General features: G+C 37.0%; 2 protein-coding genes across 3 annotated transcripts; one reads left to right on the top strand and one right to left on the bottom strand.

The window, feature by feature from the left end:
• Window positions 1-54,291: 54,291 nt before the first annotated feature.
• On the bottom strand, window positions 54,292-143,925 carry CDC73 (cell division cycle 73). Its single transcript, XM_007191154.3, has 17 exons — window positions 143,495-143,925; window positions 140,914-141,019; window positions 137,586-137,655; window positions 135,722-135,784; window positions 135,586-135,638; window positions 132,346-132,434; window positions 129,833-130,049; window positions 125,925-126,023; window positions 124,088-124,166; window positions 122,378-122,442; window positions 79,900-79,957; window positions 73,822-73,857; window positions 73,427-73,514; window positions 68,177-68,338; window positions 65,403-65,503; window positions 59,423-59,564; window positions 54,292-58,506 (listed from the first exon to the last, which is right to left on the bottom strand). Exons 1-17 carry the CDS (start codon window positions 143,623-143,625, stop codon window positions 58,470-58,472), a joined length of 1,596 nt encoding a protein of 531 aa, XP_007191216.1. The 5' UTR covers window positions 143,626-143,925; the 3' UTR covers window positions 54,292-58,469.
• Window positions 95,143-102,932, top strand: B3GALT2 (beta-1,3-galactosyltransferase 2). Of its 2 annotated transcripts, XM_007191153.3 has the most exons (3): window positions 95,143-95,773; window positions 99,679-99,849; window positions 100,272-102,932. In XM_007191153.3, the coding sequence occupies exon 3, from the start codon at window positions 100,395-100,397 to the stop codon at window positions 101,661-101,663; it is 1,269 nt and encodes a 422-aa protein (XP_007191215.1). In that variant the 5' UTR covers window positions 95,143-95,773; window positions 99,679-99,849; window positions 100,272-100,394; the 3' UTR covers window positions 101,664-102,932. The 2 variants fall into 2 exon arrangements, with proteins under 2 accessions (XP_007191215.1, XP_007191214.1); XM_007191152.3 differs by lacking the exon at window positions 99,679-99,849.
• Window positions 143,926-144,179: the final 254 nt, after the last annotated feature.

The raw sequence follows: 144,179 nt of genomic DNA, 5'->3' as shown, positions 1-144,179 counted from the left end.
GTCTCTCCACATAAACTTTAAAATCAGTTTGTCAACATCCACAAAATAACTTGCTGGGATTTTGACTAGGATGGCAGTGAATTCATAGATCAAGTTGAAAAAAATTGACATCTTGACATTATTAAGTCTTCTTAGCTATAAACATGGACTATCTCTTCATTTACTTAGTTCTTTAATTTCCTTCAGAGTTTTGTAGTTTTCTTTATATAGATTTGTACATATTTTGTTAGATTTCTACCTACGTGCTTCATTTTGGTGGATGCTGATGTAAATGGTACTGCATTTTAATTTCAAATTCCATTTGTTCATTGCTGGTGTATAGGAAAGTAATTGACTTTTGTATACTAACCTTGCATCTTGCAACCTTGCTATAATTGCTTATTAGTTCCAGGATCTTTTTGGGTCAATTTTTTTGGTTTTCTACATAGATAATCATGTCATCTGTGAACAAAGACAGTTTTATTTCTTCCTTCCCAAACTGTTTTCCTTTCCTTGACTTATTGCATTAGTCAGGACTTCTAGTATGATGTTGAAAAGAAACAGTGAGAGGGGAAAATTCTTGCTTTGTTCTTGATCTTAGTAGGAAAGCTTCTAGGTTCTCACCATTAAGTATGATGTTAGCTGCAGTTTTTTTGTAGATGTTCTTTAACAAGTTGAGAAAGTTACCCCGTTCATAATTTGAGAGTTTTTATCATAAATGGATGTAGGATTTGTCAAATGCTCTTTCTGTACCTATTGATATGATCCTGTGATTTTTCTTCTTTAGCATGTTGATGTGATGGATTACATTGATTTATTTTCTTTTGTTTCCCCCAGCTTTACTGAGGTATGATTGGTAAATAAAAATTGTACATATTTAGGTTGTATAAATTTTTAAGGGTGTACAACGTGATGAGTTAATGTACATACACATTTTGAAACGGTTGCTACAATCAAGTTAATGAACACATCCATCACCTCACACAGTTATATTATTATTACTATTATTATTTTGTAGTGAGAACACTTAAGATCTCACTCGGCAGATTTCAAGTATATAATACAGTATTTTTATTTTATTTTTTATTGAAGTATAATTGATTTACAATGTTGTGTTAGTTTCAGGTGTACAGCAAAGTATTCAGGTTTATATATATGTGTGTGTGTGTGTGTGTGTGTGTGTATATATATATACATATAGTTATACATATATATAATATATATATTCTTTTTCAGATTCTTTTCCCTTATAGGTTATTACAAAATATTGAGTACAGTTCCCTGTACTATACAGTAGGTCCTTGTTGGTTATCTATTTTATATATAGTAGAGTGTATATATTAATCCCAAACTCCTAATTCATCCCTCCCACATTTCCTGTTCAGTAACCATAAGTTTGTTTTCTATGTCTGTGGGTCTATTTCTATGTTGTATATAAGTTCATTTGTATCATTTGTTTTAGATTCCACATAGAAGCAATATCATATGATATTTGTCTTTCTCTGTCTGGCTTACCTCACTTAGTGTGATAATTTCTAGGTCTATCCATGTAGCTGCAAATGGCATTATTTCATTCTTCTAATGGCTAAGTAATATTCCATTGTATATACATACCACATCTTCTTTATACATTCATCTGTCGATGGACATTTAGGTTGCTTCCATGTCTTGGCTATTGTAAATAGTGCTGTAGTGAACACTGAGGTGCATGTAACTTTTTGAAATATGATTTTCTCCAGATATATTCCCAAGTGTGAGACTGCAGGATCATATGGTAGCTCTATTCTTAGTTTTTTAAGAAACCTCCAGAGAGGGCAGAGAGCAGAAGCAAGATGAACTACAATCCTGCAGCCTGTGGAATGAAAACCACATTCACAGAAAGATAGGCAAGATGAAAAGGCAGAGGGCTATGTACCAGATGAAGGAACAGAATAAAACCCCAGAAAAACAACAAAATGAAGTGGAGATAGGCAACCTGCCAGAAAAAGAATTCAGCATAATGACAGTGAAGATGATCCAGGACCTCGGAAAAAGAATGGAGGCAAAGATGGAGAAGATGCAAGAAATGTTTAACAAAGATCTAGAAGAATTAAAGAACAAACACCTAGAAGAATAAAAGAACAAACAAACAAATATGAACAATACAATAACTGAAATGAAAACTACACTAGAAGGAATCAATAGTAGAATAACTGAGGCAGAAGAATGGATACGTGACCTGGAAGACAGAATGGTGGAATTCACTGCCACAGAACAGAATAAAGAAAAAAGAATGAAAAGAAATTAAGACAGCCTAAGAGACCTCTGGGACAACATTAAATGCACCAACATTCGCATTATAGGGTCCCAGAAGGAGAAGAGAGAGAGAAAGGATCTGAGAAAATATTTGAAGAGATTATAGTCGGAACTTCCCTAACATGGGAAAGGAAATATTCACCCAAGTCCAGGAAGCACAGAGAGTCCCATACAGGATAAACCCAAGGAGAAACATGCCAAGACACATAGTAATCAAACAGACAAAAATTAAAGACAAAGAAAAATTAAAAGCAACAAGGGAAAAACAACAAATAACATACAAAGGACCTCCCATAACGTTAACGGCTGATTTCTCAGCAGGAACTCTACAAGCCAGAAGGGAGTGGCATGATATATTTACGATAACAGGGAAGAACCTACAACCAAGATTACTCTACCCAGCAAGGATCTCATTCAGATTCGATGGAGAAATTAAAGCCTTTATAGACAAGGAAAAGCTAAGAGAATTCAGCACCACAAAACCAGCTCTACAGCAATGCTAAAGACTTCTCTAAGTGGGAAACACAAGAGAAGAAAAGGACCTACAAAAACAAACGCAAAACTATTAAGAAATGGTAATAACAACATACAAATTGATAATTACCTTAAATGTGAATGGATTAAATGCTTCAACCAAAAGACACAGGTTTCCTGAATGGATACAAAAACAAGACTCACATATACGCTGTCTACAAGAGACCCACTTCAGACCAAGGGACACATACAGACTGAAAGTGAGGGGATGGAAAAAGATATTCCATGCAAATGGAAATCAAAAGAAAGCTGGAGTAGCAATACTCCAATCAAATAACATAGACTTTAAAATGAAGAATGCTACAAGATACAAGGAAGGACACTACATAATGATCAAGGGATCGATCCCAGAAGAAGATATAACAATTATAAATATATATACACCCAACATAGGAGCACCCCAATACTTAAGGCAAATGCTAACAGCTATAAAACAGGAAATCGACAGTAACACAATAATAGTGGGGGACTTTAACACCTCACTTACACCAATGGACAGACCATCCAAAATGAAAATAAATAAGGAAATACAAGTTTTAAATGACACATTAAACAAGATGGACTTAATTGATATTTATAGGACATTCCACCCCAAAACAACAGAATACACTTTCTTCAAGTGCCCATAGAACATTCTCCAGGATAGATCATACCATGGGTCACAAATCAAGCTTTGGTAAATTTAAGAAAATTGAAATTGTATCAAGTATCTTTTCTGACCACAATGCTATGAGACTAGATATCAATTACAGGAAAAAATCTGTAAAAAATACAAAAACATAGAGGCTAAACAATATGCTACTAAATAACCAAGAAATCACTGAAGAAATCAGAGAGGAAATCAAAAAATATCTAGAAATAAATGACAATGAAAACACGATGACCCAAAACCTATGGGATGCAGCAAAAGCAGTTCTAAGAGGGAAGTTTAGAGCAATACAATCCTACATCAAGAAACAAGAAACACCTCAAATAAACAACCTAACCTTACACCTAAAGCAATTAGAGAAAGAAGAAGAAGAACAACAAAAAACACCCAAAATTAGCAGAAGGAAAGAAATCATAAAGACCAGATCAAAAATAAATAAAAAAGAAATGAAGGAAACAATAACAAAGATCAATAAAACTAAAAGCTGGTTCTTTGAGAAGATAAACAAAATTGATAAACCATTAGCCAGACTCATCAAGAAAAACAAGGAAAAGACTCAAATCAACAGAATTAAAAATGAAAAGGGAGAAGTAACAACTGACACTACAGAAATACAAAGGATCATGAAAGATTACTACAAGGAACTATATGCCAATAAAATGGACAACTTGGAAGAAATGGACAAATTCTTAGAAAAGCACACCCTTCTGAGACTGAACCAGGAAGAAATAGAAAATATAAACAGACCAATCACAAGCACTAAAATTGAAACTGTGATTAAAAAATCTTCCAAGAAACAAAAGCCCAGGACCAGATGGCTTCACAGGAGAATTCTATCACACATTTAAAGAAGAGCTAACACCTATCCTGCTCAAACTCTTCTAAAATATAGCAGATGGAGGAACACTCCCAAGCTCATCCTACGAGACCACCATCACCCTGATACCAAAACTAGACAAAGACATCACAAAAAAAGAAAACTACAGGTCAATATCACTGATGAGCATAGATGCAAAAATCCTCAACAAAATACTAGCAAACAGAATCCAACAGCACATTTAAAGGATCATAAGCCATGCTCAAGTGGGGTTTATCCGAGGAATTCAAGGATTCTTCAGTATATGCAAATCAATCAATGTGATACACCATATTAACAAATTAAAGGAGAAAAACCATATGATAATCTCAATAGATGCAGAAAAAGCCTTCGACACATTTCAACAGCCATTTATGATAAAAACGCTCCAGAGAGTAGGCACAGAGGGAACCTACCTCAACATAATAAAGATCATATATGACAAACCCACAGCCAACCTCATTCTCAGTGGTGAAAAACTGAAACCATTTCCTCTAAGGTCAGGAACAAGACAATGTTGCCCATTCTCACCACTATTATTCAACATAATTTTGGAAGTTTTAGCCACAGCAAGCAGAGAAGAAAAATGAATCCAAATCGGAAGAGAAGAAGTAAAACTGTCACTGTTTGCAGATGACATGATAGTACACATAGAGAATCCTAAAGATGCTACCAGAAAACTACTGGAGCTAATCAATGAATTTGGTAAAGTAGCAGGATACAAAATTAATGCACAGAAATCTCTTGCATTCCTATACACTAATGATGAAAAATCTGAAAGAGAAATTAAGGAAACACTCCCATTTACCATTGCAACAAAAAGAATAAAATACCTAAGAATAAACCTACCTAAGGAGACAAAAGACCTGTATGCAGAAAACTATAAGACACTGATGAAAGAAATTAAAGATGATACAAACAGATGGAGAGATATACCATGTTCTTGGATTGGAAGAATCAACATTGCGAAAATGACTATATTACCCAAAGCAATCTACAGATTCAATGCAATCCCTATCAAACTACCAATGGCATTTTTCACAGAGCTAGAACAAAAAGTTTCACAATTTGTATGGAAACACAAAAGACCCCGAATAGCCAAAGTGATCTTGAGAAAGAAAAATGGAGCTGGAGGAATCAGGCTCCCTGACTTCAGCCTATACTACAAAGCTACAGTAATCAAGACAGTATGTTACTGGCACAAAAACAGAAATATAGATCAGTGGAACAGGATAGAAAGCCCAGAGATAAACCCACGCACATACGGTCACCTTATCTTTGATAAAGGAGGCAAAAATATACAATGGAGAAAAGACAGCCTCTTCAATAACTGGTGCTCGGAAAACTGGACAGCTACATGTAAAAGAATGAAATTAGAACACTCTCTAACACCATACACAAAAGTAAACACAAAATGGATAAAAGGGGCTTCCCTGGTGGCACAGTGGTTGGGAACCCACCTGCCAATGCAGGGGACACGGGTTCTATCCCTGCTCCGAGAGGATCCCACATGCCACGGAGCAACTAAGCCTGGGCACCACAGCTACTGAGCCTGTGCTGTAGAGCCCGTGAGCCACAACTGCTGAGCCCACGTGCCACAACTACTGGAACCTGCACGCCTGTAGCCCATGCTCTGCAGCGGGAGAGGCTGCCACAATGAGAAGCCCGCGCACCACAACGAAGACACAACGCAGCCAAAAATAAACAAATAAATAAATAAATTTAAAGTTCAAGACCTTCTACAAGGTGCCAATAATATATTTTTTTTAAATGGATTAAAGACCTAAATGTAAGACCAGACACTATAAAACTCTTAGAGGAAAACATAGGAAGAGCACTCTTTGACATAAATCACATCACGATCTTTTTTGACCACCTCCCAGAATAACAGAAAGAAAAACAAAACTAAACAAATGGGACCTAATGAAACTTAGAAGCTTTGGCACAGCAAAGGAAACTATAAACAAGACTAAAAGCCAACCCTCAGAATGGGAGAAAATGTTTGCAAATGAATCAACTGACAAAGGATTAATCTCCAAAATATATAAAGAGCTCATGCAGTTCAATATTAAAAAACAAACAACCCAATTAAAAAATGGGCAGAAGACCTAAATAGAGATTTCTCCAAAGAAGACATACAGATGGCCAAGAGGCACATGAAAAGCTGTGCAACATCACTAATTATTAGAGAAATGCAAATCAGAGCTACAACGAGGTATCACCTCACACCAGTCAGAATGGCCATCATCAGAAAATCTACAAACAACAAATGTTGGAGAGGGTATGGAGAAAAGGGAACCCTCTTGCACTGTTGGTGGGAGTGTAAATTGATACAGCCACTATGGAGAACAGTATGGAGGTTCCTTAAAAAACTACAAATAGAACTACCATATGACCCAGCAATCCCACTACTGGGCATATACCCAGAGAAAACCATAATTCAAAAAGACACTTGCACCCCAATGTTCATTGCAGCACTATTTACAATAGTCAGGTCATGGAAGCAACCTAAATGCCCATCAACAGACAAATGGATAAAGAAGATGTGGTATATATATATACAATGGAATATTACTCAGCCATAAAAAGGAACAAAATTGGGTCATTTGTAGAGACATGGATGGACCTAGAGACTGTCATACTGAGTGAAGTAAGTCAGAAAGAGAAAAACAAATACCATATATTAACGCATATATATGTGGGATCTAGAAAAATGGTACAGATGAACCAGTTTGCAAGGCAGAAATAGACACAGATGTAGAGAACAAACGTATGGACACCAAGGGGGGAAAGCAGCTGGTGGGGGGGCGGGGGCGGCGATGGGATGAATTGGGAGATTTGGATTGACATATGTACACTAATATATATAAAATAGATAACTAATAAGAAACTGCTGTATAAAAAATTTAAATTAAATTAAATTAAAAATAAAAAAGGTATAACCCCAGACTAACCATGAGAACGACATCAGATAAATACCAGTTGAGACTCACTCTACAAAAAATTTGACCAGTACTCAGCAAACTGTCAAGGTCATCAAATATAAGAAACATCTGACAAACTGCCACAGCCACGAAAGGCCCAAGAGACATGACTCCCAAAATGTAGTGTGGGGTGCTGGATGGGATCCTGGAACAGGAAAAGGACACTGGGTAAAAACTGAAAAGATGGGAATCAGGTATGAACTTACAGTAATGTACCCATATTGATTCACTAATTGTAATAAACATACCATGGTAATGTAAAGTGTCTGGGTGTGGGTATATGAGAACTCTCTGTACTATCGTCACTTTTGTTCTGTAAGTGTAAAGTTTTTAAAAGATAAAGTTTATTTAAAAAAAAAAAAGAAACCTCCATATTGCTCTCCATAGCGGTTGCACCAATTTATATTCCCACCAACAGTGTAGGAGGGTTCTTTGGTTCTTTTTTTCTCCACACCCTCTCCAGCATTTATTATTTGTAGAGTTTTTTGATGATGCCCATTCTGACCTGTGCGAGGTGATACCTCATTGTAGTTTCAATTTGCACTTCTCTAATAATTAGCAATGTTGAGCATCTTTTCATGTGCTTTTTGACCGTCTGTGTGTATTCTTTAGAGAAATGTCTATTTAGATCTTCTGCCCAATATAATACAGTATTATTATTTTTTTAATTAACAGACTTTATTTTTTGAGTGCTTTTAGATTTACACAGAAATTAAGCAGATAATAGAGTTCCCACATCCCCTCTCCCCTCACCCCCAGTTTTCCCTATTAACATCCCACATAGAAAAGGCACACCTGTTGCAATCAATGAATGTATCTTGATACACTATCATCAACTATAATCCATATGACTCAAACTTCCCTACTTTTCACCTGATGTCTTTTTCCTTTTTTTTTTTTTTTTTTTTTTGGCCACACTACGTGGCATGTTGGATCTTAGTTCCCAGACCAGGGATTGAACCCGCATCCTCTGCATTGGAAGCGCGGAGTCTTAACCACTGGACCGCCAGGGAAGTCTCCCTAATGTCCTTTTTCTGTTCCAGGATCTTCTCCAGAAACCCCACACCACACTCAGCAGTCACATTTCTTCTTGGCTATGACAGTTTCCCAGACCCATCCTGCTTTTGTTTGTTTGTTTTTGTTTTTCTGTTTATTTTTTTCTTTAAGATTTATTGAGATAGGACTTAACCTGTTTTCAATGACCTTGACAGTTGCGAGGAGTGCCGGTCAGGCACCTTGGAGAATGTCCCTCCATTGAAATTCCTCTCATGATTAGACTAGAATTTTAAGTTTTGGGGAGGAAGATCACAGGTGTAAAGTGCCAGTCCCATCACATCACATCCAGGGGACATACTATCAGCAGTGAGTTATCACTTTTTTTTTTTTAATGCGTCTTTATTGGAGTATAATTGCTTCACAATACTGTGTTAGTTTCTGTTGCATAACAAAACGAATCAGCCATATGCATACGCATGCCCCCTTATCCCCTCCCTCTCATCACTATGTTGTACATTAGATTTCTAGGACTTATTCAACTTGCATAACTGAAGCTTTGAACCTTTTGACCAACACCTCCCCATTCCCCTCATCCTCCAACCCCTGGCAATCAGCATTCTTCTCTCTGGTTCTGTGAGTTTGACTTTTTTTCTTTTTCTATTCCACACATAAGATCATATAGTAATCGTCTTTCTGTATCTAGCTTAGTTCACTTAGTGTAAATGTCCTCTACATCCATCCATGTTGTTGCAACTGGTGAAATTTCCTTCTTTTTATGGTGGAATATTAATATTCTATTTATGTGTGTATCACATTTTAGAAATCCATTTATCCTTAGACAAACACCTAGAACACTTAGAGTATTTCCATATCTTAGCTATGAACTATGAGCTATGTTGCAGATGAACATGGGGTGCATACATCTCTTTGAGATGCTGATTTTATTTCCTTTGGATATACTCCCAGAAATGGGATTGCTGGATCATATGGCTCTATTTTTAATTTTTCGAGGAGTATCCATACTGCTTTCCGTAATGCTTATACAAATTTATGTTCCTTTTAACAGTATACAAGGGTTCCGTTTTCTTTACACCTTTGCAATCCTTGTTATCTCTTGTCTTTTTGATAATACGCATCCTATCAGGTATAAAGTGATATCTCATCATGGTTTTGATTTGCATTTCCCTGATAAGTAGTGATGCTGAGCATCTTTTCATGCACCCATTGGCTGTTTGTACGTATTCTTTGCAAAAATATCTAATGAGGTAATTTGCCCGTTTTAAAATCAGGTTATTCATTGATTGATTGCTGTTGAATTGTATGAGTTCCTTATATATTTTAGATATTAAATCCTTATCAGATATATAGTTTTCAAATATTTTCTCCCATTATGTAGGTTGCATTTTATTTAGCTGATTGTTTCCTTTGCTATGCGGAAGTTCTTTAGTTTGATGTAGTCCCACTTCTTGATTTTTGCTTTCTTGTGTGTACTTTTGGTGTCATATATATTAATTGACTTTTGAATGTTGAACTGGCTTTGCATGCATGGCATAAATCTCATTTGGTGATGGGGTATGATGACATTTTTTTCAATTATAATTATCGGTTTCTAGTTGTTGTTAGTATATAGAAATACATTTGATGCTGGTATGTTGACCTTGTATATTGATCCTGTAACCTTGCTAAACTTACCTATTAGTTCTAGTAACTTTTTATAGAATCCATTGTATTTTCTATGTCGATAAATAATGTCAGTATTGGTGAGTATGTGGCTGAAGATTTGAGGGGGACCCTCTGCAATCTTCAGAGCTCTGTTTCTGTGCAGCTCTCTACTTTATGGTACCCTACCTTACAAACCATAGCCTCTTTGGCCTCACAGGCCCCCAGATCTGTCTTCTTATTTCAGAGGAACTAATGGGCTCCATCTGGGTTCCCCCACCCTACAGCATGGCCTGGAAATGTTCTGCAGTAACGTCATAGGACTTGTTACCTGTCCCTCAGGGACCATTGTCCTGTCCTTCACTGCTTGATGTTCATTGTGTTAAAAACCATTGTGTCCTATGTTTTGTCTATTTTTTGACTTGTTTTCTTTTGGGGGTGGGGGGAAGGGCAACATGAATCTGGTGTCTGTTACTCCATCTTGTCCAGAAGCTAAAACTTTCAGGTACCTTTCCATATAAGTATATATTAATGTACCTCATTTTTTTTTATTAAAGGAAGCACTATATTTTGTATTTATCTGCCGTTAATTTATTTAACGATTCTCCTATTGAAGGGTATTTGGGTTGTTTCATTTTTTTCCTTTAGAAGTGAGTTATAATGCATGTATTACCTTTTTTTTTTTTGAAAGGTAGATTTTATTTATTTTTTAAAGTTTTTATTTATTTATTCATTTTTGGCTGCGTTGGGTCTTCATTGCTGCACACGGGATTTCTCTAGTTGCGGCGAGCGGGGGTTACACTTTGCTGCAGTGCACGGGCTTCTCACTGCGGTGGCTTCTCTTGTTGCAGAGAACAGGCTTTAGGCATGCAGGCGTCAGTAGTTGTGGCACACAGGCTCAGCAGTTGTGGCTCACAGGCTCTAGAGCACAGACTCAGTAGTTGTGGCACACAGGCTTCGTTGCTCCACAGCATGTGGGATCTTCCCAGACTAGGGCTTGAACCCGTGTCCCCTGCATTGGCAGGCAGATTCTTCTTCTTTTTTTTTTTTAACATCTTTATTGGAGTATAATTGCTTTACCATGGTGTGTTAGTTTCTGCTGTATAACAAAGTGAACCAGCTATACATATACATATATCCCCATATCTCTTCCGTCTTGCATCTCCCTCCCTCCCACACTCCCTATCCCACCCCTCTAGGTGGTCACAAAGCACCGAGCTGATCTCCCTGTGCTATGGGGCTGCTTCCCACTAGCTATCTATTTTACATTTGGTAGTGTATATATGTCCATGCCATTCTCTCACTTTGTCCCAGCTTACCCTTCCCCCTCCCTGTGTCCTCAAGTCCATTCTCTAGTAGGTCTGTGTCTTTATTCCCGTCCTGCCCCTAAGTGTTTCATAACCTTTTTTTTTTTTTTTTAGATTCCATATATATGTGTTAGCATACGGTATTTGTTTTTCTCTTTCTGACTTACTTCATTCTGTATGAAAGACTCTAGGTCTAATCATTTCTCTAATGATTAATGATGTTGAGCATTCTTTCATAGTACGTTGGACTCTTAAGGGATATACTCTCATTGTCTTCATGACAGTACATTGTATGGGAAAGAGACACAAAACACGCAGCCTAAGCTTTATTCCTTTACCTTCTGAGAAGCAAAAGGTAAAACTTCTTCACCCTTAGAGTTACTGGTGAGATTCCTTTTCCATTTTGCTCATCTTTAGTGTTCTTGATGGTCCACATACACATTACTAAACTCTCAATATGTACAGAGATAAATTTTAGACTAAGATTAGACTATTGTCTTGCTGTTATATTGGTCTGTTAGCCTTTTCAATATCGTTGTTTAAAGTTCTGTATTTACTTATAACTCAATTCATCCAAAAAGGGTTTGAAATTTCTTACTCCCCTAAATCCTTTGTCTACCTGATTTAATTAACTGAATCCAAAACTGACCAGGCACTTTGGGGGGGTCTAAAAGCATGAATGACAGGGTGTCTCTGCCCTCCAGAAAGTAAAAATCCAGTAGATTTAAGGTATATGAACCTAAATCACTCTGAAGAGACAGACTGATAACTGATAAAATAGGTCTACAAGAGTAACTCAAAGAAAAGAGTCATTCTACCAGGAAGTCAGCTAAAATGCATGGCCATTCTACTTCTATAATCTGAGGGCAGTTGCCAGTACTGATTCATCTCAATGTCCCATGTCTTCTACATCAGAATATAAATGTTCATGTTTATAAGGATGATTTTGAATCAACAATATGTGGTTAAATTATTTAATTTTATTACTTAGACTAAAGCTGGAAAGTATATAACACAATTTTCAAGATCTCAATATAATTCATTGGAGAGCAAATCATTTTTTAGCTCAACTTTTACCTTTCAAATGTCCAGAAATGTCATTTATTCAGAATACCTAATTCCCAAGAACTCTGGAATAGCTAAATGTGGTTGTGTGTTCCTATTATTTCACTCTATGCTTTAATTCTTTTAAACATTATATCTTGAGGTAAGGATTCTCAATAGGATTATATACATTGCCTAATACAGTTCTAGCCACATAATAGGCATTCAATTTTGCTGATATGTATACAGTTTTACGTATCTCAATAAGTATTCATTGTGCAAAATTCAGTCAGATAATATTAACAAGAAAATACAACTCAAAATGGATTAAAGACCGAAATGTAAGGCCAGACACTGTAAAACTCTTAGAGGAAAACATAGGCAGAAGACTCTATTACATAAATCACAGCAAGATCTTTTTTGACTCACCTCCTAGAGAAATGGAAATAAAAACAAAAATAAACAAATGGGACCTAATGAAACTTAAAAGCTTTTGCACAGCAAAGGAAACCATAAACAAGACCAAAAGACAACCCTCAGAATGGGAGAAAATATTTGCAAATGAAGCAACTGACAAAGGATTAATCTCCAAGATTCACAAGCAGCTCGTGCAGCTCAATACCAAAAAAACAAAGAGCCCAATCCAAAAATGGGCAGAAGATCTAAATTGACATTTCTCCAAAGAAGACATACAGATTGCCAACAAACACATGAAAGGATGCTCAACATCACTAATCATTAGAGAAATGAAAATCAAAACTACAATGAGGTATCATCTCCCACCAGTCAGAATGGCCATCATCAAAAAATCTACAAACCATAAATGCTGGAGAGGGTGTGGAGAAAAGGGAACCCTCTTGCGCTGTTGGTGGGAATGTAAATTGATACAGCCACTATGGAGAACAGTATGGAGGTTCCTTAAAAAACTAAAAATAGAACTACCATATGACCCAGCAATCCCACTACTGGGCATATACCCTGAGAAAACCATAATTCAAAATGAGTCATGTACCCCAATGTTCATTGCAGCTCTATTTACAATAGCCAGGACATGGAAGCAACCTAAGTGGCCATCAACAGACGAATGGATAAAGAAGATGTGGCACATATATACAATGGAATATTACTCAGCCATAAAAAGAAACGAAATTGAGTTATTTGCAGTGAGGTGGATGGACCTAGAGACTGTCATACAGAGTGAAGTAACTCAGAAAGAGAAAAACAAATACCGTATGCTAACACATATATATGGAATCTAAAAAAAAAAAAAAAATTGGTCATGAAGAACCTACGGGCAGGATGGGAATAAAGACACAGACCTACTAGAGAATGGACCTAAGGATACGGGGAGGGGGAAGGGTAAGCTGGGACAAAGTGAAAGAGTGGCATGGACATATATACTACCAAATGTAAAATAGATAGCTAGTGGGAAGCAGCCGCATAGCACAGGGAGATCAGCTCGGTGCTCTGTGACCACCTAGAGGGGTGGGATAGGGAGGGTGGGAGGGAAGGAGATGCAAGACGGTAGAGATATGGGGATATATGTATATGTATAACTGATTCACTTTGTTATAAAGCAGAAAGTAACACACCACTGTAAAGCAATTATACTCCAATAAAGATGTTAAAAAAAAACATTAAAAAAAAGAGTCCAATGTACTAATTAGTTAATTGAACAAATGTGTGTATTGAGCACTAATTATTCAAAGACAACTTTGCTAGTGAAATTCAGGATCCACTTTTCGGTTTTTACTAACTAGCCATAGTCTATTTCCTCTGAAATGGAATTTTTCTTTGGAGTCAAGAAGAAAAAACCCAAAAAAGGATGAATTGAAAATTAAAGTATAAGGCACTTCTCAAAGATTTTCCATCACACTATGAGTAATTCTTGCTTTTCCCATTCAAAAAGTGAATATGGAAAAAGGACAGTTAGCCCCTAGTTTGAGAGAGAGAGCCTTTAGGAAGATTTGGATAGACCTTGACAGAATTACCATCTGCATTTTGAAGTTTATTCATAATTTACGATTGGTATCCCTGCCCATTTTCCAAGCAAGGTTTAAACTAAGGGGGAAATATTTTTCTTCCTATTTTCTCTTATTGTATGTGGATTGAAACAGTTGCCTTATAAAATGGAAAAGTACAGAGCATAGCTGGATCTTTATTTTCTATGGGGACTGCTTATACATCCAAGGGAATGTTGTAAAGTAGGCTATAGGAAAGATGTACTGCAGAAGAAAAATCATATTGATATTTTTTCCAAATTTTTGACTGTATAGTTTGGTGAAAAAAAATGATCTAGAAAAATAATGAAGACTATTGAACTCAATACTGCTTTTCTAATCTGCTGACTTCTGAATGCAAGAGATTTTATTTTAGAACAAACCCTTCTCTGACAAATTTTCTTTCCTGATACATTTTGGTGTGTGGTTAATTTTATAAATTCCTTAAAATATAACATCCTTCTGTTTTGGTAACTCAATGAATCAATTTCATAACAATTGAATCAAGGCCTTAAGTAAAAGGATAATAAAGATAGGGTAGATTAAGAATAAGTACCTCAATCAATGGAAATGGGTTATTTCAACATGTTCTTTTCCTGCCCCTACACACTCAAATGGGCATATCCGGATGGTGACCCTCTGAAAGAGTTATAGTGAAATAAAGGAACAAGCACTGTACACAATTATACCACTGTACCTTTGACCAGCATCTCCCCATTTTCTCCTCCAGCCCCTGCTGCTACAAGCACCCTCCACTCTCTGCTTTTAGGAGTTCGACGTTTTTAGATTCCTCATGAGATTGTGCAGTATTTGTCTTTCTTTGTCTGGCTTATTTCACTTAGCATAATGTCTTCTAGAAACATCCATGTTGTTCCATATAGCAGATGCCCTTCTTTTTAAAGCCTTTTTCATTGTGTGTGTGTGTATATATATATATATCCTTCTTTTTAAAGGCTTTTTCATTGTGTGTATATATATATATATATATATATATCTATCTCACATTGTATATATATCACATTGTGTATATATATATCACATTTTCTTTATTCATTCATCTGCTGATGGGCATTAAAGTGCTTTCAATATTAAGCTACTGTGGATAATGCTGCAATAAATATGGGAGTACAGATATCTCTTTAAGAAGGTGCTATGATTTTTATTTTTATTTTTTGGCCACGCCATGCAGCACATGGTATCTTAGTTCCCCGACCAGGGATCAAATCCGTGCTCCCTACAATGGAAGTGTAGAGTGTTAACCACTGGACAGCCAGTGAAGTCCCAAGAAGGTGCTATTATTATATAATTCTTCTTGCCAATTAAAAATATTTATGGATTTTTAACGCATCACATGAAGCGTATCATGGCTAATATCACCAGATTATTATTGGTCTTCATTTGATTTGGTAATTTGGACTGTCAATCAATGTCAATGGTATCACTGTGGCTCACGTATCAGGTCAATGGTGATCACTGGCTTTCAAATGATGGTCAGTGGAATCTTGGGGTTCTGTGGATGTGCCTCAGGTGTCACCAAAGGCGGGCAGGTAGATGCTAAGTGGGCAGCCTGGTCTCCTTCCCATGTTTGAACCAGAGCAATTCCACATTTATTTGTTTTGTATATTGGGGTTCTACAAAAGTCTTCCTTTGAAAAAAGGTTTTCTTTTTCCTTTACAAAGAAGATATTTGAAAACCCATGATAGAGATGCACTGCTAAGCCCTCTTTCTCTCTCCCTTCTTAATAAAAATTCATCCATGGGTAAAACTAAGATGAAAATGGAAGCAAATACAAAATCAGCACCAAAAGCACTGTAATGATTCATAATTGCTCTAGTTATTAACGGCATATCACTAATGACGGCTCACTGAAGGATGTGGCAGAGGAGAAATAAATTGCAGGTTATGCCTAATTCTTTCTGCCTGCAACTTCAACTATTTCTTCTAATTTTAGAAAGCACATAGGAAAGCAAGTGAGTGAGAGTGGTACCATTCAGGGAATAACCTTGAATCTATTCTAATTTGTAGGAGAAAGTAAATCATTTGTATGATTGACATTCTAGTTATTACTATTAAAATTATTTCAACACACCTCATTACTAATGACATCATACTGGTTATGGATTTTCTAGGGTATGGAGCTGAGAGCTGGAAGTCACTGCACTGATTTTAAAATATGAAATTTGGGGGTTGCAAGGATACGGTCTGTTGAAAACACCTAGATTTTTGAGGTGTAATGGCTCTTATTTTGTTTTTATTTTTTTAATCATAATCCCAACAGGACAGTTTACATAGCGAGAGAGAACATATCCTTGGAGGATGCTTAGTGATTCTGCCTCACAGGCTTTTGGAGTGGGACTCCCATGAGGTCCCCTGGGTCTGCTGCCCTCAAGGAAGCTGCAGCGAATGGGAGGAGGCTTAACTCAGAGGACTAGTCTGGCCAGAAAGAGTGAGGGAGCGAGGCCTGTTAATAAATTAATTGAGGTGAAACCAAACAGCTTGTTTGTAGTAACATAATCCTCCAAGCAGAGTTCTGTGGGAGATTTAGATCTGCAGAAAATCAGGATGTATGATGGAAATAGAATCAAGAAGACAAGAGCCTGTACTATTGCTAGAACTTGGTAGGCCAAGGCTGTTCATCTTCTCCTCAGGAATAATTCCTGGAGTCATGAGTGACTTAAACTAAAACTGTCGGGAATTCCCTGGCGGTCCAATGGTTAGGACTCCACGATTCCACTGCAGGGGCACAGGTTCCATCCCTGGTCAGGGAACTATGATCCTGCTGGTGTGCGGTGAGGCCAAAAGTGAGATATTTCTGCAATAAAATTCGCCCACAGGATCTTGGAAAGCTATTTATTTTCTCTTAATTCTACATTCTCTACAAACATCTTTAACTTCTCTGGAGAATCATTTCTCTTCATTCTCTGAAATGTTCTTTTCTGTTTTTGTCCTTTATGGTGGAAGCCTCTCTTCAAAGTCATATAAGCAGTCACATCTGTTACATTGTATCTCCACAAGTATTTCAATGAGAGGAGCAGGAAAATACCAAGATTATTCCCTCACTAAAGAAGAATTTATAATTTCTGTAATCTGGAAACTACTGGAAATGTTGAATACAGTAATATATATTTTTTTATTTTTGCAAAAGAAAGCAGAGGTAGAAATTATCTTCTGTATAAACATAGATGGTGTTCAGAGTAAAATGGTTCCATTTATGAAGAAAAAACATATGCACAATACAATCAATTACAAACGGCAGGAGAAAAAGTGATGCTATGATTGGATAACAAATCTCTAGCCAGCTAATCTTTAAGGCAAGTGGTAAGATAATACCTTTTTAAGCTTCCCTATTAGAAGACTCAGTAATCTACAAGAGGCTAACTTTTGTTTTTCTTATAGTGCTGCTATTTTAAAAAATCAACACATGAACTTATCAGTATTAAAGTTTTCAACAGTGTACAACTTTTAAAAATAGAAAAATTTAAAGCACATTTTAGCATTAGTAGAGCACCTTAAATGTATTAGGCATTCAATTAACATTTAGAGCTAATGATTATAGCATTTATCTTACTTTTTTTAAAGTTTTTAAAAAATATTATAATACACATTAGTGTATATGTTATATCATATCAATATACATTTTGTACCAGAAAAAGTAAATGAAAAAACATTCATACATTCTACAAGAATGCATCTATGGGGCTTCCCTGGTGCTCAGGGGCTAAGAATCCACCTGCCAATACAGAGGACACGGGTTCGAGCCCTGGTCCAGGAAGATCCCACACGCCAAGGAGGAACTAAGCCCATGCTCCACAACTACTGAGCCTGCGCTCTAGAGCCTGAGAGCCACAACTACTGAGCCTGCGCTCTAGAGCCTGAGAGCCACAACTACTGAGCCCGCGTGCCACACCTACTGAAGCCCACACGCCTAGGGCTCGTGCTCCACAACAAGAGAAGCCACCTCAATGAGAAGCCCGCACACTGCAACGAAGAGCAGCCCCCGCTTGCCGAAACTAGAGAAAGCCCGTGCGCAGCAACGAAGACCCAACGCAGTCAAAAAAAGAAAATAAATAAATAAATTTATTTTAAAAAAAAGAATGCATCTATGTATTGATAGGAGGACAAAAACAAATAACCTCAGAGTTAAAAAAAACAATTCTGGGAATTTCCTTTAGCAGAAATAAAATAACCAACACTCCAGGCATGCTGTTTTTTTCTCTTCAAAGAAGCAAATTCACAATATGTATAAACCAGTCTAGTTGAGTACAAGGTAGGCAGAGTCACTTTATACTTAACTATAATTCTTTTTGACATCTTTTATCACTTAGTGGGTCTCAGTGCTGATTGAAGAGGAATGATAGAAATTATAGGCTTTGAGAAAGTTGAGTAATTTTAATCTAATTGCACTAAAAATACACTATAAATACATCAATAATGTTAATCAATTAATGCAGTTTCTTGAGTTTACATGTGGATATCCATACATTAGTATGTATGTAAATACATGTGTTAAGTAGTTAAGTGATTTAGAACAGTGTTTGGCTCATAGTAAGGACTCAATATTAATTGGTCATTATTATATGGACATATTGGTGTTTTATCTGTATATTATTTAACTGTACATTTATTAAATAAGTAGAGGAAAATCCAGCTCTATTAGTTATACATGGAAGTAGCTGGTTGTCAGTCTGAACTTTTGACTCTGGTACTGCACATTTCAACAGTGAGCATGTGAATGACAACCATCAAACGCCGAAAGGTCACCCATTCTTTCAGCACTGAAGGTTAATTTTGACATCATCTTGCCAGGGAAAGGAAGAAAAGTGACATAAATGATCGAGGTAAAAGAAACCAAAAGAATGACCTTTGAGAGTGATACCTGTTTTATGTTACCAGCTGCTAACTTTACTTTCTCCTTTAACATGAGTTCAGACTCTTTGCTGATTACATCAGTTGCACTTAATTGTAAAACAAATCATTTTCCTTTTAAATGTGACTGTCTAGCGAGGGGTCATGATTTAATATGTGTCAATGACAGGGACAGAAAATACTAGTTGGCCTATTCATTTTTATAACCAAGGTGTGAGTGAATGTGTTGGGCAGCTTCTGACATGACCCCAGTGAACCTGACCTCCTGGGAGTCACACAATTGTGTAAGGCCCGCCCCTAGAGAATGAGTCCCTTCTATGTTTATGTTTCTGGCTTTCTCTTTCTTGCGCTCTCTTCTGCTTACTGCCGCGTGGTGAGAGGCTCTGAAGCCCGGGTCCAACAGCCTGCTGAGGTCTGAGTCCTGCCAGCAAGCGCATGAGTGAGCCTGGAAGTGAATCCTTTCCAAGCGGGCCTTGAGCTGACCAAAGCCTCAAGGACGCTCAGAGCCAGGGTACTCAGCTAAGCAGTGCCTGGATTCCTGATCCAGAGAAACTATGAGATACTAAATGTTCTAAGCCAACATTTTGGAGTAATTCGTTACTCAGAAATAGGTAACTGAAACAATGGATAAATTGAAGAGCTAAATATTAGCTTGATAAATTTGGGTTGTGGGTACACACAATTAGGTTAATTGACTCCAATTATCTTAGATATTATATAAAATGTCTCTGAAGAGTTAAAAAAACTATACACTATTTTTCTAATAATTCTCCTTCTCCCAACTCCACGCCCAGCCTGAGCTTCATGATCTACTTATTTTTCACACAGTGCTAGAAATATGATATTAGAATATTTCTTTCTACATAACTACTCACTAGCAAAAAGACAAAAGTAAAATAATTTGACAAAAATGATTTTCATGTCATAGCTCTAGGCTATACCATGTCAAGGAACATGAAATATAGCACATATTTATAATACTTGCATTACCCATGAAAAAAGTTACTTCCCATGGGGTGTTCTCCTTTGAGATGACTGGCCTGGATTACACCGGTCATAGTGCATTACATCACACAAGAGAATGCTGATGGCCACTGTCAAATGCAACGTGCCAGATGGAAATTGTCACAGAAAATTGTCTTTGAACTTACATGATATAAAATTTTTCACTGCTTCCCCTCACCCTAAGCAATTTGTAATTCAAAAGGCATATTGTGGGCGGGTAGAATTCTGGAGAAGTGATTAAAGTTGTATTGGTTATATGCGTATGATTAGGAGTTTGCCATATTTTCTTTCTACAACTTTGGGCTCATGTATTCAAGTGAGAAACTGTGTAAGGAAAGTAAGGCTGAAGTTTATTGAGTTAACTCACTTTGCCAGAGAAAGGAAATGAAATTTAGTGGTGTTTCTGGCCTCAGTTTATTCCAGGTCTAATAATGGTTTTGTGCCAGTTGGATAGTTTTGGTTTGAAGTTATCCTGTTAACGTGTTGTGGTTTTCATCTTCTGATGAATATAGCAGATTCTAAATAATTTCGCTGTTAGCTTAAGGGCAGGTTTTGTATGGTACGGCTTCTCTTCCGCGTCTGTATGTAGGGCACACTAATTAAACACTTCAACCAGCTGCAGGAGGCAAGTGCAGGTTATTCTGGGTTTGGCTTATTGCCTGTCGTGATAAAGAGGGTCAGTGGAGGAGGGAGCTGGATTTAAGAGAAAACAGCTAATTTCAATGATCCATGTTAGTTTGGGTCCTATTAACAAAGAAATCAAGTGGCAACTGGTTTTAAATTTCAGTTCATGCTGGATCAATACAACTGGTCAAGATACAACAGTGAAAAGAAATTAAGTTATGGGGGCCAGAATTGGACCTAATAACAACTGGTTTGTATTTCTACAGCTATAAATTTCTACAGTTATAAATACTCTTGACATTATTGCTATGAACAATGGGCTAAACACAGCCTATTAAACCATGAGTCAAATTTACTTACTTTCTTGTCTGTTTAGAGAAACGTTGGTCCTGATCATCTGTTGCTTGCTCAGATTACTTATAATCCGTCAGTTGTAGCAAGTTTTTCTGCATCCAGACACATGTAATCCTGACAAAGTCTGCTTTTCTCACAGAGGCTTCTGCTAGTTGCTGCTTTCAGGTACCTTCAAGAAACCATTTGGGCCCCGGTGAGAAGATGGCGGAAGAGTAAGACACGGAGATCACCTTCCTTCCCACAGATACAGTAGAAATACATCTACACATGGAACTGCTCCTACAGAACACCCACTGAACGCTAGCAGAAGACGTCAGACCTCCCAAAAGGCAAGAAACTCCCCACGTACTTGGGTAGCGCAAAAGAAAAAAGAAATAACAGAGACAAAAGAATAGGGACGAGACCTGCACCAGTGGGAGGGAGCCGTGAAGAAGGAAAGGTTTCTACGCACTAGGAGCCCCTTCGCGGGCGGAGACTGCGTGTGGCGGAGGGGGAAGCTTCGGAGCCACGGAGGAGAGCGCAGCCACAGGGGTGCGGAGGGCAAAGCGGAGAGATTCCCGCACAGAGGCTCGGCGCCGAGCAGCACTCACCAGCCCGAGAGGCTTGTCTGCTCCCCCGCCGGGGCGGGCAGGGGCTGGGAGCTGAGGCTCGGGCTTCTTTGGAGGTCGGATCCCAGGGAGAGGACTGGGGTTGGCTGCGTGAACACAGCCTGAAGGGGCTAGTGCGCCACAGCTAGCCGGGAGGGAGTCCGGGAAAAAGTCTGCAGCTGCCGAAGAGGCAAGAGACTTTTTCTTGCCTCTTTGTTTCCTGGTGCGCGAGGAGAGGGGATTCAGAGCGCCGCCTAAACGAGCTCCAGAGACGGGCGCGAGCCGCAGCGGTCAGCGCGGACCCCAGAGACAGGCATGAGACGCTAAGGCTGCTGCTGCCACCACCAAGAAGCCTGTGTGCGAGCCCAGGTCACTCTCCACACCGCCCCTCCCGGCAGCCTGTGCAGCCCGCCACTGCCAGGGTCCCGGGATCCGGGGACAACTTCCCCGGGAGAATGCACTGCGCACCTCAGGCTGCTGCAACGTCACGCCGGCCTCGGCCGCCGCAGGCTCGCCCCGCCTCCTCCGTACCGCTCCCTCCCCGCGGCCTGGGTGAGCCAGAGCCCCCCAAGCAGCTGCTCCTTTAACCCCGTCCTGTCTGGGCGGGGAACAGACGCCCTCAGGCGACCTACACGCAGAGGCGGGTCCAAATCCAAAGCTGAACCCCAGGAGCTGTGCGAACAGGGAAGAGAAGGGGAAATCTCTCCCAGCAGCCTCGGGAGCAGCGGATTAAAGCTCCACAAACAACTTGATGTACCTGCATCTGCTGAATACCTGAATAGACAACGAATCAGCCCAAATTCAGGAGGGGGACTCTGGGAGCAGGAGATATTAATTTTTCCCCTTTTCCTTTTTTTGTGAGTGTATATGTATATGCTGCTGGGTGAGATTTTGTCTGTATAGCTTTGCTTTATAATAGCTTTATTTTACTTCACTATATTATACCCTCCTTCTTTCTTTCTTTCTATTTTTCTCCCTTTTATTCTGAGCCGTGTGGACGAAAGGCTCTTGGTGCTCCAGCCAGGAATCAGGGTCGTGCCTCTGAGGTGGGAGAGCCAAGTTCAGGACACTGGTCCACGAGAGACCTCCCAGCTCCACGTAATACCAAACGGCAAAGATCTCTCAGAGATCTCCATCTCAACATCAAGACCCAGCTTCACTCAACGACCAGCAAGCTACAGTGCTGGACACCCTATGCCAAACAACTAGCAAGACAGGAACACAGCCCCATCCATTAGCAGAGAGGCTGCCTAAAATCATAATAAGGCCACAGACACAGCAAAATACACCACCAGACGTGGACGTGCCCACCAGAAAGACAAGATCCAGCCTCATCCACCAGAACTCAGGCACTAGTTCCCTCCACCAGGAAGCCTACACAATGCACTGAACCAACCTTAGCCACTGGGGACAGATACCAAAAACAACGGGAACTACGAACCTGCAGCCTGTGAAAAGGAGACCCCAAACACAGTAAGATAGGCAAAATGAGATGACAGAAAAACACACAGCAGATGAAGGAGCAGGGTGAAAACACACCAGACCTAACAAATGAAGAGGAAATAGGTAGTCTACCTGAAAAAGAATTCAGAATAATGATAGTAAGGATGATCCAAAATCTTGGAAATAGAATAGACAAAATGCAAGAAACATTTAACAAGGACGTAGAAGAACTAAAGAGGAACCAAGCAACGATGAAAAACACAGTAAATGAAATTAAAAATACTCTATATGGGATCAATAGCAAAATAACTGAGGCAGAAGAACGGATAAGTGACCTGGAAGATAAAATGGTGGAAATAACTACTGCAGAGCAGGATAAAGAAAAAAGAATGAAAAGAACTGAGGACAGTCTCAGAGACCTCTGGGACAACATTAAACGCACCAACATTCGAATTATAGGGGTCCCAGAAGAAGAAGAGAAAAAGAAAGGGACTGAGAAAATATTTGAAGAGATTATAGTTGAAAACATTCCCTAATATGGGAAAGGAAATAGTTAATGAAGTCCTGGAAGCACAGAGAGTCCCATACAGGATAAATCCAAGGAGAAACACGCCAAGACACATATTAATCAAACTGTCAAAAATTAAATATAAAGAAAACATATTAAAAGCAGCAAGGGAAAAACAACAAATAACACACAAGGGAACCCCCATAAGGTTAACATCTGATCTTCCAGCAGAAACTCTGCAAGCCAGAAGGGAGTGGCAGGATATACTTAAAGTGATGAAGGAGAAAAACCTACAACCAAGATTACTCTACCCAGCAAGGATCTCATTCAGATGTGATGGAGAAATTAAAACCTTTACAGACAAGCAAAAGCTGAGAGAGTTCAGCACCACCAAACCAGCTTTACAACAAATGCTAAAGGAACTTCTCTAGGCAAGAAACACAAGAGAAGGAAAACACCTACAATAACAAACCCAATACATTTAAGAAAATGGGAAAAGGAACATACATATCAATAATTACCTTGAATGTAAATGGATTAAATGCTCCCACCAAAAGACACAGACTGGCTGAATGGATACAAAAACAAGACCCATATATATGCTGTCTACAAGAGACCCACTTCAGACCTAGAGACACATACAGACTGAAAGTGAGGGGATGGAAAAAGATATTCCATGCAAATGGAAATCAAAAGAAAGCTGGAATAGCAATTCTCATATCAGACAAAATAGACTTTAAAATAAAGACTATTACAAGAGACAAAGAAGGACACTATATAATGATCAAGGGATCGATCCAAGAGGAAGGTATAACAATTGTAAATATTTATGCACCCAACATAGGAGCACCTCAATACATAAGGCAAATACTAACAGCCATGAAAGGGGAAATCGACAGTAACACAATCATAGTAGGGGACGTTAACACCCCACTTTCACCAACGGACAGATCATCCAAAATGAAAATAAATAAGGAAACACAAGCTTTAAATGATACATTAAACAAGATGGACTTAATTGATATTTATAGGACATTCCACCCAAAAACAACAGAATACACATTTTTCTCAAGTGCTCATGGAACATTCTCCAGGATAGATCATATCTTGGGTCACAAATCAAGCCTTGGTAAATTTAAGAAAATTGAAATCGTATCAAGTATCTTTTCCGAACACAACGCTATGAGACTAGATATCAATTACAGGAAAAGATCTGTAAAAAATACAAACTCATGGAGGCTACACAATACACTACTTAATAACGAAGTAATCACTGAAGAAATCAAAGGGGAAATCAAAAAGTACCTAGAAACAAATGACAATGGAGACACGACGACCGAAAACCTATGGGACGCAGCAAAAGCAGTGCTAAGAGGGAAGTTTATAGCAATACAAGCCTACCTCAAGAAACAGGAAACATCTCGAATAAACAACCTAACCTTGCACCTAAAGCAATTAGAGAAAGAAGAACAAAAAAACCCCAAAGCTAGCAGAAGGAAAGAAATCATAAAGATCAGGTCAGAAATAAATGAAAAAGAAATGAAGGAAACGATAGCAAAAATCAATGAAACTAAAAGCTGGTTCTTTGAGAAGATAAACAAAATTGATAAACCATTAGCCAGACTCATCAAGAGAAAAAGGGAGAAGACTCAAATCAATAGAATTAGAAATGAAAAAGGAGAAGTAACCACTGACACTGCAGAAATACAAACGATCATGAGAGATTACTACAAGCAACTCTATGCCAATAAAATGGACAACCTGGAAGAAATGGACAGATTCTTAGAAATGCACAAACTGCCGAGACTGAACCAGGAAGAAATAGAAAATATGAACAGACCAATCACAAGCACTGAAATTGAAACTGTGATTAAAAACCTTCCAACAAACAAAAGCCCAGGACCAGATGGCTTCACAGGTGAATTCTATCAAACATTTAGAGAAGAGCTAACACCTATCTTTCTCAAACTCTTCCAAAATATTGCAGAGGGAGGAACACTCCCAAACTCATTCTACGAGGCCACCATCACCCTGATACCAAAACCAGACAAAGATGTCACAAAGAAAGAAAACTACAGGCCAATATCACTGAATAACATAGATGCAAAAATCCTCAACAAAATACTAGCAAACAGAATCCAACAGCACATTAAAAGGATCATACACCATGATCAAGTGGGGCTTATCCCAGGAATGGAAGGATTCTTCAATATATGCAAATCAATCAACGTGATACACCATATTAACAAATTGAAGGAGAAAAACCATATGATCATCTCAATAGATGCAGAGAAAGCTTTTGACAAAATTCAACACCCATTTATGATAAAAGCCCTGCAGAAAGTAGGCATAGAGGGAACTTTCCTCAACATAATAAAGGCCATATATGACAAACCCACAGCCAACATTGTCCTCAGTGGTGAAAAACTGAAACCATTTCCACTAAGATCAGCAACAAGACAAGGTTGCCCACTCTCACCACTATTATTCAACATAGTTTTGGAAGTGTTAGCCACAGCAATCAGAGAAGAAAAAGAAATAAAGGGAATCCAAATCAGAAAAGAAGAAGTAAAGCTGTCACTCTTTGCAGATGACATGATACTATACACAGAGAATCCTAAAACTGCCACCAGAAAACTACTAGAGCTAATCAATGAATTTGGTAAAGTTGCAGGATACAAAATTAATGCACAGTAATCTCTTGCTTTCCTATACACTAACAACAAAAGATCAGAAAGAGAAATTAAGGAAACACTCCCAGTTACCATTGCAACAAAAAGAATAAAATAACTAGGAATAAACCTACCTAGGGAGACAAAACACCTGTATGCAGAAAATTATAAGACACTGATGAAAGAAATTAAAGATGATACAAATAGATGGAGAGATATACCATGTTCTTGGATTGGAAGAATCAACATTGTGAAAATGACTCTACTACCCAAAGCAATCTACAGATTCAATGCAATCCCTATCAAACTACCAATGGCATTTTTCACAGAACTAGAACAAAAAATTTCACAATTTGTATGGAAACACAAAAGACCCCGAATAGCCAAAGCAATCTTGAGAACGAAAAATGGAGCTGGGGGAATCAGGCTCCCTGACTTCAGACTATATTACAAAGCTACAGTAATGAAGACAGTATGGTACTGGCACAAAAACAGAAATATAGATCAATGGATCAGGATAGAAAGCCCAGAGATAAACCCACGCACATATGGTCACCTTATCTTTGATAAAGGAGTCAAGCATATACAGTGGAGAAAAGACAGCCTCTTCAATAAGTGGCGCTGGGAAAATTGGACAGATACATGTAAAAGTATGAAATTAGAACACTCCCTGACACCATGCACAAAAATAAACTCAAAATGGATTAAAGACCTAAGTGTAAGGCCAGACACTATCAAACTCTTAGAGGAAAACTTAGGCAGAACACTCTATGACATACATCACAGCAAGATTCTTTTTGACCCAGCTCCTAGAGAAATGGAAATAAAAACACAAATAAACAAATGGGACCTAATGAAACTTAAAAGCTTTTGCACAGCAAAGGAAACCATAAACAAGACCAAAAGACAACCCTCAGAATGGGAGAAAATATTTGCAAATGAAGCAACTGACAAAGGATTAATCTCCAAGATTTACAAGCAGCTCATGCAGCTCAATAACAAAAAAACGAACAACCCAATCCAAAAATGGGCAGAAGACCTAAATAGACATTTCTCCAAAGAAGATATACAGATGGCCAACAAACACGTGAAAGAATGCTCAACATCATTAATCATTAGAGAAATGCAAATCAAAACTACAATGAGATATCATCTCACACCAGTCAGAATGGCCATCATCAAAAAATCTACAAACAATAAATGCTGGAGAGGGTGTGGAGGAAAGGGAACACTCTTGCACTGTTGGTGGGAATGTAAATTGATACAGCCACTATGCAGAACAGTATGGAGGTTCCTTAAAAAACTACAAATAGAACTACCATACGACCCAGCAATCCCACTACTGGGCATATACCCTGAGAAAACCATAATTCAAAAAGAGTCATGTACCAAACTGTTCATTGCAGCTCTATTTACAATAGCCAGGACATGGAAGCAACCTAAATGTCCATCGACAGATGAATAGATAAAGAAGATGTGGCACATATATACAATGGAATATTACTCAGCCATAAAAAGAAATGAAATGGAGGTATTTGTAATGAGGTGGATGGATCTAGAGTCTGTCATACAGAGTGAAGTAAGTCAGAAAGAGAAAAACAAATACAGTATACTAACACATATATATGGAATCTAAGGAAAAAAAAAAAAAAAAGGCCATGAAGAACCTAGTGGCAAGACGGGAATAAAGACACAGACCTACTAGAGAATGGACTTGAGGATATGGGGAGGGGGAGGGGAGATGTGACAGGGTGAGAGAGTGTCATGGACATATATACACTACCAAATGTAAAATAGATAGCTAGTGGGAAGCAGCCGCATAGCACAGGGAGATCAGCTTGGTGCTTTGTGACCACGTAGAGGGGTGGGATGGGGAGGGTGGGAGGGAGGGAGATGCAAGAGGGAAGAGATATGGGAACATATGTATACGTATAACTGATTCACTTTGTTATAAAGCAGAAACTAACACACCATTGTAAAGCAACTATACTTCAATAAAGATGTTTAAAAAAAAAAAAAAGAAACCATTCTTTCCAACATTACATAAAAGATAAAACACGTGTTCTAAGTAATTTGACAGTGGTGCAAAAAAAGGGTCAATTATTCTGGTGTATTTAAATTTAGACTTATTACTCTACCATAAAATCACCTAGGTAAGAACTTTTATTCTTTCAAGAATAAAAAAATAAATCTCTGACATGCTTTCTTGTTTTGGTAAATTAAGGTGCACTTGAAAAATAAAGCTCTATGAAAAAAAGTGTGTACAGGATACTGCTTTGTCTTTCAACTTACCAGAAAGAAAAAATATGTCAGTGAGTCAGAAAGATTGTCCTGAGATATTTGCATAGTCTGTTATAGACAAAATTGGTTGGATAAAGAAAAAAAAATTTTTAATAACTTCTGTGTGAAGTTGGCTATAATCTCATGGATCAATATCCCTTTATGTAAAATTTTATTAAAATGTATTCATTATTACAAATGTATTCATATGTATTATTATTACAAATGTATTCATTTATAAGTAAAGCATACTTATTTATTATAGAATAAAGTAGAAAATTAATTCGTTTAAGAAATCTATAATTTCACCACCCAAAGGTTAATCTCTAATCCTCTGGTTATTTATTACATACCTTCCACATAATTTTTTAGCCAAGATAGTATCAAGATTTATACTATTTTACCCTGATTTTAACTTGCTTTTTAATTCAACGGTATTTTGCTAACACATTTCTTTTCGATAAATGTGTCATCATTATTATTCTTGATGGCTGCATTAGTATTTCACTCCATGGATGTACCGTACTTTGTTTAACCATTAAGCATTGTTGGCCATTATACTCTGTTGTTAAGCAATCCTGAAATAAACGTCCCTATTTGTAACATTTTTGAGTCCTTGCCAAATTCTTTCTTTAGGATACATTCCTAAAATTAGAATTTCAGGATTAATGGTATACATTTTAAGTGTTTTGATACACTCTAAATTTATCAAGTGAGAATTTCTTTCACCTTAAAGGACATTTTCAGGATCCTTCTTGTTATTTGATCATTTTGTACTTTGTAATATAGACAGCTCTTACTTCCCATGCCAATGCGTGTCTTGGATGACCACTAGAGGTCATCTAGGAAATTAAATATCCTACCTGCGACTCAAATTTTTCAGTCAGAGGTTGACCTTTGTGTAAATCAAAGAGAAAAATAGTCTTAATGCTTGCTAACTAGAGTAATATTATTAACGTCAAATCTCTTTCCTTCCGCCATACCACCACCTGCTTTAAAAAAAAAATGACTATGTTTGTGGAAGACTCAGCAGCGTCAGATTGTATTTTCTTTGTGATTGAGAGCTAGTTTACAGCCTTATGCTTAGCACGTGTTTCTTTTTCACAATCTTCCCCGTTCCTTTCACGTATTTTGCTCTTTTATACTTATTTGAATTAGTTTATGTCAAATAGTGAATCTAAGAAATCTTGGAATCAAAATGCCTGGTATAAGGTATTTTGATCCTGTTTTATTAAGGTGGCAGATACTTTTGCTACTGTATTCTTCCTACCCCTCTGCCATGATGTAGAGTATGCACGGATATGCCAGAGTTTGCTTAGCAACTGGTATTGTTCTGTTCATATACTTTCATCTTGATGGCTATGTCATCATCATTTTCATTCTTGAAGGCTGTGTTAATTATACTTTTTAAACCACTTAGCATACAAATAAAAAAATTGAAAACAAATTTTGTTCTAATAATCTTCTATGATTACTTTGAAGATAGACTAGAGATGGCAAACTCCACTTAAATATATATGTTATATACAGGGATATTAATTTGTATTCTGAACATTTAGGTAGCTACTTATGTATCAAGAACGTTGCCACACTGATCAAGTGAACCTCTTAATTTTTCTTCTCTGTCAGACTTAACTTTATTAGATTTATCTATATACTATCTATATCTATATCTATCTCATAGTATGTAACATATCCTGATATAATAGAAATTACATAAAGATTTCATCATGGTTACATTTTTATTATACACATACACGTACTATTTTTTTTTAAGTTAAAGGCTATCACAGTTCGTGGTAAGCTAATGCTTCACCCTCTTTCAGTGTACTCTGTGGAAGGGATTCTTTGACAATCTTTTACAATATGGACTCATTAAAACACATGCAATAGGGCTTCCCTGGTGGCGCAGTGGTTGAGAATCTGCCTGCCAATGCAGGGGACCCGGGTTCGAGCCCTGGTCTGGGAAGATCCCACATGCAGCGGAGCAACTAGGCCCGTGAGCCACAATTACTGAGCCTGCGCATCTGGAGCCTGTGCTCCGCAACAAGAGAGGCCGCGACAGTGAGAGGCCCGCGCACCGCAATGAGTAGTGGTCCCCGCTCGCCGCAACTGGAGAAAGCCCTCGCACAGAAACGAAGACCCAACACAGCCAAAAATAAATAAATAAATAAATGAATTTAAAAAAAAAAAAAAAAAAAAGATGAAGGCTTAAAAAAAAAAAAACCAGAGGTAGAGTCACGGATATAAAGAACAGACTTATGGTGGCCAGGGTCTGGTGGTGGGAGGATAAACTGGGAGATTGGGATTGACATATGCACACTACTTTACATAAAATAGATAACTAATAAGAACCTGCTGTATAGCACGGGGAACTCTAATGAATGGTCTGCGGTGGCCTATATGGGAAAAGAATCTGAAAAAAAAAGTGGATATGTCTATGTGTGTAGGTGATTCACTTTGCAGTGCACCTGAGGTTAACACAGCATTGTAAATCAACTATACTCCATAAAAATTAAAAACAAAACACACGCTTCTTGTATGATCTTGTTTTCTCCCCTATGCTCTTTTACTGACAGTGGCATAATATTATGAATGTTCTTCAAAGTTCTCAAAATTTTTTTCTTAGGATCTCTCTAGACTCTTAAAAATTATTGAGGCCCCCCAAAAGCTTTTGTATATGTGTATATTATATCTAGAGATTTTTAGTGTATTCAAACTTATATCTGACAAAATTTTTTAAATATATGGATAATTTATTTTAAAATAACAAACCCATTACATGTTAACATAAATAACATTTTAACGAAAGATACTTTTGGGAATATTCTGGCGGTCCAGCGGTTAGGACTCTGAGCTCTCATTGCTGAGGTCCCAGGTTCAATCCCTGGTTGGTCGGGAACTAAAATCCCACAAGCTGCGCAGTGCAGCAAAAAAAAAAAAAAAACTTATTTCCTAAAACTAAAGAGATAAATTTAGTGAGAAGAGTAGCATTGTTTTTTGGTTTTTTTTTTTTGCAAGTTTCTTTAATGTCTGACTTAATAATAGAAGACAGCTGGATTCTTATATCTGCTTCTGCATTCAGTCTGTTGTGACATCACAGGTCATGCAGCCTCTGGAAAACTTCACTGTGGGCTCATGCGGGAATGAGAATAAGAAGACAAGGAATGTCTTTTCGTTATTATGAAAATAGTTTTGACCTCGTGGTCTCCCCAAAAAGATCTTGAGCACCCCCAGGAGTTCCCAGATCACACTTTGTGAACCACTGTGCCAAATTATAAAACTACGGGTATCCTTATATGTACATCTTTCTTGTGGAATAAGAACATTTATGGGAACCGTTATTGCAGGGCGGTATTGGAAAGTTACAGACTAGGGTCTGAAGAGCAGCTCTGCCATTCGGTTGCTTTGTTGTCATAGGAGAGTCACACTTCTAAACCTTAGTTTCCTCATGTGAAAAATGAATATCGTAATGTTTACTTCGTGGAGTTGCTTTCAAGGACAGGCATCTAAGCTACCTACTATCGCCTATGATTTTTGCTATTACTGAGAACCTGGTGGGCTCTGGGTTCATTGATAAAGACCACTTTCTGGTTCTGCAAAGTGGAAAACCTGGCTCTGTATTGTGATAAATTCAGAGAACAATTGACTGGCTGCACCTGTGACATTGGGACATCTGCATATAAAGCGAGTGCTGCTGCTACATGCATTGTCGCCGTGTTGGCGGGAAGACGCACAGGGGTCACGTCACTGGGGCAGGGCCAGCGGCAGCAGACGTGGGATGAGAATCTGCGGCTCACCACCAGATTGTGCGTCCCTACCCTTTACCCTGCACAGCTCCTCTAGCTAGCATTTTGATGTCATACTTCAAATTATGGAATTTGAATCTAGAGTTTGATTCTTGTCATTTTCTGAGTACATTTTACATCATGGAAAAATTATTAAAATTTACATCAGTCACTACTTTGTGTACTCATGGATATTGCTGTATTAACTTTCACTGTAGTTGCTTTGTTTTTGCATCTGGTTTGATTTTGTCCGAATTTTATGTTACTGACTGTGTAGCTATCTTCTCAAGATGTTCTTTCTATAGAGTGTCTCACCCTCGACTGTGTAAGGAATAATTTTCAGCATGATTATTGTCCTACCAAGATGCGGTCTTTTTAATTTTTAAAAACTTATTTTATTTTTCTTCCATTTTTATTAAGGTATAATTGACATACAGCACTCTATAAGTTTAAGGTGTACAGCATAATGATTTGATTTATATACATCAGGGAACAATTACCATTTTTAAAATTTTTTAAATTAATTTTTATTGGAGTATATCTGCTTTACAATGTTGTGTTAGTTTCTACTGTACAGCAAAATGAATCAGCTATACGTATACATATATCCCCTCTCTTTTGGATTTCCTTCCCATTTAGGTCACCATGAGCATTACGTAGAGTTCCCTGTGCTATACAGTATGTTCTCATCAGTTATCTATTTTATACATAGCATTAGTAGTGTTTATGTGTCAATCCCAAATGACTTTATTACTTTGAATAAAGAGAATTTTTTTCATTTGTTGGATTTCACGAATGAAATATCTCAAACATGTTTTCTCTTCATTCATTTCAATTAATTTTTAACTGTACTGGACCACCCTATGGTATCAGTGACATCATTCTCCAAAGCAATTGACATGAGGGCAATAGGTTTAGTTTGGTTACCTCCAACATATATTCGATACAAAATTATATTTTTACATTTATGTAGCAATTACATGGCTAATTCAGATCTCAGTGTTAAGAGAGAATCAGATTAATCTTTTCTGATGAGTTTTCTTTTATCAGAGAAGAAACTTCTGTGTACAGCTGGGCTGCTAATATAGTCATTGTTTTTCTTGGATAAAACTACGTAGCACCATTTAGGTGATAGGTGCGATTTAATTTGCGTTAATAAGGGTCAGCATCGCCATCTGGACCGTAAGAGAAGGCCACCTCTTGAGCAAAGAAATGATCTAGTTTCTAAGCTCATTTTAAGAGTTTCCTTCTAACCACATTTCTTTAATTATGATATTGAAGGGAAATTTCATTCTTTGAGAGGCAGTTTTAAAAATACTTCATAGTTAAAGTTGGCACAGACGCTGTGAAATCACATCGCTTCAGCAGTTTTAAGAAAGCACTGAACAAAGTGTGAGAAGTTAGAGATTGATCATGCTTCCTGGGCTCGCCGGCTCCCATGACTTAGAGCATTTCTGGCTCTCTTTGCCACCCCATCTCCTCTAAGCATTTTGCTTTTAATTTCTTTTTAACCCTGAACTTTCTAAGTCTCACCTCTCCAAGGTTTCTCATTGATCAAAGGCATCAACTTCTTTCTTCCTCTTTTACTAATCCTCTCTAAAACAGACAGACGCCTACCAGGCTGAGTCCATAAGGTTTCCGGATCATTTGTTGCATGTTTCCATTTCTCAACGGCGCACCCTTTCCTTCCCTACTCCCAATCCACCTCCATCCATATTTGCTATAAGGAAGCATCCCCTTTTTGTGCTAAAATTAAAACCCCCTTTTATAATGTAGTTTTTTAAAAAATTGCAGTTTGAAGTATAATTCTGTGTTGTAAACAGTAATCCTTCTGATGGCCCCCCAGTGAGGTGACATAAAATCTTATCTATCAGCCTCCATATCTGGTAGAATAATTATATATCATTTGTATATTTCTGGGGATTAATAAATCAAACGTGATTTTAAACAATTTCAAATATAAGTGATATTGAATAGGACAGATCTAAACATTCAGCTTAAAGAAATATTGAAAAATCTCCCTCTGGTGATTTGGTTTACATATGGGTGATTGGTTTTAATTTTAATGAATTATTTCAGCCCCAGACTAGACAGTAAGAAAGACAACACAGACTGCAGGAGACAGGAGACTGTGCAGATGAACAATATTTTTGATGTCCTGAAAGGATTACTCATTTTACACCTGGGAAAATGACTAAGGATTTTAAAGATCTCTTTTCCCAGGAATAGCAAGAAGAATTGCCTTTAAAAGAGCCATGCAGAAGGCAGGGATTTTAGGATTTCTCCATTGAAATCCCAAGGGGAAAAAGGACACTAGGCACAGTCTTCTAAAAGTTATAATGCAGGTACAAAAATCACGTCTTAGATTAACACTGCCTCCCATGAGTGGGAGTCAATGTCTTTAGTGATTACAACTGCAAACAGTTTATTCTGTCAGATAAATGCATTTTGACAGGGTGAGGTGCTACAACGCATTTTTCCTTTGGGTGGCTCCTACCTTGTCCTGATAGGTCTGAAATAGGAAGGAAATGAGAATTGTCACATAAAGACTGAATGGCTCAAATGTAGTCAGTATATTTCCTCCTAAAATACTTCCAGATTCATAAACTCTTTTGAAGTACGAGAATATTCCAAAGGGTCCTTTCTTCATCTCCAATCCAGACTGAATTGAGAACATCCTAGAAGGAAACACTGATTCTTTTTTGGGAGGAAAAAGACATCTATTGTTGATTCATCAGTTAATCTAGTCTTTCAATCAACAGCTATCTAGTGAAAACTTACTATCTACCAGCCATTTTTCTAGTGCTGGAAGATACAGTAGTGGGTAGTAGACAATACCTCTGCCTTCTTTTGGCTTAGTTGAGGTGACTGGATGCTTGATGGGAGAAAGACAATTGGGTTGTTGCCAGTTTCTGACTTTAATAAATTTTGTTGCTATAAATATTCTTCTATGCAGCTTTTGGTTAACATATATATACATCTCTTTGGGGATTATAATTAGGAGGAAATGTTCAGGATTGTGGAGAAGATGTATGTTTAGCTCTAGTCAAAGGTAAGATGTTCAGAAATTTCCTCTTCAGTGATGTCACATTGGTAGCTTGAAATTGGCTATCAGGGGAGTATTTACATCACAGGCAATACTACAAACCAGCAGACCCCCAGCCCCGCCCAACACTCCCCTGAGAATCAGGTGTTGAATATTTACTGGCATTCCACTAGCTTTAGTAGCTATTTTCTTACAGTTTTCCAAATTTGTATTTACCAGTTTACCAATTTATACTCCCATAAACAATACAGAATTCATGTTGTTCTATATTCTCACCAACATATATGATCTTGATTTTAGTTTTAGCCATCCTGGTGGGTATGTGGTAGAATGTCAGTTTGAGTTCAATGACACTTGAAAAAGCTTTGAGTTATTTAAATTAGCCTGCTACCTGGATTTGTGAACCTAGACGTAAGTTTTGTGGGCAGATGTTTCTCAATGAAAAAAGGAAAAGTTGAACAAATCATTGAACAAACAAAATTACCTGAAACTCATGCTATTGAAGAAATGCTTTTCTTCTACAGAAGGTTAGAAATGCTCCTTAAGCTTAGATAATTGTCATTCATTTAGTGAGATTTAAAACTTCATTTTAAACTTTCTCACTACTTCTTTTACTTAGAAACTTCTGGATTTGGATATCAAATGAAAGTTACAAATGCCCATTTTAAAAAAAGACATTGTGTGATGTCAATATAAAAGATGAATTTCTTCTTTACTCCTACTTGTGTGGTCCAGTGAGATGACAGATGACCTGAACAACAGTGAGCTATTAGCAACCGCATTACATTGCGGTTGCCAAACCATGGGACATCAACTTTTTCATGGGTTTTCTGGGGGAGAGGGGACTTTTCAGCCTGTGTTACTGCTGCAAGCAGCCTTCTAACTGGTGATTTGTGGTGATTGCTCCAGCTGCTTTAGCTTTATCTAAGTTATATGTTCTTCCACACGAAGCAACTGACTGATGGTAGCAGAATTTAAAATAACTCAGTGCATTTGGATTTGAAAAGTTAAAAACTCTTTTAAACTAAAACAGCATTTGCTACTATATTTGAAAATGATCTATCTATCCAGTTGGACAAACACAGCATATGCTTTGTGTTACATCTCCTATTATTTCTTTCTTAATTTAGTAATGGAAAGTAAATGAGGGGATATAGGAATATATAAATATACACATTTTCAAAGGAGGGACACATTCTACAAAGCACTGGGGATATTATATCCAAGAAAGAATTTGAATGCCACACTGATATGAAAAGTGGAAGTGGCATGGATGGAAAAATAAGTCCCCAGACGCTGGTAATATAATAAAAAGATACTGAGGAAGAACGTATGGAATATTATATGTAGCGATTCTGGATCTTGCCATTTTGGGTGGGGGGCACATTTAATTTATCTTTTGTCCTAAAACGTTTTGCTTATCACATTATGTTGTATAAATAAAATTGCAGGACAACTCTGTTAAAAAAAACACAAAACCTCTATTGACTTGGCTGTGCCATGTTTGCAAACACTTGTGTATTTAGGAAAGTAAGTTATTTACATGGAATTCTTAGGGATTTTAAAGCAGATGGGATGTGTCAATGGTTTGAATCTAGAAACAGATTCAGGAGGTAAAGTGCAAATGAGCATGAAGGCATAGCTCAGAGATTCTGAGGTTAACAGGAGATGAGGTTGGTAGAGGACAGTTTTTTCGAAGCTTCTACCAGTAATTGCACACCTTGACCTGTGTCCACACAATCTTTTTTCCTATCTTGTCTCTCATATCCAATCTTTCACTTGTGCTCTGGGCCCCATCCATGCTTCTCATCGATAACTCCTCTCCCCTGGACCATTCCCAATCCCTATCAGAATACAAACATGCTCTGATCTTTCCTGTCTTTGGGAAAGAAAACCCAAACCTTCTAGGTTTCCTCCACCAATCTCCCCCTCTTAGCTGAATTTGAGTGAGACAGAGATGTGTCTTTTTCCCTGCTAGCTTTCTCTCCTACTCATCCTAGCGGGAGTCTTGATATTGACTCTTCTGTACTATTTCCCTGAAATTAGCTATAGCGAGCGACACCCATTACATTGCGGTTGCCAAACCACAGGACATCTTCTGCCCTCATTTTCCTCTGCTTTCTCCACAGGATAGCACATAAGGCCCTCACGGTCTGACCCCTCTGTCTTTCTCCAGCTCATCCTTTGTTCTCTTCTCTTTGCTCACCAGGCTCCAGCCACACTTGTTTTGTCTTAGATCTTTGAACAAGTCTGGCTCTTTCCCTCCTCAGAGCCTATACGCTGCTTTCATCTTGGCAGGAGAGAGCTTCTCTCCACTCTGTGCATGATAATTTCTCACTCTTAGGTCTGAGCTTTAATGCCATCTTCTTAGAGAAGCCTCCCTAACCATTTTATTTAAACTCATCCCCCAACTCTTCTCTCTCTTAGCTACTTGTTTCTATGTGGCACTTACAATTTACTTTATATACTTGTGTATTTATAGTCATGTGCTTACTTCTCATTTTCTCTATCTTCCTTACTAGAATATAAACTCCATAAAGACAGGAACCATATCTATGCATTGTTCACAGTGGTATCTTTGTTACCTAGAACTGTGCTAGGTATTATCTATGAATGAGTAAAAATGGAGCCAAATTAATTACAGTTTATATTATTACCATGCTTTCATTCCAACAAATAGGTCTTGTTTTGAATTCAAATAGTTAAATGAAAGATGGTATTCTCAACCATTTTTTAAAAGTTTCGTTTTTCATATATGTGATACTGCTATAAATAAATGGTCTTTTCACTGAATTTTCATCCAAAAAATTTGGGTAACATTTAAAAAGCTTTGGATTTCATTGTAACACCCCACTTAACTGAATCTGAGTGCATTCAATTTAAATTAAGTAAAAGTGTGCACTTTTATGCACTATGAAAGATGCTAAAATCCCCTCACTCTCAAATCCACTCCTCTCCACTTGGTGACTTTGAGTTCTGCCTTCCTTCTGAGCTTTAACGTCACATGATTTGGGTCACTCCCCTAAGTCTTCTTACCTTCCAATTCCTGGTGTAATTGCAGCCAGAAGTGCAGGGTAATTTGAATGCTTTTGACAGGAATAGCTTTGGATAATCTTTTATTAATGTAATTAGCTTGGCTTAATTAAGGGTCAAATCTGAAGGGCTTTTCCAACCATTGCTATTATATATCCTGCTTTAAATGCTTTGAGTCTTTCCCAGAGTATTTCCATTCCAGGACGGATAAATCCTGGCAAGACGTTCTGATCTGGTTCTGTCCCCAGAACACACAAACAGATAAATTCAACTTCAGCTCCACAGTCCTGGTGTTTTTGACTTAATCTTTTCCAAGGCTGCATTGTAGAGACATTGCTTCTGTACTGTTTTCATTTTACTCTCTCAACCCCTTATTTTCTCTCTCTCTCTCTTTTAGCGCTAAAATCAAAGCATCATCTTCAAAAGCTATTGATAACTACATAATATGTCCAGGAAGAGAGGAAGACTCTGACAGGGACACAGGGATGGATTTTCCATTACTCCTCTCCTTCCGCACAGAAATTCTTAGAAAAGAGCTTCTTACCAATTAGAACTTTTAGTAGGCGTAGACAGTTACAGGATAGGAAACACTTGAAAGAGTCTTCATTGATAGGGGAAGAACTTGGGCTGCTGAGAAAAGGAGGGCAGGTTGAAAGACCATTGAGAACAAGAGTTTGAGAGCAGTAAATTAATAGGAACACTTGGAATAGAAGAGAAGGTGAATTGCTGTGTTGACGTAAATAATGAACATGTAATATACTCATTCTTAGAGCTTCTTTGTCTTCATTTTAGTCCTACCATATACCTATGACAGTGCGGACCATGTCCAGATTTGGTGGAGGACTTTCTTATTTACGGGGAGAAAAAAAAATGTATGATCCTGATGAAATACTCCTTGCCTTCATGTCTTTCCCCCTCCAATTCATATTGTACCACGGTTACTAAAACATGCCTTTCTTCATGTCACTTTACTATTTGAGAATCTATAATGGTTCCTGTTGCTTCTTGTATAAAGTTTAGCCATATCATCCCATACTTTAATCACGTCTAGCATTATTTCCCACTGCTTTCCAAATATACTCTTTGCTATCTCCCTTATTCCGGACTATTTCTTGGCTTTGTATTTTTAAATTCATTTCTTTGTCACACATATATGTTTAACACCAACAATAAGATCACTGCTAACCTACAGTGGATGACACAAATATAAATAAGCTACGTTTAATAATTTAGTGGGGGTAAAAATCCTAAAACTACACAAATAACTATTTTCATGCAGTTCTTTGCCTGGAAGATCTTTCTTTTCTATTTATTATCATTATAATGTGAATTCATAGTGTTCACAGTTTTTAATCCTTTATGTTGTATGGTCTGTGATAATGCTTCTCAAGCTTCCATATGGGTAAGAATCACCTGGAGAGCCTAAAAATGAAGAAATTCCTGGACTTTACTTCTGAGGATTCTGGGTCAACATGTGTGGGTTGGGAACCTAGAATCTGGATTTCTAACAGGTTCCCAGGTGACGCTGATGCTAAGGGTGCAGGGGCCATACTTCGAATCACTCTAGTTTATCCAATGACACTAAGAGGTAGATGGTGTTATCTCCAATATACAAGTGGGAGAAAGATGCTCAAAGAAGCACAGTTGACTAATCAATGATCCTATGACTGGTAAATGACAACACTGGGACACAGGTACCCTGAGCTGTGATCAAGTGTTACATTCCAACAATTTCTAACTATTTCTACTGCATCCTACTGCCTAGGCACAGTTTACACAGCTTGGAAAACTTAATTCTTATTCAGCTAGGCAAAAAAGTATAGACTTCTGTTTGTGATCATTTTATCATTTATGATACTTACTGCCTACATCAGTAGTTCTCAAAGGGCAATTCACAGAACCTGTGGGCCGCAGAAATCCTTTCTGAGTGTCTTAGAAGGCAAAGCTCTAATAATAATACTAAATAATACATAATAGTACTAAAATATTATTTGACTTTTTCATAGGGCTGATACTTGCAAGCATGGTGGAAAAAAATGGTGAGTAAAACTAATGGCACCTAAGCATGAATGCAGGTAGGGGTACCAAACTGTACTAGTAGTCATTGTCTTTTTAATTGCCTACACTGTGGTTAAAAAGTGCCAGGTATGCCTAAGAATATCTTTATAAAGCAGTAAAGATTATTAATTTTATTAAATCTTGACCCTTGAGTGCATGTCATTTTAACATTCTGTGTGACAAAATGGGAAATAGGCATAAAATAATTTGTGTTCCACTCATAGAAACAGACAGTAGATTGGTAGATGCCAAGGATGGGGGGAATGGATGAGGGAAATGGATGAAGGTGGTCAAAAGGTACATGCTTCCAGTTATAAGATGAATACGTTGTGGGGAGGTAATGTACAGTATGATAATGATAGTAGTTAACAACACCGTATTCTATATGAATAATTTGTGTGTGTGGGGTAACGTACAGCCTGGTGACTGTAGTTAACGACACTGTATTCTATATGAATAAGTTGCTAAGAGAGTAGATCTTAAAAGTTCTCATCACACACACACACACACACACACACACACAAACACACATTTTGTAAGTATGTGAGGTGATGGATGTGTTAACTAACCTTATTTTGGTAATCATTTTACAATATATACATGTATTAAATTATTACACTGTACACCTTAAACTTATACAATGTTATATGTCAATTTATTTCAGTGAAGCTGGAAAACCATAAAATACTTTGGTTGCATACTGAAGTATGATGGTTGTCTCGAAGAAAAGCACTTATGTGTGTTTGAGTTACCAGCTGAACTAGCTGTTTTTTTCATGGATCATCCTTTTCACTTGCAGGAACAACTGTCAGGCAAACTAGAGCTATTCTGATTTATTAGATAGGCATATTCTTGAAAATATATGAAATGAGTATCATTTTAAGAAGCAACTGACATTGTTGACAATGAAAAAATTTGAGGTTTCACGCAAAAATTAGAAATTTAGAAAACTTGTATTCATCACCATTAGCTATAGTTCGCCAATACCTAAAGATTTTTCTAATGAGACTGGTGGTGATATTAATGAATGTCATCTTTTGAAACTGAGTAATGAAATGAGTCAGCATTTGGAAGATCTGCATAGCTCAGTGAACCAGTACTTTTCAAGTGACTAATGCATTATGTTACCAAATCATGCACAGTTCTTGAAAAGGTCATTCAAAGTACAAGATAGACCAATGACTTCTAGTGTAACAGAATAGAAAAAGTTCATGGATATGATTTCCAAGTTCACATTTTGGTGTTGTGTCAAAGAAGAATAACCACAATTATGTGAAAAGGCTATTAAAATACCTCTTCCTTTTCTAACAATGTATCTGTGTGAGGGTACGTTTTTACCCCTATATTTCCAAACAACATATCACAACAAACTGCATACAGAAGAAGATATAAGGAATGAACTGAATTCTATTAAAGCCAGAAGTTAAAGAGAATTGAAAAAGTGTTCAACAATGACACTCTTCTCACTGATGTATTTTGTTTTGGAAAATGTAGTTGTTTTAAAATAAAAATATGTTATTTATCACATACAGTGGGTTTATTATTGTTATTTTAAGTCAATCAGTAAACAAATATTTTAAGCTCTTAATTTTTTTAATTTGATAAATATCATTAACTGAAACCTATAGACTTTTTAACAGTATAATGAAGTTTTTAGACCAAAACATTTGAGAATTGCTAGCCAATTCTATGAATTTTGGTCATTAATTACATTCAATATGTCAGTAACAGGAAAGTAGAAATATCCTAACTTTAAAAAAATCACTTAGATTTAGTCTTTGTGAAAATTAAAAGGAATTTTTGGTTGTAATGATAATTGTCTAGAATAAAGAATCTATTATGTAAAATACTTTTAATCATTTTTAAGTTTGTCTTTTTAAATTAATAATACAAACACATAAATTTAAAAAATAAAATTATAATTTGAGTCCTGTCCTAATCTTTACTACTCCCAATTGCATTTTTTAAAGGAATTTATTTAATTTTATTATGATATATACTTGTAATAAAATCCTATGCAGACATTAATGTTTTTCCTGTAGGAAAAAAAAAGGCAATTAGGCAACGAGTGTTCTGCCTATGTTTTCCTCTAAGAGTTTTATAGTGTCCGGTCTTACATTTAGGTCTTTAATCCATTTGGAGTTTATTTTTGTGCATGGTGTTAGGGAGTGTTCTAATTTCATTCTTTTACATGTAGCTGTCCAGTTTTCCCAGCACCACTTATTGAAGAGGCTGTCTTTCCTCAATTGTACATTCTTGCCTCCTTTGTCATAGATTAGCTGACCATAGGTGCATGGGTTTATCTCTGGACTTTCTACCCTGTTCTATTGATCTTTCTGTTTTTGTGCCAGTACCATACTGTTTTGATCACTGTAGCTTTGCAGTATAGTCTGAAGTCAGGGAGCCTGATTCCTCCAGCTCTGTTTATCTTTCTCAAAAATCTTCAACAGAATACTGGCAAACTGAACCCAAAAACATATTAAAAGGATCATACACCAAGATCAAGTGGGATTTACCCCAGGGATGCAAGTGTTCTTCAACATATGTAAATCAGTGTGATACACCACATTAACAAACTGAAGAATAAAAACCATATGATCATCTCAATAGATGCAGAAAAAGCTTTTCACAAAGTTCAACACCCATTTATGATAAAAACTCTACAGAAGTGGGCATAGAGGGAACATATCTCAGCATAATAAAGGCCATATATGACAAACCCACAGGAAACATCCATCTCAACTGTGAAAAACTGAAAACATTTGCAATAAGATCAGGAAGAAGACAAGGATGTCCACTCTCTCCCCTTTTATTCAACATAGTTTTGGAAGTCCTAGCCACAACAATCAGAGAAGAAAAAGAAATAAAAGGAATCCAAATTGGAAAAGAAGAAGTAAAACTGTCACTGTTTGCAGATGACATGATACTACACATAGAAAATCATAAAGATGCTACAAGAAAACTGCTAGAGCTCATCAATGAATTTGGTAAAGTTGCAGGTAAAGTTGTAATTTTATACAAAATTAATACACATATATCTCTTGCATTCCTATACACTAACAACAAAAGATCAGAAAGAAAAATTAAGGAAATAATCCCATTTATCGTCACATCAAAAAGAATAAAATACCTAGGAATAAACCTACCTAAGAAGGCAAAAGACCTGTACTCAGAAAACTATAAGATACTGATGTAAGAAATCAAAGATGACACAAACAGATGGAGAGATATAACACGTTCTTGGATTGGAAGACTTAATATTGTCAAAATGACTATACTACTCTAAGTAACCTACAGATTTAATGCAATCCCTATCAAATTACCAATGGCATTTTTCACAGAATTAGACCAAATAACCAACCCTTCAGGGAAAAACACATGAAAGGGTCTGCTTTCTGAGGAACCCAGGTTAAGACTCTCTGTATTTCTAAATAACTTGTTCAAACTTATATCTCCTGATTTTTCAATTTAAGACATTATGAATTGACTTTTTCATAAAAGATGAGGACCTAGTGGTTTTACATTTTCATTCACCACCCAATATATTTTCCCCCCACTATCCCCTCTATATGTTCCATATGAATATCAGTGTTTATATTATTATAATTACCAAAATATAATTCATAGATGAGTCATATAGTATATTAGAATATATTTCTTTTCTTTTTAGTTACTTAATTTTTATGTACCTATAACTAATTAAATCCCACATTCTCTGATAGAACATTAAAACTAATTTCAATAGAGTCAAACACATCAAGGAATCTATTAGCTCAATTTGTGTGTGTGTGTGTGTGTGTGTGTGTGTGTGTGTGTGTGTGTGTGTGTGTGTAGGCTCATCCTTTCTGGAAACCTTCATATCCTTCATATCCTCTTGCTCAAGTCAGAACTTTCTCTCTAGGTTTGCTGCTCAGCTGTCAGACTGGAGTATCTTTTCACCATCGTTATTAGAATTCATTTCACCCTTGTTTCTTAGATACTCTGTTTTCTGAATTTTATGTTGTCCTCTTTCTTGGATTCTTCTCTTGCTTTTGTAGAGCACATTTCCAGTAACTTCCTGAGAAAGTATCTGGGTGGTATATCTTTTGAGATTGCACAAGTCGGCATAAGTCTATCTACATTTACATGTTGATGGTCTGGCTAGGTACAGACTCCTAGGTTGACCATCCAGAATTATGTAGGCTTTCCTCCATCATCTTTCTGTATTCCTCTTGAGAAATTTGATGGCATTCTGATTACTGGTTCTTTGTAAGTGACTATTTTTCTCTCTCTGCAAGCTTTTAGAATCTGCTCTTTACCTCAGGTGATTTGAAATATGGGGGTATGCCTTAGTGTGTGACTAGCTGTCTACCAAAGTCCGTTCTTCCCTTCCATGTATAGGGTTGAAGCTGCAAAGAGGCTGATAGACGAGAAACCTCACTTTCCAATTCTTTGTGAAACTATGTGTGGCCATATGACTAATTCTCACTAATGTATATGTTAGCAGAAGTGATGTGTGCTGTTTGGGGGCCAAGGCTTTTATGAAATAGGTGTGCTTTCCCTTTGATATTTCTTTCCTTTCCCATAGGCTGTATGCAGATGGCAGTGGTGAACTAGGGGAGGGCAGAGCCACCAAATGGAATGACCATGGATGCCTGAATCATCCCGTGGAGGAGACCTCCTCTCCCTCCTTGGCCTCCTATGTGACTGAGATATAAACTTCTATGTGTTTGAGCCATTATATACAAGGCTCAGAAACATATACAGATGGTCCTTGACTTATGGTTCAACTTATGATTTTTTGACTTTACAATGATGTGAAAGCGATACGAATTCATTAGAAACTGTACTTCGAATTTTGAATTTTGATCTTTCTCCGGGTTAGTGATATGTGGTACAATCCTCTCTCGTGATGCTGGGCAGTGGCAGCCATGGGTCCCAGTCAGACATGCAGTCACGAGGGTGATTAACCAATACACTTACAGCCATTCTGTTCTTCACTTTCAGTACAGTATTCAATCAACTACATGAGGTACTCAACACTTTATTATAAAATAGGCTTTGTGTTAGGCGATTTTGCCCAACTGTAAGCTAATGTAAGTGTTCTGAGCACTTTAAGGTAGGCAAGGCTAAGTTGTGATGTTTGGTAGGTTAGGTGTATTAAATGCATTTTAGACTTATGATATTTTCACCTTAGGATGGGTTTATCAGGACCTAAACTCATCGTTAAGTCAAGGAAGATCTGTATGTATATTCAGTCCAAAGCTCTTTCTGGGCTACTCATTCTTCATAAAAAAAACTTTCTGTTAATTTCCCTGGAAAGTACCATTAAACCTTAAGATACTAAATTCTTCACTTAATCTATAGAACGTATTGCTCATATAAGTTGGAAACAAACTATGTGAATCAGATCCATCACTAAATTAATTGCTTAAGCTCTCCTGCCAGTTGGAAAAACCTCACACTCCTGGACCTTGTTTTCCTCCTACCTGACCTAGTTTTCCTCCTAATTCAAATTAAAGAAGAAAAATGTTGGCTGTAGTGGATTAGAACCCAAAACACAACTTGTCTTTGTATTGTTCCACACAAATGTCTTTTCTATTAATTCACATTAAGTTACTTGAGGCAGAAGCTATGTTACATACTTCTTTTGTGTACCCTATCACCCCTCCAGGAGTAGTTGTTGACGTTTTTTTCTATCCCATCAGTAACAGAATCTCCTGTCAAATATGCACATTTATTGAACCAGAATATCTGTGGAAGGGCCTTGGAATCAGACTTTTAAGAGTCATCCAAGGTGATTCTCATTACTCTAAAATTTGAAACCCACTGCCTTACGGGGTGCTAGGTAGTTTAGATACTTTTGAATCTTTGCTTAATTAAGTTAATGTTAATTCAAAATATATATCATTGAAATTTATGTAAAAAGAATTATGACAATAAATAATCATTAGGCTTTGATAAGCAGAGTCTCCCATGATGCCTAAGTAATGATTTATATAGCTTCAGAGAAAATTCTTCAAAAATTGGGGCAGGACCATTTTATAAATGTGAATAATTGAATCTCGATATTTCATGTTATCTGTTCTCACATTTAAAATATTCAATATGAATGAGCCCAGTTCCTTCTTTCCTTTTGGACTATTTCCATTATTTCGTGGGTGTTGCTACTCCAGTTATGTGTTGCTCTGTCATAAATCACCCCAAACTCAGTACACAGACAGGAGCCATCTCTCTATGCTCACAGATTCTAAGAGCAGGGATTTGGATACAGCACAGTGGGGTGACTTTTCTTTGTGCCGCAATGGAGGCCTCAGCTGGAAAGACTCAGAAACAGCAGGGGCTGAATCCGGTGGGCACTCCTTCACTCATCTGGGAGAGCTGGGAAGGCCAGGAGCCTGGGCTCAGCTGAGAGTACTGACCAGGGCTCTGGTCTCTGCGTGTGGCTCAGGCTTCTGCTGCATGGGGCTGGGTTCTGAGGGGGAGCTTCCCCAAGGGGAGGGCTTCAAAGGAACCAGGCAGAAAAGGCGGGACCTTTTATGACTGACCCTCAGAGGTCAGAGTGTCATTTCCGCCCTTACTGTAGAGTCACAAGTCCACCCCTAATCAAGGTGGCCATAGGGGACACAGACCCTGCCTTTTTTTTTTTTTTTTTTAATTTTATTTATTTATTTATTTTTGGCTGTGTTGGGTCTTCGTTTCTGTGCGAGGGCTTTCTCTAGTTATGGCAAGCGGGGGCCTCTATTCATCGCAGTGCGCGGGCCTCTCACTATCGCGGCCTCTCTTGTGGAGCACAGGCTCCAGACGCACAGGCTCAGTAATTGTGGCTCACGGGCCCAGTTGCTCCGTGGCATGTGGGATCTTCCCAGACCAGGGCTCGAACCCGTGTCCCCTGCATTGGCAGGCAGATTCTCAACCACTGCGCCACCAGGGAAGCCCCCAGACCCTGCCTTTTAAGGATAAGAGTCTCAAAGAATTTGGGGGCCCTGTTTTAAAAGTACCACAAAATTAAGAAGCACTTCTAATCATTTAATTTCTAAAATCCTTTCTTAGCCCTTTATTGGGTCTCTATAATTTATATATAAGAGTATTCCTCTGCTTTTCTGGTAGAGGCAAATAGAGCCAAACACTAAATCTATATATCATATTTACATGTATAATTTTCACAACCCCTTTATAATGTTGATATTATCATCATCATTTAGCAAAGAAGACACCGATGCGTTGAGAGGTTGAGTAGCTTGGCCAAGGTTACACAGTCAGGGAGGTTCTGAGTCCAGAGCAGTAACCCTTCATGATACCTAATTAGTTGCACTTTCATACTCATGTGAGATCCTCTCACAGTGAATCCAGGGAAGTTTACATAATCCACATGTCCTTGGTGAGAGCTGAAACACATTTATAATCACACTCTACCAAAGAGCCTAAGCCTTTTAAAAAGTTGCTTTTGGCTAAATGATGGCTGGGCCATAAACCTTATCGTCTTATGAAAGCACTCAGGGGCTACACATATTTAAGGATTTCATTTCTTGTGGAAAAAAGAAAATGTTCTTAGTTGCACTCTGCTGCTGAATTTTGACCGGGGAGTAAGAGATGCCTTTCTCTGTGAAACAGGGCAGGACACTTTCATTTGTTTTTCCCCGAGGGGTTGGCTATTTGGTCTAATTTTTGTGATAAGCTGACTCAGGGTCAGGGAATGTCAGGAGTGCAAAAGGCAACAAAACCTTGGACAGGAAGAAGAAAGGCTGGCATGAGGTGGAGACCATATACAGAACACCTGCCCAGGAAGGGTCAGACCCAGGCAACACAGAGTTAACTATCTTAAATCAGTTAATGCTGGGCTCAGATTCTATACACCAAGTCGGGTCAAAATTTGGCTAATGAAGCTGAAGTCCTAATTGGAGATAAAAATTTCAGCTGAGGAAGCCGCAAAAGTCACCTTTTATGAGAAAAGTGAAGACATGCCAGCTCGCGCCTCCTCTTCTCCAAGGCCTGCTTGATAGTTGATGGAGGGAGAGGCGGGTGTCCACTCTGCTGTGATTTGCCTGTAATTCACAGACATGAGAACAGCCAAGTCCTAAGGAGTCTGGAAGCAAGAAAACCAGGCAAAACTCAAACTCATTCTAAAATTTCTTCTTAGATTTCCGTCTTTCTGTGGAGAGAAGATATCCTCCTAATTCCATCCTTAAGGATACGGGAGCATGTCTTCTTGACATTAGGATTTTCCCAAACCCACGAGTTATATGTTTACTTACTTTCCACTTCCCATATGTTGCTTAAATTTGCAGAATCAGATGATAGGTAATTATTAGCTAAACTTCACTCTCATTCTGAGAAATCTAAATAAGTATTACAAAGCTTCAAGTCAACCCATAATGTTTATTTAGCGTTTATTTGACTAACTGCTGTACTGTACTTACTTCACACGTTACAGATTCTCTATCACAGAACACAGGTCTTTGTTTAAAGTTCTTGGTGCATTTTCCTCAACCCAGGTCACTGGGGAGAAATATTCTGTGGATCCTCAAGATAAACAATCGTATTTGGGAAAGGGATTCTTAGTTGTAGTCATTCTCTAAAGCCTGGAGATGTGATTTCCCTTCTCCCTCTCTTTTTTTCCTTTATAAATTCCTCTCTTTACCCTGGAATTCAAGAATTTGAGTACCTTCTCCAGCCTGTCTGACCAGCATCCCAAAGTCAACATCCCAGTTAAGCCTGATTCCCTACGGTTTAACTGCTGCCGCCCCCCAACGGGACCCTCACACAATCTGTCCTGTTACAGGAAGGAGAAGCTCCGTGCTTTCCAGCTACTCAGGCAGAAACAAACAAGCAAGCAAACTTGTTGACTCTATAACTATCACACACCATACCCAATCCATCTACTTTCAAAATATTCCCAGAATTTGACCGTTCATCGCTCCTCCACTGATACCACACTGCTCGAAGCCCTTGTCATTTCTTATCTCAATTCCCGCAATACCCAGTGCTCTGGTCTCCCCGCCTCTGCCCCTACTGCGTACACAGTCTATTCTCCAAGAGCAGAGTGACGCTCTTAACACGCAATTCACCTGGTGTCCCTCCTCTGCCCCAAAACCCTCCAGGTTTCCCATGTGTGCCAAAGGCCTCACACCTGCCTCCAGAGCCCTCTCAGCCCTGCCTGCTGCTGCGGGACCCCTCATCTCTGACGCTGCTCGATGCCTCGCCTCCAGCCAAGCAGCCTCCGAGCCAGCCCTTGAAAGACCACGCAGGACACTACCTCAGGGTTTTCCTGTTCCCCGTCTGGAGTGTTTCTCCCCAGATATTAACAAGACCAACTCCCTTGCTTCCTTCAGGATGCTGCTCCCATGTTACCTTGCCTAAGACGTCTCTGACCACTTGCGTAAAATAGCGAATCCTGCCTCTACAGGATTATCCCAACACGGCCTAGTCACTCTACTTTGTTTCATTTTTTTTTTTTTCCTGTATCACTTATTCCCGTGCCATGCTTGTCACTGGCACAAAGTAGATAATAAATATTTGACCGAAACGTCTGCCAAGTGTCTTTTACCCCCCGATGTTGCCTGGAACCTACATAGTAAGAGCCCTTTCAAACTAGTGAAATCTTCCTCTAGTAGTTAGTAAGTGTGCCTTCCTGAGTCTGTTTCCATTTTTTTCCTTATGGTTCTTCACATTAAATATCCTAAACTTGTCTTTGAGGTGTTTTCATTTTTGCTACCATCTCCGTATCTTTGGGTTTTGCTTTTCTAAAGATAAATAACTACTACTACACATATTCCAGGCCACTAATCTGGTCCTCGAGAGGGGCCATTTCCCTCTTTCCTACCACACTTCAATGTGTCAGGCTTTTGTTTTAATTTCTGGAAAGTTTATCTTACACCGATTGAATTTCCTCATGTGCTTTTTCAAAATTAAAGTTGCCCTTGATCTCTACAGCAATTCTTTTTTACCACTACCCATTTCTGAGGGTTCTTTCTCTCTAGATACTGGCTACTAAAGTTTTATTTAGACTATTTTCCTTTGTCAACTCATTCAACCTCCGGCACAAGTCAAACTGGGATACTCTGAGTGCCGATAAACCTGTGAGCAATGAAAGCCAGTGACCTGGGCTTCCGTGGGCTGACGGTGGATTAGCCAGCAAGCTGCCAGCCCCCGGCACAGACAGGAGGACTGGCTCCTCCACCTCGTTTCCTCTGTTTACAACAGCCTCCCCCTCCCAGCCTCACAGGAAGACATGGAAGGGAACCCACCACGCAGCAGCCCCGCGGGGACTTGGGAGTGGAGTCGGCCCGGTGCCACCCGTGTGGACCACACCACTTTCCAAGTCCAGGGAACTCTGAGAGCGAGGCTCTCACGTCTCCAAGCCATACCCCTAGAACCGCATTCACGTTGAAGATGGAAGGTGCAACCAAGTTTAAACGTGGCTGGCAAGGGGTAAGTACAAGGTGACAGGATGAAGATGCAACCTAGGGAGTAAACAGTAAGAACACAAAACTCACGACACTGGGGGAGGTTGTAGGAGAACACGTATGAACGGGCAGCTTCCCTGATGGATGACAGGACGTTTAAACCACCGTGACAGGAGGAAAGAAAAAAAAAAAGAACGCTTATTATCGTGCACACCTGTTTGTGAGATACAGTTCCGGAAGTTCATGGCTTCTGCTTCCTCTATCAAGAACAGGTAGGGTCACTTGTGGGTAAAGACAATTAAGTAAAGTAGGATCACAGCTGGATCATACTTAACAACTAAAGATTTAGTGGGAGAGTGAGGAAGGAGGAAAAACTTGCAATAATATCAAGAGAAGGCATAAAACCTCATGCTAACAAAGAAACCGAGGAAAGAAACAGATTCAGGCAAGATTTAGATTAGGTTCAAATGAGCATCTAACCCACTTCACTGTAGGAAAAAAAGCTGACATCATTCGAAGAACCCCCATCTGAAATCCATAACAAAGCAAACTGAGGAAATAAAGAGGCTCCCATAGAAAAAAAAACAATTAAAGCCCTTCAGGAATGAAAAACCCCTTCCAACCACAAGTATCCCCAGGAGTCCCTTCTCCCAGCACCCTGCACACAGATTGGGAACTGATCCTGGTGCTCTCCCTTAGTAAGGAGCTGCGAGTTCCACCGCGGGGGGTGTGGGTGGGGATGACCTCGGAAGAAGGCAGAGCTCAGGTCTTCCAACAAAGACTTGACCATCCTCAGGATTGCTGGGCTCCAGAAGAAGCTAGGAGAAGAACTAGCCTCACAGGGGAGCCAAGAGGGAAGACAAGTAAGACTCAGAGTAGGCAGGAAGGCCACAGGCAGAATTTGCACTTAGGAACATCAAAGCTCTCATAATCTGTGCAACTTGGAGGGGGTGTTGAAATGATCTATACCTTCTTATTTTAAATCTCAAAAAATACCTAAATGTACATGCACTGATCTCTTGATATAATGCCAAGGGTTTTCGTTTGCAGCGTGGGTGATTCTTTAAAGCTCGTGCTATCTAGTCACGATCTTCTTGTCGCCATCAACGTGAGTCCCTAGCCTGTGGCTGTCCTCCCGTCACCCCAATTCTCGTCATTCTAGATTAGTTCAACACTCACATTAATAACCATTGCCTCACAGATCCTTGACTCTTTATGTCTAAGATCTCCTCCTATCTCGGCCTCTTCCAAGGTCTTGACTTTTTCTCATCAATATTCTATCACCTCTGAAATCTTGATTTCACACATCCCATCCTCTGGCCTTCTCATCTTTCAGGCTCACTTTTAGCCTCATTTCACTGAAGGTTTCAGTTCACGGTTGGTGCCACTTTCCCCAATCCACCACCTCCTTTCCATCATTTATTCCTTGAAGGGCTTACTTAGATCCCATGTTCTGGTCCAATACTCATCACCTTGTGAGCATCTTCAACTCCCTGGCCTGCTTCTACTTCCATCAAAAGTTAAAAATCTAACTATTTGCTTTCTCTACACCTGCAGGCAAATGCTGCTGGAGGGGGGAAAAAAAAATCTATCTATCTCACCTTACAGGTTTGCCTAGTTTCACTTAAATTTATGACCGAAACCCCAAAAGGACACATCGCTGCCCAAATTCTACTACATTTGGAGTTCCCAAATAATTTTTCTCCTCAAATTCCTACATCAACTTGTTTTAAACTACATTAATGCTCCTCAATTTATTTTATTTCATCATCAGTAACTCTCATTCTTCCTTTTTGTACTCAGTGGTGCATTATGGAATAAAAATACCTAAGAATACAAATTCTTTAAAATCAAAACCACCATAAACATTAGCGATGCCCAACTGTGCTTAAATAGCTGAACGAGCACGAACAAGCTCATTTGATCTCCCCCAACCATCAACACACTGACTTGACAAACCTTCACATTATTCCATTTTAAAGAGAAACATGTTCATGTTATTTAACAAATTTAAAAAGAAAAATCGATGCCATTACATTTACATCTTTAACACTGTGAACTGCATGATGGCAGCTCTTCTGAGTATACATTACCATATTTTATCACAGTGAATGTTGTATGACCCAATGTGTTTCCATTTGGATTTTTTTGTAGCAAATGAAGCACAGCCCAATAAAATATCCAAATGTGATAAACAGAATCTCTCAGATGCCTTCTGTTTCATATGGCCTCAGCCCTACTGTCATCAGTTATGTGATATAAATCAACATTCTATAGATGAGGGTGAATTATAAACTATTAATAATTCTATGCCTAAGGATCTACAAATAATTATGAGACAGACTCAACAACACAGCCTTCTCCAGAGCTATTTTTAATGTTTTTTATGGTCATTTAAGAAAATTGAGAGGAAAAGTCTTCTAACCCACCATAAATGCTGATCATTATACAATCAAATATAATAGGAAAGTGTTTTAGAAAATGAGAGAAAAAAAGCTTATTTGGCAATGTGCTGTTATTTATGTACTAGTACCTTTAAGCCCTAAAAAAGTTCAACATTTACAACTCAGGCTGTATCTATTTTAGTTATGTGAAAGCTCACCCAAGAGCAGACGATCAAAGGAACAGAGAGCAGAATAAAATACATATTTAGTGGGCACTTATGAATTGGATGGAAATTAAGTTCAAATATGGCCCATTAAACTCTTCATTAAAGACATTTCGCTGCAGAAGATTCACACATTATTACTGGCACCACCAATATGCTGCTGCCGCTGCTAATGATTTGATTATGTGGGAGTAGTTTGTTTTGAAACTATTAAATGTTAGAATCAGGATGCTCAAACTGTAAAGATAATGTAATTTACCAGGATACACTCTTAATTCTATTGCAAGGATATAGGAAATGTGACCATAACCAAGCTGTTAAGTTCAGCCGAGCACATAGCTTGTTATCTTTACGAAGAGCTACGAGTCTCTGTATTATTTAACTCATTAACAGAAAAGGTGATTATAAATGTACTTAACTCAGTAGTTTTCAAAGTGAAATCTTATATACTGTATTTATTTCCGAAACGGAGGAATACTATGCCTGAAAAATCTGATGAATCTTTTTTTTTTTTTTTTTTTGATGAATCATTTTATGTAAAGACTTTCATCATCCACATCCTACCCCACAGTACAGTTTCTGTCTTCTTGGCTGAATGTGATTTTTCTGGTGGGGCACGGGGGCGGGGTGGGGGGGTTAGTATTAAAGTACCACAAAATGTTTTATTCACAATTAAACCGGAGACTTAAAAATCCACTGGTATTAAATCAGAATGAGTACAACGCTTTATCAGGTTACACCGCCCAAATTTAAACTCTACTCAAGAACCACTTTGCTTGAGAAATAATAAAATTGGTGGCTAGACAATCACTTCTAGTGCCTACACCATGTACATGAACCGCATGACATATTAATAAAGCACTTTAATCAAACTCGGAGGTTAAGTAGCTTTTAGTAAATTTAAAGTGGATAGAAATGGAATTCAGTGGCAAACAAAATTCTCAGAGAGATAGGTCATTTACTTAAATCTGACATAGTATCACCCCACTTTCTGAATTTTGGCAATAAAACTGGCTTTATTTCATTAGCTTTACTCATTTAAGTGGCGCGCATTTATAACTCCCAAGATACTCGTATAAACACTACCTAAAATAATACATAAAAAACCAAACAGATCAATAACTTGGAAGTGTTATTACCTATTATGCATTTACTAAATATAATTCTTTATACATCTATTATACATTTTTAATTTTTCCTTAGTTATTATTCCAACATATTAATATAGAAACCATGCTGGGGTCAATATATATCCAAATGTGGCAATGAGTTGGCCAGAACATATAGGACAGGCATTTCAAAATTTCTAATGCAATTTTTAAGTCAAATTCAGTCATTTCTCCCCCCTTTTTATTTCTAAAGTTAATATACCATGGTTAGAGTAATCAGTTGAATATCCAATCCAAGTGAATCATAAAAGTTCAGTCATGTAATATTAAGGCTAATGTGATTAAATTTATTTTTCATGTTTCCTTTAATTTTGACCAGCTTTTGTAATGGTTGCATTTGTAATATTATAAAATAAACTGTTGGTCTCAAAAAATTTTATAAACGAATTAGTTTGACAACTAAGACTCATATAATAGTTATCTGGGAAAGTGGCACTTTATTCCTGGCTACATATGTATATCTCATCATCACTGTTCCTACTGTTAACACCAATAAAATGAAATTGTTATGTAGTAAGAAATATGGCAACAAAATACCCCCTCCCCACCCTCCAAAAAAGAACAATGTCATCACTTTAATTTTATTAGGAGTCACAAAATTTTTTATTTAGGAAAAATATTTCCTTCAATGTTTATTAGATAATGAATCTTAAATGAATAATTTACTTTTACTTTTCTGTGTAGACCAATTAAAAAGTATGCCTCTTTCCTTTCATAAGCAAATTCTATTTGTCTAATTCTGCATGGCAGATAAGAAATTAATACTTTATTTCCTTCTACCTTAAAAATTATGAAATTTTCCTCATTATGAATTAGTTATTTCTGTATGGACTGTTGTCATGCTGCTGTTAAAAAAAAGTTAGTAAAGGATATGGACACATGGGAAACAAACCATAAACTATAATACTAGTTTATAAGGAAATATATTAAACATTGTTTAAATATTAAACAGCAAAATATTCGTATATTAAATAAATAAGACTTGAATTTGTCTTGTGGAACTATAGGCCAAAAATACCACCAATAATGGGGATGGTCTAGTGCAAAAGGTGGCCACAAAAGAAAAAAAAACAAGAACAAAAAAAGGAGGAGACGACACAACATTTAATACTGGCATCGTTTTCGTAACAAATTGAGCCAGTGATTTTAGATCCTTTCTGAACATAAAATACCTGAAGAACAACCTTTTAACAATACTGATGAACAGGTCTCATCCCATACAAATTAAATCAGAAACAGGATTCAGGCAACGGAATTTTTTAAAGGCCCCCAAATGATTCTAACGTACAGTCAGGGTTGAGAGCTGCTGACTGAAACCCACAAACTTCTTACTGTTGCCTGACTCAGAAAAGGTGTCCTATGAATGAAGAAAAGGCGCTTTCTTTTACTGGTGGGACAAGAGAAGGGTGTCTCCAGTTACTTATGGTTAAGTCAAACTTACTAATACGTACTTCCTTTCCATCAAAATTATCTGCATAGGACTCTTCATTCCCTACAGGGAATTACAATTACAATTCTGTATTTTTAAACTCCAAGACCAAGTAGAGTCAAAGTACTTTTTTGTAATAAATCAATTACACTGAGAATCCATCACTCATTCGTGCACATAAATATGTACTGAATGCCTACTGTGTGCAAGGCACTGTGACAGGTGCCGCTACAGGACCTGGAGCCATGAGAAGATGAAGAGTGATGGGCTGGAAGCTTTTTTCCTTAGAATTAATGGCTATAAAATGAATTACATGGACCTAAATAAGGGAATGAAGGTCAAAAAAAAAAAAAAAAAAGGAAAAGAAAAAGACAAAAAGTACATACTAAGGGTTTGATTTTCAAATACATGAAACAGCATATTTGTACTTTTCCTAATGTAATTTCCAGAGCCTCTGAATACACGTAAGGCAAATTCAAGATAGAAAAATAAACCCTGTTTAAAGCAGATGTTCCCAATTTTAACCACACTCTATAAATTTCATACATAAGTATAAATACTAAAAATCTTTATAGAAAGGTAGTTCATGTCCACTTGTAGTAGTCTTAACAAGTAATCTTACATTAAAATATTACAGATTCTAGTCTTTGACTATTTCATCACGGAGAAAGTTTATACAACACAATTTATTTTGAAAACAGATTTATATGCTGAGAAATTCTAATGTGAACAAATTTGAGTTTTCTTTTCAAGAAGAGAGGATGCAGAGAAGGGAAGAAAGGGGTGGGGGGCAGAGTCTGTTCAAACCTTATAAATATCCTAAAATCTAAAAATTTAAAACGCTGACTGCTTTCTTCCTCAAGAACCTAGTGAATTCCATATGAATAAATACTTTTTCTGTTCATTATTGGCATGGACTTTTTTGGTTACTTAAAAAATAAATACTAAGTGCTTCTCATTTTTACGACAGCATTAAATTTCAAAATGAGGCAGGTAATGTCAGCTTAACATAAGAAGGAGCTAAATGTTTACATAAAACATGTTAACCTACGAGAGATTCCTGGGGTGGGAAATGACATAAACTGCATGATCAGCAACAATTCTAGTGGCAAAAACTCTTTAGGGGAGTAAAGGTTCCAAGCTGCGTTTAAGTAATAAAAGATGGATCAAGACTCAAGAAAAATGCTCATTCGTTGTACCTTGGATGCAACACTCCGTCTAAAGTACAGAAGTAGTAAAATATTTTACTAAGTTAAAATATAGGTTTTATATTTTATACGATATTGAATACGCACATAAAAATACCAGTGTTTTTATCTTGTTTCTGTTCAGACACTTAATTAAGCAAATATGTTCTTTGGTGTCTGGGAGAGTTTATCAATATTTAAAGATAATGGAAGATAAGAACATGCCTAGAAATAGAAGACTCAAAATCCTATACCATACAAAGAATCAAAGGTGGACTTATGAGAAAAGACAGAGTTACACTGCAGTAGGACTAATACATTTCTTTCCCCCAAATCATACTCTGGCTCCCAAAATAAAAAGTACTATAGCCTATTAGGTTTTTAATCTGTGTTTTGAGATTTTTCAAGTGGAAAGATATCACAGATAGAAATATATCACTCTAAGTTTTAAAATTACCAAAGTCAGTGAGAAGAATGTACATTCATTAAATGTATTCATTGTAAGTAAAGAAGTCTTGAAAAGCTGAACAGTTCAACCAAAGGTGATGAATTGTTCTTGATTTTTCATTATTCCTTTTTAAATAAAGAGAAAGTACAGATATAGTACACATACAGGCTGACATTTTGATTCATTCAAAATAGTCACATCCCTTTGCTTGGTTTTGGAAGTTCCAGAGACTAAAATTAATACCATTCATAACACAGTATTTTCAATAAAAGGAATTATAGAGCAATGAAAAATCAGAAGCAAGATGGCTTAGAGAGCCTTATAACCTCTACATATACACACTTTTGTAACCTGTATTTATTTTCTAAAGAAACAAATTTTAAGTAATGCTAATTTAACCAATGGAGAAAAAAATTCTATCAAAATATACAATTTCCATTACAGACTAGAAGGCTAATATTAAAAAAATAGTTGTAAGTCAAAAAGTTTGCTTATATGACAGGCGTCATCCCTTTGAAGCATAAATCATCAAATAAGGTTTTATAAAAGATCGATCTGTGACCTTCTTCATTTGTAAGTTCTTGATAAATTCATAAAGCTTGAGTCCCAGTCTCTAGATCACGGTGTATCCATGCTTCTTAATCCAGATTTCCAGAAAAGTGGGAAAACAAGTAATTCAGAATCTCAAGTGGGATTTGTGCTTTACCATGTACCTGAAAAATAATATTATAATAGGTTATAATGATTATAAGAATTCTAGAGTTTTTAGAATATTACATGTAAAAATAAGTTGACATTTTTAAAAACTTAAAATCAACAGTGGAACAGGATGCTTTGCTTTCTAAAAAACAGATACTGTAACCTTTGGGAATATAAGGATTTCTGAAGTAAGCCAGAAAAAACATTCCTCTTACTAATTTCTATAATCTAAGAGCTTCTGGCTAGATAATAAATGATTCTCTTTAATATACTATCAATTATAACTACTGGGTTAACTCAATCACCTATGACTTTGAGGAAACCCATAATATTTGGTGGGAGACCAAGAAAGTTACAGATTTTACAGAGCACCCAAAATGAGAACCACAGATTCAGTGGTATTGTGATCATGTGCTGTTGTTAAATTTCCAATTATAAAACTGATATTATTGCAAAGGTCTTTAAGAACTCAATTTATACTAGTAATTAAGATATATTCAAAAACTGAACTCCTTTCATGAGCAGCCAGCTACCCATAACTCAAGTCCAGAGTCAGAGACCTTTTGGTGCTGGCAAAAAACGAAGGGATCACTTACTTAGTCCAAGTTCCCCGGACAGACAGAAAACAAGGTTCAGAAAAGTCACACGGTTCATTAGAGCCGAATCACAAAATCAAGACTAAAATCTAGGTCTTCTGACTCAGAATTAGTGCTCTTTCTACCAAGCTGTAACCCTTTCTCCCTTTGTTCAAGTCAGTATAACAAAGATATTTGTTAATTATCTATTTTAGATCAATAACAAATTAGGCACTGTTTTAAAGGGGAGTTGGGGGATATGGGTCACAACTTCAAGGAACTTAAAATCCAATAAGGAGGCAGGAAAATTACTAAAATAAGGCAGAAGTTAAGTGCATTTTAGGATCAGGATTACCTATCCAGGGTTTCCCAGAATCGTAAGAAAACTGGTCTATCCAGATGACGTTTGTGATAGCTGAGTTCTAATACTGTTACATCCCATTTCTGAACGTTTGGATCCAGACGAACTTCATCATATTTGAGATGGAAGGCTTTAACTACAGGCGGAAGAAATAATACTCTTTATTCAAACTGCAACCAAAATTATAAAAATATTTTATAGAATAATAAAAATACCCAAACACAGACATTAATCAAAAAAACTTAAAAAAGAAAAAAAAGTCAACCTTTCTTCCACCAACCAAAGCTGTATTATAACCAAAGTGATCTTTGAAATAGAGGCTGAGCACTGTAGTATCTCCCAAAACATTCAACAAAAATTTACTGAGGCTTATACATGCCACCCCCTGGGGATTGAAATAAAAAATGAGGTAAAATAAAATGCATATGATCCAGTGAAGGATAAGAAGAGGAAAAAGACTACTCACATACAGTATGATAAAGGTAGTAGAATATCATAGAAACACAAGAGAGTACCCTTCTTACCCACATCATGGGATTCAGAAAAGGCTTAGATAGGCAGGGTGGAGTAAGAATTAGGCAAAACACAGAAAAGTGATCCAGTTATAACAAAAAGAACATGCTCAAAGAGAAAAAGGTTTAGTCTAGGAACTGAAGAAATTTAACAAAATTGCATCATGCAAAGTAAGGTAGAGGAAAAAAAAAATAACATAGGGAATGAATAAAAGCTAAGACCATAGAGGTTCAGAGCAATGCCAGCCTTGTAGGCCATATTCAGGAGTTTGGACTTTTACCTAAGAGATGCAGGGAATCACTGCAGAGTGTATAGCAGAGACTGATGATACAGCATAGTAATCTAGAGGAGAAAGAGATTTGCTCTACTGGGGAGAAGATACACATATGACAAGAAAGATTCAAGAGATAATTAGCAAGTGAGAACGGAACTTGGTAAGAAATGATGAAAAAGGAAGAAGAAACAACTGGAAGGTCTCTGGAGAAGGTTATCTGGAAATAGATATTTACATGATATAAAAAGAAAGTCTAGCAAAGATCTAGAAGAGGAGGATTTCAGGCAGAGGGAACAGCTGATACAAAGGCCCTTAGATGGAAGGAAGCTTGGAATGCCCTACAAACAAGAACAAGTTTTGTAGGCAATGTCCTATATGCAGAACCTATTCAGCTATGATAAGAAATCTGAATTTTGTTTCAAATGTGATAGTAAACCACTAGATAGTTTGGAGCAAGGAGGTGAAATTATCTGATTTTCGTTTTCAAACGCTATCTCTGGTTGCTGGGGAGATTCAAGACTCTAGGACTAAACTGCCCAACAAGTGTCTGCTGCCAAACCGTAACAGGTGACCATAAACACTGACTTTGAATCTTCTTCCTTGATCATCCCGCTGGACCATCCTCACCAGTTTATTATTGTATTTGCAATCAGTTTATCATCAGTGGAGTGTTAGTTTTACTTGTGCACATGGAAGATGTTTATAGCTTTTTTTTCCATTTTCTACTTTTTTTCTAACATATAAGATATGATCATTACTATCACCATTATCATCTATTATTAGGAGTGTCTAAAGAGAAAATGATTGACTGTTAATTTTTTTAAGTAGCTAATTTATAGATTGTTTGTTCCATACTGCTTGCAGACTTACTGGCTTTTGATGTTAACTAATCAAGGTCTAATTCCTTGATGGAAATACAAAATAAACCATTTTTATTTTGTTAAAATTTTTATTTTGTCTGTTTTTGCCCCCCAAAAACACATAAACATTACTTCTAAATTATTTGCTTTCATAAATAAAGGTCTCCTCATTGAGCACATTATTTATTTTGAATTTAATTCAAATTAATCAATTGAAACCAATTCATTAAAGGGGCTATCCGTTAAGGATTCAGAAAACTCACTTTCAAAATAATTATTACTTATATGTGTAAAAAATACTTTTTAAGTTTCTTTAAACTTTTAAATTAAATGAAGTCAATATTTGAATACTCTCTATTGTGCTTACTACATGTTTCTCTTTTCTAATGTTCTCAGTATGATTTGCTTTAAAAATCATTCTGAAAAATACATGAGTTATAATTTTTAAAATGACTTATCTAAAGCCTTATATAGGGCTTCGCTGGTGGTGCAGTGGTTAAGAATCCACCTGCCAATGCAGGGGACAAGGGTTCAAGCCCTGGTGCGGAAAGATGCCACATGCCACGGAGCAACTAAGCCTGTGCGCCACAACTACTGATCCTGCACTCTAGAGCCCACGACTCACAACTACTGAGCCCGCGTGCCACAACTACTGAAGCTCACATGCCTAGAGCCCATGCTCCACAACAAGAGAAGCCACCTCAATGAGAAGCCCGGGCACCACAATGAAGACCCAATGCAGCCAAAATCAATTAATTAATTAATTAAAATAAATAAATAATAAAGCCTTTATATAAAGGCCTATAATCCCCTTTACTAATTTCAATAGATTTAGTTTACACAGTATTTATTTTTCCAATAGAATACACAACTTTTTAAATTAAAACTGAATATCAGAGTCCAAAAAGGTTAAGTCACAAATGAGGAAACATAAGGTTTCTCTCATCATACAAAGTATGTTATTAGCATGAAGCAATGGTGGCAAGCAAACTTACACCAAGACACCATAAAACATCTTTTTTTTTTTATTTTAAGGTTTTATTTAAGCTAGTTTATCTGAAATGTATTTTACCATGTAATCAATATAAAATTATTGACGAGATTTATTTTTGTCCTGTATAAGTCTCTGAAGTCTGGTGTATATTTTACACTGACAGAACATTTCAATTTGGACCAGCCAAATGTGGCTGGTGGCTTCTGTTTTGGGCAGTGCAGGTGTAACCAACCCCAGCAAGAACTCAGCCGCCCGTCTAGGGAATTCCCTGGAGGAATTCCAGTAAGTCCAGTGTTTCTTACTCATAAAATACATAATTTTTAAGCCTCAGCAAAGATAGAAGAAACAAAGTTCTTTTTATAAGAAGCCAGTTATCTGGGGAAACAATGAACACTAAAGCAAAATACTTCACACAATTCAGAATTGTTCATTTTTTGCAAACTGCATGAATGTTGTCAACGCTTTTTTGCAGGAACAAAGAAAGAAAAGAAATAGAAAGGTGCTCTTAAATAGTATTTCGGTAGATAAATGATGGCATGTCAAATGACAAAGGGACAACATAATACAGAAGATTACTAAATGAAAAAGTTTTCACAACGATAACTAAAAAATTTGAAGAAATCATCATTTAAAAATCTTGATCAACAAATGCATGTAACCATTTCAAGCATAAGAAATAATATTTTGGGGACTTCCCTGGTGGTGCAGTGGTTAAGAATCCGCCTGCCAGTGCAGGGGACATGGGTTCGATCCCTGGTCCGGAAAGATCCCTCATGCCGCGGAGCAACTAAGCCCGTGCGCCACAACTACTGAGCCTGCGCTCTAGAGCCCGCGTGCCACAACTACTGAGCCCGCATGCCTAGAGCCAGTGCTCCACAACAAAAGAAGCCACCACAATGAGAAGCCCGTGCACTGCAACGAAGAGTAGCCCCCGCTCGCCACAACAAGAGAAAGCCCGCATGCAGCAATGAAGACTCCATGCAGCCAAAAATAAAATAAATAAGTTTTTAAAAAATAATAATATTTTTTAAAAGCTATATCCAGTTACAAGCTCAAGTCTCTCATAATTTTGAAAAGATTTTACTTGGAAATTTTATACAATTCAATATTTAAAATCTTTTCTAAACCTTTGTATTTTCTTACTGTGCAATATGAAGAAAATAAAATTTTTTTACCAAGTACCCTCAGTTTACTCCTATGCTATATAGATATAATCATTTTCTATGTGGGTTATGGGGAAAAGGTGAGGAGTTAGAAGAGTCAAGAGTTAAACGCAAGGAGACCAGCTAAAAGCTAAGAGATAACATGTTTCTAAATTTCTGGCTTAGGCAAATTACTAAAAAAAAACTGACTGAGGAAAAGAACAGCTTGGGGATGACAGAGAGTATTAGACAATAGATTCCGCTCGGAACAGGCTGCGTCCTGATACACTGATGGGACTTCACAAGGAGTCACCTGGTCATCAGTGAGACAGGCAGGCCCAGAATATCAAGCCAGAGACATAACTTTTAGAAACAGAGGACAGACGGTAACTGAAAACTATCAGATCTCCTTGAGAGAGTATGTGTAATTAAAGGAGAAGAGAAGCGGGAACACAAATATGTCACTGAAAGCCAGAGGAAGAGTAGCTAGTGTCTGAGAAAATGTTAACAAGCCCTCAGAAAAGAACATTTAAAAAGGAGGAAATGGATCGAGAGTAAAATTCTGATAAAGAGATCAAAAGTATCCAATATTTGGGTCACTGGTGAGTCTGGCGGGAACCGTTTAGTGGGCAAGCAAGAGAGCACAACTACAGTAGCCTGAGAATCAAACAGAAAGTGAGTGAGTAGAGACCATTCTTTCAAAGGCTTGGCTGTAAAAGGAAAGGAGAGCGAGCTAGAAGAAAAGGTGAGGTAAGAGGAAAGGGTTTTGTTTCCTTTTAAGATGGAGGGGCAAGAGTACTTTCATTGTAAATGCTGGTAAGTAAAGAAGGAAGGTTGAAGAGAAAGAGAATACTTCTTGGAAGAAAATTATTATTGTTAACTTTTTAAAAAATCTCTAAGTTCCTATCTAAATTTCTGAAGACTAACGATCTGAAAAAAACAACAATGAATTTAGAGAGCATTTGTATCTTGAAGACATTCTAATCATTTTTTATTATAGTACTATTCAACAAGGCAAGCAAGTAGGTAAAACACAACAAAATTAGTGTTCACTGACATTTTGCTTTCATTAAAACTCCCATTCTCTGTATCTTTGACTTCTATTTATCAAACCTGTGCATTACTCAGGTTTCTGAAATAACATAAAAAGCTACCGTCATATTAGAATTCATTTTTAAAACTGAATGAAGGCAGGAGAATAAGCGATTAAAACCTTTCAAGCTTGGGCAGTTTCCAGCCTGGAAGAATGGTGGTACCACTAACAAAAACTAAAATTGCTTTATTTAAAAAAAAAAAAAAAAAAAAAGCTGGGTTTCACAGTAGCATAATCTACATTCGTAATAACTAAAGTTGTTATTTCTAACAAACATACCTGTTTCATGAGGATGCTTTTTAAAAAGTAATTTTACTAATGTTACTAACTTAAATGGGTACGCAAATTAAATGATAATTAGAATATCCCTACCAATAAAAAGACAAGCTTAAATTCATCTACTTTTGGTATATCAATACATACCAAAATATGGTCAATAAAAGACATAGACACATGAAATCTATCCATTTAACAGGTATCTACCGAATGCTTCCCAACGCCATGCTCTCTTCTGTGCTGATGATACAAGAGTGAACGAGGCAGATCAGGTGCTCCCATCCTGGAACTGGCATCCTAGCCAGGGAGGACTTACCATACAGATATGAAAATAAGACAATGTCAAGCAACAGTGAGTGTCACCACTGCAGTAACTGGGAGGAAGTAACGGCTACTTCCAGGGTGGTCGGAGAAGGGCTCCCTGAAGGAGAGAGTACTTACCTGGCTGAGACCTAAATGAACAGAAAAAGGCCAGTCGTGCAGCAACCACTCCAGATAGTGGGAGTAGCAGGCGAAAGTCAACCCATTTAAAAACTGGCTATCAAAGTGAATAAAAGTGTAGGGACACGCAACAATATTAATGATTTATTAATGTTGAGGGATAGGCAATAATTCACTTTTAGATATAAGTACACAGAAAATATTAATGTTCCAAAAAGGCTTTAAAATATTTCACAGGTGCTTAAAAATTAAAATACGTGGTACTTAACAGGAATCCTCTGGTGTACACATCACACGTGCAGAGCCGTGTGCTCTTAAATAAATAAATAAAGCAAAAGCATTTCTGTATTAGATAAGCAGTAAAAATACAGAGACTCTTACTTTTAGCAAATATGTCGACTGGTGATCCATCAGGCAAAAGCCACGGCCAACCTTTGAACTGCCATGCAGGACCTTGCACAAAAACTGCTACAACCCGGTCCCTATAAATAGAAAAGAGGGAAGGGAAGAGTGGAGACTGAGTATCTCAGATATTCTTGGTTACTATAATCCTTATGGAAAGAGTCTCATCATTATTCCTGCAATAGTCTCCTGTCAATACTTCTGTGCGGCAAACACAGTACTGCATTACCGTAACTTTTCATTACAGTGTTACCATTAGAGTACATAATGATTGCTACATTTCCCATGCATTGTTTTTTACATCTAAGTCATTTAAACATAATTACATGCACAGTCCTATACATGATCCTTTTAGCCTTTTATCTCTGTCCCTTCTATTAATTAAAGGGCCCATTTTGCTTATGCAACAGGGAACAGTAGTATATCTGTTAATTGAAAAAGTTAGTTTTAAAAGAAAATCATTTAAAATTCAAACGCATCTTAAATATTTCACTTTAATTAAAAATGTTATAAATTATAATAATTTGCTAACCATTTTATAAAGCTCAAAGGCCTTATTTTGAGTTCTTCTGATTATCTGGAAAATAATTTGAGTACAGAAATCACCTAAACTTTTAAACTTTTTCAATTGTTTTTCAGCTGTTTCACTCACCCTAAATTCTCTAAGTGTTTTCTAAAGCAACTTGTTTTTCCCAGCCATTCAACTTCATTTTCCTAAAAAGCACAAATCTCTTTCTAGGCCCTCATATTTCATTAGCTTCCAAAAAAATTTAATTAAACTGAGAAATTATAATAAGTACAAAAGCCGTCAACAGTTTAAGCCTACAACTAAAGAGGTGGGAACAAAATCATAACATCAACAATAATAACTAACACTCATTAGATTTACTACGAGCATTTACTATGTGCCAGTGCTGGTCTAAGCAGTTTACTTATGTTAACACATTTAACCTTCAAAACAACCCTGTGCGGTAAACTATTATTACCCCTATTTTACAGAAATGCACAAGCCTACTAGAGAACAGTCCACTAGCCAGAAGAGAGAAGGAGGGAGCGGAGGAGTATGGAGAAGAGAGCAGAGTGGGAGAGAGGAAGGGAAATCAATGATTGATCTTGTGCACTGGTTATGCTATTGTCCTGTATGGGGGCTAAGAAATCACATGAATAGCCAACTCAGTGTTACAATGGAAACAGTTTTGACCTTACAACTCCCTGAAAGGGTCCTGGGAATGCTCAGAGGTCCACAGACCACACTTTGATAATCACTGCATTAGATGGAGACTCTGTACATCCAACAGAATATTAAGCCAAAGTTACCTTCTATTCAAGTTAAAGACTTAACAGCAGTGATCAAAGTTACTATGAAAAACCACAGCTTAAAATTCTTAACCTGCTCAAAATCTCTAAGGCTAAAATTAAATCTTAAATAAAAAATTTCCTCCTTCATGGGATATATGCTCCATACTGCCTAAACCATCTTTGGTAATGGAGCACACTATTAAATGGCCTCTTAATTTTATGATGTAGCTTGCACCATACAATAGTTGAAGGTCCAAGGTACCTGCCAAAGTAAAGAGGATTTGCTAGACAGAGGTCCCCTAGATCCTACTGTGTCTCACAGGGTTAGCAGGGGAGCAGGATAATAAAAATACTATTCCCAGTGAACTCCTGAAAGGACAATTAACAGAGAACAGAAGAAGAAGAAAGGTAAGGAAAATATTATTCCTAGGTTATGACAACAATGGCTAGGACCAAGCTAACACACACAAAGCAGTATAACATAAGCACAGTGATGGCACTTGTACACACTGTGTGTATTATTGTTTTCTGTAAATAACTGCAAACATATAAATGATGTAACCTTCTACTTCCTATAAGTTTTAAACTTGATATATGAAATTCTCATCTTACACTTCATATATAACTCTAAGTATTTCTGTTAGGTACTAAAAGAGAATTCTAATACAAGAACCCTTGATTCTTTAGTAAATTTTTAACATACTAATATTCTCAATGGCTTCACCTCCTAACATCTGAAGACTAACGAGTCAAAGGTACATTTCAGCTAATGCGTCAACGTGTTACACTATATCAGAGATGCACACTTAGACTTTGTGTTTTTACTCTGGCTTAGATTAATTAAATAATTTAAGGTAATTCATGTATCTGAATTTATACGCACTTTATATTACAAACATTGGGTTGGCCAAAAAGTTCGTTCGGGTTTTCCGTACCATCTTAGGGGAAAACCCGAACGAACTTTTTGGCCAACCCAAAAGCTTAATATTTTATTAAAGGACATTTTAATGCAATAAAAGAGCTGAACCGGGGTGATGTTACTATTTTCGTTAAATTATTTCCTTACAATAAAAGTAACAATGCTTTCACTTATCACTTCTAACCAAAAAATTTGAATTCTCCAAATCAAACATCTAAAACATAGGCCCTCTAAAACAACATGTCTATTTGAAAATTTTGTTCTAAAAGCTGATCCAAAATAAATAGACAAGTGGAAAGAATTTTTACTCTCCAAGTTTTCCAGAAGTTTGTGTTTCTTCTTATAAGTAAAATAAAGTTTAGACATCCAAAATATATTACTTAGGTATTACCAGAATGTTAACATTACTGATGACCAAATTAGACATTAACACAGGTTTCAAGGATAGGTTCTATCTAGAGCTCATGATGAAATTTGATACTCGTTTATTACACAAAAAAATTAATGACTGTGTGAAAAATACAGATTAATTTACCAGTCTTGAGGCATTAGTTTAAGGGGCTGGTCTACTACTCTGTAAGGAACTGTGACACTAATTGCAGTGCCCCCTGGTTGCATCTGGTCTTTTCTTCTCTGTATTAGAGTTTCATTTTCTCGTTGGCAGCCTTGCTTCTTCTTTTCATCTGATGGGACAAACCTTTCAAAAAACAGAAATGATTCCACAGGAATCGTTAAAAAGAAAAGAAATAGTATTTTGAAATGACTTTTTAAATAATGATATTTTCAAACCAAAAACATTATTTTTTGAAATAAACCCACTCTGCATGTACAGATCATAATGCTTGAAGAGTATGGGTCTTTACTTCCCATGCCAAGTAGAACTCAAGCTCACTTAGGCCAGAAGTCAGTATGTGTGTGTGTCAGTCTCACACACAGACACCCAATTTATATTCCTTCATCTAGCATTTAGCATTCCTCAAGATTATATAAACAACCACACTAATCCTTGATTTCTCAACGCTAGTAAGAGGGAAGTTTTACTACGAATCAAAGGTCACTTGAAATGGAGCTGGCGTGGCCAGCTAGGTGACTCCGTCTACCCAGGAGCGCCAGCAAACACCCCTCTCCACATGGTAACCACCACTCCCATCAGGATACAGCACCTGTGCAACAGACCAGAAAAGCTTCCTCCTGTACCTTTCAGTAAATCCCCATCCTCCTCCCCCAACAGGCAACCATTCAATTCTGCTTTCCATCACCACAGACGAGTTTTGCCTGTCCTACGAATTCATATATGCGGAATCGTACAGGATTGTACTCTTCTTTGCCCGGCTTCTTTCATTCAATTTAATGTTTCTGATATTCATCCATGCTGAGGGGTATATTGGTAGTGAACTACCAATGAATTCTTTTTTACTGCTGAATAAAATTCTATTGTATGAATATGCCACTATTTGTTTATACATTCTCCTGTGGTACATTTGGGTGGTTCCAAAATTGCAGTTATTACAAATAAAACTACTATAAACACTCTGGTATAAGTCTTTTTGTGGACGTATGTTTTCACTTCTCTTATATAAATACCTATGAGTGGAACTGCTGGATCACTGGGTATGTTTAACTTTAAAAGAAACTGTCAGAAAGTTTTCCAAAGTGGGATAAAGTATGAAGAACATTCTAAAGGCATCTCTGAGCTAGCTAGCAAGAAGTAAAGAACTCTTGGGCCAAAGACTGAGTAAAGAAGGGAACTCAACGAGGTTAGAATAACACTGCAGACTTCTTTCCATCCACGGAAGGCACTGGCAAACTAATTAAACTTAAGCTTTGTCTTTTATTGACACTATATTTCACTAGACTCCTGGAAGAGGAAACAAAGCCCATATTCTGCTCAAGGTAGAGAATCTAACAGAAGTTCCTTCTTTCATAAAGCTAGGACTCGGGGGGTTAAGTTCAGTGTAATATAAATAATGTAAACTAGAAATAAACCCACTGCCCACCTGTTTTCCTGCCCCCAATGCCCACCCCAGCCCTAACCAACACCCTGACAAGTGCAAGAATAATCAAATCTCGGAATTGCAAATTGGACCTCACTTGGATTTAAAGTAAGAATTAACAACCCTGACCACAGTGACTGGTTCAGAAATAAATGTGTTATACAAGCCAGGAAAGTAAGACTTAATCCTGGGATTTTTGGTAACCTGGAGTTTCTGATGGTCATCTTTGCCCCTGAAGGGGGAGAACCTGCTTAAGAGACAGAGAGACTAACTCCTGATCACTTCATTTAGCACTGAGTCCAGCTGTGTCAGAAGCTAGGACTAGTTATATTGAGCTAATAAATTATTTTTTGATAAGGCCACTTTGAGTTGGTTTTTAATACTTACAACAAAAAGTGCTCTAATGAATACAACCAGAAATGATGCACAACTGATTGGATGGATATTTGTGATTTGGAGAAATATTATGATATCCACTGACTCATCCAATATTTGCAATTTATTTATTCCACTTTGCATTCTATGAGTGTGAAGGAGTATGGGTGATATGATTAAAGTCATTACTGTTTAAACAAGAACAGTTCTAGTAAAATAATTTTCTTAGTATAAAATGCAAATGAGTTGATATACTGAGGCAAGTTCCAGATTTTAAGTTTACGTTATTTTGAAAAACAGAACAATTTTATGGATATTTCACAGATTAAAAATATAGTTTTCGGGAATTCCCTGGTGGTCCAGTGGTGGTTAAGACTTCACCTTCCAATGCAGGGGTTGCGGGTTTGATCCCTGGTTGGAGAGCTGAGATCCCACATGCCTCAGGGCCAAAAAGTCAAAACATAAAACAGAAGCAATACTGTAACAAATTCAATAAAGGCTTTAAAAATGGTCCACATCAAAAAAAAAAAAAATCTTTAAAAGAAAAAAAAAAAAGAAATATAGTTCCTTTCTCCTAAATAAAAGAAGTTGAAATTGGAGGGGGTGGGGAGAATTAACAATAATTTCTGGATGTTAAACCTCGAACTGAGAATTTAACTTAAAGCAATGTTAGATTGGCTATGCTCCCAGGTGCCTAGCAGACACAAACACAAATCTTCATTCTGGAACTCAAAGAATTTCCACAAGAAAAAAATTCCAAGGAAAATGAACAGAAATTACTAAATGAAAACCATTAAATGAATAGTAAAAAAAAAAAAAAACTAAACACACAAGGAAATGAGGTATAATGAATGAAACAATAATCAAAAGAAAATGATTAGTAAGTACTTCCAATGATGCAGCTATCAAAGACCAAACCTGTAAAACAAGCCTACAAATACGTACAGGGAAAAAGAAATTATTTTAAAAAAAGAGAGAGAGACCAAAGATTTGAAAAAGAACTAAACAGAACCACTAAAATAGAAAAAATAAGATATCTGAATTTTAAAATGGAATGAATAGACTAGGGGATGGCCAAAGAAACACAACTACAAGTTATATCTACAGAAATGATCAAGAATGCAGGTGACAGAGAAACAGATGGAAAGTAGAACTGTTTAAGAGACATGGATGATGAAATGAGAAAGTCTAAAGTATGTCTCATTTAAATCCCAGAAAGAAGAAAGAAAAAAGGGGAGATAAAGGGGGAACACACAGGTAATATCTAAAGAGATAAGAGCCAAGACTTCCCAAACTGATGAAAAACACAAATCCACAGATTCAATTCTGAATCCCAAGGTGGGATATATAAGAAATCTACACCTAGGTATAGCAGATAAACAAATTTAAAATGATCTTTAAAATAACAAGATAAAGCAGATTTCCTTCAAAGGACTGATTACCGCAGCTGACCTCTCATCATCAACAAAGGAAGCTAGAAGGTACTGCAATAATACCTTCAATGTAATAAGAAAAAAATTAACTCCTCTATGGTTTTCCAGAGTGGCTGAATCATTCTGCACTGCATGTGGCAGCGGGGAACATGAACTACTTATGGTCCAGTGTAAGCTCCAGTAACCGTTCTGCCTGCTCTTCCCCAGGCCTTAAGTGGTTTCCTCACGTGCGTGTGAACAGTATCTGACTAATGCAAGGGGAACCCTCTGCCTATCTCTGGAGCACTCTCTCCGTGCAATCTCTCCTCTTTGGAACTCTGCCCTGTGAGAGGACCATCGTGGCCAGAGTCACAAGTGCCATCCAATCAGTTTATTTTAAATAAACTTATGGTCCCAGTGAAACTTCTCTCAAGATCATGTTTATAAATGTAAAATGTGCTTTCTCATACTTCCATGATACAACCTTAATTTTGTTATTTAAAATGTTAAAGGTGAAGGCAGGTTTTATTTTATTTCGTTTCATTTACTTAATTGAAGGGCTAGAAAACTGAAGAATCCTCAGTTTTACATGAAACCAAACAGAATCTATGCCAACATGAGCTATGGGTTACAGCCAGTACTATAATTGTGTGGAGGAGGTTTCAATTATGCATTAATTACACAGCAAAGCCTCCAGCTGACTCAAGCTGCAGGGGAGATGTCAGCTGCAATGAGGTGTTAAACAATGAAGGGAGTGTTTTAAACTGAGAAGAAAAATTAGGCATGATCTATCCAAAGAAGGTAGTCTTGTTAAATTGTTTGGCTTCTCTGTAGTAAGGCTAAGGAGAAAGATGCTAAAATTTAGTTTGTGATTTCCATGCACTACTTACTACCTTTATTATAAAATAATATTTTATATTATTATCAGATCTATTTCAAGAGATGGGCCAAAATAATTATATTTCATATTCATCCAACTGTAGATTACTTGAGGAACTGCAGACTGTAGATTATCTGAGTAATCCACAACACTGTCGGAATACTAAACTTCACAAAAAAAGCCTAATAAAATATAAAAATATAAAACCTAAAAATTCCTTCTTTCCACACTGTTATTAGGAGAAGGTTCACTGAAAATTTCACTCAAAAGTACTAAAGAAAAAATACTATACGAATACACTTGTATGTGCCAGTTACGTAGGTTTTTATACAGCTATTTAAGTCATAGGCACTCAAAATTCAATTCTGCATTTGGTAAAACCTGGAATCAGCAAGTATTACAACTTATTTTGCTACTCATTTTTAATTAGTCATAAGTTATTTAGAAGCAGCATGATTTTCTTTTTGGAGGTGAGGTTGTTTTGTTTCTTTTTTAAGAATCGTCATCGTTATTTTACTGAGAAAGTTAAGCATCTGGAAATTTTAATACAGGATATAGATGTCCTCTTCACTTCCTCAACTATCTTTTACTGATGTCTAGGTTAAAAAAGTATGGTCCCTCCTCCTCCCTCTAGGAGGTATGTACATCTAATTTAAAGCTCATATTACTTTTTTGGTTCTTTAACCAGAATTCGGAAGTGGGGAGAAGACAATCTGAATTTCTTGTCTTAAAATTCATATTTACTTTTAAAGTTTATATTAAACTTTAAAGTTCATATTACTTTTTTGGTTCTTTAACCAGAATTCGGAAGTGGGGAGAAGACAACCTGAATTTGTTTTAGAACCTCTTCAAGCTCTTCAGCTGGAGCAAAATAATTCACATTAAAAATTAATACAATAGTACTCTCTTCGTTAAAACTTTAGTCAGAGTTTCTATAATTTTCCCCACAGGATTCAGATATAAAAGAATATACTGTTTTGAAAATTATATTTGAGACTATCTGTAAAGCCTATAGCACTGAAACTGAATTTTTGCTTTCTCGAAATAAATACTGCATTAGTAACTACTAATTCTCAACAATAGTTCCATGTCCTATGAAAAGAACAGTTTAACAAATTACTTACTTCAGGTCCTGTAGAAGGTCCTTTGCATTAAGCATGGTTATTAAAGAGGTGGTAGCTGCAGGAATTATGATAATGGGTGTTCGAGATCCTATAAGGACAAAATTTTAAAGGAGCAAATATGTTATTAAAAGGAATTATAGTTACTTTCCTAATTATAAGTTAAAAGTTTGTAAATTTGTAATTTTAACTCTTTTGAGCTAAAAAATATTTTAGTCAGCAGTGATACTCAGAATATTTAATGATCAGGATGACTTGAGCACTGACTACTCAGAACAGACACCAAACACAAACATTTGGTATAACTGCACAAGCATGCAATCAGCCCTGATTTTGTAAGCTAGCTTACTCACGTTTACTTTTTTAAAGTAAGTTTAGAGTCACAGGCACAACCTTACCTTTCTTCTGATTTGGGGGAGGTCTGGCTTGAGAAACTGTAAGAAAGAAAAAAATCCAAAATATTGTTATGAAAATCACATTCTTATTTTCAAACCGACAAAGTAAATAAGGCCTAAAATATTTGTATTTACATATGACTAGTTGTAGAATTTTTAAATGCATTGCAATCTTCTTAAATAATATTATTTCTCTGCTTCACAAAACCACTACAGTGCCTTAGCACTTCAACAATCAGTGGTCACAAGGAAAGGGGATATATGGGCATTGGTAGGCACTGAGTATCTACATTCATGGATGCTTGGATCTAGAAAAGGAAGCAAATAAATAACTTCTGAATTAACTGATTACACTGTAATAAATGCAAAAACAGAGTACTACAAGAGCATCTAACTCTGGGGAAAGGGTTGGGAGAGGGAAATGTACTTAACCACTGTGGAGGAAAAACAAAGACATTACTGGGGACTAAGAGCTAAAATATTTACCTTTTTCTCTCTTTTTAAAATTTTTTGGGTTTTTATTAGCAGAAGAAAACATTACAGGCAATGAGTCATGTAAAGGTCTTTATTCTGGAATTGCCCATATTATCAATAATTTTGAATACATGTTATAAAAACATGAATATTTGTATCTTTTCATTATTTGTATATACAATGGACTTTATAATACACAAAAATATTTGTTGGCATAATAATGGCAATATCAGCCTATTTCAAGATTAACATATTTTACGATAAAAAAGTGCTGTATGTTCAATTTTCAGTATTTATTCATACAATAAATTTTTATCGACTGCCTTCTACATGCCGTGTGCTGTGCTGCAATTAATTTTTTTAAATCACAAAAAATAAAAATTCAACAATTTAAAATTCTAATTCAACATTAGTTCTTAGAGATACCACTTTTAAAGGAAAGCACACACATCTTTGGAATATGTTGCATTTTAAAAGCAGTAAAATGCTAAATTTTAACTAATACTTTGTACTCCTTTATATAGCTATTTCACTGTGAGAAAATATTATGTAGTCCAGAAGTATGATTCTTCTAGCCACAGAAAGCAGAGAAAGATATATACAAATACAAGTTCACACACATATTTATTATAGTGTGCTCATCTTTCTTATTCCTGAGAAAAAAATACTAAAACTTTCTTAAATTATTTTTAGAAATAGTACTCATGGATACATCTGACATGTATACACAGATACTGCTAGATAGTGTCATCTGGAATATGATACAATCTCAATAAATACTTAGAATTTGCTGGCGGGATACAGGAATGATGGGATGGACAGAGAGATGGATAAACTGGAGACGGGAGCTGCTGGGAGAATGACTAAGGAGAACAAAGAAATCTTCAACGGAACTACCACTGATTTGCTAAGGGAACCCACAGTGGACTCTGGAATATAGGAAAAGATTCTCTAAAATCAAGGCTGAGAAGACTTAATGTAGCAAAAACACAAAATATAAAAGCTCACATATTAAAAATAAACTTTAGGTGTTTAGTAAAAAAACAAATACAATTAAGGACCAAGACAGGGACATGAAGATGAACATGCTAAGGATAAGCTTGATTTAAAGGGTGGGGGAGGAAAGAGCAAAATAATTCGAGTCCACAAGGAGAGTGATGGAGAGCAAGAGCCTGTACTCGGTCCCCACTGTGCCACTTCGCAGGCAAATTACCCCGGCACGCTAAGATGAATGCTGCTCAGCTTCAGTTGTCCCCAACCATAAATCAGAGACAACAATTTCTACATCTTGATTCTGTTTTAAGAGTCTTAAAAACAACAAGGCAAGTTGTCCAGGTCCTGGGCCCTGGGCATACTGACCATTCACTGAACCTCGCGGCCACCGCTGATGTCAACTGCTACTGCTTCTTGTGCCTCTACCGCTACCGCTGCCTTCCACAAACGCAATGACTGATTGTTTACAAGCTGAGAAGAGGCAACTACTGTTACTATGCTTGATTTCAAATATAATTATATTCTTTACTTAAATATTTATTCAGAGCCTATGTACAAGGCACTCTGCTAGGTTCTTATTTTTATGATGATAAATAGAACAGAAATAATCCCTGCCCTCAAAGACTTTTCAGTAAAGTAGGGGAACCAGACCATAACAAACAGGCAAACAAACACATATAAACCAATCTGAATACATAATATTAAGGAGCAAAGAGAATGTACACTGATATTAAAGTGTCCTTTAGACAAAATGCTTAGAAAAAGTCTCTCAAAGGAAATGGCATTTAAGCTGAGGTTTGAAGGACAAGAAAGAGCCAACTTGCAAAGAACAAGTGAAAGAACAGTCTTGATAAGAGGTAGGAATGTGGGCAAATGCCAAAAGCAGGAAGAAACTGTCATGCTTATGGAACTGCAAATGTGCAGACAGACCATGGGGACAAAAGGAAGAGTGGCAGGAGATAAGGTTAAAAATACACGCAGGAGACACTTTATGTAGGGCTTTCTAGGCAACGTTAAGTTTGTTATTTAAGTGCCACTGGAAAACCCTGCAACTTTTAAGCCAGAAAGTGACATAATTTGATTTTCAGGTCACACCTTCTGTAAGGGAAAAACAATAAATTTAGATAAGGGATCAAAAGGGGGACAACCGTGAAAGCAGGAAGCTCAGTTAGGACTATCACCAATATTCTATAGCGGTGCTACCCAAATTATGTGCGGTTAAGCATAAGGTTTTTCTGTAAACTTTTCAAGGTCAACTGAATAAAATACAGTAACAATGAGCAGGTAGAAAACCGGCCATGCACCTGGATGTTGTGCCAGTACTGTACCCTCAATTCCTATCTGTATCTTGTTAGGGACCAGAACTAAACAGGTCACGGACTAGTATCAATACTTTAAGATGCACTAGTCTAGAGAAATGCTGGTGGTTTAGACTTGAGTTGTGGCAGTGGAGATAAAGAGAACAGATACATCTGGAATACAGAAAAGGTAGATTTGACAGAACTCACTGACATAGTAGATGAGAGGAATAAGCAAATGAGAAAAATAAAGAATAACTGCTAAGTCTTGGACCTACGACGCGGAGTTGGTAGCGGTGTCATTTATTCATGAAGCGGCAGAAGAATGTGAAGTAAGACATCGGGGGAAAATCAAAGAGCAAGTGTCTTAAGGTTTAATCAGGTTTCAGATGCCCATGGTGCATCCCCATGTCAAACGGTTACCAGGTGATGCCAGAGGGAGGAAGGGCCAGGGACACAAGTTTGAAAATCTTCAGCACGTAGATCGGAAACTATGGAATGAGGTGATCCAACCAACACCCAGGTGATAAAGTGGATCACTGAACAGGGCTAACTCTCTCTCTCAATCTCACATGAGCAGTAAGCAGATGAACTAGAGTTACCGAGTTACGGGTACTCACCGACCCATTTCAGAAGACCTATGAAACAGAAGTAAAGAATGAAAGCTGGAGAAGTGCAGTATGTGATGTACACGCATTAGAAAGAGGCAGCAAGAGCAGGGACACGTGCAAGAGATTTAATGTGGCTATAAAAGGAAACAACATTAAGCTCCAGGACTGTAGCTTATCAAAGGCTTGTGTTTCTTAATTCACTGGAAAGCATGTGCCTCTTGTCAGTTTTATTCCCTAAATGAATGTTTAGAAGTTGGGAATAATTGTAAACACTTTAAAATATTAAATTGACCCAGGGACTTGCCTGGCACAATTAGTGCTAAATAAATATTTGATGAAAGAATAAATAAGAAAAAACGATCAAAAAATGGAACGCCATGGGACTTCCCCGGTGGTCCAGTGGTTAAGAATCCACCTTCCAATACAGGGGGCGTGGGTTCAATCCCTGGTCGGGGAACTAAGATCCCACATGCCTCGCAGCACAGCCAAAAAAAAAAAAAGGAATACCATCCTTGATTTCCTTTACTGAAGGAAAAAAGAATAGGTAGTTCAGTCCCCTATTTGCAAATAATTCAAACTCTACCTAACAAATAACAGTATAGATCTATGCTGTCTCATGTATAACATGTTACATTGCCAGAAATGTTTTGTGTTTTTTTTTTTCAATTTTAAAAAGATAATCCAGGTGAACATGCCATATATTGCACAATATGCCTTCAAAATTGGGCATCAGCCAATAAGCAAATACATTTAACAATCTGCAAAACAAAAATTCACTGATCGAGACAAATAAAGATGACAAACTGCTAACGCCCACTCAAGTCAGGTCTTACTGACAAATGAGCATTAAAAACTTATAAAATAATCACTGCTTTTGGAATGGTGGGTAGGGATTGTGGACCTATGGGAGTCAATCAGTGAGTGAAAGAAGAGGAGACCTCACATGGATGGGCGTCAGAGTATTTGTAATGAGACATTAGATAAGATTAATTTCAACCATTTTAATCACCATGGCAGAACAACTGAAAAAGAAAGATGGAATATCAGGAGCTGAAAAGACCCACAGCCCCTTACCTCACATGTGACCTTCCCCAGGGTCACATAACTTACCAGCTGGTAGAACCCAGCTCCCTTCGCTTTATTACATGGCACACTTGGACAACCGGGTTTACTCAGGCATTAGTGCCACCCCTACCCCTTTCCTTTGTCTGCCAAATGATTTTGAGAAACTGTGAAATGCAGACAGTTATTTATCACACAGCACAAAACAGAGTTAGAATCCTCAGGTGGTGATTTCTTCCTTTTTATACCATTTCTGAATTTCTCATGTGATCTTCTTTAGACTGACCAACTACAGCCTGCCATCCCTCCCTTCCAAGGGAAAACAAATAATTCTGTATCTATCATTCAACTGCCTCCACAATATTCCTCTACTTTGCAGGCTGTATTCCTTGGGTCCAACTCAGTCTGCCCATTCCTATTTCCTTGACTTTTTTTCTTCATTCCTGAAAAGAGCTCCTTTAGCTTCTCCTAGTTTCTGGCACTGAGTACATGGAAGGCATTCAAATAATATTTATTAAATTTAATTGCTCTTCCTTATACTCTCATTAACAGCTTTTGGTATGGTCTTCTCTACTGAAAACTAGTGCCATGGTCCTGTCATCTGAAATAAATTACATCCAATGTGCTCCAAATTTAACAAAGATTTCAAACAAACCCATCATTTTAAAAAAAAAGTAAATACTAGTCATGTCAAGACCCAGGTTTATGGATCCAAGACACAGTGAAAGAGCCTACAAAACCATCCCAATATAAACCTCTTAACATCATGCTTTTAAAGTGCTTCCAGAAATTTGAATACCTGTAATCTACATAATTTTAGCATTAGCCTATGTGCGAACGTACTATGAATAAAAAGATATACAAATCTGCACTACTGACACTAACAAACTGAAAAGGAAGATCACCCAGTCAAATTCCTGACTGTGCCTTTTCAATTCTTTTCATTTTCTTCATAGCCACTTTTAACAGCACTGATAATATGCTAAATGCAAAAATAAAACAAACGAACACTAAAATCAAACCCAAAACACCTAAAATGAATATAGCATTCATATCTACATGCATTTATAAAGATCAATCTTTTCAGGTACTAGGAAGAGGAAAAGAAAATATTGCTAACATACTGGGTTGCCAAAAAGTTCGTTCAGGTTCTTCCATAAGATGTTACAAAAACCCGAACAAACTTTTGGGCCAAACCAGTAACTTCAATACTACCCTTGCTTATTAACATACATATTTTTAAAAATGATTACAGAACCTAATATGCTCAATAACACAGATAGCTGAAAATCTAAACATCAAAGCTGCTTATCAGTCTATTAACATTATGGTTCTATGCTTCTGTAGGAAAAAACAAAAATCACATCCACCGTACTATCATGGAATTCAAACAAGGAATTGATGGGGGAATGGGTACATAATAAATAGCTTTTTAAAACATTCTTCTAAAACCTTAAAAACATTTTCTTAAAAATTTTCTTTAACTCTTCAACTATACCTATTTACTCAAGTAAATGTTCTTATACTAGTTTTGAAGTATTTTAAGTAAAATTTCAATTCCTTCAAAGCATTATACATTATCAAAAATTTTCACTGTCATGATTATAGAAAAAAACAAAACTCAAGAAGTTTTATATTTTTACCTGGTCTTGGTACCGGCTGTGCTGCAGGAGTCTGCGTCTTACGGGCTGAGGCACCCTCCTTTAAAAGAATAAAAATGGGTATGTTAAAGTTCCTTTGCATAACAAACACTTTCATTTAATTACTGCAAAGAAATTCCATATCTCTGTCTCTCTCTCAGTCACTCCACTGAACATGCTATGAGTTTAAAAAAAAAAGGAAAAAGGAAAAACCTCCCCTTATCTTTTATGCTATTGGTTATGAAGTAGTAAGAGAAATCTTTAGTGGAAATATATTTAAATTGTTACCATTCAGTAGTTATTGTCAATAGGTAGTATTTTTCAAATATTCAATGATTTGCTTAATTGCTGACAATTATAATATTCTCAGAAATGTCATTACCAGTTTAAAAATCAAGTCAATCTTTTTTTCCCTTAAAGAGTCTCAAAATGAATAAATGATACATAATCTCACATTAGAAAGATGAAAGTGTTACTTTGAGTTCATTAAAAAAAATGCAAATATTTCAAATTAAATGCTTTTAAAATATTCAGGGGAAATAATCCATTTATAAAGATGAGATTTGTTACATTTAAGAGTGGTTGAAAATATCTTAAAAACTGAATAACAAATCTCAACTAATTACTAAGCATGTAATATATACAAGGAAATATACTATGTATTGAAGTACATCAATTATATACTCAAGAATAAATGCCTCTGAAATGCTTAAGATACTTCAAGAGTTATCTATATTTAGTGCAATAGTTTCAATCATATTCACACTAAATTCTTCATTAAAACATTTTTCTTTATAGAAAGCTACAAGTGTAAATTTCAAAAAACAACTAGTAACTCATGGAGATTTTATTCTAGTTGTATTCAAGTGAAGGAAATTTGATAAATATCACGGAAGTTACATAAATCCATAATAATAAAAATCACTACTACAACCACAGAAACATTTCTAAAGAAGTCCTGCTAAACAATGTTAATTTTAATCATATTAAATTTTCTTCAAAAATTTGGAATGGTAAAATCATTTGGAATGATAAGCTATCCCAAAGCATCATTTTTTTTTTTAATGATTATAAAAATTAGTACCAACACAGAGAATGTATTTCACTTGGAATTCAGTGGGATTCCTGGCATTCAGTTAAAAAGCCAAAGAAACCATTCTTTACTGCAAAAAATAATAGCAGCAGAGGCAACCAGCAAAAACTTTTTTGGGAAAAAAGGTACCTGAAGACAGCAGAACATCCTTTCCCAATATTTTCACTGTTATGCATTTAGTTATACATTTTGTGGTTGAAACTGAGTCACTCTGGTTGCTGGTTTCATGGATGTGTTAAGTTTGTGAAAATTTGTCAAGCTTACTAATGATATGGTCATTAGACTACAAGTAAATTATATTCAAGTAAAATTTTAAATGTAAAGAAAGTCAGTTATTATTAAGGTGGAGAGCATATTAAACATTTAACTTCATTTAACGTGCTGAAATTTCTGATTTATAGTTTTCTCTAAGTTCGTGTTAGGGGACACAACGGCTTTTACTCATCTTTGTAAATCTAGTACCTAGAACACTCAACAAATGTGTGTCATATTGAACTGAGTCTAGACTTCTAAAAATCAGAAGCCAAGGGATAATCATTAAATAGAAATCAACTAGACATTATATAATAAAATAACAAGATTAAGCTTTAACCATATTACTTTTAAATCCTTATATGTAAATAAAGACTCATTGGGTATGGTTTAAGTACACAGAGAAGGAAGAAAAATAAAGGAAATGAGACAGGAAAAACAATGAGCACTCACATATGGAGACCTCTTTCTGTCTGCATTTGACTATAAGGCTGGTTGAATCCAAATCAAAGCCCTCTTCACCTGAATTGAGTAGACTTAGATAAAAATCACTAGAATACAGCACTATGTGCATATTAAGAGAACTATCCAAACCAAAACTGATCCAGCTGACTACTAAAATATACCTACACCATATGAACAAAGAGTATGGCTCTTACAGCATGGGTCAGCAAAGGGGCAAGCATATATATGTAATACGAAAAAAAAGTCTTTTCCATTACAAATTATTACCCTTAAGTATTTCTGTCTACAAAACTAGACCCCTTTAAATATCAATAATGGGCATTTTATGTTTACCAAGTAAGCAATCTTTGCTTGATGACCCTTTCCCATTCCAAATCATTCCTTTTGGCAATAAGCCCCTGGTTCCTGGTCACTGTGCAAGACATATGTCCTGGGCTAGGTCTATTGAGAGTTCTTCTTTGATATGTGTTTTATAAACTGGAGCTCGCCAGTCACAAGGCTATAAGGAGGTTAAGTCTAAAATTACAGATAACCGTGTCTCTTGACTCATGGAGAAAACCCATCTGCAGCAGGACATAATGAAGTTACTGTTAGGGAAAAAACTGACTGAAACCGCCCTGGCCAGGCAAGGACAGTAACAATCTGCATGAGTTATTTTACGACAGAAGATCCTGTAAGGAACACGGAACTAACAAGCCACCACCAACCGGAAGAATATGGGAAAGGTCAAAAGGATAGAGGAGATGCCAGTCCACATGTCCTACCAACCTCCCAGAATCCTCCTCACTGGAATCCATCTTGGCTGAGCGGTTCCGCGCGCCACCAGAAAGGACCCTGAGTCAGAATGATGGGCTAGAGACAACCCGGAAACTAATCCCATCACCATAAAACCTGAGACTGCGAGCCACGTGGCAGAGCAGTCCTCCTGGGTCACCTTACCCTCCTGCTCTCCACCCGGGTGCCCCTTCCCAATAAAGTCTCTTGCTTTGTCAGCACGCGTGTCTCCTCGGACAATTCATTTCTGAGTGTTAGACAAGAGACCACTCTCGGGCCCTGGAAGGGGTCCCCCTTCCTGCAACATTACCAGCATGCAAGAAAACAGTCATAATATCTATCTAGTTCTAATGGCCTGTAAGACCTATTCTCCTGCTAACTCTTCTTGATTCTAAGAGCCGTTAAAATCCCTCATCTCATTCTATGTACCCCACACAAACAATTTTTGTCTTAACTAGTTGAGCAGAATCTGTTAATTGCAACCAGAAGAGTGTTATCTAATGTTGTCTTCTCAGATTCACTGAAAACTCTGAGTTTCCAAAAGTCACTATAGTATAACTTTGCTTAATTCTGAAGTAAACACACACAAATAAGCTCAAACGCACAGGAACATACACAGCTATGACACTTCAGTAGGCTGCGGGCTCCTGGAATGAAAACCGGGAGACCTTTGCTAATCATGTCGTTAGTTCATGGCCATTTCTAGGACACCCTAGCCAATATTAAGAGCTAAAGGCTCATTCTACTCTGACCTGCATTATTTTGAAATAAATTTGTAGAAGTCATTGCATAAAGGACCTCAGAAACCATATAATCCAATCCCAGCACCCTTTACTCTAAAGATGAAGAGACAGAGGTGAAATAGTTTTTCAAAGGCTACATAGTGGTATATCTGGCATATATTAAGAAACAGAAATAATAATTGGCAGTAATGTGGAGTAAACCGACAGTTCTATATTTTTAAAGATATTTGGATTGGGGGGAAAATACTACTCAGCTGGGAAAAGAAAAGTATCAGCACAAAAACAACTAAAAGAGCTGACAAGTTGTGCTAACTGAAGAGGAAAACCTGCTTTCTCTTAAAAAGTCAGAATCATTACAATTTCACTAAGACTTGAGGCATTCTGGAAAAGAAGTAATTGATAAAAAGGGATGGGGGAAATAGTGATAGAATCTTATTTGCAAAACGTAACAAGACAAAAACAAAGTAAACTGTTTACAGTCCTTCCTTGCCTTCTTTTAGCAAATGAGATAACCTAAAATCTTCTGGTACTGGTAGACAGAATAGTGGTATCTGCTGCTTAAACAAGTAGAAAATAAAACCGTAATATAAAATATCATAAGAAAGAATATTTGTAACAAGTATCAGTATGCAAAATATACTACATTTAATTTTGAAAAATGCTATTTATATGAAATTTAATGAAATACTGAAATTGCTTAATGAGGAAAACATACAGAATATATATGCAGATTCTAGGAGTTTATAATCTACCTCTCTGACTACTGTATTTATGAGAGGAAAAGTAATATGTTTAAAAAAGTAAACAAATACTAATTTACAGTTGCATGTTTTTTCTTTTTAAAAAGTAACTCATTCCCATCAAATCTGGATTTGATATTCAGAATTCCCAAGTATCAGGATTTTTTTCTTTCAGCAACTGAATTTTTAAGTTCACTGAGTGAGTCTTCAAGTATTTTGGAAAAACTATGTACAAAAAGGAAACTGCAACTCTGAGCAAATCACAATGAGGCTGAAAAGCACTAAAGGTTTCAGGAACAAAACACTTCAACACAAATTTTAAGTAGACTTGTCATAACCTGGGGGCATATGTATACAATGTTTGCCAATACAGAAAATAGCTGACACATTTCTAAAATATAGTATAGTATATCTATACAGGCATACCTCAGAGATACTGCAGGTTTGGTTCCATACTACTGCAGTAAACTAATATCACAATAAAGTGAGTCACACAAATTTTTTTGGTTTCCCAGTGCATATAAAATTTATGTTGACACTATACTGTAGTCTATTAAGTGTGCAATAGCATTATGACTTTAAAAAATGTACATGCCTTAATTAAAAAAAACTTTATTGTTTAAAAATGCTAGCCATCCTCTGACAAGGCAGGGTTGCCACAACCTTCAATTTATTTTAAGAAAAAATGCAAAACCTGCAAAGCATGTAGTACAATAAAACGAGGTATGCCTGTTAAATATATAGATTTGATACCCCTATCAAATTTCTCATTATGCTATATAATTACTTGTCTACTGCTTCCAACCAGACCATCAATTACTCGAGGTCAGGGACTGTCTATCACATGTCCAATGCCTGTTATAGAGAGCCTGATGCATGGTATATATGCTTAATAAATATACATTAAGTAATTAATTAAAACAAATCCATGCCTTAGCATTACTAATTCACTACTGTTATACTGGTTAAACTTCTTTAATCTGTTAAATGAAGATGGTAAAAGTATCGTAAAAGATTACTAAGAGAAACAAAATTTATTTATTCATTCCACATACTTTCATCGAGAGCATCAAGTACCAAACAAGAAACTGGGAATGCAGCAGTATAAACAGAAGCCATGTGGTCCCTGCCCTTATGAGATTGGCAATCTAATGGAGGAAGCCAGTGACTGAATAAATGAATGAACAGAAGTTTAAAAATTAGAAATATAATTACATATGTATTTAATTATTCATAATGTGCATATATGTGTATTTGTCTGTAAGTGTGTATGTGTGTATATGTCTGTGTGTCCAGCTCACTGCCCAAAATAAAGAGGGACTAATAACTGTTAAACCATCTTCTTTCCATAAAGAGACATTCTCTATACAAAGATAAGAAAAGACTAGCAAACCAAATTCAGCAGCATACTGAAAAGATTATATGCCATGACCAAATGGGATTTATTCCTGGAATACAAGGATGGCTCAACATATGGAACTCAATCAGTGTAATAAATCACATCAACAGAATGAAGGGAAAATAACCTCATGATAAAACTTCATGATCATCTCAATTAATGCAGAAAAAGCATTTGACAAAAAAAGTCAACATTCTTTCACGATTTAAAAATTAAAAACCCTCAACAAACCAGGAACAGAAGGAAACTTCCTCAACATCATAAAAGCCATATATATATACATATATATATATATATATGTATATATATATATATATATATGTATGTATATGTATATGAAAAATCCACAGGTAACACCATACACAATGATGAAAGATTGAAACCTTTTCCCCTAAGATCAGGAACAGGATGTCCACTTTCCCCACTTCTACTCAACATAGTACCTGAAGTTCTAGCCAGAGCCATTAGTCAAAAAAAGAAATAAAAGACATCCAAAATCTGAAAGGAAGTGATAAAATTATCTCTTTGCAGATGACAAGATGTATATGTAGAAACCTAAAGATTCCCGGGGTGGGGAGGTTGTGCAGGGAACAGACACCCTACCACAACTAATCAACTATTTCAGCAAAATTGCAGGGCGCAAAATCAACACACAAAAACCCACTGCGCTTCCATACGCTACCAAAGAGCAATCTAAAAAAGAAATGAAGGAAACAATCCCATTTGTAATGGCTTTTAAAAAATCAAATACTCCGGAATAAATTTAACCAAGAAGCAAAAAAACTTGTACATTGCAAACTACAAAGTGTTGCTGAAAGAAATTAAAGCCATAAATAAACGGAAAGACATCTATGTTCATGGACTGCTAGAATTAACTATATTAAGATTTCAATACTACCCAATGCAATCTACAGATTCAACACAATCCCCGTCAAAATCCCAAAGGTGTTTTTGCAGAAAGAAAAACTCATCCCAGAATTTATACAGAATCTCAAGGAACCCCAAGGAGGCAAACTAATTTTGAAAAAGAACAAAGTTGGAGGACTACAACTTCCAGATTTCAAACCTTACTACAGAGGTAATCAAAACACTATAGTAGGGCATAAAGACAGACCTATAGACCAATGCAATAAGACAGCCCAGAAATAAACTTTCACATACATGAAAGGTGCTAAGTCCATGCAATGGGGAGAGGACAGTCTTTTCAACAAATGATGCTGGGAAAACTGGATATGCACATGCAAAAGAATGAAGTTGGACCATTATCTTACATCATATACAAAAATTAACTCAAAATGGATCAGAAGCCTAAATTTGAGAGCTGAAACTTTAAGACTTATAGAAAAAATCAAAGAATAAAAGCTTCATGACATTAGATTTGACATCAGTTTCATGGATATGATACCAAAAAGTACAGGAAACAAAAGAAAAACAGATAAACTGGACTTCATCAAAATTAAAAGCTTTTATGCATCAAAGGACACTATCAACAGAGTGAGAAGTCAATCCAAAGAATGGGAGAAAATACTTGCAAATCATTTATTTGATAAGGAATTAATATCCCAGACATTTGGTTATAATATTATTCTGGATGTGTCTGTGAAGATGTTTCTAGATAAGATTAACATTTTAATCAGCAGACTGAGTAAAGCAGATTGCCCTCCCCAAAGGAGATGGGCCTCATCCAATCCACTGAACAGAACAAAAAGGCAAAATAAAAGAGAATTCACTCTGCCTGGCAGTGGTCAAGCTGGGACATGGGTATTCTCTTGCCTTAGCCTCAGACTGGAGCTTACACCACCGGCCCTCCTGGTTCTCAGTCCTTCAGGCTCAGACTGAAGCTTTACTATCCCATCAGCTTCCCTGGGTCACCAGCCTGATGACTGTAAATCCTGGGACTTTTCAGTCTCCCTAAGCACATGTGCCAATTCCTTATGATCAATCTATCTATCCTATTGATTGTTTCTCTGGAGAACCCAAACTAATACAGCAATAAAAATTTGGATCAAAAGAGAGGAAAAGACAGTGAGACAGAACACAAAATCTTTAAAGAGGTATTCTTTCATACTGGGAAAATGTCAGGTTTTTAAAAATTATTTATCTGTAGATTAAAAAATTACATCCACATGAATGTAGATGAAATGTTAATCTCAGCACTGCAATTAGAAACAAACCAAAGCATGTGTACTGATCTCCTTTAACACCAAAGTCTATAATGCTCACAGACCTTCTGGTACAAATGAACAATTCTTTCTCACTGAGTTTTAATAAAAGCACTATCATTCTCATGTAAAACTGGCAGAATTGTTTCTATAGTGGCAGAGGGATACGGGTAAGGTAGAAGGTCCACAGGCTCATTTGTGTAGCTTATGGATCCATGGACTAAAAACAAATACACTGATGTTAACTAGAGACAGAATAAATCAGTGCAAAAAAAAAAAAAGCTTGATTTACAAGTCTTGAGCTCTAGGTTCTAGCTTTGGCCCTGCCACATTAAGATTAGACCTTCGAGAAAAATCACAGCCTCTCAGGGCCTTAGTTACCTTGCCTGTAAAATGAGGAAACTAGATTTTTAGATGACCTCAAAGGTCCAATTCTGCTCTGAAATTCCATTATTCTAATGTAAGTAATACCTTTTCACTAGGAACAATGCCATTACAGTACAACCCGAAGGGTCCAATTAACTGATTAAGTTTGAAGACATAATTCAATGTGAGTTTCTTCAAACCCATACAGCTTATAATTTTGCTCTATAGCTTATAAATTTGCTCTTCTTTTGTTTCGTGTGAATAAATAATATTCTCCTGCCCAGCTCCCTCTATCAAAGGGTACACGTTTGGAATTATATTAATTTCGTTGTTTTGGGAACCAAAGATTATAGCTACTGGCAATATAGGTAGAAAGGGAAATAACAATATTGTAAGCTTTAAAAGAAAATATTCAATGTTTTACCATTTAATGATTCAAGAAACTGACTAAGGAAGCTAAAATAAAACACAGACCTGTACATACTTAACTATCTGAAATCACACATACTAAGACAGGCAACTGAAATGTTGCGAAACACTATAAATTCCAGAGATGTTAATAAATACAAATTCTGTGAAAAGTTACAGAGGAAATAGAGATAAAACTCAAAGTCTACTATGAGGATGTTTATGAAAAGGAAACATACTCAATATGTTAATTAATAAGTAATCAGGGAGACACTAAAAAAATGGAGGGTACAAACAGAAATATGTAAATTTTCATTTTTTAAATTTTAGTTCACTAAAACTCAGCAACTGTACTATCTGTGAGCCCTCTTTTTATTTATTAAAAGGGGATAAAATATTAGAAATACATAAAAATTAAACAGATAAAAATGTAACATAAAACCAACTACAGGCCTTCCCAGGTGGCACAGTGGTTAAGAATCCGCCTGCCAATGCAGGGGGACACAGTTCATGCCCTGGTCCGGGAAGATCCCACATGCCTCAGAGCAACTAAACCCGTGCACCACAACTACTGAGCCTGCGCTCTAGAGCCCCGCGAGCCACAACTACTGAGCCCGTACGCCGCAACTACTGAAGCCCGCGCGCCTAGAGCCCGTGCTCCACAAGAGAAGCCACCGCAATAAGAAGCCCGTGCACCGCAACGAAGAATAACCCCTGCTCGCCGCAACTAGAGGGAGCCCGCGCACAGCAACAAAGACCCCATGCAGCCAAAAATAAATAAAATAAAATAAATAAATTTATTTAAAAACAAAAAACAAAAAAAACCAACTACAATTGGGAAGATCAAAAGTATCAAAGCGGTGAAACTGAGTGAGACCACAGTGAATTGTACAAGACAATCTGTACCTGAAGGGAAAAACTGTAAATAACTATATAACATTTACTTCTAGTTACCTGTGCCATCTTTATAATGATTTGTGTACCCATCAAGTCTAGAAATCCCTTGAAAAAAAGGAACCTAACGATGCAGTATCTCATATGCTCCTGTAATTTGTGTACATGCTTAGTGCATTTGCTGAACGTAAGTGAATCCGTTGGGCATCCTCTAAGAAATTAGGGAGGGGAAGAAATCAAACCCTAAAGTCAACCCTTACCCCTTCCTAATCCTATAACCTTTGCCTCTCTCTTTTGCAAAGTTTTGAAAACTTTGCAAAGTTTCTTTATACTGAAGTCCCTATTGCCAACCAGACCATAAACAATCATTCTGAAGACAGCTAACGTACGTGAATTTAGAATCAAGTACACTCAATGTTCCCAGGTCACCTTAAAAAAGCCCTTTGGGGAAAACATTCTATTTAGTTACTTCTGACTTTTGCTTTCGTTCCTTATCTACTAAAGCTATTAAATAAGAAGCATTTTTCAATACTAATAATTCATATTTGGGTAACTATGCTTCTTTGTGAAGTTTTAGTGGACTTGTAAGTTCTAACATATTATATCTACCTGAATTTACAAACTGTCACACTTTGTAACGAATTAAAAGTGTTAATATTTTAAAATACTCTTATGTGCTGGGGAGCAGGGAGTCAGGAGTAAGACGCCTGAAATAATTTAAAGGTGCAGACCTAGCAGGCTTCAAAACTCTATGTAAGAAATATTTTACACTGACCCCTCTAACAATCTAAAATTAAATGCACAGGTAACATTAACCTATGTATGTAAAATTTTTAATGGAAACCAATATCCTAGCAATATACTCTGTATTACAATTATGTTTTAGATTCATTTAAAGAAGGTCTCACACACACACACACACACACACACACACACACACTGAGACACTCAGAAGGCCTTGCTGTTTTCAAAGATTGTCTCCCACACTACAGACTACCTTCCCTGGCCACACTCACTAAATGCCCTTCAATTATTTTGTCAGCCAAACACCTTCCCTCGTAAACTTCTAGAACACCTCCTAGGAAAGTAGTATCAAGCCCAGTACTGCCTTCATTGATAACCCCAGCTCTAACCTCTAAGACTATTCCATGTGTGCCAAATAACAACTGAAAGATTCTAGTTGATTCGTGCTAAAAAGAAACAGCTATGCTACTCAGAAGCCAAAGAATATACAAGCAAAAAGGCATACCTCGTTTTACTGCACTTTGCAGATATATTTTTCTACAAATTGAAGGTTTATGGCAACCCCATGTTGTCAGATCATGGTTAGCATTTTTTAATTAAGATATGTACATTGTTTTTTTAGATATAATGCTATTATCGCACAAAGTATACTGTAAACATAACTTTTCTGTGCACTGGGAAACAAAAAATTCATGTGACTCACTTTATTGCGATTTCGCTTATTACGGTGGTCTGGAATTGAACCCCAAATATCTCTGAAGCATGCCTTTACTATTTTTTTAAATTAATTAATTAATTTTTTTTTTGGCTGCATTGGGTCTTCGTTGCTGCACACGGGCTTCCTCTAGTTGCGGCGAGCAGGGGCTGCTGTTCGGTGCGGTGCGCGGGCTTCTCATCGCCGTGGCTTCTCTTGTTGTGGAGCACGGGCTCTAGGCACGCGGGCTTCAGTAGCTGTAGCACGTGGGCTCAGTAGTTGTGGCTCGCGGGCTCTAGAGCACAGGCTCAGCAGCTGTGGCGCACGGGCTTAGTTGCTCCACAGCATGTGGGATCTTCCCAGACCAGAGCTCGAACCCAAGTCCCCTGCATTGGCAGGCGGATTCTTAATCACTGAACCACCAGGGAAGTCCCTGCCTTTACTATTAAAGTACTTGCCAAATTACTGCTGATTTTAGATGCTTACATTTTCCCTTAGGATCATTAACAGTTTGTATGAATTAAACCAGATAAAGGTGTCTACAGTTAGTTTTGAAAGAGACTTTTAAATTTAGCTCTGCTTTCAAGTCTAAAGAAATTCTTAAACAATATGAGAAACTGCAGCACAAGCTTGTGAAAACTGAAGAGTAAGGCAGGCAAACACTGACACTTGTGGTCATTCTGAGATTGCTAATTTGCAATCAGCTAATTCCTGCTTTGTGAGTTCAAAGAAAAGCAAAACTGGTTCATAAATCTTATATTAACTTCAAAGGAAAATGCCAAATTCTTAATAAACACAATAATTTTTTTCAAAAATGGAAAACTACTAATATTAAATAGCCAAAAATATGTTATTTGTCCAAATCTTTTATGTAATGAAAAAGATGTCATCTGATTTTGAGTCAAAATAGTCAAGAGATATAAACTCCAAGCAAACACTGCTATGCAAAATTGCTGATTGATCTCAATAAAATTAAAATTGGTATCTAAATAACTGTGTCAAATGGAATTTTTCAGAGTACTACGTTGGAAATTACACCTAATCCAAAACATTAAGATTTTTCTCCAGCACTGGAAAAAGATAGCTAGTTCTTCAGGTGAAATAAATGGCTTGCATTTAGGGGCCAAAGAGTCAGACTAAAGCACAAACAGGAATGGAGACTAATGTAGGGAAAACCAGATTCATGTTCCCCTCCTCACATTACTCAAGGCTATTAGCTCATTCTCAGTGAACAGAAATCACCCACCATGGTTGAAGTGTTCTCCCCACAACCCTTTTTTCCCTTATTCTTTTTACCAAAGACATTTAGTTGAATTTATATAGATAGATGAATAGTATAATACTTGTCTTTCTTATTACATATTGAACAAATCTGTACCTGATTGATCATGTAATAATCACTCAGAAACTATTAACAACATGAATAAAGAAGTAATAATTATTTCTGTACCCAGCAGAAACTAAGAGTTAGGAGGCATAGCAAATCCTGCCTTTAAATTCTGACTCCTTAGGGGATATTCTAGACATGCCCAGGAAGATCCTAAAATGAGCCTGGACGATGCTGGCCAGAATGCATACGTGATAGTAATATCCATCTATTTTCCCACCAGGGGTGTGTTCTAAAATTGAAAAACAGACCTATGCAAGTAAAAATTACAAGACATTTATAACTATAAAACTTAACAAAACAGCTGCCAGTTTGCTGAGTCTGACAAAGAAATCTGTCACATTTACTGAGAAAGTTTAACCATAGAAATCAGATGTTAAAAGAAATTAGACTAAAGGAAGAACTTCTACAAGCTTGCCTGTCATAAGATTTTTACCATTTCTCTTGGCTGGAAACATGCAGGTTGCTAGAAAAAGTCACTAAAGGAACTTTTATCTCACGTCTGCTGTTTTTCTGTAAAGTTCCGAACCAGCTTAACTTAAACATAAGAAACAGGATGCAGTTGTACCTAGAAGTTTAAAGTAAATTCTGATTCAGTACACAGGTACCCTTTCATTAGCTTTCAGGAGTCTCCTTTGCTGTGTAAACACTTTCCCCATCGCAAGCATAGTTGAGGCAATAGTCCACTGGGAATTCAGGGGCTCTACCTAATACTGCAGGGAACCACTAACCAGCAGGTTACCTATGGAGTTCTCTTAATAATCAAGATCCATAAGAAATCCAGTGGGCATCAAAAAAGAGTCCAGTCAAAAGAACAGCCACAAATAATTCCTTTATCCTTCCTGGAGAAAGGGCAGGGAATGTAACTAAAACATCTTTGTATCTCTAACATTTAATAAGCTGTGCCTAATTGCAAATGTTGGCACACAGTAGTTGGTCAGGTATGTATTTGCCGATCAAGTGATTAAAGCAAAAATACAAACATCCATTTATACTGCTATGAATGATCTCTGGGTATGCTGTGCTAGTAACAGGAAAAAAGTCCCACAATTTCTCCAGCAGTGCCATGCAGCATAATGGTTAAGAAGAGAGGATAAGGACTTAATATTGCTTTAATTCCCAGCTGGACTCTTTCTCATCACTAATCATCGATATTTGGGATAATTAGTTTACAACTCTAAACACTGGTTCCTCATCTTTAAAATGGGTATTACAATAATAAAACCATTATGAGAAAAAAAAGTCATTTATAACAGCTCAAGTAGGCTTAGCACACAACATGAATTTAGTCACTGCTGCTAGTTGCATAGTCAAATCCTACGTCAGGAATTATTGATAAATAATGATCTACTACAAACCACTTATACTTTTATAAAGTAAGTTATTTTAAGTAAGCACTTAAGCATTACTCTGCCACCTAAGTTTAATTTAAAAAAAAAAAAAAAAAAGAGTAGTGTGGGCTTCCCTGGTGGCGCAGCGGTTAAGGATCCGCCTGCCAATGCAGGGGACAAGAGTTCGAACCCTGGTCTAGGAAGATCCCACATGCCACAGAGCAACTAAGCCTGTGCGCCACAACTGCTGAGCCCGCGCACCACAACTACTGAAGTCCACATGCTTAGAGCCCGTGCTCCGCAACAAGAGAAGCCACCACAATGAGAAGCCTGCACACCGCAACGAAGAGTAGCCCCCGTTCACCATAACCAGAGAAAGCCCGTGTGCAGCAACGAAGGCCCAATGCAGCCAAAAAATAATTAATTAATTAATTAATTAATTTTTAAAAAAGAGAGTAGTGAGCATGTAATATGGGTGGACTTAGGGACTAAATGCCAAGAAACCTGGGTTTTAGTTCTCTCCTTCACACTTAACCAGAAAAAGTCAAAGCTCTAGGCCTTACATTACCCATTTATAAAACTCTTACTGTTCCTTCTAACATTTCTAGGAAAATCACATACACTCCTTTAAAAAAGTCTTAGGATTCCTAAAACTACAAAACACATTTCATCAGCTATACTAAAAAACATAATAAGGACAAAAAAATTTTTAATATTAGAGAAAATGTAAATCTATATTTGAAATAACACACATTACTGGGGAAGATAGGTGGGATGAAAAATATATGACTACAAATATACAGTGTAAGTTTCAAAATGGTAAATTTCTATGAGTTAAGGTCCCTAAAGTCTCAGAGGAAAAACTGATAATTCAGGTTATTTAAAAAAAAAAAAAAAAAGGACAATGCCCCAGTACTTGCAGAAAAAAAAGCAGCAAGGTACCCAACAGACTAATCATACAAAATATTTCAGAGTGAATATCTAGTGTTTACTGAAAAATTTGCTTGATGGCAAGTTACTAAACCATCCTGAAATATTAGGACAAATAAATATGATTAGTAAAACCTCATTACCCACCAAGAAGATCCCATACAAGTGTGCTTTATCCATTACATCATTTTGTTGAATTCCACCATACATGTAATTTTAAAGAAAAATAAAAATAAAAAATAAATGCTGACATTAAAAAGTGATTAAAAATATAAAGTTTTGCTGCCTTCAACAACACTAGAAACCACACAAGAGTAAAAAAGAAGTGGGCTGTATCACAGCATGTGTCAGTAAAGCAATCTACAGCAGCTGATTTACATAAATCCCAGAAAATGGGGGGGGGGAGGGGGGGAAGATGTCTACGTTACTGATTAAAAATGATCTACGAGCCGCAACTAGGTATTAGTAAAATGAAAATCAGAACAATTTGAGAAAAAAAACTTCAAGGGAAGGAGTGCACTGAAGGGGTTAAATTACACTAAGTTACATATCAAAGCTTATATTGCTTATGCCCTATAAAATCATGTAACATGAAAACCAACATCTAACACTGAAAACATTTAGAAAGCCTGTGCTTGAGCATAAAGTAAAAAAAAAAAAAAAAAAAGGAAATAACCTGGAAAAAAATAAAATTATAACCATTCATTTCATAATCATCCCATTTTTGCATTATTCACTCATCACTACACTTACACTGAATATATATAATTTAGCACATGGAAGCAAATCTCTAAGCTTCTCCCTACCTTAGGTTTTTAGTCAAAATGAATGCAAACCATCACGTGGGATTCAGCCAAGCAGTGACGTTCAATTCTGCTCTGTCAGAGAGAGCATCTGTCAAGCCCACATTTAAACGGCTGCCTGCCTGTGCAGCAGCTGAAGAACCCTGGATTTCATATTACAGACTAAAACCCTGGTAAAACTGCTCAAAATCCTTCCTGCAGCTGCCAGGCAACAACGACAGAGAGTTAAATCCTGTTCTTCTCCAATACAATCGAAGCACTCCATTCTAGCTCTGGCTGCTTTTGATTGCAGCTCAGTGTTCTTACTAGAAATATGGATACTGAGAAGAGAATACAGCACTGCATTGTCCGGCCAGGAAAACAGCAGATGTAAAAAGCTTCAATGCATCAACTGTCAGCAAGAGTCGACAGTGCTCCAAACAGAACGAACAACCACAGCTCTTTTGTTTAAAGAAAGAGAAAGAAAATGAAAGAAAGGAAAAACCTCAGAAGACCAGGACCCATATGAACAAGAAGGGGAACTCGAAGACAAGCAGACAGATGGACACTCTGGACACTGTGAAAGGCAATCGCAGGAGGCAGACTGCTGGGGGAGGTGCGCATGTTCGATAGCATCTTGGCTGAAGTGACGGCGTGCCAAAAGTATCTTCAGTGGGCATAACCCTCGCCACATAAATGCCTGACCAAGGAAGGTATGTCGATATCTTGTGTGGGATACTCATTTAAATGTCTGTTACTTTTTTATAGCCCCGTAGGCACTAGTATCTAATAAACAAGTTCATACAGCTCACTGTCCTTGAAACTATGAAAGGGTTTCTAAATATATGATTTTAAAATCTGTCATTGTTTAGAAGACAAGCCGTCACTGCTTTATTCAAGTAAACATGTAGCTTGCAGTAATTATGGATTACCGAAAAGGCAAACAGTAACAAGATGTGCTTAAAGGCTTCTCTGAGAAATTAAACTTTAAAAAAAATCTGAAGCCCTCTAAAGAAAACATAGCAATCCTTTATCAAATTAAGTCAAGCTGAATCCTTATCCAATAAATTAAAGTGCTCTCTTAAAAATGGCCATCAAAGAGGTCAATGCAGTGAAATTCATTAAATAGTATCAAAGATGATCTTAATATTAAGAGCTTTTTCAGTCCTTTTAAAACAAAATCTTAATATAGAACAGTTTTTAGTAACAAAATGTTGCCTCCCATTCCCATCTCCCTAAATAAAGATAACTTACCAACTCTGAGACTATGGACAAATTTTAAGTACCACCGAGCTATAAGATACTAAAAGGAAAGCATTTGCACAGGATCACAGAAGGCAGTGTGCATTTATGCACAGCACACCACCCCAGGAGATTTGCATGTTCACGAATACAACTTTAAACAAAGAAATATCAATACTTGCTAAAATTACCCCCTTTTAAAATAGTGAGCTTTTATTTTAAGCAACAGACTGATTCTAAATGATCAAAATATAAGACTGGTTTTGGTGATCATTTTTAAAGTGAAACTCAAAAATACAATATGAAAATACTCTGTCATAAAAATATCCATGTAACAGCAATACAAGGTCAAAAAATTAAACTTAAATGTAGCCACTGTGCTTCCAGGCTATATAAATATGTAATGATGAACTAACTGGCATAGTATGTGTGTGCAGGGCAGAAATAAATCTAATAAACTATTTTAGTAACAATCATAGAAGAGCAACTCATGGCTCAGGAACTCGGGTATTTCTAAAATTTTTTTACAGATCGTCAAAGATCCTGATTTTTGCTCAATTTTACAGCACAACTCAACCTATTATTTAATAATCACAAAAGGCAAACATTTGTAAGACATATGTAGGGATTCCATTCTAAAGTTAAGATTAAACAAGTCTATCAGGCCCTATTATTATTAGAGCTCAACATCAACTCTCACTCATAGTATAAGTTTTATTCCATTAAGGAATGAAACCAGATGGTATTAAACAAACAAAAAAAATATGGTTGTAAAAAACCTCAAGTCTCTCTTAGTACCTTTATCTCTCAATGATAAAGTCACCAGTTAAACATTTTTATAAGCTAGCTATCTCAAAACAAGAGTGTAGAGTTTTTTATTCAAGCACCCCTTAAATCTAGAACTGTTCCCACAGACTAAAGATATCACCACTTTTAAAAGCCAAATAATAAAAACAGCATGTGCGTGTGTGTGTGTGTGTGTGTGTGTGTGTGTGTGTGTGAGTGAGGGAGAGAGGGAGAAGTAATGGAACATTTTATAGTAACATCCTCTCCATGAGTGTCAATCCATAAGATGTAAATACGTATTAATAACTTGATAATATTACCATAAAAACCCATAAGAGATAAATCAAAGCTATTTCTATGCTGAAAATGTAAAAGTGCAAAACTATTTAGAATGTCAAAATATTGTAACTTTCTGGTCTTGTTCCCACTTCTTAAGAATTAATGTACAACAGGCAGTAACTGGAGAATAATTTTATCTTTTAATAAAAGGAGGAATAGTTACTTTAATTGTACTTTCTTTTTAACAGTAAAATTATGATAAATATCTGAAAAATGTTTAATGAAGAATTTTTTTAAGGCTAGACACATGCACTACACTTACCAATGGGAGATTAAGAAATGAGTATATATGGATTTCAAGCCTGAGCAGCTGGATATTTACAAACATACAAATATCATGAATTTAAATTAAGATGCATCTCCATCACCTATGGCTACAAAATCACATAGGACCATAAACTACATGTATGCCAGATTACAATATATAATAATTTGCTGTTTTCTGTAACACTGAAATACTTTAGAAACATCACTTCAGGTATAATGTTTTCATAAAAATACAATTTACTAATATATTTACCTTCATTCATTTTTTCAGTCCTTTATTCAAACATGCATTCAAACATCTGACCTTCTATTTATTGCTTCTTAAACCATCAAATTTACACTTTTAAAAGATCTAAATGACTAGACTTCAACCAGATTCCAAGCATTCTGTATCAAGAGAAAGCTGACACATTTAATTTAGCTTTGGAATGTTTAAAATAGATTATCAAATAAATTTTAAAAGCAACTTTTGTTTCTTTTAAATTTACACACATAACCCTTGTATCTACTGGCTTCTTTATGGGGTGGAGGGAGAATTATTACTATTTATCTAATCTTTCATTTGAAAATAAAAGCTTAGAAAGAGTCTCCTCATCTGAACACAATGGCCAACTATTTACAGCGTAAGGAGGAGAAAAGCGAGTCTCTAAACCAGAACACTCAGCTCTGCTATTTTCAACCGAGCTCACCATAGAGCTATGTTTTACTGGTACGGTGAAGTGTCTTGGTCTTCATCAGAGTAATGTGAAATTAAAATTCAGGTAAATAAATTCTAATAAATAACTAGATTCTATTTTTTTAAATCTGAAAACTTAAGGGAAAAAAACACTGCTCCTATCTCATAAAATGATTAAATAATTTTTACATTGGAGAAATACCGTAACTTCTAAAAGCACTACATAATTTCAGATACTAGAAATTATCAAAAGCTAGTGCCTGCACTATTACACTTTAGAAATGTTTGAATTCCCACCTACTTGCTCCTCCTAGTGGCTTTTGCTAGAATAGTAGTCTAACACTTTCCATCAATATTTTCAAAATACTTCACATTATATGAGTGTTACTCTAGTTATTCAATTATATGAGGACTTCCATGTAAATGCCATTATTTTCCCCAAATAATTAAATTTATCATCGAGGTTAAGCAAATTTGGTATTAACCATAAACCTTTCAATATCACAGGCTACATAAACACATTCATATGCGTATATATAATTTCAAATAAACAAATGCTCCTACAATGTTTTTAATTCACCAGTTTTCTTTTACATAAAGAAATAATTTTCACAATAAAAAGTTGAAAAAATTAAAATTACACAAAAAGGCTTTTTTTCTCTTTTAATAGAATTCAAGCTACAGCTCCTTATCCATCCTTTACCCCCACACCTTGATCCAGAAAAACTAAGAGCAAACTGAAAAAACATGAACAAATTTGTGCTATGCACTGAAAAAACTTGTTCAAAGACCAGTTCTTAATATGCGGCATCGTGAACTTCCCATATTGACATCTCATAAATTTTTTTTCTAAATGTAGGGCTCTAAGTGTCATGCTAGCAGAAGTCCTAAAAATGTAAAAAATTCTCTACATGCAAATTTAGAACACAGCATAACTCAAAAATCTTTTAAGATGCATTTTGTGAAATTTAAAATTTTAAATAGTTGGGGATACAATAATACCTAGTGTCTATATTTTGTAAGAAATCTGAAAAGACTGTTCAAAGCAGTTCTTTGTTTAATTCTAACATGGAGATTCAACTGAGATACGTGATAGTACTCTGTGAAGTCCACAGATAACTAAAGATAATTAGTTGCTATATTATAAAAATCAATCTTAAGTCTAAGTAAGGACAATGATCTCCTGAATACCTCATGTTTGAAGTGGAAAGTTAACATGAGAAAAGGGTATTTGCAAATGTCCATCATTTATTACTGTCTTAAAATCCTGCACTGAAGTTACTGAACCCTGAACATTAATTCTGACAGGTGTGTCTTCTCACTGACTTTCTCGACACAGTAGGGGCCAACGGAAACATGCCAAGCAGTGTACTGTGACTAACAAAACTCTGCCATAATCAACCTTGCACCGTCTGTCCCACAACTGATACATGACCATTTTACAAAAAAGGCCGCTGACTGTGCACCATACCACCAACGGTATGTCAAATCAATTTTAATTAATGCCAATAAAATTTCCATCTGCTCTCAGGCCTCCTTACATGGCCTCTCTCAGGGATCTAGCAGCATTTCCCTCTTCTCCATGCATACAACTTTTAATCTTTAACTTAAGTCAACAAGTACAAATGACCAGAGCTACTGAGACGATGAAATAAGTGGAAGAAAATCAATCCATTCACCTCTCTTTAAAGTGGTCACTGTGCTCCAAAGGTGTATTTTTAAAGAAATTAATCCTGTTCTCAGGATGTTACGTTGCCAAGGGAAGACAAATCATAAACGTTGTTCCTGGGTTATCCTATTTTCACAGCTTAAAAATTTCCATGTGCCCTAATTTTATTAGTCTCTTTCAAGCAGTTCTGTGATATTTCCATGCCGTAAACGTTTATGCTTCATCTTTATAGAATGACTGCGAGGGAGACGACGTGACCGCATTAGAAAATGATTACCAAAGAACGGTACTGATTCAGGAGAAGAACATATTCTCAGCCACCGATCTCTCTCATCCACTACTGGATATTTACAACATGCTTCAGTGGAGAAGAAGACACTGCTGCCTTGCAAAGATGAGCTGGAATGCCAAGAGGTCTCTGTTCCGCACCCATCTTATTGGTGTACTTTCTCTTGTGTTTCTTTTTGCCATGTTTTTGTTTTTCAATCATCATGACTGGCTGCCAGGCAGAACTGGATTCAAAGAAAACCCTGTGACATACACTTTCCGTGGATTTCGTTCTACAAAAAGTGAGACAAACCACAGCTCTCTTCGGAACATTTGGAAAGAAACAGTCCCGCAGACTCTGAGGCCTCAAACAGCAACTAACTCCAATAACACAGATTTGTCACCACAAGGAGTTACAGGGCTGGAGAATACACTCAGTGCCAATGGAAGTATTTACAATGAAAAAGGCACTGGACATCCAAATTCTTACCATTTCAAATACCTTATCAATGAACCTGAAAAATGCCAGGAGAAAAGCCCTTTTTTAATACTACTAATAGCTGCAGAACCTGGACAGATAGAAGCTAGAAGAGCTATTCGGCAAACTTGGGGCAATGAAAGTCTAGCACCTGGTATCCAAATCACACGAATTTTTTTGTTGGGTGTAAGTATTAAGTTAAATGGCTACCTTCAACGTGCAATACTGGAAGAAAGCAGACAATACCACGATATAATTCAACAGGAATATTTAGATACATACTATAATCTGACCATTAAAACACTAATGGGCATGAACTGGGTTGCCACATACTGTCCACATATTCCATATGTTATGAAAACTGACAGTGACATGTTTGTCAACACCGAATATTTAATACTTAAGTTACTGAAGCCAGACCTGCCTCCTAGACATAACTATTTTACTGGTTACCTAATGAGGGGATACGCACCCAACAGAAACAAAGACAGCAAGTGGTACATGCCACCAGACCTCTACCCAAGTGAGCGCTATCCTGTCTTCTGTTCCGGGACTGGTTATGTTTTTTCTGGAGATCTGGCAGAGAAGATATTTAAAGTTTCTTTAAGCATCCGTCGTTTGCACTTGGAAGATGTATATGTAGGGATCTGTCTTGCCAAGTTGAGAATTGATCCTGTCCCCCCTCCCAATGAGTTTGTGTTCAATCACTGGCGAGTTTCTTATTCAAGCTGTAAATACAGCCACCTAATTACCTCTCATCAGTTCCAGCCTAGTGAACTGATAAAATACTGGAACCATTTACAACAAAATAAGCACAACGCTTGTGCCAATGCAGCAAAAGAAAAAGCAGGCAGGTATCGCCACCGCAAACTCCACTAGAAAAGACAACTTTTTTTTTTTTCCCAAACGTGCAATCTGTAGAATATTGCTAAAAGCATGTATAGTTAAAACTGATCACATCCATAGGACAAGTTTTAGTTAAAACTCATCGCATAAAGGAATCCAAAAATATTTTTTTAATTTCTGAAGAAGGTAATTCTTAAAAATACATGATATAACAAAAAGGTATCCCAAACAATCTACTAAAAATCCACATATGGGGATTCTGTGTATTAACATGCAATAACAGGCGTGCATACATCAATGGTTCAACTCTTACGTTAGGGGCCAAGAAGGTGTATTTGCATATGTTTTCCACATAAATTTTAATTTAAGAAATGGATACAGTCAAAAGACCCTTCATTTGGGATTCAGTTTTTCATTTCAATATATAATTAAATGTAAATAAAACATTATTGTCAATTTTAAGGAAACTTTATAATTGTGCAAAGGACAAATTTTGACCTATTCTAGGGTTCTAAAAACCATATTCCATGCAATAAGATTTAGTTGAATTATTCCATAAACATATTTATAAAGTTCAGATGTTTCATCAATGCAGTTCTCATCTAAGTATTTACTTTTTAAAAACAATTGAGATATTCATTTTCTTTTATCAATACGCACATATACTGGGGGAATTTATTTTGACATGACGTGATAAAATGTGAAAAAAAAATCAATGTGTCTCAGGCTCACGTTTTTATAAAAAAAAAAAATTAAATGTTTCAAAATAGAACATCTGTTCCCTCGCTGGTGTTCAGGGCCAAGCTAGTACTTCAATGATTTACTCAGTCAACCAGTTACTGCACTCTCAAGGAGCATCACCACTTAACTTCAAGCATATCTGAAAAAATCTATCATTTTCCTCTAACTGAAGCAAAAGTGATTACTTACAGGCACAAAGAGGATGCACTGTTGAAAAAAGATAAAGGATAAAGAGTGCAGCGGCAGTTTCATTCAATACATTTTAAGATGCATGTCTGTCAAACTGCAACATATGGGAAGTTTATTTCCCGACAGCAGGTGTACACATGCCAATACTTAATCATTTTACGGCACCTACTTCTTTCTCTGAGTGCCAAGTTTACAAACCTGCAGTTTTTAATTTGGTGGATGACAAATATTCTGTACCACCGATTAAAAACTTTTCTGGGAGGGATGGGGGAAAACTACAAATGTTTGATGAACACTTGATTCTAGGATAAACAATGTATACAATGCACTTTTATCAAGTTTTTAATAAAAAAGGTAAACAAAAAACCTTTACTGAGTGTTATGGTCCAAATACTTCACAATAATTTTGTATGGCTCCATTACAAATTTTAAAATCAGGAAATACTAAGCCATTAATTTTAAAATAGTGTTTTTACTTTAAACAAGTGTATAAATGTATCAATCTTGCTCAGTGAGGATGTCACTTATCCTAATTCCAATAACAATCATTTTTATCCTTGATTCTATTCTGAAGAGTTATCCACCAAAACAGAATTCTAACATGTTACAGTTCAGAATCACAGAGACTGTTTCAGTACTTATCATTTAATGCGTTGAATTCTATTTTTACTCAACTTATCTCCCACTTTCAGTTCAGTTGTTTAAGTGTTCTATTCTACATAGAATAATTCTGAATGCTGAGCTAAAAAACCCCGCAGCTCTTGGTTAGGTCTGTTTTTCACTTAATTTATTCTGCATGGTTATAAAAAGACTAAAATTACTAAATACAAAAATTACTAAACAAAGGTCACACATAAAAGGATAATACCAAATTAGATAAGTGTGAGGAAAGACAAAAGGAATCCTTCCCTCACTATAGAGTAATCCTCTCATTAATACTTCAGAAGTTTTATTTTTTAAAAGTATATGTATATGCATGTGTGCATCCACAGGTATGTACTCAGAAACAATGCAAACACTATGTGTACAAATTATTATTACAGTGCAGTATCTTTAAAAGATAGTATTTTCCTTCCAGAAAAATTCAAGTTTAAAAAAGATGACTTGGAATCTGATGACACTCCAAGTTCTCAAAGAGCACTGAATCAAATAACAAGTGTTTTAGTACTGCTGAAAATCTTTATTTTAAAATAAGTATTCTGCTATTAATTTATTTTTGACCTTCCATTCTGAATATGCAAGCTGATTTCAGCAAAATATGATTTTCAAATTCATATGATATTTAAAACTACAGTATTTAAACATCTCACCAAATATTAATTGTGCCTTATTCATGCCCAGTACTATGTAATTTTTACTATGCATGAAAATATAATTTTAAATGACAGCACTTGCATTTGGTCAAAGAAAAAAATTCCAGGAACAACCATGTAATCTTTATGCTTCAAGTGTTACGAGATATTTTGGAAGATAATAATACCAAAACTTTCAATACTTACACTAGTTTATTTTGATCAAGATTACTGGGCTTCCCTGGTGGCGCAGTAGTTGAGAATCTGCCTGCCAATGCAGGGGACACGGGTACGAGCCCTGGTCTGGGAAGATCCCACATGCCGCGGAGCAACTGCGCCCGTGAGCCACAATTACTGAGCCTGCGCGTCTGGAGTCTGTGCTCCGCAACAAGAGAGGCCGCGATAGTGAGAGGCCCGTGCACCATGATGAAGAGTGGCCCCCGCTTGCCACAACTAGAGAAAGCCCTCGCACAGAAACGAAGACCCAACACAGCCATAAATAAATAAAAATAAATAAATTTAAATTACTTATAAAAAAAAAAGATTATATAGGTGATGAAATTCTAATTCAAGTAAAAAAATTTTTTCTCACCCTGAGTATACAGTATAATCACATAAAATCAACTGGAGTCTTATTAATATCTATTACCAAAACCCTTATAAAAATAATACCAACACAGCAGCAGGAACTATTTACTGACGGAGAGTACGCTGTGTGCCTGGTACCATGTTAAAGCACTTTACACACATGATCTCGTATAATCCTTGTAAGTAACACTAAGCGATAAGAAAGACTCGTATAAGAGGTTAAATACCTAAGATCACACAGCTAGTAAAACAACAGGGTTCCACTGCAAAGACTCTTAACCATTATGCTCTTCTGCTACATACGTCACATATGACTCCTGCTAGAGGGTCTAAAAAGCTAAGCAAAAACGGCCTGTCCTCTCTTCTATTCCATGCTTATTCTTCACCTTTTGCTAGGATCTCCAGGCATCACAACTGTTTTTTCACACTGGAGGGAAGCCTGATGTCAGGTGCAAATAAAGAGAAGGAGAAGAAGGAGAAGGAGAAGGAGAAGAAGAGGAAATCTGATCCCTCAGTTATTTTTTCTTCTCCTTTTCAGTTGTTGATGTCTGGGGGCCAGAAACTCAGAAAAGCTAAGAATTACTGCGTATCTCTTGCTCCTTTGGGCACTGAGACACATCTGTAAACAACAGGCAGGTGGCACTTAGAAATTATGTAAAAGGTGCTTCTTTTGAAGTACAATTTGATCATTGTTAGTAGACAAAAGTAGCACCGCATGTACTCACTCAGTAGGTTTCAGTTCACTGTTTCTAATCTAGGATTTTTTGTTTGTTGATTGCATTTACTCAGTAGGTTACTCAGTATTTACTCAGTAGGTTAGTCACCTACTGTTTTGTGATGAGGTGGTAAAACCGATTTATCCAGCTGGTTCAGGTTTGTTTTCAGTTTTTACTGCTTAACTACAAAATTAAACTATTAAATTAACACAGATTTAAGAAGCCAAAAAAAAACATCTCTACCATACCTACATTCTAACACACCTCACAGACTATCAGTGTATCGCTTAACGTGACTCTCGGAAGACGGGGAATGTGCATCAAATACTAACCAGACATTCTAAGTTTCGGGCAGGAACCTGCTGCTGCGCACTCCATCAGCGCGCGCGCACACACACACACACACACACACACACACACACACGCCCTCCCCCAAGCACGATGTAACTCTACACCTTACTACTTTCAAGATCCGATTTGCCAGAGAAGGAAGAAAAACGTTTCTGTATTTGCAGGAAGTGTCTCCCCTCCCTCCACCAGCAAATGTCTGAGCTAAAGGACAACTAGAGTGAAAGCAACTGCCTCCATCTGTTTATTAATCTAATTATTTCAACTTCCCACTGAAGCCTATAGATTCTCAGTCTGAATTTCACTTGAGACAGTATCCTAAACATTGAAAGATGAAAATAAATCAACGGCATCACAAAAAATAAATGTTAAGTAACAGAAAGCTATAACATTATATGCAAAATCTTAAATTCATGCTTGTATAAGTTTTTAATTAAATGTTTAAAAGATACTAATTTATACAATAAAACTAATAAGGGTTGTTTGCTTCACTGTCATACCTAAAATGCTAGTAAAAACATACATTTGGGGGCTTCCCTGGTGGTGCAGTGGTTGAGAGTCTGCCTGCCAATGCAGGGGACACGGGTTCGAGCCCTGGTCTGGGAAGATCCCACATGCCGCGGAGCAACTGGGCCCGTGAGCCACAATTGCTGAGCCTGCGCGTCTGGAGCTCGTGCTCCGCAACAGGAGAGGCCGCGACAGTGAGAGGCCCGCGCACCGCAATGAGGACTGGCCCCCACTTGCCACAACTAGAGAAAGCCCTCGCGCAGAAACGAAGACTCAACACAGCCAAAAATAAATAAATAAATAAATAAATAAATAAAAATTAAAAAAAAAAACATACATTTGAATATAGATAACAAACAGAATTAGCATGAGATTCTGATGGCAATGAGAATTTTCTAACATACTGGCAGATTTCCTTTGGGGAGCTACTCCACCCTCAAATAAGAAAGTTTTAGGAAAGCTTTCAATCAAGACACCCTGCCTTGCACTAGCCAAGCTAAGATAACCAAAGACCCTCTCTTATTGCAATCTGAATCCTGAAGGAAACAAACACATGCACACAAACAAAGAAAATGATTGGAGCTGATTCACTTGAACTTCAGCACCCTACAGAAATTACCCGCTGATTCTTGTTCTCTAGATCCCAGAGCTGCTACGGTTCCTGTCCCTTCTACCACTTGGTTCTTTAATTTTTTGAACTCACCTATAATATTCTGATACTTCTTTTTTTTTTTGGTTTCAGTTAGTCAGAGTCAATTTTTAACCAAAGAATCCTAAGTGACAGAAAACCTACCATTAGCAAATGCTGCAGTGATAAAGTCGTTCCTAGGTTCTATGATGACTCCAGAATGCTCTATAAGACCATGCCCTCTGTGTGCTTTGCCACCTGAACAAGTCAGGAGTGTAAAGGGATCCAAGAACAACTTTTCTGTTAAAAAAAACAGGCTGAAAATTTTAGAGCTGTTCATAATCCATATTCATGACCAGGCCTCACAAGAACAACAAAGTAGTTTTTGTGCATATAACATAATATAGCAGAGAGCATGTTGCTATAGATACCTTATTACTGAAGAGGGATCAGGAAAACAGGCTTGGGAGCTGTGTTTCTACAGTCACACCACCATGGGGCAAAGGCAGCGTGTCTCCCAAGTAGCCACCAACACGGAAGTAACCATCAGCACAGCTGCCTGAGCCCCCTTGCACTGTAAAATGCTGTCTGAGCTTAGAAACGAATGAACAGAGAAGCCTGACCACACCTTCACATCTGCTGTTTAAAACTATTCCTTTATCAGAGATCTTTTCGTCTCCTGATAAGGTTAAAAAAAAAAAAAGCTACAACCTTCTTCCTGGTAGATTTATGTAAGGGAGGGAAGAGAATGAATGACTCCTCTACACTGAAAAGAGAAAGCGAAAAACTGGGCCAAAAAGACAAGTAAAGTTAATTTTTACAAAAATAAAATGAATTTCTTAATCAAAGTTCATAAGCATAACCCCCAATTTAAAGTATTTGTATGTCTGAGTGTCTTTAAGTACACACATTTAACAGTATATTTAAATCCAGTTATCTTCTCTCATCTCCAAATTTTAAAACTTTTAAAATAACATTTCCTGTCTGAGTGAATGGCTATATCCAGTCAGTGGCCACACGAAAATATCAAGAGTCATCCTCGCCACTTCCTTCTCTTACTATCACCCATATCACTCTATTCCCAAAACCAGGATTCATAGTGGAATCCACTCACTTTGCTTCATCTTACCGCTCTAGTAATTCAAGTGAGCAAAACTTTTACAACTGGTTTCTTCACAGTCACCCAATCTGCTTCCCATATACTACTGCCAGAATGATACTTTCAAAACCACAAAACTATTCACATCATCCCAATGCTTCAATGGATTCCCCATGTTCTTAGGATAAATACCAAAATCCCTGAAATCCCTGGATAGCGGCAGGGCCCATGAATGACTCTCTTCCTTGCTAAAGCTAATGTCTCTACCCAATCTTTTGATCTTACTGATGCCTTTTACTTCACTCCATAATGTATCCTCTCTCTTCCTCAAGACTGATTTTAAAAGCAATCAACAAACAAAAAATCCTAGATTAGAAACAGTGAACTGAAATTTGACTCAATAAAACAGCCTCAACTTTTTGGTTTGCAGCATTTTCATCTTATTTGAAAGGAAACTTATTTTTAAGGCGTCAAAATCAATTTTTCTCTATAGTGAAAAATTGATTTTGACGCCTTAAAAATAAGTAAGACTCAACCACTGGCTTATATATGGGCTCACCCACACTGCAAATAAAGCAACATATAAGTAAATATATGTTGACAAAAAGAAAGTACAAGTATTCTGGAAATAATTACTATCATCAGTTCCACAAATGTGAAGGTCCCTCACATGACAGTGCATTTCTAAGCAGGGACCATGATGCTGAAGAAGATCAAGAAGTGTTAACCTTCCTCAATAGAAATTCAATGCAGATGAAACCCCTAGGCATCATTTCCCAAACAGACCAGTTTACCACGCTCTATTCCAGAACTCTAACACTAGGTTAATAGAAATTCTTGAGTCCAGTCCTCCTTAGCATTGAAGAAACATCCAAAAGTCCACTCACTTGATAAATATTTACTGAGAGCCTAGGCATTAAGACATGAGCTGTAGATACAATGATAAACAAAAACAATCATTAAGTTGCTGCCATAATACTCCTTTGACAGAGAAAGCCATGTATCAGATCTTCATACAAATAAGTGGAAAGGACAACTATGATATCTGTCATGAAGGAAAGATACACAGTGCTTTGCAAGCATACAACGGGAACTGACCTGACCTATGGCAGAAAAGCCTTCTCAGAAGAAACGTTTGTTAACATCTAAGAAATAACTAGATGTTAATCAGGCAAAAGGGGAACAATTCCAAGAAGAAGGAGCAGCAGGTACAATGGCCCTGAGGCTGGAGTAAACCATGGCACAAAAATAAAGAGGAAGATTGGTATGAGCTAATGCCAGAAAGGTAAAAAGAGAGACAGCTAAACCCTCATGAAGACTCATGGTACCTATTAAAATATGGCTTTTAATCCTAAGAGTGATAGGAAGCCATTGAAGATCCAACAATACTTGGAAAATAGAAAAAAAACCGAGGCTAATGCATGCCTAACAGCTCCCCTCTTCTTCAGTGTCTGAGGCATCCTGGCTGCACCACGAGAACAGAATGAAGAGGCGCATGAGTGACACAAAAGCACAAACTAGGAGACCACTGCATAATCCAGGGAAGATACAGAAATAGTTGGACCAGGAAGGACGGTAGTGATCCGGAGATAAGAATTCCAGAGATGTTAGCAAGTGAGGTCCACAGGCCTTCACGACGTGTGGATACTCGCGGTGAGGGAGAAGGCATGAGTGGCAAGGCCTAAGATCCTGGCCTGGGCACTGAGGGCATGAGGAAAGAGAAGACGCTGTATGAGAACCTGATTCGCCAAGGATAACATAATAAAGAGCCACTGAAAAATGTACAGAAGGATTGTCAAGTGGCACTGAGGGCCTATATATTACAAAGCATCAATAACAATAATAAATCTTTACTACTTAACATCCATATGAAAGGATGGAAAGTAACTAAAAATATACAGATAACATGAGCTTAAGAATCACTCATTCAGGGGCTTCCCTGGTGGCACAGTGGTTAAGAATCCGCCTGCCAATGCAGGGGACATGGGTTCGAGCCCTAGTCCGGGAAGATCCCACATGCCGGAGAGCAACTAAGCCCGTGTGCCACAACTACTGAGCCCACGCCCCACAACTACTGAGCCCGCGTGCCTAGAGCCCGTGCTCTGCAACAAGAGAAGCCACCACAATGAGAAGCCCGCGCACCACAACCAAGAGTAGCCCCCATTCGCCGCAACTAGAGAAAGCCCACGTGCAGCAACGAAGACCCAACGCAGCCAAAAATAAACTAACTAATTAATTTTTTAAAAAATCATTCATTCAATAAATACTTTTCAAGCAACACCTATGTGCCCACTACCCTGTTCTCAGCACTGGGGAGATGGTGGAGGGCAACAAGATGTGTTTCCTACCTTCGGATCTTCATATTCGAAGAAAATCGTTAATGTAAACAAATAAATAAGATTACTAGCAGAAAAAAAAGTGGGAGGTCTTCCTGGAAAAGTAACCTTTAAACTGAGATCTGAATTTTGAGGAGCCAGTCTTATTAAGAGCAAGAGGAAGAATGATCCAGGCAAACAGAACTACAAAGACAACGGCCAGGAGGTTGAGAAGAACTTGACATGTCTGTAGAAAAACAGAAAAAAGCCAGTGAAGCGGAACTCTAGAGTAGAGAGCTGTGGATAGAAATCAGAGGGGCCCCTAATATGGATGGGAAAAAAATTCACAATTTTATTTTCACCAACCTCTAACAGAAATTGACATTTCCTTCTTTCATGAATGAAGGCAACAAACCACAGTACTATTAACAACGGTTCTGACTTTGTCACCAACAGAAATCAAGTATTTTCATATCACATTACTCTTAAAGATATCTTGAAATACTGTGTATGGTCATACTTTAAAATTCTGAAATTTATTAGATTTGTCCCTAGATCTTGTTATATAATGCATTAGTAAAAGCAACACGAAGTACAATACCATGTCATAAAGTTATATTTCTCAAAATTTTGATAATTTTATTTCAGTACAATTGGTTTTCTTTGTTCTCTTATGTATTTTATTTTATGCATTAAAAACATTATTCAGAGAGAGGAATCATAGGATTCTCCAGTCTACTAAATGGGTCCATGGCACCAAAAAAAAAAAAATATTACGAACTTCTAATCTAGAATAAAAGACATATAAGACTCCTATCAAGTAAATGCAACTATTGGTGCTTGTTTGGATCCTATTTCCAACAAATGAACTGCAAAAAAAAGATTTTTCAGAAAAATCAAAGAAACTGGAAAATGAACTGGGTATTAGATGATACCAACAATTAATGTTTATTTTGTTATACGCAATAATGCCTACATTAAAAAAAAAAGTCCATGTTTTTTAGAAGTGCAGAGTAAGTAGGAACAAAGTGTCAGTGTCTGGGTTTTGCTTCACAGTACTTCAGGAAAAAAGGGAGCTGTCGAACAGCTGAAGTAAAAGTGGTTAAAAAATAATTATAGAATCTGTGTGATGGGCAGATTTAAAAAATCATACACTATTTTCTCTAATTATATTTATGTTTGAAATTTTTCATAATTAAGAAAAATGGGGGGTGGAATTCAGTAGCTGCTTTGCAAAACAGAGCCCCTTAGAGGGGAAAAAATTACAAAGGGGCACTGTCTGTTGGAAGAAAATTAGAGAAAGATGCTCCTTTCTCTGGGCTGATGATATCCTAGGCCAGGCCACCTAATTTGAGGAGGGTGCAAGCTATCTAAGGAGTTTTCCTCTTTCTTCCACCATTAAGTTCAGGGAAGACAGTAGGCATCATTAAAACTTGCTTTGACATTATTCATTATTCACCTTGTGAGTATGCACCACCTGTCTAATGGCATTTATTTCAAAGAAAAAATAACCTATTTCCCATTATATCAACTGTCCAGGCCTAGAAAATTAGCCTTTGATCAAACTAGCACATCCTGACATTAGAAACAGTGATGGTTTAGGAAAAATAATAAGTTATAGTCTTAAGCTAACGAGCACTGATTGCGTTTAGTTTTCATACTCAGGAGAACCTGACGATTCAGAAGAACAGGGTAGGGGAAAGAGGAGGGAAGCTAGGTAGTTGCAAATGCACGTAAACGATGCGTGCCAGGCCGCTGTCGTTTTCACGACTGGTAGAAAGTTAAAAAATCTGGATGGGGGTGAGGGAATGCTGTACATATTTAAGCAATTGAACCATGCAAGATGGTTCCCAGGTTGTCAAAAAAATGACTGTAGGCGAAAAGGAGCCCTCTCCCTTTGTGTAATATTAAGAAGTGGACTGTACACCTCTCCAGCTTAGCGTATTTAAGGTAGGCTCTGCGTCGGCAGGAAGGTGGGCTTGCTAATCTCTTCTCGGCAAGCCCGTTCCACTGTCCTGCTATCCTCACCTGTCATCTAACTCAGCACTCCCTCATCAACCGCTCCTCTGTCTTAGTAGAAGTGTTTTCTCAGCCTGACTGACAGACAAAAAGCCTTATAACTCTGTTTCCCAAATATCATACGCTGTCACAAACCAGGAGGATGTCTTAGCAAAAACTGATACGTTCATTCATTAAGAGAAATTTTCTTTAAAAAAAATACCAAATGTCCATTCTATTTGGCTTTAAGCAATCAAAAGTTCCTGATTACGGGGGCTTCTCTGGTGGCACAGTGGTTGAGAATCCGCCTGCCAAGGCAGGGGACACGGGTTCGAGCCCTGGTCCGGGAAGATCCCACATGCCGCGGAGCAACTAAGCCCGTGCACCACAACTACTGAGCCTGTGCTCTAGAGCCTGAGAGCCACAACTACTGAAGCCCGTGTGCCTAGAGCCCATGATCCGCAACAAGAGAAGCCACCACGATGAGAAGCCCGCACATCACAACGAAGAGTAGCCCCTGCTCGCCGCAACTAGAGAAAGCCTGTGTGCAGCAACGAAGACCCAACACAGCCAACAATTAATAAATAAAATAAATAAATTTAAAAAAGAAAGTTTCTGATTACTAAAGTTTTATTAATAAAAATTTAATTCCTTCAGTACTAGGAGATATATCTTACAGTTTCTCACTGCTGTCAGTCTAAAATCCAAATCCATCAGTAATAATTTTCATTTAATATTCCTGCATTTCCTAAGATAAATAGAAATAATAGTTTAACTACAGTACACAGGCAAAGGCCACTAGGCAAATGTCTCCAACATTTTTTAAATAAGTCAAACGCAACAGAATGAGATGTTAGTCCTAAAGCTGAATCAGACATCTGTCCGTCTAAAGAACTACATCACATCCACTAGGAGACGGATTAGTCAGACACACCAACAGGAAGACAAGTCACAATGGCAAAGCCTATCTAAGCAGTGACCAAGACTAAAGGTTCCCTGGCCTTTGCAGTACATCTTCCTTTACTGAAGAGATGCAAATATCATTATCTCTGATCTCCAAGTAGCTTCTCTACTGGGAGAACGTGTATGTGCTGGATAGAGGAACTGAGTGCCCACTGCCCTTGGCAATTACATTTCTCACTCGAAATTAATTAATCAGCATTTAGCATTTCAAATGTTACTGTTTCATAAGCTTGAACAATGAATCAATCTCTCCCGGTATGTTAATATTACCCAGTTTCTCAGCCTTTCTCTGGGCCATGGCAAACTACTAAGGAAATGCCACCCTATTAGGCAACTTGGGATCCACAGAACTGATCTTTGCAGGGGAGAATAATGTTCTGCACAGGTGCTCAACACCAGCTTTGATCTGCTACATCGCAAAGACGGTGGTGAAAATTCTCCAGGTACTTAGAACCAGACTGTATGTCTAGGGATTGGTCTTCAGTGATCTACAAGAGGGCTGCAGTGTAAAATATAAGTGTGACACTACCAGTGTGCCGTACTGAAGCATGTTTTTGTAAAATCTACTAACCTATGACCTTTATGTGGACGTTTAAAGCTTTAATAAAAAAAACTATACAAGCTTCTCAAAAATACTAATAATGACTCAGGAAGTTTAGAAATAAATCAAATGTGTATCACAGGTCTCCCCAAAATTGGCATCTATTACCTTATTAGACGGTATTAAATCAATTATACCTATTACATTTAATCCAGATAAAGAAAGAATGTTCCCCAAACAATTTGAATAGTTAAACTTTTAACATTTATTTTTCCTGTTAAAGTAACTTTGGGATGGGGGGAGGGGAGGATGTCATAATATGTACTAAAATTATTGATGAATTATAATGTATCCACAAATTTACTATCAGAATGGTTGGTTATTATAACGTAGCTCTCCATGTTAAAAGCCAACAATTCCTAAGGACACTATGAAGTATTTTGTACAGCCTTTTAAAATAAATTATAATATTCCAATCATATCAGAAGCTGAATATTTTTTTGGGGGGGTGGCGCTTATAAAGAAAACTAAAAGCCTTCTACATAACAGAAGTTAACATTCTTCTGAAAGGTCAAAGAGCTGCTTAATTTTAATTATCAAACTTGGTATATTAAAATATATAAGGAACTGAATTTCAGGATGTTTACGGCAACACACATATAAGATAGAAATGACAAAAAGACACTGCAAGAAGACTGAAGCACCTATCTAAAATATCAAAGTTAGGGGAGATAAATGATTAGTTTGATAGTGTCCAGAATTCACTGTTTGTAGATGACAATAAAATACTGAATCAACTCTCTTTCTGACTTAAATGGTAATTTGTAAAAATGTTAATTGACTTGATTTCAAAATAATTTTGTGTTTGATCTTATATACTTCTGCACAAACCTAAATGTTAAGGAACAAATGCTTTTTCAATGACAACATAAAATATGACGTCAACAACGAGACAATTACCTGAGTTCTATGGTATGACTTTTGTCTCCAATTAAAACAAAAATAAAAATCTTAAAAGCTTTAGTTCCTTAGCATTTCAAATGAGTATGTCTTCAACTTATGCACAGTAAAGCACCATTCTGAAATTTCAAAAAAAACCTTAGTTCTAAACAGTAAGATCTGTCTGAACCAGAAGCAACTAAGAGTCTTTAAAAAACAGGTATTTAAAATAAACGTGGGAACAGTCACTCACAGAGGAACATGAGAAGCAGGAGAGACAAGAAGAACAAAACTAAAAGAAACATCCATCAAGAAAAAGACCTGGAAAAGAAACCAAAACTTAGCATTAAAGATCAAATGAGATTGGCAGGGTGTGGGACAGAGGGGAGGGGAAGGGATGAACTAACTAGACAATCCAATGAGTATTAAGAGAAAAGCTCTAAGACACTAAGAAAATAAAATTTGAATGTGGGATTTATACAAAAGATTAGAAATTCATTGAAGATTTAAATCAATTTATGAAGACCTAGAAATTGATAGAACAAACTAAAACTCAGCCAATAACAGCCAACAGAAAAGTACCCAACAAGAAAATATCTAAATACCCAATTACAGTATGTAATTAATATACTGTTTTTTTATTATGAACGAACTGATTCAAATCATGTCATGATATTAAATATTAATCTTTCTTCCTCAAATTAATGAAGAAAAATAATGAAGAAAAATATACAAAATAAAATCATGTCTAAGTTAAACAACAGCAGTGGTTAGTCTAAAAATACATTGAGAAGTTAGAATTTAAAAGTGATGAAATATGTTCAATACTGATACTAATTTTGTTAAAACTGAATAAAGCTGTAGTGATGAAGGTAAATAGAAATTAGAATAAAAGACTATATTGTAGTATGTCCAAGAGAGAATATTAAATTTAATGAAAATTAAAGTTTGCTTTTGTGCACATCTGAGTCATGTATATAACTGCAGCATTACATATGGAACTACAGTGAAAAGAATTTATATAATCAAGCTGAAATTTCATAGTATAAATTTTTGTCATATTAACAAAATACCATTATATTTCCAAACTGGCTTCTGTTTTCTCCTGTTCTCACAATAACCAATATTAAAACACTTTGAAACAAAGTGATGTTAACATTATTATTAAAAATTATACAATGGTTTTCTAAATTACTTCTAACATACATGTCAAGAATAACTTTGTCTATGCTTCTTTCAAAATAAGTCTCAGAAATTATGTGATCATGGCATTAAATATATGGTCACTGGTAGAATAATTTTAAAAGGTATGTTACAGGCATTATTAAAATTTTAAGGCATTTTGGATAAACCGATAATTACTCTTTAATGAAATGCAAAGCTAAATTAATGGAGTTTAACTGTATAGGCTTACACCAAAAGCACCATCCATTGTGCAATGGATTTTCAATAAATCTCAACAAGATACATAAACTGAAAGTAACAGTATAAAAAAGCAGTATTATAAAAATAACTTTTACTTTATAGGCATTAAAATTCCCTGACAATTATTAACATGATCTGTGCTATTATTTATTTTTTCTAAGTATATCAGCATCAAAATGCTGATCATATGCTGACAAAATATTAATGTAAAATGAGATTTTAATACCTTTAAGAAGGTATCAATGTTAAGGAGATTAATACCCACCCAAATAAGTGTTCACTCTACATACCACCCAACTGTTTTTTATTTTCTAATTAATTTTTTAAAATTTTTATTGGAGTATAATTGATTTACAATGTTGTTAGTTTCAGGTGTACAGCAAAGTGAATCAGTTATACCTATACATATATCTACTCTTTTCTTTCTTTAAGATTCTTTTCCCATAAAGCCCATTACGGAGTATTGAGTAGAGTTCCCTGTGCTATACAGCAGGTTCTTATTAGTTGTCTATTTTATATATAGTAGTATGTACATGTCAATTCCAATCTCCCAATTTATCCCTCCCCCCACTTATCCACCCAACTAATTTTAAAATGTGTGGGTGAACAGGGGCTCTGTATTATTCCGTATAAAAAGTTCATAACTACAATTAATTCAGTGCTACAAACAGCACTGAAAGAACAATGCTAAACGAGGTACACCTGTGCACATTTCAAACCCTGAAGACCTCAGAGGAGGTTATTATAATACCACTTTTCAGATGAGAAAACCGATGCCTAATTTGCTGCAACAAACAGGCAAAGAAATCATAATATTGTAGAAGACTCTCTTCTTCTGTCTCCCTTATATGGAGGTATGCGCCAAATCTACAACGAGCACAACATTATAAAAAAAATTTTTTTAACCCAAAAATCTGGAAAAATCACTTGGGGAAAACTACTATAAAAGGGATAGAAGGGAAGTTCTGAGTACAGAGAAAACAACATTATTCAGTTTAGTGATGAAATCTTAGAGAAGTCTCTGAAAATGCAGATATAATAAAAAATAAACTATGCACAAAATACTAATATGTTAACAGTTAAGTATTACTTCATGTAACAGACAGTAAAAGTATAAAGTTGACTTTCAAAAGCTTAAGACATATAACGAGTTACTGACAGAAAACACACAATGTTTTGGTTTTTTTAGGGGGTACACCTGTATGTTGGTCAGGCTGACACAGGATAGAACCACCCCAGTTCCCTGAAACAGCAAGAGAGGCAACAAGTTCTGAAAATTATTTCAAGTGTAATATAATATTCTCAAGCAAAATAATACGCCAATCTAAATGTAGAATGCAGCAAATTATAAATTACAGAAGTAATATTCCTACTTATAATTCTGTGACCATATATTAAAGTCTCAACACTTACATACTTTTTGGATCAAAGTAAATAATCTAAATCTAAGTAAATGACGTTTCTTCCTATATATGAGCCCTAGCAGGTAAATGGAAAAGCCTAACTAGCTAAGCTGTCACACACTTAAAACGATAATGTCTTTGTAGCAATTTTCTCTCAAAGGATAAAGAACTTTACCGTAAGATAAACACACACAGCTAGAGTAAAAATATCCCAGTTACTGGAGAAGAAAAGGGTTCTCATAATGTTTAAGTAAACTAGTCTTCATAGCTTTGAATGAAAATTGTATCATTAAACATGTAATATCAAGTTCATCACTGAAGCTACAGTTGCCTATATTTACACATATGACAAGCTGAGATTATACATAAAATTACAAATTCATAATAAAAGTAGCCATCATTTATCTGTTGAGTCCTTTTTGTGTTAATAAGCACTTTACACAGTGCCTGTTTCACTCATCAATAATACTGTAATGTAAATTCTAATATCTTTATTATAAAATAAAAACAAGACCACTGATAGAAAGGTTACATAACCTTCTCAACTTCATTAGTGGTGGAATGAGTGGAAGAGCTGAGATTCAAAGCCAGGACTGACTTCAAAGCCTTAAATTTGTGTTTCCAACTGACTGACTTCTCTTTAACAAGCTAGCACTGCCTTTATTTACAGCAGGGATTTCATACTGAAAGGACAATAGGGCCTAAGAAGGTGGTGTAAATAAGTGAAGAAGGCGACATGAAAGACCGGAGTGGCGAGGCCTGAGGCTACCCGGGGAGCACGTCCCAGGTGAGGAAGGTGCCCTGCTCAGGGCACGTGGGGTCTGCCACGCTGGACTGTGGGCCCAGCGCCCAGTCGCGCCAGAGGCCTCGCAAAGGAAGCAGGAAATCCAGCCTGCTTACGAGACATACTCTGATTCTTTAAGTGTTGGTGAGTAAAATAAACCCTGGAATTACTACTACGGTAAGCGTGCGGCCACGTTTAGACTGGCACAACGAATGGCCCCAGAAGTGTGCGGAGAGGCCCTGGCACGCGCAGACAGGCAGGCCGTACCTAACTCTGGGAAGAAACTTTCCCAGAGGCATCCTTCGAATCCACACAATCACCAGTCTCCTTCCGAATCTTTCTAAGTGCCATGCTCTTCCCACCAGGGCACTTACTCCTGCCTTCTGTTCACTCTCCCTAAAATGCGCTTTCCTGCAATCTTCAAGTCAGCTCCTACTCAAACTCTGGATCTTACTTCAAGTACTACCTCCTCAATGAACCGTTCCGACTCCCACAAAAAATCCTCCAACTTTAGGTTCTCACGGCACAATGTGTCTGCACACACGTGGCACAGTCATAATTTCACGTCTGAGTGACTGACTGATGTCTGTCTCCTCCAACAGACCATTAAAAAAAGCCCATACGCATATGTCTGGTTTTCTTCATCTTCGATGTCCCTGCACCTAGTATAGTACATGGCATACAAAAGCACTCAACAAATATTTGCTGAAGGAAGAGTAGAGGGAGGGAAGGGAAAGAGAGTCTTGAGTAAGAAAGTCTTAATCAGCTACCTCCATCTTCTCCTGGCCCCGGCTCTAGACCCACCTCCAGAGAGCACTGGTAACTAGCACACTCCCGTAACACTTCAAGCAGAGATGAACACGTTACCTGACCACCAAATGAGAACGAAGCAAGCTTTGTAGAACAGGGAATGGGGCGGTTACTGATGTATGCATTCCTGCTTAAGAATGTAACTTTGAGGAGATTGAGATTCTGGATCCTTCTCAAAAGTGAAAGTTGACAGTGATAATATTAGACCTCTAACACAGATACTGAAAATCCACCCAAGTTTACTTACTATCAAAAAAATGGTTCCCCAAAAAAGAGATCATAAGAACTACGACGTCTGTTGGAGTCTCTTCAAATAACGACCTTAAAGGGAAGCTTTTGATCTGTATGATTTCAGAGTGCAAAAGGTTTCCTCAAAAATGAAGACAGCAAGGTTATTGAGAGTCAATGATATTCAGTAAGAAGAGAGGAAAGAATAAACAGGGGCTAGAATACGTGGCCTTTCCACGTGAACATGAACAAGCTAGATTGGGAGATTAAAATAGAGTAGTTCTTGATAAAGGATTTCCAAATCCTTATAAATAATAATAATGAACTGTGATCATATCTTTCTCATTCCCTCTCCGGTGGAACCACAGATAAGTTCCTTGCTGCTCCCTAACAAAAAAAGGTCTTCATCATCTCCTTTATTTACTATACAATGAAAAGCATTATCAAGTGGCATTTTCTTAGTCTAAAACGGCCCCTTTCACTGAAGGAATACATGAAAATATATTCTGATGTCCCCCATACTGAATGAGAGTAGTTTCTACTCCCAAACTACGACTCCTAAGATAGCTTCAATTAAACTGATTCTATGCAACTCTGGTTCTTTGCAGTATTCTCAAGAGAAGGGAGGAGAGGGGCAAACTTGGGGGGTAAACAAGCTTGGAAAAGAGTCCATACTCCTGTGTTCCAATTAAGAGATTTATACATTAAAAACGATGAGATTCCTGTACCACAAAATCTGCTTAATCCAGTATTTCTTAAACATTATAAAACCCAAGTGACGCATTTTGGGGGAAGTGTCCCAACCCAGGAAAGCCCTCTAGCTACTCTTCAAAAGGTCGTGTGCCTCTGTATTTCTTGGCACAATTCAAAAGCTATACTATACAAACTTGTAACTTTAAAGATACCTGAGCTTCTGTTCTTATAATAAACTTCGACAAATTATTATCTTTATAAAGTGTTACAAAATATACTGCCTGGGCCCTAATTTCTATAGATTTCAATAACTTATGATTCTTATGAAATATTATCAAAACACATACCCCTTCCTTCTCTGTAACAGATACAGAAAAAAACTCATTTGTATGAAAATTTTCTAGTCTGTATAATGTGACTTATTAATTTAGTCTAACATCTAAGAGAACTCTGGTGTCCTGAACTTAAAAGACATGCAGATCAATCCTAATGCAGATTGAAACTAATCTTGGTAAGTATGCACATCAACCAGGCATATCAAAACCCTGAAGAACAATGGTAGCAAAGCTGCACATAAATTAGAAAGGAAGTCACATCTGTGCAACAAAGTCTTTAACATACCCTTAACTGCTTTCTATGTCTGGGTGGATCTCATAACAGAAACATTCTTAACTGGAGAATAAGGTAGAAAGTTGGTGAAACTTGCAAGCTCACAAACAGGTAATAATTTCAAAAGAAAAAAAGAGGAGGAAAAAACATTACATTGAAAGGATAAGTTTGAGATTCAACTAAAAATAAACAATTATCAGAGTAACTTCAAAGCTTTCAGGTTCAAAGTTCTCAATGTATTATTCTCTAACAACTGCTAAATGAATCAGGTCACAAGCAGCACAGAGATTCAAACTGGGCATTAAAATATTGGAAGTACTAACAATTTGACCATTTCTAGTCTTTCTGCTGCGTTCCTACACAATGTCTTTTTGTGATTAGTTCTGTAAAATCACACACCATAGAACTGTTCGCCTCTTTTAAGTATATTTAGGAACAAAGACTTTGATAAGGAAGTAGAGCCTTATCATTCGCACATTGTTTAATTAAGAAGCTGTCCTTGGATTTCAGAAAAACTGTTCTGTAAAAAGCATCTATTAAAAACTATCACTGATTTTACCACTTGCACAGAAGCTCAGTAATGAAATCAATTTCATGGCATTTTAGATGAGACAAAAGTAAAACCAACAGCAGCAACAGTTAACCACAAAAAAACTTATTTTGATGGCTACACAAGGGTAACAGCATCAGTTCCATAATTCACTTGGGGAATGGCGAGGAGGCAAGTTCTGTCCCCAAGAAAAGGTCAATAAATAAATCTTTAAGAATTTAAGTTAAATCTTACAGCTATGAGTTACCTTTTGAAGTCAGTAAGACCTAGGCAGATCTCATAAAATGGGTGTACCTAACCTTTTACCACCTTCCCCTCACCCACTCGACTCTGGAGACACTGGCCTGCGTGCTGCTGAATGGGCCTCAATCCTGACCCTGTGCGCCTTTCATGGAATGCTCGTCACCAGGCTCTGGCTCAGCTGTCACCTCCTCAGAGAGGCCTCTCTGACTCCTTTCTCTAAAGAGTCCTGTCTGGCTTATTCACAGCAACAACCCTAGCAACCAGAACACGGTCTGACACAAATACTCATAAGCGCTTGTTGAACGAATAACGCGTCCCCATACAATTTCAATAATACAAAAACAAATCTGATGACAATTTAAAAATAAGTGTGTTTTAGCAAAATACATATAAAGACAAATATCAGTGGGGAAATTTAAAAAAACAACAAAAAAACGAACAAAGACTCACAGATAACAAAGATTATTGCATAGATTAGTGGTTACCAAAGGGATAGGCAGTTGGGAGGTGAGTGAAATGGGTGAAGGGGTCAGCTGTATGGTGTATGGTAACTAGACTTGTGGTGGTGATCACTCTGTAGTGTACACAGATGTTAAATTACAATGTTGTACAACTGAAACTTATTTAAAAAAAAAAACGGGCCTTGGTCAGATCACCTAGAAATAACCATCTTTAGGACATTAAAAAATAAAAAAGAAAGTTTGCTAAAAGTGAGCTGAAGGCTTGTAATCATGGACGTCAAGTATTTGGCTGTGTCAAGTATGCATCTTGCAGCATGACATCAACCACTGCAATCTGTCTTTTTAGAGCGTAAAGCGTTACATTTTAATAACATGAGATATTATGGCAAAGAACTCTCCCAAACTGAACCTCGTAACTCCTCACTGGCTTTAAATTCTCTAACCAGGTAGCATCCAATCTACTTGCAAGTTAATCAAAACAGCTTTTCTTTACACTCAGTTTAAAAAAAAAAGACACCCATGAATCAAATAATCACCCCACAGCTCTGTCAGCTCAACTGCTCATTAAAGATAAATGTATGAAATTGAAAATGTTGGAGAACAAAGATTTCCTTCAACATCTGCTACTCACATAAAATGACTGGAACAAAAGAACCTCTGCAGTCAGAGTGACTTACCGTTACAGACTTCAGCGTCATACCATGATAGGTGCCCATAGTGTCAATTTTGAAGCCCTCCGTTTCTATAAAGAAAGGGAAGTTACCTTTAGACTTTACATATTTCATGATAAATAACAAATCTAAAGTAATAATCTACATTATATCTGACAGTTCAACAGACTAACAAAGCCTAGAATCTACTACAGATATAAAGTTAAAGTACATACTTGTGAAGTTAGAAACTTTAAAAGGAATACTGGTCTCCAAAATACATTCAATACACACCAATGAGCCCGAAGTGCAGAAGCTGGTTAGGACTATCTATCTCTACAACTGTGTTCAACGGTCATATAGTTGGTTGGGAATATCAAAAATTAGATTGAATAAAATACTTTATAACCCCCAAATTATTTAGTCCTAATATTCAACTACAGCACCACTAAAAGCATCTAATACCATGAGACCTCCTTAACTTATAAAAAGCTGTGTTCCAAAATCACAATCATCAGCATATGTTATGTAATTCATAGAAAAGCAACGTTGTAAGTAGCGACAGGGACTCCAGGACAGAGTCCCAGTATACCTTTCTGTGATGGGTCAGATATTAAATATTTTACACACTGCAAGCCATACAGTCTCTGTCACGACTCCTGAATTTTGCAGTTGTGGTGCGGAAGCAGGATGAACAACATATGTAAACAAATGAGCACAGCCTGATTTGGCCCAAGGAGGTTCAGATTTGGTCTGTGGGCTCTAATTTGTCAACCCCTACTTTATATAATTCATCCCAAAAGAAAAACATTGCAGTGGATAAAAGAACACACTACTGTCTTTCTACGCCATGGATTCAGTACATGCCTTTATCCAGCAAATGAAAGCAGCACACAAAATTCACTGTATAAAGACAACAAACCCTTTAATAAACTTAAATGGAGATTTCAGATTATGCAGGAAAAAAAATCATAAATGATTAACTTCTAGTTGCCTCTATCTCATTTTTTCATGAATAAAGTCAAAATAAATGAAGATCCCAAGAGAAGTTACACTGACATCAGTCGCACGCTCACGAGCCACCTCACTGCTGTGGAAATGGTTCACTACTGAATTAGCCGTGTAGCTATCACAAAACAAGTCCTCACATGGCTACTCTATAATCTATGCTTCCCAAGTTCTCAATGTATACCTTTATAAATGGGGAAATATGATTTGATATATAGAATTTCCACTCTAAAATAAACTTTCAGAAACAGAATTAAGGCTAATAGCAGTAAATATTTATAGATAGCTTATTATATATACCAGTTACTATTCTGTGGACTTTATTAACTAGTTTAATCCCCACAATAACACCAAAAGATAGGGACTACTATTAACGCTACTATTAGTATCGTAATGACACACAGGAGGAAACTGAGATAGACTGCACTTAAAGTAACTTATCAAAATTATTCTGTAAAATGCTGGACAGTATTTTTAGGCTTTGCAGGCCACAGGATCTCTGTCGCAATTCAAACTGCTGTCACAGCACTAAAGGAGCCACAGGTAACACAAAAATGAATGAGCACGGCTGTGTTCCAACAATACTTTATTCACGAAAACACGTACGTGGTGGCACAGACTTGGCCTGCAGACGTTAGTTTGCCAACCCCTGCCCCGAACACCAGGCCACGCTGCCTCTCAAGTTCAGCACGGCCACGGTAAGGGTAAGACCAAAATTAAGTAACTTGCCTTCTTTTCCTTTGAATCTTTCCTGGTCGTACCTGTTGTAGGCAGCTGGAATAGGCTGCTTGGTACGCAACGTGGGATCCTGTAGAAAAATATAATAATTATGAGTTATGTGTCAATATTGTTTAAATTGTTACTTAATACTCATAATAAAAAAGCCACAATAAGGGTATTGTTTTCTAAGCCTTCTTCTTCTCAATATTTGAGCCAATAAGACAAAAATGAGGAGTAGATAAAAGTGGGGAATCATCTGAAGCTGATATTCAAGATACTGTTTACTGCTAGAAAATTACCATCCCTGGCAGGGACAAGGCAAAGGACCCCAAGTAAACGTGCACGAAGGCACAAAGCAAAATTCTTAGACACTGCAGAAATAAAATTGGTGTACTTAGTAATTTCATTCTAATTACTTAAATTTCTTCACAAATTAATAAACTGCCTCCAGTTATGAATTATTTTTCTTTAACGAAAAAAACTTTTAATGCAAAGCTTACTGAGCTGACACTTTGGAGCCTTTTAACTGAATTATTCCAATTATTAATCCTTATATTAAATAAATAACAATGACAATAAACGCATGTATCAATGTACAGTGTAAAACTGAAGTTAACAAAGGTGTTTTTTTTAAATACTTAGAAAAACTTGCTAATCTAATGATGTATAATTTAATTCACAAATACTTTATATAAAACTCAGTCTGTAATAATCTAAAGAAGGAGATTTAAAGAATATTCCCAAAATTGCCTGGGAAATTCATGGTATTCATAAAGACAAATATGCTTCATTTTGTTACAATAGGATGCTACCGCTATTATTATTCCAAATAAAAGATACTCATTCAAGACCGTCACTAGGTATACACTTCTATCGTGAAATGCCAAACATTAAAATTTTCAAGTATTTTAATGATTACGGAAACACAGAGAATATTCAGTCACGAAGATAATGGCTGAACTGTTTGACATAAGTTTCATGCCAGCTGCTACTCAAGATGTCAACCAATTCATAACCATAGGCGCCCTGTGTTTCACCATAACTGCACCTGCCCCACTACCTGTCTGACTCATTTGTATGTCCTGCTAGACTACAGGCTCAAAGGGGCTTTTGTTCTTGTCCCTCTTGTATCCTTGTCAGCAAACTGCCTGACCAGTAAGAGGCACTTAAAAACTTGCCAGAAAGTCACCTCAAGTGTTTGTCTAAATACCGGCAAAAATTCACTACCTCTCAAAGGGTAAACACCAAGGATTTCATGAACAAATAAAACTACTACTTCTTGCAAAGACTGCATTAGTACTCCACCAAATTTTGACATATTTTCAAAAATTCTATATAAAAAGGTTTTATCTGCATATTATTTTTCCTTTGCTGAACCTTATGAAACTGGCTTCATAGATTTCACTTATATGTGGAGTCTAAAAAAGAAAACAAATCAACAAACCAAACAAAACAAAAACAGACCTCACAGATGTAGAGAACAAACTGGTGGTCACCGAAGGGGTTGTGGGGAGTTGGGGCAAAATACGTAAAAGGGATTAAGAGGTACAAAATTCCAATTACAAAATGATTAAGTCACAGGGATGCAATATACAGCATGGTGAATACAGTCATTAATACTGCAATAACTGTGTATAGTAACAGATGGTTACTAGACCTACGGTTCTGATCAATTTGTAATATACATAAATGTCGAATCACTATGTTGTGTACCTGAAACTAATATAACATTGTATGTCAACTATGCAATAAAGAAGCAAATAAATACTTTAAGATGTTTTCAAAATTACAACACGGAATAATCGCTTTCATTAAAATTACTACATAAGCAGTAAAACATTCTTACCACAGGTGCCGCATTTGGGGCCGGTCGCTGTTCAGGTGCCCGCCCTTCTTCTCTGGCTTTTACTGATTGAAGAATTGCAAAGATATTCTTGGAAAAATTCTGAAACAAATGGATTTTAATTATTAAGTCCGCTTAAAATTAAATATCCAAAAGCAGTAAGTTTACTTAATAAACAATTTCAGACTCAGTTTTCTTCCTATCAGTTCTTCCCTACTACATCATAATGAGGTATGATTACTACACACGTAAGTAAGAATCAACTGCTACTAGGAAATTCATCCAAAGACCAATTATTATAAACCCCGTGTTACTCACTTATTTTCATTTTACTTAAAGTGCATAACTGGCTATAAATTCATTCATATTTTCCATTTATTCAAATATGTAACCAGGAAACAAGTTAACATTAAAATAAAATAAAAATATGGCAGATTTGTTGCCAAGGGGGCTTCTTAATTCTAAAAGAAATTAATCCTTCTGAAAGAAATCAACTACTATATTCTCTTCCAGGTATAATAAACTCCAGTGCTAATTTCAGACTGCTATAATTTGTATGAGATGTTGAAAGTTTTAAGATACTGTTTGTTAGGACTCAACATGCACTTTTCAAAGTTTTTAAGTTGGAAAGCAATTTAAAAATTTTACTTAACTTTTGCATGAACCACCTTAGCAACACTGAACAAAGCTGACGAATCTGACTCCTCCTTCCTTCATGAAATATTCTTTTTACCTGAGTCTCTCCCTCAGTTCCCCTGGGGCTCTTCTAATTCTGCCTGTCAATCACTTATCATTTTTAAGCAACATGTTATTACTATAAGCCAAACACCTTGCTTGGCACTCAGATTCAATGATGACTAAGAGAGACATCGTCCCTGTCCTCATGAACCTCAAATGATTTCTCTTCTCTAGACAATTAAGAATACTGTTTCTTTGGCTTGGACAGCTTGTCCCTCCTAATTACTTTTTACTCTTTAGGTATCATTCTCCCCTCTTTGTTCTAGACCAAGTTAACTGCCCTTCTTGGGTAGCATCCCTATAATGTCATATGTCACAATTACTGCTTATTTAATTTTCTCTCTCCTATTAAAGAATATACCCTCTGCGAAAGCCAGGACCAGTGCGTCTCTAGTGAGTGCCCACCACGTGCCTGGCTGGTAGATGTTGAATAAATATTGCACAAACAGACGTGTATACAAAAGGAGAGACAGCCTGAAACACAACTTTAACCACTGCCCCGCTAACAGTACTTACAAGTCCCTATAACCCTCTAGGACAGCAGACAAACGCCTCACAACCCCTTCCCAGTCTCGAGAATTATGGCATGCCCCAAAGAGTTTTATTATATAGGTTACAACATTTATCACATTAGAAATCTGAAACTGAAGTATTTTAAAAATACTAATTCCTGCAAAAATGAGGGAAAAATCTATTCCACGTAAAAATAACTTGTTTTTATGAAAAAGTATTTTCCAAAATGCACAAAAAGTAATGACAAGGAAGAGTGGCACTATGTTAAATTTAGGAAACTGTTAAGGTCTCAGTAGCAAAAAGAAACCTCCCAAATTCTAATTTTCTCATGAAAGTTCGCATTTTATTACTGGCAACAAATACTGTCAGTTCCATTTCCTGAAGGAACAGGCTTTCTTCCCTCATTTTCGAAAAAATGTCAAATGCACAAGTGCTCTTTGTGGAGACAATCATCACATTTTGGGATGCAGGAGTGCTTTGTATGCTCCGATTTCATCAAAGAAAATACTAGAAAGACACATACTCAAAGGTTAGGATTTAATAAAATTAGTAAATTTTCAAATTTCACCAAGGACATCATTAGTAGGTGAAGAACAAAATGGCTACTAGCAAAGTTTGGTGCCAATGCTTTGATTCATGCCAAGATGCCAGCAGTTAACCAACCACTGCTTTTGCACCAGCAGTGAGAAGGTCAACACAGTGACATATTCAAATAAAATCTTAATCCTATTATGAAAGTAGCTGAAAATATGAAAGTCAAATTTCAATACTTTAAAAATAATAAAGCATTTCATGAGAGACACAAACTCTAGAAGAATCAATCAAAATGTTACTAGCTATCTTTGTGCGGTAGAATTACAGGAGGTTATTATCTTCCTTTTAGTGATCTCTTTTTATCAATCTTTCAAAAATGAACATATACCAGTGTATGTAAGTTTAAAAGTATGTTTTAAATAGTATTATAAAATCAGTCTGCCTTTTTGTAGGGTGCTTGCAGTGGTAATGTAACTACAAAAGTATGTAGTTACATTTCTCACGGAATTTTAAACCTGTCTTTTATTCCAGAAACTCAGAAAATAAGAAAGCCCTGATACCTGGTAATAATGAAGATCTGTCAAAAATCACAGGGCCTTTCAGGGCTATAAGTACCTAAAAAGGTTTTTTTAGAGTTTTGCAGATGAGAACAGTATAGAGAGGCTATCAGTTAAAATCATTGTTTCTGACTTTTAAAAATGTTCATACTCATAGAAGCAAACCTAGCTACCAAACAGTTCTTCTAGTATTAACTTATTTTTAAAATTACACATTGGTGCCAACAACACTAAATTATATTAGAACACTAAGTTTTGAAATGATGGTACAATCCTGCCACCTAGAGCTCAAAGAAAATTGTTCATTTCAAACATTACAATGAACGTTGGTAGAACAATATAAGTAACAATATTTAACTATTAGCCATACTAGGCAGTAAAAATGAGTATCAACAGATCACTTTATTTTAAATACAAAAATGAAAGTTTACTCATGTTCTCAAATTTCTTTATAATTCTAAGCTCTGGAGAATGATTCTTAACCTTGACCTCAAGTACTTTGTAAAACAAGTCAAAGTACAAAAGAAAAAGAATTCTTTCCTTCATATATTCTTTTCTAGTAGCTTTATTCCTACTAAAATGGCACAGTAAACTTAAGGCCAGAATCCAAAAAAAACGGCAAAGAAAACCAGTCTGCCTGGACCAATATTAAAGTTCACTTTCATCAGTAATCTCACAACTTCTATAAACCTTCTCGCCAAATCACCACTGTGAACTGTGCATCAGTGAAGAATTAACATTTAAGGGAAAATTCGGATGTGTGGGAGGAAAAGACAGGTGAAAAGAGGTAAGTGAAACAGAATCAACGCAACCTTTTTGGAGATCTATTAAGATACTGAACATCCAGTATATTTCAACTTCTTATCTTTCAAAATTTAAAGTACATATCTCCTTTAATCAGCAATTCACTTCTAGGCATTAATCCTTTTGCTATATAGACATAAATGCACAAAGGTCTATGTACAAGGATGTTTAACGCAGTTGTTTGTAATCATGAATAGGAAGGGAAGGAGACAGTGAGAAGGAGAGGAGGAAGGAGGAAAGAAGGAGAAAGGGAAGGAAGAAAACCCACAATAGCAAACCCGTAGCAAAAAACAAAACAACTCCATTAATAAGGAATAAACATCCACCCAACAGACTATAATGTATCAAATACACTCAATAAATGTCTGCTGACTGATTTTCGTTAAGTTCTCTACTTTGTGAGGAAAAAAATTAATAACGGTATTAATGACCAGAGAGCTTGCCATCAATATTCCTTGTTCATTAGGTTTAAGCAAAAATCTCATCAACAAGAAAACTGTAAATCTCTTTGGATTTACAAATGAGGTGAAAATAAAGGGACTCGCACTTTGAATCAGACTTTTTCATCAGCTTCTCTGGTGACCAACAACCAACCACATGCTAGAATGGAATGGTAAATATGGCCCCTTAGAAGTCTACATTATTACTGATCTGTCACATATAAACTTGAAACTTCCTCCTCATGGGAAACTAACGAGTTTTATAACCAATCGAAGATGAAACACACACACTGCCTCTAAGGAACAAATAAAATGATTCAATTACCTTTCCTGTGCTCTGTAAGATAGTTGTTCGTGTCCTCCACACCCTTTCTCTGCTCACAATATCTCGGGTCACATCTACTTCAGCATCCACAAAACTCCTCTGTTTTAGGGCAGTTATATCATCATCCAAGTCAGTCTTGATGGTAGATCTTTTCTTAGCCATAATTTTGGCTTTGATTGCAGCAATTTTTTCCACTGACATAGCTTCAGACAAAGACCTGAAAGCAATTTCTTTCTTAATATTCACAGCAAGGATCTCTTGAGCACATCATAAAATATTTTGTGACATTTTTAAGTTCCTGGTAATAACACTGTAAGTGGCAATAATTAAGCTTTCCTTCTTATATATAAAACTGACATGCTTGATAACTTATAACCATGTAAGAGACCCTATAGAAATATTGCACTATAAGCATATTAGTAATTTCTTAGAAGAAACAATGCAAAAAATTTTTCACATTTTTTTTTAACCTCTTGCCCTCCCAATCAGAGAATTTTGCACAAGCTGATCACATGCCCTGGGACACCCCTCCCTCACCCTGCCTTTAAAACTACTTTGCTGAAACCCTTCGGACTGTTTGGGTTTTTTGAGCACGAGCCACCCATTCTCCTTGCTTGGCCCTGCAATAAACCTTTCTCTGCACTTCCCCCCACCCCAAAAAAAAGCCCTTTTCTATGAGACTTTTACTTGCTAACCCTCCCTCCCATCCATGCCAATTATACAAACACATACACATATGTGAGCATGTGCATGCACCACCCTGGAATGGGGGTAAAAATTTTTCATTCTGTGAAGAATTCAGTTTAGGTTTTCCTTGAAACTTATTTCAAGGTTTCAAATCTATATGTTACAATGTACAACATATCAATTTTATAGATGACAGAGGCTTTTATATGCCACACAAACATATACTCCTTTTAAAGTCTAGAAGATAAAACAGTATTTTGAAATTTTCTTTTTCTTTCCTTTATTTTCAAATAACATGTGAAATAGCAAACAGAGCCTATGCTTTCAGAACTATTTAGAAAAGATAAAAGACTTAACAATGAAAGTACAGATTTCATTAAGATGACAATCTTAAGCTTAGTGTCATTTTTTACAATGTAAAACAAGAAAAAGAGTTTGGATACCTTAACAACAGTTGATAAAATTATTAGTCTAATCACAAGATGACAATCTTGAAAAACGTTTAAACGTGTGGGAAAAGGACAGGAATTCCTGCAGGTTTAAACATGGTAGTATTATATAGTATGTATTTTATTTACATTAGGTATGAAAGTATTTGCTCAAAGTATATGCTCAATATGCATTAGTATTCGACTCATTTTACATACTACTACACAACTTTCCCTTAAAATCTAAAGCATACTAGCATACCTTGAGCCAAATTTCAAATACTTTTCTAAACTATAATCAAACGTGCACTGGACATTCAATCATTGAACTTTTACTTCCAGCCAAGATGAAGTAACAGGGACTGGATTAACCCTCCTGTCTTGAGACAACCAGTCAAAATACATAAAACAACAGCTTACACAATACATGATATCAAGCAATGAAAGACAGTGATCTCTAACAAATGAAAACTAAATAAGTAAGTCCTATGAAAGCTGCAGGTTATGGCCTTGAAAGTTTCCAACATGGCAGAGGGAGGAGAACCCAGGCAAAACAGTGTACTTCCTGATCTGAGCAAATGGTGCTGGGATTCCAGCAAGAACAAGGCGTATGGAAACTCACAGGCCAGAGTACCTGGGAAGAGAGAGCTGCACAGAAGGTCCCCCTTGAGTATTCCAGCAGAATACTGATTAGCACATAAGCAAGTGGAAACTAAAGCTAGGAACAGAACCACCAAGAGTATTAGAGGGAACAGTGTCCAGCACTCACTCAGGAAGAATAATAATACCTGCTCCCACCAGCCAGACTGAAAACCTCATATTCCTGGGGCAGTAGGTAGAGTTATTCCCCAATGGTGGGGAATAACTACCCTAAATTAACATTGTTCAAATAACAAACCTTAAAATCAAGACTCAAAAGGAACAAACTGTTTCCAAGTGATTTAACTGTGTTCCCAAACGAAACTAAAGAAAATTTAGAAGAATACAAAAACATCTAGCACTCAACAACATAAAATGCAAAATGTCTGGTATCCAAAGATTATAAGGCATATAAAGGAACAGGAAAATACAAGCCAAAATGAGGAAAAATCTAAGCCAAAAACACTATAAACTGACACAGACGTAGGACTAGCAAACAAAGACATTAAAATAATTAATGCAACTATTCCATATGCTCAACAAGTAAAGACATGGACTGCATATTTAACCACCTTGTAGAGATAAAAAATACAATGTTGGAGACTACAAATGTAATGTGAATATAATTACAGAAGAAAATATTAGTGAACTATAGAAATTATCCAAAAGAACACATGTAGACAGCATATTAATATCCCTTTTCTCCATATATACTTACATATACCTAGACTGCTCAGTTTCTACTAAAGAAATTCTTACCTGATCTGTTCAGTCTGTACAATCCCTTCTTTGTGACCCTCCAAACGAGCAGCCAATCTCTCTTTATCAAGGCGTACACACTCTTCATCCTGAAAATAATCACTCAGTGAATATTTTAAATTTTTATTTAACTTGTAGAACAACAACAAAAAGAAACACTGCACATAACTTTTCCTTACCCAAGTTCCCACCTATAAAGTCCCAGGCATCACTGGCCTTTGGTCAATTTTAAAATATTTTTAGTTACATAAAGACAACAATAATAAATATATGTTGGATCATGTAAGATTAAAACTGACTAATAAACTTTAGTAAGTTTTTTCTATGATTAAGTGTTCTTCCCGTAACATATCATAGCTACTTTTATTCAGAAAGATAACATACAACAAATAAATTCCTTCTCTTCAGGAAAGTTTATAACTAAATTTTATGAGAAGCCTTCGCCACAGTCAAAAATTTCATTTTGGGTCTAGATTTTTTTCATCTGTTGCCCCAGGTCCTGAATCTATCAGCACAGAACAAAACACCAGAAGTGAAACTTTAATGGTTTTCAAAGTATGCTCCTCAGAACATCAGGAGCTTCTTACAAAGTGCCCATGAGCCACTTCTTATCTGAATTCAACTTTGGTAGCTCGACTTTTACCTCATTTAGATATTAGAATCTCAGGTAAAAGTCAGTCTGAAAAGTGTTCGGTTACTTAAAAACAAAACTTACTAATTCTGATCTAGTTCAATGCCCACATTCAACAAACAAGAAAACTGAGAACCAGAGTCAGTGTCTATGGCTAACAAATATGAAATTGTATAAAAACCATCAGTACGTTCAAGAGGTCCAGAGAGATGTGCTCCAGTTGTGTTCTAACCATGTAAAACTCGAAACAGGCATATTGCTGAGATGAATGCAAAGATTAATATTTTAACAAGCACATTAAACTCTTTCCATTTGTAAGAATGATTTAACACATATTACTCAAGTTCCTTTGGAAACTGATTTTTTTTTTTTTTTGGTCGCGCCGTGCGCCTTGTGGGGATCTTAGTTCCCCAACCAGGGATCGAACACGGGCCCTCAGCAGTGAAAGCAGGGAGTCTTGACCACTGGACTGCCAAGGAAGTCCCAGGAGACTGATTTTAGAGACAAGTGCAGCCTAGGTTTTAACCAGATCCTAAGGTTTCTCTCTGCTAGCATAGTGCCCAGCAGGTCCTCAATATAGATCTGCTGAACTGAAAACTGTTTATGTAATATATCAATAGCTATTTATGTAATTCATTTTAACCCTACAAATGCTCTGGAAAGCATTTTATAATGCTATTTCTTGCTGGTTTCTAAAGTTACCAGATCCTAGCAATTCTGCATTTCTGATACATTCAATTATTTTTCAAATAATTAAACCACGAAGTTCACGTTTTTCCAACTAAATGGTATCTCTAAATTCACTTTTTTTAAAATTTATTTATTTTATTTTTGGTTGCGTTGGGTCTTCATTGCTGCGTGGGCTTTCTCTAGCTGCGGCGAGCGGGGGCTACTCTTTGTTGCGGTGCACGGGCTTCTCATAGCGGTGGCTCTTGTTGCGGAGCATGGGCTCTAGGTGCACGGGCTTCAGTAGTTGTGCACGGGCTCAGTAGTTGTGGCACGCGGGCTCTAGAGTGCAGGCTCAGTAGTTGTGGCGCACGGGCTTAGTTGCTCCGTGGCACGTGGGATCTTCCCGGACCACGGCTTGAACCCATGTCCCCTGTATTGGCAGGCGGATTCTTAACCACTGCGCCACCAAGGAAGTCCTAAATTCACTCACTTTGTACAAAGTGGGTTATAACCTCCTTACACACAAAGAGAGTTGGGGAAAATTTCAGTTTTACTGCCACAAAGTTTGTACCCAGCATAGTGGACTAGGTAGGAACCACACTGCCTGGGCTCTAATCCCAGTTATGTGCACCTCAGCAAGTCACTTGTCTCTGAGCCTGTTTGCTCACAGATGACATGCACAGTACTGCCAACTTCAGGAGGTGGTGGTGAGGATTACATGAGTTAATGATACACATAAAGTACATACAGTATCACCTAGCACAGGATAACAACGAGCTAATTATCACTATCATCTGAAAAACATCGCGTCCATGTCTCAGAGTATCTTTAAGTAAAATTATGTAATCTTAGCATCAAATTTTGTCAGTGATTCTACTGTATGTACTTACCAACCAACCCTGTCCCTTTAAGTTACCTTTCTTACCCTTAATTGTGGATGCTTTGCTGTTCATGAAGCAGGCAAAAGGTACAACTATTTGATTTTTATTAAAGTGTGAAATGACAAAACTTAAGTTTCTAGTAATGTTAACACTACTGGTGACTACAAGTGTTCTTCCCATACTGGTCATTGATATATAGCCAGTTCAGTCATTTCTCAGATTTTAAGTGTGCCTCTAATACATGATCCTCCATCTTCAGAGGGTTTATATGCAACTGACCTGGGGCTTGTTACAAATTTAAATAAACAGTATTGTACTCATACAATTTAAACTCCCAAAGTTTAATTGTCTTATGCAGTATACGAGCTGGTCAACAAATTTTCTTTTCAATGTTAACTGCATTACTTACAGGGTTCTATTTAACATGAACTACCCTTGTTTACCAATACTAATATTCCACTTGCTGGCTATAAAATGCTATCAAAAAGACATATAACCTGATATGTCAATATTGGAAGAAGTAACTGGAATAGGCACTTCATTTTCACAGCTCTTCAGAGTGGAGTAAACTCCTACACCACCTTATTCCAGAGGTAGGCACACCACAACACAAAGGCCAAATCTGGCTGGCCATCTGTTTTGTAAAGTTTTACTGGAATACAGCCTCGCCTGTTCATTTATGCATTGCCTATGCCTGCTTTCACACTGCAGTGGCAGAGTCAAGGAGCTGGACAAAGACGACAAGGCCCAAAAAGCCTGAAGTAGCTACTATCTAGCCCTTCACAGAAAAAGTCTTCTGACCACTCATCTAGGCCAACACTTTCATCATAAGGATATAAAGGCACAGAAAATAAAGTGACTTGTCCATCACACAGCTTGTATGTGAGAGATCTTACACGATAGCTCAAGCTACTTATTAATCAACTGTTCATTCTAATATTACCACTTTTCCAAGAAAAAACAAGTTCTTAGGACTACTATGAGCAAAGAATTCTTACTACTACATGATTCCGATCTCCATAAAAAAAACGAATCACTTTTAAAATAAAGTTCCATTACCTCAATTCGCGGTTTTTTTGCTTCTGCCAAAACTTCATCTGCAGCTCGTTTGACTGTAAGGAAAAAAGAAGTAAATAAATGTATAGTTTGGGGACTGGTGTTTGAAAGTTCAATATAAACATGCAACAAGACATACCTTGAGTAGATCTCTGCAGACCTATTTCTAGAGGGGCACTTCTGTCTATACTGGCCGATGTTGCTGAAGATTTAAAAAGATTTCTGTGAGAAGATAAATATTTGAACACATGTATTGGATATTATTACAAGTGAATGCTCAAGATTTGTTATATTTCTTACTTTATATATGGTTATTTCCCTTAAAAAAATAAGTTTTAAAGCAGGCTTGTAAAAGCATTTTATTATAAAAGATTAATCTGTATTAGAAAGTCTGTAAGAGGACAAACTCTTTTTGACCATTTAACTTACAAACTAAGATAACCTGACTGAAATCAACTTCAAAGAATATACTCCAATATCACAACACATGTACATAAAAGTGTATGTAAACATAAATAAAAGCATAAACGTATATATATAAGGGAACAACATTAGAGCACAGCTCTGAATGGGGTGGTGAGAAGTGCGTCACGTGACAACGCAGAGAAACAAAATGTGACACAGAGGGAACAGCAAGTGCAAAGACTCTAAGGTTAGACAAGCTAAAAGAACCAGGAAGACCGGACTTCTGTGAGCAGAGGAAGACTGGGAGAGGACGAGGGCACAGAGACAGGCAGAAGCACAACCACGACGCTCAGGAAAGGGGGATGAGCTGCATTCTGAGTGTGACAGGAAGCCACAGGATGGCCTTGAGCAGGTGGGTGGCACAATCAAGTTCAGATGCTTTTTCAAAAATAGGTCCCTCTGAGTGGTGAGCAGAGGCTACACTGCAGGAAACAGCGGAGCGAGGACCTTCGGGAGGGCTACGCAATGGTCTACAGAGGAAGGTGGGGCGGGGTGGGCGTACGATGGTAAGAAGCTGTCATACTTTCAAAGGTGAAGAAAGGACTTGCTGATGGAACGGATGTGAGCTGTGAGAGAAGAGAAATCAAAGATTTCTCCAGGGTTGGTGGCCTAAGCAACTGTATGAATGAGGTACCATTTACTGAGACGGGAACACTGGGAGAACAGACTTGCTGCTTTCGTTCTGTCGGTGGGGAGAAGGGAAGGCAAGAATCGGCACTCTACTTTGGATATGTTACGTTTCAGATGCCTGTTAAATATCCAAGGGAAGATGCCAACGGTGAATTTCTAAACGTGAAGCTCAGGAACACGTCAGTGTTGGAGATGAGGAAGCAAGGAAAACAAGTGAGGTGGACAATGAGTAGAAAGAGAACCTCAAGAGTCCGGTGCCCCAAATGCCAAGTCAGCAAGGCTTTCCAAAAGGGAACAAGCAGTCAACAGTATCAGATGCTGAGAGGTCAAGTTAGCCGTGAAGTGGAGAGACCAAAGGATCTGCCAGCCCTTACGTCAGTGCTGAGCTTGTAACGGTGATCTGAGTGAGGTGGTGAGGAAGAAAGTCAGACCGGAGTAGATTCAAGAGAGAATCAGAGGTAAAGAGGAAGCAGTGACACCACACAACCCTTGCAAAGAATTTTGTAATGAAAAGGAGAAGACAGATGGACCAGTAGAGAGTAGGAAGGTGGGGTACAGGGGGGCTCAAAGGACTGTTTTAATGAGAGAGACCACTGTGTATGTTCTCAAGGGAATGGTGCTGAAGAAAGAGAACTGACGATGCAAGACAGAAGCAGCAATGTGCAAAGGCAGAGTCTCTGAGAGTGTGAAAGGAGATGAAACCCACACGCAGGGAAGGGGTGACTGGCCCCAAGAGTCAAGCGCATCCACTACAACAGGAAGGAGAAGACAGCACGTGGACACGGCTGCAGGTAGGGGAAGTTTTTAGTGGGAATCCACAATCTCTTCCCACTAATTCTTATTTCACAGGGAAAAAAAAAAAGCAACAATGTCTATTTAAGAGTGAGAGCAATTTAAAAATTACTCACATGCTTCACCATTGAGATACCCAAGTAGATCTTTTCGGTCAGGTCTTCTAACCACCGGAATATTTTCAGTCTAAAGTCAAAATTTTAAAATAGATATCAAATCAATAACAATTATAAGAAACTTGGTAAAGATAAACATCCTGTAACGTCTGAATTTTATTCCAACATATCTTGATAACATATATTTAGAATCATGTTTTTTAGAAAATAATTAGGCTGTAAGAACCTAACAAAATCTTCACAATTTTTAAGCATATTAATTTTTGGTAACTTTATCCTCAAAATTCCAGTAAGATATACAAAAGGTAAGCATTAGAAATGAAACAATAACCCTATCCTCTTTGAAATACCGATTACAGTCTTTTTTGTCCCTTGGCTTATTCTAAGTATTTATTTTTGAATTTTACTCATGATGTTTTGCTTTTCGGGACAAATATCTTTTTAGTCCCATTGCTTGTTCATTTTATTCAAGGTTTCCAAAGTGCTTTCTCTTCTCACACCCAAACCAGACCTCCTCCAAATATGGTAACTGAACTGTTTCAAATAAACTAAAGTAACCACTAAAACTATATTTTCATAAGTAACAATAAGTGCATGTTCCAAGAACATACACTGAGGAAAAGACAGGCTTTTCAATAAATGGTCCTGGAAAAACTGGACAGCTACATGCAAAAGAATCAAACTGGACCACTTTCTTATACCACATACAAAAATAAACTCAAATGGATTAAAGACTTAAATGTAAGAATTAAGAAACAATAAAACTCTTAGGAGAAAACACAGGCAGTGTGTTCTTTGACATGAGTCTTATCAATATTATTTTGGATTTGTCTCCTCAAGCAAGGGCAACAAAATAAAAAAATGGACTACATCAAACTAAAAAGCTTTTGCACCATGAAGGAAACCATCAACAAAATGAAAAGGCAACCTTCTGAATGGGAGAAGACACTTGCAAACAATATACCCAATACGGGATTAATATCCAAAATATATAAAGAACTCACACGACTCAACGTCAAAAAAGCAAACAATCCAATTATGAAATAACTAAGTCATGGGAATGTAATGTACAGCACAAGGAATATACTTGATAATATTGCAAAAACTCTGTATGATGACAGATGGTTACTAGACTTACTGTGGTGATTAATTCACAATGTATGTAAATGTTGAATCACTATGTTGTACACCTGAAAATATTTTATTATTGTATATCGACTACATTTTAACTAAAAAAAAGAAAAAAGAAAATGATTTAAAAAATAGGTATGTGTTGCTTAGGCACAGGGAAAAAAGCAGGAGACTATACAGAAAAATGTTAACGACAGCTGTTTACTTTCTACATTACGTATCTCTTTTCTTATCCTTGAGTGTGTATAAATTTTGTAAGCGGGGGGGAAAATTGAAAAATTAAATCTGGAAAATGTATCTACTGTGCTACATGAGTAGTTTTCCTTTAATCTCCTATATTAGCAATTTGTAAAGAGGTAAGCAAAACAAATAAAACTGCATACTTTAGGCACCAAGTCATCCTTGGGCCATGAATTCAATGAATTCTACCATTACCACAATTTTCACTACTATTTTTATAATGTAAACTAAGGACAAAAACACGGGAAAAACATGTGGTTACAGGATTACACAGTTATAAACCCTTTGTTACTTTACATAAGCAACAATGAACAAGAACCCTTAATATCTCTGGCTCATTGTCTTATGTTGAGAACTGACTATACTTCACTGCAGCAAACATTCTGCACATGCTCCTCAACGATAGAGATAAACTATATTTAATCACTTAACATTAATCTGTTTTTTAAAAGTTAGGTTAAAATTTAATTTCTGCTTATGAGTATAAACAAGAGCCCACCAATTTTTTTTGTGCTTGTTTTTAAAAACTAGTCTACATGGACTATCATAAATAGTTAAAATATTTGAATTGATTTTCTTTAAATTATTGTGTCTAAGTATGATAACATACTTCATCATTTGGTCACTAATGAATTATATATACGTTATCACCAACAAAAAAAAGTATGAGTATTCACACTAAAATAGGGGCTACAAGTAGGAAAAACTCATTTCAGAAATGGTCTGCTCACAAGAAAGAGCAAATAATACAAAGGAGTTTGGAGAAAGCAAAATTTGTAGAACCCTAGACTTTTAGAATTTTGCCCTTTCAATCTGTCAAATATTTAAGAAATATAATAGTTAAATCTTACGTGACCAAAGGTCCTAAGGCCCACAGTTAACAATTACAGAATCAGTTATGTACTACAGCCATTCCCCAGAGACGTAATCTAAACCTAAGCCAAGTGTCTGGATTATCTTCAAAATGAATGGACTTATCCAACAAAACATTCTAATTAGTGCCTGATTCAGTTTTTAAAGATCTAATATGAGCTAACATAGCTTTATAAAGCGAGATGCTGATATTTTATCCCACTATTTCCAAAGTCTTAAATAGTTTCACCCTACATATTACTTTTTTCAATACATACTTGACACTAAATATATATTTCTTGTTCAGAAAAGCAGTGTTCATACACTCAGATGCAGAAAGCAGGCATCTTTCAAGCATCTGAAAACAAATGAATTTATCACTTAAGTATGAAAAAAGTTTATAAAATTGATTAAAAATTCATTTTAAAAAGCTGTCTAGGGCTTCCCTGGTGGCGCAGCGGTTGAGAATCTGCCTGCCAATGCAGGGGACACGGGTTCGAGCCCTGGTCCGGGAAGATCCCACATGCCACGGAGCAACTGGGCCCGTGAGCCACAATTACTGAGCCTGCGCGTCTGGAGCCTGTGCTCCGCAACAAGAGAGGCCGCGATAGTGACAGGCCCGCGCACCGCGATGAAGAATGGCCCCCGCTTGCTGCAACGGGAGGAAGCCCTCGCACAGAAACGAAGACCCAACACAGCCATAAGTAAATAAATAAATAAATAAAAATAAAATAAAAATTAAAAAAAAAAGCTGTCTACTAAACTTGGTTCTTTTTGATGCCAAAAAAATTTTTTCCTTGCAATTAAACTAGATTTCTGAATATCAAGGTCCTTCCACAGGCTCATAGATTTTTTAAAACATCCCTACAAACAGCCTTGAAACTTCTGTTGTTATAAACATTGCTCACGTCTTACATGTAGAAAAATCACAGATTTAAAAATGCATAAATCACAGTGATCGATCTAATTTTGACCCTCCAGGAGACTTTCATATAGATACAAACAAACTTTTCATTCTTCTGATCTAAAACCCATGACGGAAGTTATCCACACCAAATGATACCAACTATCAAATCAAAAGAGTTTTTAAATGAATTCTACTTACAGCTGCACGTCGGACATAAACAGGATGAGATAGATGCACATTATTAAGTAGAAATAAGATAGAATCCAATGTGTAGTATTCTCTAGGTTGGCCTTCCTTCCCAGTCCTGAAATGATTAAGACAATATTTTTACTCACAATTCTAATACAACTCCTTCGGCTTAATCACGTGTGTTAATTTATCTACACTCACTTTGCTATCCACGACGGACTTAACATAGCTAACAAAGATACACGTAGGGTATGAAATTTAGTAAGTGGAACTGTCATTTGGGCAAAAGGAACACAAAAGTAGATAGTGACAAAAAGCAAGAAGTAAGGAAAGCACACCATATTCATACTTTATTACTACAGACTTTTTAGAATTTGGCCCAATTAGGTTCTGGGCTTTGTCAATAGGGAGAGAAACCTAATCGGTTAGAGAGGATCCATAAGAAAAAACAATCAAACTGATTAAAAGAAGCACAACTACGACTGGTGCTTAACTTCCAAGAAATGTATCCTGTCTCCTAAGTAAGATACTGCTGAACAACGTTCTTAAACACAACAATTAATCTCAGACATTTGAGTCTTATGACATCCCTCAAATTAAACCAATGACGTAAAACCCCAACTAATTCTACCTGTAATAAAACAATGTCGTCTAGGGGTGCAAGATCTATCCTTGTAAGCACATACTATTACTTGCTCAACAAATGTTAGCGTCCAATCCCACCCTCCCTCTTACATTCTCTCCATCTAGAAATATCAACGTGTTATTTAAATTCATCTGAATACTGCCCAATACAAACAGCCCCAAACCTACTTTTCTAGCCTCTGCTTCCACTTTTCCTCTAAATCAATATATTTCAAACCACACACCACTTATCAATCATTGTACTGTGAAGTATAATATATGAGTCACAACCTGGTATTTCTTTATAATATATACATATATATATATATAAATAGAATGCATGCATTCAATAAGGGTAAATTGTTTAATGTTATGTATATGTGTGTATTTACATGTGCACAGACAACAACAGTAAATGAAAATGTTTGTATTGGTGTGACACACTGCTGTGAAAGTTTAAAATCTACTATTCTAAGCACTCCTTTCTCACTACTTGCTTCACTGAATGGCTGTCAAAACATTTCCTTTCCAGCTCTCGTGCCTTTAACCACACAGTTCCCTCATCCTGGAACACCAAACCCACCATTTCACCCTCAGAATTCCTACCCATTCCTTAAGGCTTATTCATTTGTTCATTCACTTATTCAAGAAAAACCTGTATGTCGCATGTCTACATGCCAAACACACGTCCATGAAACCTTTCCTAACACCCCCAGGTAGAAGTGACTGCTCTTTAAGAGCTGGAATGAGATTCTTATCAAGTTATGTCTTATCTCCTCTACTCTAATCGAGGTAACCTCCTTTGAGGCACCGACCCGGCTCCTCACAATTTTTCCTAGTTCTCAGATTGAACAGTCTCGAGTACTCAACCATTTTTTAAAGAAAAACCAATCAGTTAAAAACCCAATCAGCCCCTAGCTCTTATGGGCGGGGCAGAGGGCTCCTAACCTCTTCCATAGTTTGGCACTGCCCATATCAAGTTCTTTTCCCCAAAGAAACTCTTAAAAGTTGTTTTTAAAACCCAATCAAATGCAATTCTGTCTGGGCAAACTCCTTCTGGAAGAGAAAACACACAGAAAACTCAGAATGATTTCTCCATCAACATTTCATAAAGCTAATTAAATCGTAAGCACTCGAGGCCAAAAGATAAAAAATAAAAACCAACCAACTAAACTTCACCTAGCTTTTCATCAACTCCTCCTAAAGCCCACTGCTCCCACTCGATCAAACAAAGTGAGTATGGAAGTTCTGGCCCAGGGTTCTAGCTGTCCAGATGAAACACCACTGAGAGAGACATCACTCAAAAGGCCCCCAACGATGATCAGACATCTCTCTCTCTCTCTCTTTTTTTTTTTTCGTAATACATATGTATATATCCATTCTATTTCAGACTCTTTTCCCATTTACTTTTCCCATTACTCCATTTCAGCAGGAACTTTCTCCCTGAGGAAACTCCTGCCTTCACCTCCAACAGATTCTGACTACTCTTCCAAAGTCACCGAATCTCTTTCCCGTCCTAACTTCAGAATTCCCTCTGCTTGAGGGAATCGGGAAAGGAGAAGGAACAGATCAGGAGCTGCAAGGAGCCAGCAGAGATAGTTACAGAGCAGCCGCGTAGAGAAAGGAAAAACTAAAGAACAAAAAAGAGACTTCTGGGCAACCGGCGGTGCGCTCCTTTCTGCACCTATGCACGCAGCCAGCACTCGGCACACACGGGCAGAAACAAACCCCCACGGCACCCTCCCCCGACGCTCAGAGAATGGACCGCTGCAGACACCACTCCTCCCGCTCTCTCCTCACCTACAAGTGCAACTTCTGCTCCTGGGAAAACTTTTTCCCCGGAGCACCGGTTTTCCTCCATCCCCAAAGGGAACGGGGGGGAGGGGTTCGGGAAGAGGGGTCCCCGGGGTCGCCCAACTCTGCGCCGCCGCCCGCCGCCCCCCGGCCCCGGCCGCGCCGGACTCACCCCCAAACCACGTAGTTGGTCTTCACATTCTTGGGCCAGGAGAACTCGCCGAAGATCACTTCGTCCCCTTTCACCACAATCTCCTTCTTCTGAATGTTGTACTGTCGCAGGACGCTGAGCACGTCCGCCATCTTCGCCCCCCTCGCTGCCGCCCGCCCCGGGCTCCGCCGCCGCCGCGCCCGCCGCCCTCTTCGCCTGTCGCCTCAACCCCCGCCTCGGCCGCCGCCGCCGCCGCCGCGAGCCAACTGCAGCCGCACTGGCAGCGGTCCGCGCCTACGACAGCAGCTGAGGAGATAGCCACCCAGGCCGCCGAGGACCCCGCGCTAGCAAGCAAGGCCCCGCCGCGGGCTGCCCGCGGAGAACGCCTGATCTCGCGCCGCCAGGGCCCCCAGCGCCGCCGCCCGCCGCCAGGGGGCGCCGCGCCCGCCCGGGAAACGCCCCTCCCAGACTCCCACTCGGCGCGGAGCCGAATCCCGTACCGAAACTCGGAGCGCGGGGACGCCGTGCCCACGTACGGCGCACGTACAGGGAGCATTGCCCGGCGCACGTACAGGGAGCATTGCCCGGCGCACGCGCGCGGGGCACGTAACTCATCTTCGCCCCCCCGCCCCGCGCGGCGCGTACGCGGCAGGCGACAGGTGCGCGCGCACCTGCGCGGAGGGTCCGGAACTTCCATCCCTAGAGC

Source organism: Balaenoptera acutorostrata, chromosome 1 (genome assembly GCF_949987535.1).
Source record: "Balaenoptera acutorostrata chromosome 1, mBalAcu1.1, whole genome shotgun sequence".
Classification (NCBI taxonomy): domain Eukaryota; kingdom Metazoa; phylum Chordata; class Mammalia; order Artiodactyla; family Balaenopteridae; genus Balaenoptera; species Balaenoptera acutorostrata.
The sequence above is the reverse complement of the archived record's forward strand: the minus strand, read 5'-3'. Positions and strand labels throughout refer to the sequence as shown.

Bases quoted from the DNA above. Each gene is read 5' to 3' on its own strand.
- CDC73 (XM_007191154.3), bottom strand. From the start codon at position 143,625: ATGGCGGACGTGCTCAGCGTCCTGCGACAGTACAACATTCAGAAGAAG. The intron at 135,785-137,585 runs GTGAGTAATTTT...TTAAATCTTCAG, and splicing joins GTATCTCAATGGTGAAGCAT to CAACATCGGCCAGTATAGAC. The intron at 68,339-73,426 runs GTAAGTAATTTG...GTTTTTTGAAAG, and splicing joins GACCTTCTACAGGACCTGAA to GTTTGTCCCATCAGATGAAA.
- B3GALT2 (XM_007191152.3), top strand. From the start codon at position 100,395: ATGCTTCAGTGGAGAAGAAGACACTGCTGCCTTGCAAAGATGAGCTGG.